Genomic DNA, 144,179 nt, shown 5'->3' with positions numbered 1-144,179 from the left:
TCCCTCTTGATTTGTTCCCTTGTTTAATACCCCTTTGTCTTCTGTCTTTTTCCGGATCATTTTGTGATGTTGTCCTTGTCACCAGCCTTGTCCTGTATTGTCACGTAAGTCTAGCTTAGTTATTTGTAGTCATGTCTAGTGTTGTATTTCGTCTGGTCTAGTTTAGTGTAGTCAGTTTATGTTCCTGTGTACCCTCCCTGTTCCTACCTTGCTGTTCTGTTGTTTTACCCCCTCGTGGATTTTTGATTCATGTTTTGTATTTATATTAAAATCCTTGTTTACCCCTTACCCGCTGTCAGCGCTTGGGTCCTCTGTGCTTGTCAAGTCAAGTCAGCTTTATTTATATAGCGCTTTCTACAATTTTCATTGTTACAAAGCAGCTGTACAAGAAAACATTGACTATAAGTAAAACATAAAAGGTTATGGAAGTCAAAACACAGGTCAAATATCAGACACACAATAAATTCCTATATGCAGTGTTAATTAAATAAGACTATCAAATTCTAGCAGCCCCCCCGGCCAGGCAAACAGTGCAAAACAGTATGCAAACAGTGGCGAGGAACCCAAAACGCCATTGGAGGAGAAAAAAAACCTCAGAGGGAAACCAGGCCTAACCAGGGGATTCCAGTTCCCCTCTGGCAAAAACTGCTGCCTCTGCACAAGCTCGACAGTGCTTGCACAACAAGGCAAAATAAAAAAAACTTAGATTTAAAATTATCATTAATAATCTAATAGCGACTGAAGTTTTGTAGAGTCGCCACGTCCTTCGTCCAGCATTTGTCAGGTCTGGGAATGGATTTCGCCCTGCCCGCTCCGGTAACCTTGGACTGCATCCTGCCCGCTCTGGTAACCTTGGAACAATGAGACAAGACTGGCTGAGAGCAGAGTACTGTTCTGCACTCTTTGATGCAACAAATGCATCAGTTGTTATTGGAAGTGTCCCTGGTTCTGGTTGATCTAACTAGTGCAGCCTAGATCTTTGAAATATATATTATGATAGTGTAGTGTATGCAAGATTAAAAAGATGCGTCTTTAGTCTAGATTTAAACTGACAGAGTGTGTCTGCCTCCCAGACAGTGCAGGGAAGACTGTTCCAAAGTTTAGGCGCTATATAAGAAAAGGATCTGCCGCCTGCACTTGATTTTGAAATTCTAGGTATTACCAACTGACCTGACGCCTGAGAGCGTAGTCCACGTGATGGACTAAAATACGTTGGAAGTTCTCTCAAGTAGTGAGGAGCTAAACCATGCAAGGCTTTATAGGTAATAAGCACGATTTTAAAGTTTATGTGATGCTTTATAGGTAACCAGTGCATCGTTGATAGAACCGGGCTAATATGCTAATACTTTTTTGTGCGCGTAAGAACTCGAGCTGCCGCATTTTGGACCAGTTGGAGTTTTTGTAATAGGCCTGCAGGGCAACCACCTAATAGTGCATTACAGTAATCTAGTCTTGATGTCATAAAGGCATGTATAAGCTTCTCTGCATCTGATGGTGACAGCATATGACGTAGTTTAGATATATTTTTAAGATGGAAAACGTCTCGGTTACGTATGTAACCTCTGTTCCCTGATGGAGGGAACAAGACGTTGTGTCGAAGCCGACAGATGGGGTTCGCCCTTGAGAACCAATCGTCTCTGACTATTTTGAAAAGGCCAATGAAATTGGCGAATGAAATTTGCATGCCGGGCTCCGCCCCCGGATATCCGGGTATAAAAGGGGAGCCGGCGAGCTCATTCATTCACCTTTTGTGCTGAGGAGCCTGAGAGCATCTCGTGACTGCTGCAGCGGACGGCTATTGTCGTGGTATGAAGGACACAACGTCTTGTTCCCTCCATCAGGGAACAGAGGTTACATACGTAACCGAGACGTTCCCTTTCTGTCGGTCTCTCGACGTTGTGTCGAAGCCGACAGATGGGGTTCCTATTGAAAACGCCACGGCACTAGCCGCATCACAATCTCCAGCGAAGCGACGTTGACCAGCCTAGGCGAGTCAGACGTAAGCGCTCTCGCAAAATTGTAACCTTCCAGTAGGTAGACAGGGGGACCCAGAGCTTTTAGAAAAGATGGGTAGCCCCTGCCCTCTGCCAACTCAGACGGCCCCATTGGCGAGAGCCATCCGGTCGCAGGACCACTGGGTAAGCGCTATTCCCTCAAGGGGGAGGTGCGCTACGGAGACCACTTCCCACCTCGGGGGGAAAACAGTGGAGGATCAGCATGGTCTTACCGGTAGGGAAGAACTCATGGGAGGTATGTGCGAGAAGCCGCAAGGTGGATGTCCACCTGGGGAAGGTCATGGGTTCCAGGAGGGGAACAACTCATGACGGAATCTCAGACGGAACCACCCTGCTGGGGGGTTACCACGTCTGGAGCACTGAGGTCGGTTAGAGCCACACGTAGATAACTCAGCTTGTGCCCGCCAAAGGTGGCAGGCTGCTCCGCCCAGCCGTGACGGCATCCACGATCCAGTGCGCCAGTCTCTGTTTGGAGACAGCTCTCCCCTTCTGCTGACCTCCAAAACAAACAAAGAGCTGCTCAGAGCCTCTGAAGCTCTGCGTGCGGTCCACGTAGAGGCGCAAGGCGCGTACTGGACACAACACGGACGGGGTTGGGTCTTCCTCCCCAGTGGGGAGCGCCTGCAAGGTCACCACCTGGTCCCGGAAGGGAGTGGTGGGAACCTTGGGCACGTAGCCGGGCCGAGGTCTCAGGATCACGTGAGAATCACCGGGCCCGAAATTTAGGCACTCTGTGGACACGGAAAATGCTTGCAGATCCCCCACCCTCTTGATGGATGCGAGCGCCATCAGGAGAGCCGTCTTCATCGTGAGGTGAGAAAGATCGGTCTCTCCGAGGGGCTCGAAGGGAGGCCTCTGAAGGCCCGCCAGGACCACATTGAGGTCCCAAGAGGGAACGGAGCGCGGCTGAGGCGGGTTAAGCCTCCTCGCGCCCCAGAGGAACCTGATGATCAGGTCATGCTGCCCTAGAGGCTTTCCAGCAACTGGTTCGTGATGAGCGGCGATAGCGGCTACATACACTTTCAGTGTGGAAGGGGAGAGATTACTCTCCAACCTCTCCTGCAGGAAGGACAGCACGTGCCTGACCGAGCAAATCCGTGGGTCTTCTCTGCGAGAAGAACACCAAGACGAGAAGAGGCGCCACTTAAAGGCGTACAGCCGCCTTGTGGCAGGTGCCCTAGCCTGAGTGATGGTCTCCACCACCGCGGGGGGGTAGACCACTCAGGATCTCCTCGTCCCATCCAGGAGCCAGACGTAGAGGTTCCAGAGGTCTGGTCCCGGGTGCCGCAACATGCCCTTCCCCTGCGAGAGAAGGTCCTTCGTCAGGGGAATTGGCCAGGGGGGAGTTGTCGTCAGAAGCATTAGCTCCGAGAACCAAGTCCGGTTGGGCCAGTACGGCGCAACTAGTACCACTTGATGCTCCTCTTCCCTGACCTTGCACAGAACCTGTGCAATGAGGCTCACTGGGGGGAAGGCGTACTTCCACTTGTCCCGTGGCCAGCTGTGCGCTAAGGCATCCGTGCCGAGGGGGCCCTCGGTCAGGGAGTACCAAAGCGGGCAATGGGTGGTGTCCAGGGAGGCAAACAGGTCCACCTGTGCCCGCCCGAACTGCACCCAAATAAGCTGGACTGCACGGGGGTGGAGTCGCCACTCTCCACGGGGCGTCGACTGACGAGAGAGCGCATCGGCTGTCTGGTTCAGGTCGCCCGGTATGTGAGTGGCATGCAGAGACTTCGTCACCTGCTGACTCCACAGGAAGAGGCGTTGGGCAAGATGCGTTAACTGTCGTGAGCGAATACCCCCCTGGTGGTTGATATACGCTACGGCAGTCGTGCTGTCTGATCAGACCAGTACGTGCTGGCCCTGCACAAGGGACCGTAGTCCCCTCAGTGCCAACAGAACAGCTTACAACTCTAGGCGGTTGATATGCCAACACAGTTGGGACCCCGTCCAGAGACCCGACACTGTGTGCCCTTTGCACATCGCACCCCAACCCCTTAAGAAGGCGTCGGTCGTTCAGTTCAGCACTGACTGTGCGCGCTCTGCAGTGAGCCGCGCCGTCATGGAGACAGAGTCGAGTTCCATACCGAGAAAAAAGGAACTCTGCGCAGGGGAGAGTTGGCTCTTTTCTCGGTTGACCCGTAACCCCAAACGGTCTAGGTGCCGGAGCACCATATCCCTGTGTGTACACAACAGATCTCGCGAGTGCGCCAAGATAAGCCAGTCGTCGAGATAGTTGAGTACCCGCACACCTCTCTCCCTGAGGGGAGTGAGGGCGGCTTCCACGACCTTCGTAAAGGCACGTGGGGACAGGGACAGACCGAATGGGAGGACCCTGTACTGATATACCCGCCCCTCAAAAGCGAACCGTAGGTACGGCCGGTGACGAGGGAGAATCGAGACATGAAAGTACGCGTCCTTCAGGTCGATAGCCACGAACCAATCCTGACGCCTGACGGACGTCAGGATGCGCCTCTGCGTGAGCATCCTGAACGGCAGCTTTTGGAGGTGCTTGTTCAGGGTACGCAGATCTAGAATGGGGCGCAACCCTCCACCCTTCTTGGGGACGATGAAGTACGGGCTGTAGAACCCGCTGGACATCTCGGCCGAGGGGACGGGCTCGATCGCTCCCTTCTCCAGAAGGGTTGCCACCTCCTCCCGCAGCACGGGAGCATCCCTGCCTCTGACCGAGGTAAAGAGGATGCCCCGAAACTTGGGCGGAAGTCTGGCAAAGTGGATCGAGTAGCCGAGACGGATCGTGTTCTCCAGCCACCTTGACGGTCTGGTGAGTGCTAACCAAGCACTCAAAGACTGCGACAGGGGCACTAGAGGTACGATCTGCTTCATCGCCCCTGGGGAGGGCGGTTCGCTGGCTAGCGGTGCCGGCCCCACCTCGTGGGGGGGCTGGCTCCGCTGACTTACCTGCCTGGCGGTAGCGCAGCTCAACGCATCGTCGAGGTGAGAGTGCTGAGGGCTGCGCAATTTTATACTCGGCCTTGCGTGTCGCCACAACGCAACGTTGAGTTGTCGAACACCGTCCTGTGGAGGGTGAGTGCGGCTGAAAGAGGGACCCAGAGAGAGAGACTGCTCTTTTTGTGAGGAAGTGGGCGCTAGGCCCTGAAAAGGGCCTAGCAGATGTTGGGACGGGGCAGGGACCGTCCCTTTCCGACCCGTCAGCGATGGAATGGCTGGGGTCGGGCCCGATCTCGATCTCTCCGGGTCCGGCTCATCAGGAATGCTCCTGCTTCCGGGGGGCCACCTGAGGAGGGGGCGCCGTAGCCGGGGCTGACGACGAAGAAGGCCGGGGCTGCTGGGAGGCAGACGTTCCGCGGGACCTCGACGGCCGAAAGGCGGCCGGGTCGCGGCGGGGCAGGATGTGCTTGATGGCCTCCGTCTGCTTCTGTACTGCCGAGAACTGCTTAGAAAAGTCCTCGACAGTATCACCAAACAGCCCCCCTTGCGCGATGGGAGCATCGAGAAAGCGAACTTTGTCGGCTTCAGGCATCTGCGCAAGGTTCAGCCAGAGGTGTCTCTCGTGGACCATTACCGTGGACATCGTCCGACCAAAAGCTCGCGCTGTCACCTTCGTCGCCCGGAGGGCAAGGTCGGTGGCAGCGCGGAGCTCCTGCATGATCTTTGGGTCGGTCTTACCCTCGTGGAGCTCTTTCAGTGCCTTGGCCTGATGGACCTGCAGGATGGCCATGGCATGAAGAGCTGAGGCAGCTTGTCCAGCAGCGTTATAGGATTTCGACACCAGCGATGCTGAAACCCTACACGGCTTAGACGGGAGTCTAGGTCGAGACCTCCAGGTGGCCGCCGTCTGCGGGCACAGGTGCACCGCGACTGCACGTTCAGCCTGGGGGACATCGACATAGCCCCTAGCTGCCCCACCATCGAGGGAAGAGAGGGCGACAGAGTCAGCTCGACGGGAACGAGCCGAAAAGGGGGCGTTCCAGGTCTTGCTGATCTCCTCATGCACCTCGGAGAAAAAAGGTACAGGGGGTGTGCGCGGCTTGGAGCCGTGCTCGGACCCGATGTACCAATTATCCAGCCGCGAGCGCTGGGGCGTGGGCGGTGCGGTGCACTGCAGCCCGATGCTCGCGGCGGCCCGATAGAGCATGGCGGACATCTCGACGTCTGCCTTTTCCTGAACTCTATCTCCGGACGGAGACGGCTCGAAGGAATCGTCAGGGTCGGATGCCAGAAGGTCGCCCTCCAATGCTGCGAGGGACATCTCATCGTCGTCACGCATCGAGCCCGATTGCGTGACGGAGGAGCAAGACGGTATGGAACCGCCTCCCTGGGAACGGTCAGACAAGCGAGACGGGGCGTGAACGGTCCGCGAGCCATCGGCTGACGGATTTACGGTCACGGAAATCCCCATGCCACCCAAGCTGCTCGCCGCCGCTGACGGCGGGGCCGCGGCCACCGTGGTCGTAGAGCGGGAAGTAGACGAGGTGGTGGCCGGCTCTCGAAAGAGCGCAGCCACCCGTGACCGCAACGTCTGTATAGCCATCCGCCCGCAGTGCGGGCAGGATGACTCCACGAAGGCTGCCTCAGCGTGTTGGACCCCCAAACACCTGACGCAAGCATCGTGTCCGTCCCCCTACTCAATGAGGGAACCGCAACCACGAGAGCAGCGGGACATGCCACGCTGAGAAATTTGCTCTTTTAGGAAATATCTCTTTCAGAAAACACCTCTGGAACTGCTGAAACGCCGGGGGGCTGATCGCTGGAAGGGTCAATCCGCTGCACCACGTCAAGAATTCAGCTCTAGTAGTCATTCGATGCGAAGGCTCCGAAGAACAAAAGGTGAATGAATGAGCTCGCCGGCTCCCGTTTTATACCCGGATATCCGGGGGCGGAGCCCGGCATGCAAATTTCATTCGCCAATTTCATTGGCCTTTTCAAAATAGTCAGAGACGATTGGTTCTCAAGGGCGAACCCCATCTGTCGGCTTCGACACAACGTCGAGAGACCGACAGAAAGGGAACGCAATTTTACAGGTGTTGGCGACCTGGTTCTCAAATGACAGAGTACTATCGAATATAAAGCCAAGATTCTTAGCTGAAGATGAGGGTTTTATGGAAGATCCATCAATAGTCCCTGCAACACATACCTGACACCGTGTCAGTAAACATTTTGCAATGTATGTAAAAGCATTCTCGATTTTCTAATAATAAAGGCTAAAAATCGGTAAATTAAGTCAGTTAGACCTGATCAACATTATATCAATATAAAATTTGAGATAATGTAAAAAAACTCATACCTTTTCTGATTTCAAATAAACCATTAGGGTATTTTAATTTAGGTTTAAGATTACATTTACAACAATAAAGCCGTTCTCATTTACATATTTCCTTATGATGCAACATCTTCTAATAAATCACTTTAAAAATTGGCAATTTTGGCTATATTCTTTCACACAGTCTCTGTCTAGGAAACCATTGGCATATTAACCGACGAAACGAGTTCATTTTCCAACTGAATGAAAGCTATAGGTTTATCGGAAAGTCGCTAGATTTTAACAAAACTTTCCTGAACAAAAGCTTCTAAAGGGCTTGTAAAAGTTGCTAAATAAAGAGACCGACAGTACGCTAGAAACACTGTTTTGTGAGGTCTACATCTACAGTCTCCCTGAGTTCCGAGACTGATCAATCTGAGAGAACAGAGGTCTCATGTCCAACTTCAAGTGCCTTTACAGGTTAGATGTAGGAATATCTGAAATCCCAGTTGTCTGGAATGCATCATATGCGCTCCATCCCTGTATTGGGATGTAAATTACCACTAATCACCCATGAAATGACGCTTTGACTCAGAGTGGCAAAGTACAAGAAAAAGTGAAGGTACGCTAAAGATTAAAATAGAGAAGTGCCGGTACCTTGTACCAGTGTGTACCGGCCCACTTCAAACACTTTTCAGTGATCAACAAAAAAAATAACAAAGACGGATTTTTCTACTTTTATTAAAACTGCAGAATGTCTGTCCCCAGGCGAAGGAGAAAAAACCCTGTCTAGGATTAACCCACAGAAGGCTGGGGGTCCTGACAACATCCCTGACTGTGTACTGAAAAACGTCTCGGTTACGTATGTAAGCTCTGTTCCCTGATGGAGGGAACGAGACGTTGTGTCGAACCAACAGATGGGGTTTGCCCCTGAGAACCTATCATCTTCTGACTATTTTGAAAAGGCCAATGAAATTGGCGAATGAAATTTGCATGCCGGGCTCCGCCCCCGGTTATCCGGGTATAATAGGGGAGCCGGCGTGCTCATTCATTCACCTTTTGTGCTGAGGAGCCTGAGAGCATCTCACGATCGCTACAGCGGACGGCTAGTGTTGTGGCATGAGGGACACAACGGCTCGTTCCCTTCATCGGGGAATAGAGGTTACATACGTAACCGAGACGTTCCCTTTCTGTCGGTCTCTCGACGTTGTGTCGAACCGACAGATGGGGTTCCTATTGAAAACGCCACAGCACTAAGCCGCGTCACAATCTCTAGCAAAGCGACGTTGACCGGCCTGGGCGAGCCACACGTGAGCGCTATCGCGAAATTTGTAACCTTCCAGTGGGCAGGCAGGGGCTCCCAGAGCTTTTGGCAAAGATGAGTAGCCCCTGCCCTCGGCCACCACAGACGGAGGCCTTGTTCTCTAAACGAGATGCCGTCCGGTACCGAAGGGCTGCTGGGTAAGCGCTGTTCCCTCAATGTGGACGTGCGCTACGGAGACCACTTCCCACCATAGGGGGGAATACAGTGGAGACACCAACATGGTCTCACCAAATAGGGGAGAACTCATGGGAGGTATGTGCGGAATGCCGCAAGGTGGATGTCCACCTGGGGGAGGTCATGGGTTGCCACGCGGGGAACCACCTCATGACGACATCTCAGACGGAACCACCCTAGTGGGGGGTTACTACGTGTGGGGCACTAGGTCCGGTTAGAGCTATATGTAATAACTCAGCTTGATGCCCGCCGCCCTGAGTGCTTATTGATGGATGGACGGACTGCCTATTCTTCACCCTTGGGGAAAGAAGGGAGGCAGCCCATAGCGCACTGATCCACCTAAGAAGGGGAATGGCGCTATGCGCAGGCGTACGCCCTACGACCGCTGGTCTCACCTGTTGGCAAGACTCGAGCTGCCGGTTCCCCACGGAGGTTGCAAGCCTCTGCGAGGTATACCGTAGCCCAACCTGCAACTCTACAGATGTCTGCCAGAGAGGCGCACTGAGCCGATGCCCACGAGGAGGCCACACCCCGAGCGGAGTGTACCGTCACTCAAATGGGCACGGGCTAGGATCGGCACGCCGTAGTGACGGCGTGTGCGATCCAGCGCGACAACTCTCCTCGGAGACAGCACTCCCGTTGCTGACCTCCATAACAGACAAGAGCTGCTCAGGGCCTTGAAGCCCTCCGTGTGGTTCGAGTAGAGGCGCCATGCGCTTACTGGACACCCCACGTACAGGTTGGGTCTTTCTCCCGGTGTGGGAGCGCTTGCAACTTTGGGCACGTAAGTCGGCCGGGGTCTCGTACCCCAGCACGTTCCTGAGCGAGCAATTCCGCGGGTCTTCTCCTCGAGAAGAGCACCAGGACGAGAAGGGCCGCCACTTTAAAGGCATCCAGCCTTGTGGGCATGGCCCTTGCCTGAGTGATAGTCTCCACCACTGTGGGGGTAGATCATCCAGGAACTCCTCGTCCCATCCAGGAGCCAGACCCAAAGGTCCGGCTCGAATGCCACAACGTGCCCATCCCCTGCGAGTAGGCCCTTCGCCAGGGGATTTGTCCAGGGGGAGTTGTCATCAGGAGTATTAGCTCCGAGGACCGAGTGTAGTTGGGCCCGTAAGGCGCAACTAGCAGCACTTGATACTCCCTTCCCAGACCTTGTACAGGACCTGCGCAATGAGGCTCACTGGGGGGAAGCGTACTTCCGCTTGTCCCGCGGACAGCTGCGCGCCAGGGCCTCCGTGTCGAGGGGGGGCCTCGTCCAGGGAGTGCCCAGCGGTACTGGGTGGTGTTCAGGGAGGCAACAGGTCCCCCTGTGCCCGTCAAACCACACCCAAGCCGGCCCGCAGGGGTGGAGTCGTCACTTCCCACGAGGTGTCAACTGACGAGAGAGCGCTTGGCTGTCTGGTTCAGGACACCCGGTTGGCGTGTGACATGCAGGGGCTTTGCCACCTGCTGTCTCCACGGGAGGAGGCGTTTGGGCGAGTTGCGATGACTGCAGCGAGCGAATGCCACCCTGAGGTTTAGTACGCTACGCTGGTCGTGCTGTCGGGGCCAGTATGCTGGCTCTGCACGAGAGGCCGGAGCCTCATCAGTGCAAGCAGGACAGCTAGCAACTTGAGGGCGGAGATATGCCAACGCAGCCGGGGGCCCGTCCAGCGACCCGACACTGCACGCCCGTTGCACACCGCACCCGCACCCCGTAGGGAGGCGTCTGTCGTTACCACGACCGGCCTCAAGACCTGCCCGGGGTTAGGATGCGACGGCAGCAGGCGTAATGACGATACGCCTACTGCCAGTGCGCCACGCTCTCCAGGGAACTCATCTCTGTAGTCAGTGCTGTCGCGGTCCCATGTGCGTCAACCCGAGGGGGACAGGTGGACACCATGCCCAGGAGCCTCTGAAACTGATTTCAGGGGACCGCTGGCTGCTGCCTGAAAGCCCCCTTCGGCGCGCTTCCGTCTAGCTGACTCTATCGCCCTCTCTTCCCTCGGGGCGGGGAGAAGGCTAGGGACTATGTCAATGCACCCTGGGTGGAGCATGCAGTCGTGGGTATCCGCAGACGGCGGCCACCTGGGGAGCTTGACCTAGACTCACCGTCCAGGGCATGTAAGGTCTCGACATCTCTGGTGTTGAGGCTGGCAGTGCCGTGGGCCAAGCTGCCACCACTCTTACGCCATGGCCATCCTGCAGGCCAGGGCGCTAAAGAGAGCCCCATGGGGTAAGACCGACCCAAGTAGTGCCGCCGCCGACTGGCCCTCCGGGGACCACGGTGGCAGCGCAGGCTGAGTCGGACGATGTCCTCATCAGTGGCCCGGAAAGACGCCTCGGACTCAATCTTGCGCAGGTGGGCGATGTCGAGAAAGGCCACTTTCCCGACTCCCCTCTCGCAAGGTCGGCTGATTGGTGGCGCTGTCAAGGACTGCTCCAGCAGTCTTTTTACAGTGTAGAAATAGACCGGCCTGCTGTGACCCGGCCGCTTTTCGGCTGTCGAGGTCTCGCACGTGGTCTGCCCCCCAGCAGCCCCGGCCTTCTCCAGCGTCGACTCCGGTTCTGGTGCCCCGCAGGTGGCCCCCCGGAGGAAGACGTCGAGAGAAGGACCACCTAGAGAGATTGAACCATCGGGCCCGACCCAGCCTTGGTCGCTGGGTGGTCGGACTGGGGCGGTCCCTGCCGCGTCCCAACACCTTCTGGGCCCCTCCGGGGGCCTAGTGCCCGCCCTCTCACAAGGAGAGGTCTCTCTCTGGATCCCACTTGCAGCCGCTCTCACCCTCTGAAAGATGGTGTTCGGCAACTCGACGTTGCATCGTGGCGGTACGCAATGGCGAGTATAAAGCAGCCCTCAGCACTCTCGCTTCGACGGTGCGTCGAGCTGCGCCATCGCCTGGCAGGTGATTTAGCTGAGCTGTTCCCCCCGGGTGAGACCAGCACTGCTAGTCATTGAACCAACCCCCGCGGTTTGATGAAGCAGATCGAAGCCCCCCCTGTGAGGTCCCTGGTTGCTTGGTTAGCATTTCAAACCATCACGGTGGCTGGGAGTGTGGTCCGTCTCGGCATTCGATCCAGTTCGCCAGACTTCCGCCGGACTTCGGGCATCCTCTTACCTCAGCAGAGGCAGGGATGTTCCCGTGCTCCAGGCCGGGGCTGCCACCCCTCTGGCGAAGGCGATCGAACCGTCCCCTCGGCCGAGATGTCCAGTGGCTTCTACAGCTGCACTTCATCATCCCCAAAACCAGGGGTCGCTGCATACCTTGAGCAGCACCTTGCAAGGGTGCCGTTCAGGAGGCGCAGAAGCGCGTCCTGGTGTCTGTCAGACGCCAGGAGAGGTTTATGACAACCAACCGCATACTCTCATGTCGTGTTTCCCACGGCACTGTCGAGGGGCTGGCATGTCAGTAACGGGTCAGCCGGGAAAAAGAGCAGCTCTCCCTGGCGCAGAGCTCCCCTTTTCCTGGTAGAGAACTCAACACTGTCTCCATGACGGCGTGCTCACTCTCGAGCACACACAGTCAGTGCTGAGCTGCTTGAACTTTCAGGCAGCAGCCAGCGGTCCCCTGAAATCAGTTTCTGCCTCCCCGCCCCGAGGGAAGAGAGGGCGATAGAGTCAGCTAGACGGAAGCGCACCGAAGGGGGCGTTCCAGGTCTTACTGAACTCCTTATGCAGCTCGGTAAAACTTGGCACTTGAGCCGGGCACGGCTTGGAGTCGCGCCCGGACCCAATGTGCGAAGTACCCAGCCGCGAGCGCCAGGGCTGCGGTGCACCGCAATCCGACACTCACAGCGGTCCGAGCGAGCATGGCTGACATCTTGACGTCTGCTCTCACCTGTGCTCGACCTCCCGAGGGAGGGAGCTTCAGGGAATTGCCAGAGTCTGATGCCAGCAGGTCGCGCTCCGATGTTGCAAGAGACACCTCATCTCCACGGCTCGTGTCCGAGCGCGTGGCTGAGGAATAAGATGGCTTAGGACCATCCTTGGGGAACTGCTAAACAAGCGAGACGGGGCGCGAGCGGTCCGCGAGCCGGCCGGCTGACGGATTAACGCTCACGATAATCCCCACATCACCCTCGCTGCTCGCTGCTGCTGACGGCAGGGCCGTAGCCGCTGTGGTCACAGAACGGGAAGCAAACGAGGTGGTGGCTTGATCTTCACAGAACATAGCCACCGTGACGCAACGTCTGAATAGCCATCCGCCCGTGCGGGCTGGACGAATCCACGAGGCTGCCATAGTGGTCGGACCCCCGAACACCTGCGGCAACCACCGTGTCCGTCCCCGTCCTCGATGAGTGCACTGCACCCAAGAGATCAGCGGGCAATGCCACGCTGAGGAAATTGCTCTTTTAGAAAAACACCTCTGGAACTGCCAGGACGCCCAGGGGAATCTCCGCTGCATCGCGTCGTAGAATTCGGCAATTCGAAGAATGTCATCAGATGCGAAGGCTCCGAAGAACAAAAGGTGAATGAATGAGCACGCCGGCTCCCCTTTTATAACAAATAGTCAGAAGATGATAGGTTCTCAGGGGCGAACCCCATCTGTCGGTTCGACACAACGTCGAGAGACCGACAGAAAGGGAACTGTGCTGCAAAGGTGACAGATTTCCTAACAGATATCTTCAGCACCATTCTGAGCAAGGCAGTCATTCCCATGTATATTAAATCAACCACCATTATTCCAGTACTGAAGAAGTCACCTGTAACCAGCCTAAATGACTAGTGTCTCATAGCACTGACCCCAATCATGATGAAATGTTTTGAGAGGTTAATCATGTAACACATAAAGTCTAGCCACCCAAACACGCTAGGTTCATGCCAGTTTGCGTATCACTCTACAGACAATGCTGTCTCCTCCACCCTCCACTGGCTCTTACTCACCTTGAACAGAAAATTTCTTGTGTAAGAATGCTGTTTATCAAATTCAAATAAATAATCGCTCAACAACTCATCAACAAACTAAAACTGCTAGGGCTCAACACTTCCCTCTGTAACTGGATACTGAACTTTTTAACTGGAATGACCTCAGTCGGTCACTTTTTGTGATGTGTTATTGTGTTTGTGTGGCCGGCAGTTGAACGTGCGGGAGGGCCTCCGAAGGGCGATTGGGGTATGTGGCTAGCAGGACTGTTTTTCTTTACAGTGAATTAGATATATCAAAATAAATCTCATCCATCATCACATCAATAACATCAGCCATTGTACGTGTAATACATCATAGCATCATTTTCTATGGACGACGAGAAATGACTTAATAAAGTGTATAAATAAAGTGCATGGATAAAGAAATTAATAAATACAGACATGCATGCAGAAATTAAGCGATAAAGGTAAAAACATTTAATTTTATGTGCAGTCATACCAACTCCAAGCTGCTCAGAACAGGATTCGAACTGCCGATTAGTCAATCTACGAACGAGAGACTCGACCCTCAAGTGCGTTCTGCCGCTATTTTGCTTTTTTTGGTGCCGTTGCCATGGTGAATCGTCAGATTGGATCACCATTGATCATGGCTTGTCTTAGTTGTGGTGCTCCCACTTAACTCAAGGTAAGTATACCCAGAGTTGATAGAACTAACTAAAATCAGCTGTTCTGAAACCAAAAAACTCAACTCAGAGTTCACATTTTTGCTTGGTGTTGGTTAACCTCCTTACTGAAACAGGCCCCTGTAATTTATGTGATTTGTTATTGTGTGTTGTTATATAGGTCTACATCTACAGTCTCCCTGAGGTCCGAGGCTGATCAATCTGAGAGAACAGAGGTCCCATGTCCAACTTCAAGTGCCCTTCCAGGTTAGATGTAGGAATATCTGAAATCCCAGTTGTCTGGAATGCATCATATGCGCTCCATCCCTGTATTGGGATGTAATTACTACTAATCACCCATGAAATGACGCTTTGACTCAGAGTGGCAAAGTACAAGAAAAAGTGAAGGTACGCTAAAGATTAAAATAGAGAAGTGCCGGTACCTTGTACCGGTGTGTACCGGCCCACTTCAAACACTTTTCAGTGATCAACAAAAAAAATAACAAAGACGGATTTTTCTACTTTTATTAAAACTGCAGAATGTCTGTCCCCAGGCGAAGGAGAAAAAACCCTGTCTAGGACTAACCCACGGAAGGCTGGGGGTCCTGACAACATCCCTGGCTGTGTACTGAAAAACTGTGCTGCAAAGCTGACAGATGTCCTAACAGATATCTTTGCTTTTTTTGGTGCCGTTGCCATGGTGAATCGTCAGATTGGATCACCATTGATCATGGCTTGTCTTAGTTGTGGTGCTCCCACTTAACTCAAGGTAAGTATACCCAGAGTTGATAGAACTAACTTAAATCAGCTGTTCTGAAACCAAAAACTCAACTCAGAGTTCACATTTTTGCTTGGTGTTGGTTAACCTCCTTACTGAAACAGGCCCCTGGAATTTACGTGATTTGTTATTGTGTTTGTGTGCATTTTAAGTTTGTTTTATTGTTTGTTTTTGTTATATTAAAAGTTGGTTTTACGTTCGCCAGTTCACGCCTCCTTCCTTCCTTCCTTTAATTGAACCACGTTAAACATCTCAAGCACCACAATGCTGAGCACAGGAGCCCCACAAGGTTGTGTGCTCAACCCACTACTCTTGTTCACTGCTGACCCATGACTGCACTGGCAAGTTCAATTCCAAACACATCATCAAAAATGCAGATGACAAAACGTTTTAGTCCTCATCAGCAACAATGATGAAACATCCTACAGAGAGGAAGTGGCACAGCTGGCTGCATGGTTTGGCGCAAACAACCTGTTTCTCAAAGTGGAGTAGAAAAAGAGATTGTCTCTGTTATCCCTCACTGACCATTGACAGCTCGACTGTGAAGAGAGTGAGTAGCACCATATTCCAGGGAGTGGAATATCATTTGTGTGATTTGATGACTTGCCCAATAAAAGCGCAAACATGCGAGACATACCAACAACCACTATGGCGGGGGAAAAAGACTGCAAGAAGAGAGCCGCTATACAAAATGTCGCTATACAAGACGTGGGCTATTGTTAACAATCAAATAACTATTACAACAAGCATGCTGCATTTTCATTTCTGGGTCAGTATAAATCAGTGTCTGGCTGTGCCTCAGACATCCACCCCTTGAGTTCCACCAGGCTCCTCCTTCCCCCCTGTTTCCCTGTCGTCCTCACTCCCTCTGGTGTTGCCTGATTCCGTCTCCACCTCGTTCCCTTAAGCTTTTCCTTCTTCTTCTGGACCATCTATGTATGTCACTGTGAAAAACAATGGTTTTAACTTTGTCCAGCTCTGCCTCCATCTCACCACCAAGTGAACTCACCATCAAGTTTTGCTTGTTAGATGCAATTTTGAGAGGTTTACTGTGAAATTACACAAAATGATTAAATGTTTTTACCACTGTAAAAAAGCGCCTTTATTTTTGTATCTTTTTCATAGGACTGACAACACATACAATAATGTTTATCACTTTCAGCAGTGTTTTATGAAATTTGGAGGGGTTTCCTGGAATATGACACCAACATTTAATATTTACACCACTGTATGTGGATATGTTGTGCAGTTAAAATTGGGTGTGCCAAATTCATGCGGAAATCCAAAAAATGGCCCAGAATCTGATGGCTCTTCCTTTTTTTGTTCCTCTTCATGGCGCACAAACCTGAGTTCTGAACTCTTTCCCTTTCCAATGACTCCTTCTCTAACTCCGTGCTTTATTTGCTTGCAAAACAAAACTTACCCGGGGCAATATATTCAACAGCTGAAATGGAGGAGAGATCACTGCCAAAAAATTCCAGAGTTGTGAGTCAGCCGTAAGAGAAGCAAGGCCCATGATGTGGGACAAGGGTAGGTCTGGAGATTCTGTATGACGGTTTAACTATATGGTGAATGAAAATAAGGATGCTAAGAGTGGAAAAGGAGCCTAATATTTTAACAGATTGCACATAGTTTGCTATGTTTCATCCCAGTTCAAAGCTCTCTGGCTGTAATGTTAAAATCTGTATTTTTTCCTCCACTATGACACAGACATGGAAAAGATGTGCCAGCAACGTATGTGCCACAAGCACCACCACCCCCCCTCCTCTCTCTCTCTCTCTCTCTCTCTCTCTCCCTCACACACACGTATTCATTAATACTGTTCATTAAAAATAGTAAGGCAGCAAAATAAGGAAACTATTAAAGACAGCTGTGAATGATAATCTCTATTTTATTTAAAAAAGTAGTCCACAAGCATTTCCTGTTAAAAGTGATTTAAAAATCTATTATTTGAGATTAAACAGAGAGGAAATCTAAGATTTTATCAAAGATCAGCACTTTTTTCACATCATATTTTGCAGCATGTATGCAGTTAAAACTGTGTTTCCACCCTTCCCTTTTCACTCTCCTTACAGATCTTTTCCCCTTCTCTCTCTTTCTCTCCTCTTTCTCTCTTGCTCTCTAAACATCCCACTCAGATTAAAACCAGCTGGATGTTCTGGCTACCACACTGTAGAAACAATCTGAGACACCCTTTTAAGCCACGCCCACGGGACGGGCTACACAGGGAAGGGCGGAGACACTAAACACCCTGAGACCATCATCTTTAATTAACTGTGTTTAGCCAATTACAATGCTCAGATAGTTCAAATGGGGATGGAGACAATTGTAACCAGCTGTATGTTTTTTATTCTTATATGCTTCTTGGTTTCTTCAATTGCATTGTTCCAGAATCTTCGTCAGTTGATGAAAGATTCAGGAATCAAGATTCAGAACTTCTTTTTGTGAGCGGCATCCACGCTGGCTTTAACCTATCAACATTTTACTGAGCTCAAAACACGGAGAACATAGTTTTAATAATGGAATTCCCGAAGTAAAAATGTGATTACAGATATTTAAATAAGTGGGTTGATTTTCAAGTTAAAATACACAATGCATTCAAAATGTCTTAGTAAACTGTGCCTGACATGAGCGTCATTAGTATTAGTCATGACCGCAAAAATGTACTGCATATTTAAAATATACAGAAACTCCAGCCAGGTTAGGGACCTTGAAGGATCGCCAAGAGACGTCACATTTTCACATTTTCACAGCTGCAACGTCTGGTGAAAGGCCCGTAACATATATCAGAATGTCATGACTAGCCAATCAAAATCGATCATTCAAAAGTCTAAATTTTATTCATATGAGATTGTTCGCCATTGACATTCAGATCTTCCACAGTAGAGCACACTTTCCTTTTAAATGCTTAACACAAACAAAACAGGTTACCAAAACCACTAAATAAAACCAAGCAAAACGCACACCTCTTACCCGGCATGATGTAACTTTTTCATGCCGAAAGGGCCCCCTAGTGGTCGAGAGCATTTCCGTTGTGTTGTGACTCGATTCCGTTGTGTGTCGTTTTGCTGTCCATTAGTGGGCCACTGTAGGGTTTCCAAGCAGTAATGTGGTATTTGGTCAATTGAATTTCACAGGTCAAGCATAACGTTTCTTTCCCACCATTTTTCACTGACTAGGATGAAAATCCGATCTACAGTAATACAGTAGTAAAACAATTTGAACTTCAACTGAAAGTCATATTTTGAAAGTTAGATTTTGTTTTGCATATTAAGGTACAACGAAAACCTGCCTAAACATTGAAAACATATAATTTGTTGTTACCTTTTTATATTTTGTAAGCCTTTCCATTTCATTTCTATTTCACAGCCTGAAGACATACCAATTTAAACCGCAGAAACAGAAAGCCAGAACTTGGTCATAGACTAGCACTTCACACAATGAAGTCATTCATATCCAACCCTCTTCCCAAATCCACTCATCCATCGGGGGCCATGTTATACCAACCAATCTGTAAAGGAATCCTACGGGAAATGTCCACTTAAATCAGGAAGTCTGGGGTTACCCACAATTCGTTTGATTCCTGCTCGTACACAAACATCGATGAGGCTCAAACATGGGTCAGAACAACATACAGGTAGGAGGTCTGTTTGAAAACGGTTTAACAGGTCTAGCAATGTAAAGTTGAGGTATCTTTGAGTGATGATTGATATTTTATTGACTTACTGTTTAAAAATGTAACTGCAGTTACATTTTAAGCTTTTATTTGAGATAATTTCATTTGGGTTCAAGAAAATAAAAAAGTAAAATGTAAATAGCTCAAATAAGAACAATACCTAAAATGATTTTCTTAACACGTTGTAATGGACTGTGACCTTTTTATTGTGGTATTAGTTTTCATTTAATGTGAATCTATTTTCTTGGATGTTTTACTAATTTAAAGTATTAGATAGTTAAAAAAATTTAGAAAAATACAAAATAAATGCCATATGACATAACATAAAAAGACAGTTTACTTCATTGCCTAATTTAGTCATAAATAGACAACCAATTAAAAGGTTAATCGTTCATAATTTGAACAATTCATCTCCTTCAGTTTTTATAAAAAATACTTATTTTTGATTCAGTGCATAAAATTTGAAAATCCAATAAGTAGTTCTTCCTCCAAGCTGCAGAAGCAGCACGGTTTCATTACTGCACCTTTGGTTTTGCCAGTCTGGCCATTTCCTTAGCCTTCTTCCTCTTCAGTTTTTTCTTGAGCAGAAAGAGGTCAATGTATATTATTTGATTTAGCACTGCAGAGGCACAAAGCAGTCCACCGTGCATTGCACCTATAATACCACAGCTAAACACATCCTGACCTGCAAAGAAAAGTTACATGAACTTTATAATTTATATTTATTTATATAATAAACCTCCTCTCTGTGAAACGTACTCAAATATAACAGTAAGAGACCATACCTGAAATGTAAAGGTTTTTAACAGGGGTATCACAACGATTTTTAGCAATAGTCTCTGCATGGAAGCGTTCCAAATTGTGATCAGCTGAGTATATGGCCCCCCGTGTAGAGCCAAGATAGTGAGTACTTGACAGAGGACTGGCTGCCTCTTGATACACAAGCTAAACAAGAGGGAGATTGTGAGACAGAAAGATAGAGAAACAGACAGAAAGTGTAAGAAACGTATACAAATTGCTGGTTTATTTTTATCCCAACATTGGGTCAAAAAAGGACCCAAAAATGGTTGATATTTGACCCAAAAACATTAGTTAAAACAACCCAGCATATGTTAATTTACACATTGTTTGTTGCTTCAATGAATTTGATGTAAACCTGTTGTGTTTTTAAGTGTAGGCTATTTGTACAGTGAACGATTGGGTTTCTCGCTTTTTGACCCAAAGTATTATTAAATAAACCTTTCACCCAAACACAAAGAATTCTTCATTTTAACTACCTGCAAGTAATCCCATATATGACTTTTTTCTCCAGCTCTCTTTTTTTTATCTTGTGACTTTCTAAAAAGTGTCACCTGACATATAGTCACAATACATGCAAGAACGAATGAGATTTCAACGCTTATCAAAACGTCCATTTGTTTAAAAAAAATAGTATGTGTTCAGTTGAAAAGCAAGTTGTAATCAGTAAAAAAACTAATATTTTGTTGTTTTTTTTACAGTTAGTAATATATAAAAATAAAATGTTAAGAAAAAGTGCAATTTATGGAATGTTCCTTGGGGTTTTTTGTACAGATTTTTCATGTCTTTTTTAAAATCTGGTTAAAAATCATAACATTTATTTTACGGTTTATCTAAAAATTTCAGTTTTTTACAGGATTTATAATTACAATAATACAGAAAGAGACTGCAAACGTAGACGAAATGTCGTTTTTATAGTGTACATCTCGGATGGCATGAGAAAATAAGAAGAATCAGGCATGAGATATCTTTAACATTTAGTTTTTTTCTCCTCGACATTATGAAGAGACTCATGAGAAAAATCCCTTACTGTAAGTGTTTACTTAAGAGTTTTATAAGACCCCTAGAATGACTATTTATCGTATTCAGATTTGCTCAAGTTCAAAAATGTACCCCGACTGAGTGATGAGAATAGTTTCATTTGTCAACTTAGCAATTTCAGGTGAAATATCTGAGATTCAGAAATGAAGCGACTCAATGAAATTTCCTTAGCCTTAAAAGAACAACCTCTGAACAATAAGAAACATTCTTACAGACAGAACAAATTCTGAAGTGTATTACCTTCTCTCTGAGTTTTGGGAAGTGTTTACAGGTCCAGTCAAAGAGGTAGTTGGCAAATCTCATTTTATAGGTAAAATAATCATCCCCTCTTTTCCTCACTGTTGTGTCTTTCCACTCTTCAAACCATTCATAGTTCACCATGGTCAGGATGGTCATTGATGTCTTGCCTGGAAGATGAAGAGCACACTCATGTTTATGCAATGTTTTGGTCAAGCAACATTCTCAGAGCTGATTTAGATCATGACCTGCATTCTATAAATGTGTCACTGACTATGGCATTTGACTGTTTAACTGTTTTGTCTGGTCAACAGAAAGTTTGTAACATCGGCTCTAGTTGGCCTTAAACTTCAAATGACTAGCATGATGCGTAACCTGGGTGTCTGATCTGTGATGTGGGGTCTTTGGCAGAGGGAAAAGTGATTAACATCATTGGTATGTTTTCTGGTGCCTCGTCTTTGTCCATACTGTAGAACTCCTCCATCCTACAGATGAAAAAATGCATCTTATGAAAAACATTTTTTCATATTGTGTCTGTTCACAATACAAGGTGGAATTACAGTCCTTTCTGAAAACAACATGTGAGTGGAGCAATGTAAGGATTGGGAATGTTTTTTTCCCACAGGCAGGAAGAGCAAAACTCTTGTCCAGACACAAGTATGGCAGCAAGCCCAGAGGTGTAACTTTGACCTGGAATTAATGATTTAGGCGACAGCTCTGCCCTGTGTTTGATTCATGTAACTGCAAGTGATTATACTGTACACACACTGTTTCCATCTGCATTTTTTTCTGCTTACATCTTATTACAATGTTATTTGTTATTGTAACAAATAAGTTAAATTCTTCATAACATATAGTTTGGGATCCTGCATTTATGAGAAAGAGTGCCATGGTTGCTGGGCAAAATCATTTGTTTGATACTAACATGGCATCCATGTCATTGGATTTGAAAAGCCACAGATTGGTGGATGTGATGCCCAGCTCTTCTGAGGTTGCATCAAACCCTGAGAATAGAAGGAATGCTGCTTTCCCAGGCTTTATAGTCACACGATTTTGAATCTCTGAAAGATGGAAAAAGCAAAAATGTGTATTTAGTTTGTGCTAGCTCAGTAAAAGCAAACCTTTGTGTACAGATTTTGTTTTAAAGGTGTAAATTAGAGTAAAGTTTGATTTTTTTTATGTTAAAATACGTTCCTTATACGCCGATACAATAAGGTAGGTTTGTAAAAAAGTTGATAAAAACTCTTCAGAAGGCTAGGGCTCACATCTGAAATAACACATTTACTGAGAATGTACGGATGCTTTCGGGCAAATCAACGTTGTATTCGTGGATAAAACCTAAAATATCAATGGGTTACCATGACATTCATTTTATTCGTTTATGTGAAACAAAATGTACATGTCAGTAAATGTGCAGTCTAATTTCTCAATTTGACCTTTTTACCACATTTCAAAAATATATATTTTTAAATGAAACAATAACATTACAAATTTTTACAGCAAGGACCCTAAAAATCAATCATTAATTTATATGACAAATGCACGTTTAAGCCAGAAACAGAAAGTAAACAGCCAATAATGTTAAAAGCGTTTCATTTAGAGTATGTTCACCTGGCTTGGCTTGTATCTCTGGAGGTAAGAGCTTCTGAAAGGTGGTATGGATTCCACAGTTTGAGATAACAACAGGAGCCCGCACCTCCACATCCACACCACCTTTCCTGACTGTTACACCTGTCAAACCACAACATTTATAGATACATAACTGTTAAAAAAACATTAATTTAGTTTAAAATTAAAATAGACTTTTAGATTTTTAGCTAGCTTTACGGGTAATTTTGGTTGTTGTACTTACCATATGCTCCCTTCTCATCAACCAAAATACGAGTGACCGGGGCACGGACCAGCACGTTTCCCCCGTATTTCTGTATGACCTTAGTGATGTGGAATGGGATCTCACTGGCGCCCCCTTTGGGGTAGTATGCACCACGCTTATAGTGATGGAGGAGCAGAGCATTGATCACACCGCTAGAATCTTTTGGAGGAACGCCTGGAACAAGGATTTTCTCAATAAACTTTTTCACAAAAATGACTGGAGGCACTATAAACACACAGTATGAACGGAAGGATTTACCATAGAAGAAATAGCAGAAGATCAAGTGCAAATCCTTGTTGCTTGTCAGTCTATTGTTCATTTCTGTGGCACTTGTGCTTGAGAGACGAAAGATAGATGAGCAGAGGTAGGCAATGCCGGACTTGATTAGAAACAGGGCCAACCACTTTGGAATCAGCTTTAGGAGTGCCAGCAATGGAGTTCTCCTGGCTGTGATCTGTGGACACAGAAACAATGAGATATTTCCTTTAGGCCTTTCACTGGAATACAGTCAGCAGCATGATATGACATCTTTGGCCATCCATTGAATTCACATGCTTTTTTCTGTGCCACGCAATATTATAGCTGTGTTTTTACGAGAGTTAGAAGAAAGAAGAATTTTGTGACATTTCTGTTGTGCTTGTTTTACCACATTAAGTGGTCACGTCAAACTTGTTGTTGTTAACTCAATTTTAGGATATAGATATACAGATATATCTTTCCCCCACCCGAAACCATCTTTATGGTGAAACAGTCAGGGTAAGTTTCTAAAAATGAACTCTTGAATGTCTTGTTGTGGATGCTCTACCTTCATGATCTTAAAAAACTCCTCAACGGCTTTGACATCCTCAGGAAACTGCTTCTTCAGGTGCTGTTCCATCTCAGTCTTGCCTGTGTAGATGCTGTAGTCTCTCTGTTCCTCACCGGTGCCAATCACAAGATTGTCGAAACGCTTATCTATCTCTACAAACTCCAGCTGACCCTCTGTGATCTGGTCCATGGCGACCTTAAACAGACTGTTCTCATGCAGCTGTCCAATGTAGTGAAGCCCTGTTGACATGCAGTGGAAATGTCTGATGGGCTGATACATTTTCACAATCGGATCCTATTTTTTCGTTTTAGCCACTTGTTAATTTCGTTTAATTTCATTTTCTGTATGTCTCATATTAACTGTAATTGCATTATATATTGGCCTTTTAATGGCCACAGTGCTTTTTTAAAACAGTGTCAGCCACTATCATTTGTATAGAGATGAATACATACCAGCATCAAACTCAAAACCTTGCTTGGTGAAAGTGTGGCAGCACCCTCCTGCTACATCGTGTTGCTCTAACACCAGGACTCTCTTCCCTACTTTGGCCATCGTGGCTGCGGCTGTCATTCCTCCAATGCCACTTCCTATTACAATGGCATCCAAATTATCCGGAATCTTCTCTTTGTTAAACCCTATACATAAGTAAAAGGTAATTTTAGAGTAAACCAGGGTCACTGTCATACTGGAACAGAATTGGGGACCTCAATATGACAAACATAATTGAACTCATGATGTAAGTGATGAAGATGAATTGCCCTTTTCCGATCTGGGTTAGTTTCCGTGCAGTGTTTAGTGCTGAGAGATGACAAGTGTAGCTGACAAGAAGAGTTTTATGATAATGAATTGCTGATAAGGAGTTTTCATGGCCTTTACCAAATACTCCCACATGCAGGATTATCTTTGTGGGCCAGTTACCACTGAAGTCTTATCGCAATTGTCTAATCAAATTAAGATATGACATAGCCATTGACATTAATTATTTTACAACAACATTTATAACACATACTAATTATCTTAACTTAAGAAATCTATATGTATTGACGTGTTCTGTTTCATAGGAAGCCGCACACCGTATGTTATCTAATGACTAATACCTTTCTCAAGGTATGAATAACATACTGGGTAGTGTCTTAACACATATTGTTAGAAGTTGTTCATGTAAAACAATGTTCATGTTTTTACTGCATATCACCCCTATGTGATACAAAAATGTTCATAAAAAAATACGTAACATGATGTGAAGTAAAGTACAAAGAGTTTTAGTAGAACATGTGGATATTTGTAAATTCATTGTGATAATCAAAATTGTGTTTGAAATAATTGTCATTACATGGCAAACCTTAGTAAAACATCATATGTAAAGATCACCCAACCATTAAAAAATGCAGTAAACTGATACTTTGGTTTAAACACACTGCAGATTAGCCAAAGAAGCTTAAACCAGTCATTCTCAGGTCAATCTACAGTCAAAGAAGCATTTCCATGCCATTCACCTTGTTTTAACACTTTGTCTCTCTTCTTCTGGTCCATCTCATAAGGTCCTGGTGGTCTTACTGATTCCAGTGTAAATGGGCTTGGTCTTCCAAACAAGTACCAGTATGATCCAGCAGCCATAATTACAAAGTTCACCAAGAATATCAGCAACCACATAGTTGACTCAGTGCAAAAGAGTGATGTAGAAAATGTAAAAACATGCACGTGGGCAATCAGATCAAATGAACAATGTTTTCTTCCAAAAAGTGTAGAGTTCATACAATGAGATGTGCATGCAGTGCTTTTCTGATGAGAGTTCTTTTTATATGTAAGAAAGGACCAAAGGTCTCAGATTGCAGATATGAGCTTTGTATTATGCGCAACAATAAAGTGCTGTGATAAGGATCAGTGAAGGTCTATAACTTTGGTGTAATTGCTGTATTTGAGGTATTTCAACATTGAAAATTGGAACTCAAATACTGTCTAATATCTAGAAAAAAAAGGAAAATATCAGAAAGCTGGGATTCTTTCCAACATCTCATACAGAAAAATAAAAGGTCTAATATTAAGAAATTAATGTCACGGCCCACAATGCAATTGCTGCATACCAGTTCGCCTACTTATACGATGCCCTTAAAGTCTGTAATGTTTTTGTTATATACATTTTAGTGCGTTGTAAAACTGGTTCCGAAACGGAAATGGCCGTTGTTGCCTAGATGTCACTGTGATCCTTTACTGTCACCAACATCAAAACACAGCTCTTCCTAAGTAGTATCCATTTATTATTTTGTACATTTACGCATTTGGCAGACGCTTTTATCCAATTTTGCATGTAATGTTTCCTATACACTTACATTGACTCATTTAGTGAAGCCTCTTTTATTTAATTGTATTAATGCAGTGTAGCATCACTAAACTCCGCCCTCCCGCGGTGAGTTGTGGGTAATGTCAGCCGTTAAGTGTTCATGGATTTACATTTCGAATTTTACCTAAAACAGTATACCATTGGGGTACTTTGATAATACTCATTTCAGCATACTATGATACTATTTGGGACGGATAGTATGTGAATTGGGACACAGCAAACGTTCCACAAAGCATGGCAACTTTTGAATCCCTGTATTTGGATATTGTTCTTGTGTAGCATGATTATAAAGCATTCTTTTCACACTCCAGCTGTTTTCTTAAATTAGGCAACAGTGGTCATTTATTATTCATCTTATCAAGCACTAGATAAGGTAATTAAGATAAGGCTAAACTATGTAAAAACATTGTATTCTTTGTGCGTGCATCATTCAGTACAGTGTTTATGAGTTTACGAGGGACAACCTGTCGATAAGATTCTTTGAGCCTGATAAATGTAAACGCTGGAATAAACATTTGAATTGGAAACGTAAATCATATAATATTTATTTACAATATAGCAAATATTATAATATAATATGGTATAATTAACAACGTAAGATTTAAAATGATCATTGTTTAGCCTTAAGTTATAAACCCCCACATCCACAGAAAATGTTATTCTTAATTGTTGTTATTTGTAAAGCTATAAATGTTTGAATCTTTAAATAAGACCATTTTTATTGTCTAGTTGTGCATTACTTGTTTAGTTATAAATGTGAATCACAAAACCCACTTTAATTCGTTATTTTATTAAGATTAGATTAGATTCAACTTTATTGTCATTACACATATACAAGTACAGTGTAACGAAATGTAGTTTAGGTCTAACCAGAAGTGCAGTTAGCAAGTGCAGGATATACAGTTAGAATAAATACAGAATACAATATTTTGAATATAATACAGTGGGCATTGACTATAAAAATATTTTGCATTAGGAATGTTCTATGAAAATATGACAGTGGGTATGTACTATGAACAATATATACAGATGGCTATATACTGTGAACATTAATGTACAGGTGGATATGAACAGATAATAATTTAGACTAAAATAGTGCAAGTGACTTAGGTATGCATAAATTATTGACATGAAAGCTAACCTAGATGTCCATTTATTAACTCTGCATTAATAAATGGAGGACAAATGTTATTCATGTATTTTAATCCAAACTCATATGATAGATGAGTGGCTATGTCATCAGAGCAAAACATGAACCTGTCCAATAGATAACTGATGACATTCAAATCCATTTACAATAAATTCAAGCTACTAAAGTAATAAGATACCTTCGCCTCGTTCTTTTGAACAGCAGTAACTCTGTTTACTACAATTTATTTATCGTGAACATTCTCAAAATGATGTCCAAACGATACACCATTGTGCTGTAGGATCAAATTGATTGTGTTGGCATAATAATTTATTGAATAATTCAGAAAATTACCTTTTACATCATGCAAAGAGTGTGGTGGAACAAGATAAGTTTTTTATTTTATCCGTCTCATTTTAAGGGATGTGTCCTCGGGAGAAGGATACGACATCTGGAGGACATGGTAAGAAAGAGCGTCCTCAACCTAGAAATGAAATGTCTTTCGTTAGACACACAAGAAGTATCAGGTTGGTATGACATTGCGCTCTCACACTGTTTACTACACCAGTCTCTAAACATAATACTAAAAAGCGTAATAATACTTACATTTAAACAAGACATTTTTCAAATGAATGACATTTGTTGATGGCGAAGCAAATAATAGTGGTTTATTTGATAGTTCATCAAATTTCTGTAAAATAAGGTTGCATTCGAAGTGTCTATTTTTAGTGTCCTACTTGCTAGTTTGTCCTAATCACAAAATGACTATTCACATGCATATGTACATTTCTAGAGGTGGCACGCGCATTGACAGTTTTCCTTCAATGACGAGCAGACCTCCGTTACACTTCGATCGATCCGCAACTGATAAAGTGAAGCTGACACCATTGTTACTGTTTATTGCTAAAAGCCAAACTTTATGAATACACATGCACAAACCAATCACAACAGCCTGAGAAGCAGATGCTTGCTGATATTGGATGAGTGGGACACTTTCACACACACACACTATAAGCGGGGATCCAATCACGACAGACCTGGTCAGCTTTACCAATCAGAGCGTTTCGGAAGGAGGGACTTTATGTAGACCGGAAGAAAACCAGTTGGGGAAAAAAAGACTTGAAAAAGTTGAAATATAAAGCGTTTTTGTTTATGTGGCCACTCTAATTTAGTCAAATAAACAAAATTCTCTCCTGGCCCTAGGGCGTTGGCTAACAGTAGGTTGTAAATTATGGTAGGCAGTTGGTATAGCTAAAATAATTAGGAAAAACAGTGACTGGACACGTTCCCTCAGTACCAAACAAATGTTTGCACCATGTGTCTTCACCACAAATTCATATTAACACACAGTGAAAACCCTCAAAAGTTTTTAGTGACCTGATGGAATCAAAATAGCATGAAGGCTACATGTCATTTCAATGGCTGCGCTGGTTTCAGAGGCTGAAACAATTAAACTAATGTTGAAAAAAACTTTTTTCAACATTAAAAAAAGCAACTTCCCTATAAGAGAGAAAGTGAGAGAGAGAGAGAGTAAACATTTATTTGTAACAATAAACATCAAATTTCAAAAAGATGAAGGGTCTCTGCTAAACCTCTTTGCCATTGTTCTTCTACATGAATTGAAAACTTCACAGTTTTTTTAAAAGAAGCTTCAACAAATCTTGCAGTGGGACTTTTATCTCACATTGAAGTTTGAACAGGATTTGTGACAGAGACCTTAAAGTACTGATTTGTGATGGGTTACCTCATGACCTCATTATGCTGAGGGGCTTTTAGAAGCTTTACTGTAGCCTATTAGTCAATAAACAACATGCTATATGAAGTTATGACTGCAAGCACCTTGAGTTTAAGTTTTGAGCATTGAATTTCATTTGTGAACATTACATAAAACCATTTATTTGCAATGAAATAAAGACGTTTGCTTAAGTAACTTAAGATCCTAAGTTCTGAAATCAGACATATGCACAGAAAGTTCTTAAAGAGGAAGTTCACCAAAATTCTCTCATCGTTTACTCACCATGTTGTCACCTGTGTGATTTTCGATCTTCTGCAAAAAAAGAAGACATTTTGAAAAATGTTCGTAACCAAAATCCGTGGGCCCCATTGGCTTCCATTGTATGGACACAAAACCAATGCAAGTTAATAGGGACCAATGGTTTTCTGTTACCAACATTTTTCAAAACATATTCTTTTGTGTTCTGCAAAATAAAGAAAGTCAAAGACCTTTGTAATGACAACAGCCTTCTAATTTTAACATTCTATCATACATTTTCTGTCAAAATGTTGTTATTGCTACTCTAATTCCGTAAGATATTTACATAATGTGATGTTTTTTTCTTTATATTGTGCATATTTTGGGACTTTTGTTGGAAAACAAAAACGGTTTATCTACAAAGTCAATTGGAAGTTTATACCTAAATAAAAAACTGAGAAGTTTTCTTTACTGAAAAGGAAAACAACTGCATTTATTCCACAAGTAGTTTGCAAAGTAATGACAACTCCTTGTAAAGTAATGACTAACTTTAAGCAGCTGTCAGGTTCAAAACTGTAGCATCTCATTAGTTTGAGATGGTTCAAACTAATCCACTATACAGGGGATAATAAATCACATATTTTGTCAGTCTAACAAATCCACCCTTTTTGTTTTTACTTAAAGCTCCTTTAACCTTTTTAAAACAGTTTTGAGAGAGTCTGAATACTCTGTAAAGATATCTTCCTAAAGTTGTAAAAACTTTGTGGATGCTCCTTGTTATGAATAACAACATTAAAAGTAAATGGATAATATGACAGCTTGGTTGAGACATTTCAACTTGAACTTAACTGCATGTGGTTTAGAAGTGTTTAAATTAACTGGAAAACATTTATTCATTATAAAAATGACCAAATAATAAGAAACGTGTTGGTTTTTAGATTTTTATTGCAGTATTTCAAAGCTCATTTTGTCTCATTTTAAAACAGGCTAGTCGTCCCACTGGAACCCCATTGAAAAGTTGGAAGTGGAGCCCCCTTGTGGTCCACGGCCAGGGCCACATTAATACCCAGGCTACAGGCTAACCAATATATTTTATTTTATTTAGTTTATTTTATAAAAGTTGACTCTCACTTTAAGATTTCGCTTTGCGGGCGCTGCAAGTCGTGAGCAAGAACTGTCAGTCAAACCCTCTCGAAAGGAATGTCAACCATGTTTTTGTATCATTTCCTATATAGCATTTTTCTGATATCTTCATAGCGCCCTCGTGGAAATATATGTGCGTCCCAAAGGAAGAAGGCGACAAGGTAGTAGCCAAGTGGGCAGCAAGTGGTGCTCGCTGCAGAGCCAAGGGTGTGGAGTAAAGCTTCAGCTCCCCCTCGCGTGACGTAGTGACACTGCTGGAAACTACTTCCGCCATTCTCAGCCATGGCTGCTGCAACCCGCAAGAAAAATATGAGATTTCTCTCACAGTGTGGAGCCTTTATCTTGACTCGATTCGGGTTCTGGAACAGTTTCAGCATGCTGATGCTATTTGCGGAGCGGGCAGATGTTAAAAGGTACGAATTGGATAGACACAAAGCCAATAATGTGTTTAGCCTACTGTAAAAACACGTTACATTAATGCTTTTAACAAAAGGGCTCACTGGCAAAGCACGTGTGCATTATTTGTGAGTTTTCCTTGATAATATCCCCTATGAAAATGAACCATAGCTGTGTGTTTTATGGTATATGAAATTATACTACAGTGTGTATAACAGTTTATCTAGTGTAGTGTACTGCACTTCTATTGTATTTTATTATCATCGTATGCTATAATTTACTACATTTGAATTGTAAGACTAGAGTATTTTGCTTATGGAAATATCACAACGTGTAAAATTCACACAAACCCTATAATATCAACATTATGGAATTTAACAGGCACGCTATGTGTGTTAGCTTTTATGCCAGACTAGTTTACTATAGTATGACAGTTTATTTTAATCATAAAAATGAGTAATTATTCCTTCGATTTTAACCAGATCCGGTAAGAGGGGCTAATATACTGCTCAGCTCTGAAAGAACAGCTTTGCTTCCCTCATTTCTTAGGAAGCCAGATATCCAGGTGCCTTACTTGTATTTGGACTTGGGAGCTTCAGTGCTGTTTGCCAGCTTCATGTCATTTGGGGTGAAGAGAAGATGGTTTGCATTGGCTTCTGCCATTCACTTGGCACTGAGCACATACGTGTCCTATGTCAGTGGACAGGTCCATTATGGTGACTGGTTAAAGGTAGGTCATTGAATAAATAACCGGTTGAAACCAACACCGTCTGTTTGCACCTGGCCAAAAAGGCAAAAGTACCTCCACTCTTGAATGCATTCATACCTCTTGTCGTATAGCATCTGTCAGTGCTGGCACCAAACAAAGCTCAAAAGAATATTAGGTCCGGGGTCCAAATCTGTCAGCATCTGATTTTAAGCAGTGGATGTCTGTTCGAAATTCTGTACTATGTGGCAGATTTAAAAAGAAAGCTCTCTTGATGGCCCAGTGATGTTGAAATATATACTGTAACTATCATTATTTTTTCTGTTTTGGCACCTTGGAGTGCTCATGCAAATCCGTTATTCATATCATGTCCATCAAAGAGATTAACCATCTGCAGTATAATGTTATGTAACTGGAGGCATATCTCTGGTCATTATACAAGGTCAGAAGAATTTGTTGAAATGAGAATGTCATCCAGTAAAGCTTTCTGCAATCATCTTATTGCTAGCTCTAAAAGACAAAATATTGAATGCTTTCTCATTTGCGAGTCGCTTTTGATCGAAGCATCTGTTAAATCAATAAATGTAAATGTAAGTCATCATACAGTCTATTGCCTGTATTTCAACTATGCTATACATTTGATGAAATGTTGCTTTCACATAAATAATCTGTTCTTTTATTCATAACCACGCTAGGTGAGAATGTACTCCAGAGCAATGGCCATTATTGGAGGCTATCTGGTATTGGCCAGTGGAGCAGGAGAGGTTTACAGACAGAAACCTCGCACACGATCCCTCCAGTCAACTGGACAAGTCTTCCTTGGGATCTACTTGATCTGCATGGTGTGTTTTTCATTTTTTCACTTGAGTTGGGAGGTTGGTCTTCCAGATGGTTCGGACCTTGCTATACATATGCAGGTTTACAATAAAAAGTCTCAGTTGACACAATTGTTCTAGTTTCTGCTAAGGGAAGTTACATTTTCGTGTAGTTTTGCATATATTTTGAATGAAAAATATTATAATTATTTAAAATAAATACTTAACAGAAACTGGACGAAAGCACATACTTCTATTTCAGTACATGCTGTGTTTATGCTGTATAAACAGAAGAGAGCTGGCCCTCCTAGCCAAGCTTGGTTTTCCCAGGCATTATTATTACAGTTTTATGGCTAATTCTTTAACTTATATTACTAACAGTTTATAGAGTTTTGCAGTTTGCTTACAGACGATTTAAATGGATCTGCTCAATGCGTATCTATAGACTAAATTGTACATATACATTTTTTCTTTTGTTGTTTTTTTACAATGTACTGCGTAATAAAATTGTTTCATTTTTCATACTGCAGTGTAGAAGAATTGCTGCATTACGGTCCAAAGTCATTACTTCATATTTAATGATCCAATATTCCAATTTCTTTAAATCATTAAGTGTTGTGCCGTCTTTTTGTAGGTGTACACACTACAGCACAGTAAGGAAGACAGGCTGGCCTACCTGGACCACATTCCTGGTGGAGAGATCACTGTCCAGCTACTAGTTGTTGTGTTTGGAGTTCTAGCACTCTCGTACCTCTCGGGCTATTATGTACGAGTGGCCTCTCAGATCCTGGCAGTTCTGTTGCCTTTAGTTGTGCTATTAATCGATGGCAATATTAACTATTGGCATCACACCCGCCGAGTGGAGTTCTGGAACCTGTTGAAGCTCATCGGACAGAATGTCGGCATCTTTGGAGCAGTGCTTATTCTAGCTACAGATGGCTGAACGTCTGGGAATAAATATTACATTTTTTACAGGCCATGCTTGGGACAAGCACTACTGTTCAGCATCTGTCTCAGGGGATCATTCGATGATAATAAATAGTTTATCGCCAAGGCAGTGACAGAGGTTAAGTACTTGTATTCAAGTGTACAAGAGGTATCAATTATCAGCTTGCACAGCAATGTGAATCTTATCGCAAACACAAAGTCTTTAAAAGACGGTTTACATTTCATTTTGTCGTTTTTATGCATTATTTAAACTTTGAATACTTACCCAAGTCTTAAAAATTATATTGAACTTGAATGATACATTTTGGTTTTGATGTTGTGGGGATGTATTCGCATACAGTTTGGATTAAACTCAGAATATTGTCAATTAAAAACAATCATTGTTTTGTATAGAACCTTGGCATGTCTTGAATATATTGTATAGCAAGATGACCGTATTAACACCTTAAGAGGGCCATAGTACAATTAATTAAATTGTTATAGAATATTGTGAAATATTCAGTTTTACCAGCCTTTTATAACCGTAGTACAAGTATTTTGATGACATTACCATCACTTGTACGAATCGGAACTCGCATAGGTGTGCACTTATTGACAAAAATGTTAGCAAAGTAGTTACATTTAAAGTAAAATCATTATCAAAGGTTTTCCGTATGGTTCCACACAGATCAAACAAATTTGGATAAAGGCATTCAAAAAAGCTTTTAAGCACATCTAAGGACCCAAATATGCACAAGCATACCAGAAACCCTTAAAGTAAACTTAAACAAACACAGAGATTTCGTCTTGCGTCGGGTGTTTTGTTCCAAGAAGTAAACAAATCTTCTCTGTGGCTTTTCATGCGTCATTCTTCAGATCACTACCAGAACATCCATAACTACATCCTTGAACAATATCCTCTGCAATGCATGGGTCAGTAATGCACATCATTCAAACTACCGTACAGTACTCTTGCATACAAATTATGTGTTAAAATGGTGAGGAACAAATTATTTGTTCTTGTACTACCTTCCAATAAAGAATGTGAATGAATCTTTAAAGTCAATATGAAACGGCATTCTCAACCTGTCACAAATATCCAAGTCAAACCAAATCTTCGGTTAAAATTTAGTTAATATCGACCTAATTAGAATAGTAGAAGAACAAGAGTGTTGCACCATGACTACACCGGATGAGTTGCGGTGTGCCACGACACGATTAAAGACAAAATAATGCATTAAAACCGATTATAATGTTATTAATAGTATAATTTTTAAGTAGTTTTACTTTTCCAGGTTCACCGTTTACTTCTTTCTCTGCCGTTCTGCCATAATTATCGCAGCCACCACGGTGACCATCACAGTACCTGTTATGACAAGGAAAGTGGCTGTTTCTGCTATACACAGCTGACTATCAATCAAACCCAAAAATGCCCCGGCCAGTAAGTGAGGTGCATGACAGGTGATATTCCAGTAATCGTCCACGTTGAGATGCCGAACGTGTAATATCTTACTGAAGACATGATGCAGTTCGCAGTCACACATCCAGGGGTTCTCTGAAAGTTTCAAATGCGTGCTGGGTGTCTTAAGGTTTAACAATGTCTTAAACTTAACGCTCCTCAACTGATTGGCTTCCAAGTTCAGAATAGTGAGGGTTTTTAGGGGAGCCAACGCTTCTCCTTCAATCTTGGAGATATTGTTGTGGCCCAGTAGAAGAACTCCAAGTCCCTGTTGCATGGTGAGCAGTCCTCCTTGGAGTACCATCAACTGATTCCATGCCAGATTGAGGTGTCTCAACATTGCAAGTCCACGGAATGCACCAACGCCGATAACACAAATGTTGTTGTGACTGAGATCTAACTTCTCCAGACTTTCTAGTTCCTCCAATGAATGAGTATCAAGACGCTCCAAGGCATTGTGGGAAAGCCTGAGATCTTTAAGAGACGTCAACCCCTCAGAGAAATCTGGAGGAAGGACACGGAGCTCGTTGTAAGACAGGTCCAACTTTTCCAGAAAGGTCAGTGAAGAGAGAGCCTGGAATGCCAAAACTTTTTCAACTACTTGTATTCTGCACTTCAAATGTTAAGACAAAAAACATTTTCCAAAGCCAACATACCTGAGAGTGCACCATTTGCATACCGCTTTGTGAAATCTGAAGAACCCGAAGTGCCCATATCCCAGTAAAGGAGGTACTCCTCAACTCTGACAATTTGTTCCCACTAAGATCCAAAAGCCACGTACCATGTGGTATACTGTGTGGAATGTGAGTGAACCCTTGAGATCGACAGTTCACTAGGTCAGACGCTTCATAACAAAAACACTGAGGAGGGCAGAGCTTTGATGCCGCCACAGCAAACATAGTGATGGGCAGAAATATGATGCAGATCATCTTCAACCTGATTTCAAAGAGGTTCCAAATAAGACTAACAAAAAACATTAGCGATCAGCCAAGAGTCCTTTGGTTTTATTGTGTCCGTCCTCAGTATAGAAACTGACAGCTTCAGATCCATCAGTGGTTTTACGATTCATGCCCTGACTGCTGATATGTACTTGGATTTGTTGGCGTGCAACGAAGGTATTTAAATTACATAAAAAGGGAAATCCTTTAATCCGGTTAACATTTTGCTCATGCTGCTCATTTTGCATCTGAGTGCAAGAACGTCATGTTAGTCAACATTGTTTCTGGACAGATGCACAGATCAATATTTTCACAATACATCCATTTACACTTCAATGTTATAGAAACTACAACTCCAGTTCCTCAAATTTGCTGTGAGAGTAGAACTTACCACAACTGGTCGGTGATGTCGTAGGAAAAAACCCTCAAACACACACGTACAGTAGCAGTACGTATTTTCCTACTGCACAAAGCGTAGTCATCTGTATACGCAATCCTTAACTGGAAAAAAGGCCCCTCAATACTCCTCAACTACACATGTGCCCTTAGTGCTTGTCCCACTGTTAAAGTATCAAACAAATATCTCCAGTTTGGATTTGGATCAAAAGCAAACTGCGCCTGGAAACTTCGCCTCTCACATGCAACTCTTTCAGGTTATGGATCCATGACACAGACTTTATTTATATTCCATGCAGGTTCCATCACTCAAGAAATAAGAGTACGTGGAACACAATGAATATTTCATTGAATTGAATCCATCAATTTAGAAGTGGACGTGTAGAGTTACACGTAAGCACACTCAGTCCTCTTAAGATCACAATAGAAAACCCAAAGAGCATCTACCACATATGATCTTTGACCCTGTGACGTGGTATGTACGTGACAGCAGTGTGAACCATGTGTATTAGTTACAGTTATAATCCAACTGCCGTCTCCAATTATTCATGAGCGATCAAAACGTTTTGGCACCATTGTAAGTGGCCACGGGCCTGTTGTTCAAAGCGTAGTTTAAAGATGTGATAGATAATTTATTGAAACTCTGTTCATGTAATTAACCCTCAGGATCTGTGTAGACCAGCTATACTTAGATATAAACAAATGATTAACAATATGATGATCCGCTTTGTGTACTTTTTGTGTCTTTAACTGCTACGTACTTACATTAGGAAAATTTACACAATGTAACAATTGTGCACATGCTGCTATATTGTCATTTTAATTGCACTTTTGACCCTAATCCTTAACCTTCAGTCCCGGCCCAAACGCCACTTTGGACAAAAGTGACATCTTTGCATTTTATTAAAATACATTTGAACACTTTGTATTTGTGACGCATATTTTTACTTGGGGTATGATTAAGGCCCGGCTTTAAAGAGATTTGGCGAAAACAGTTAGGACGGCTAAAATATCACTACATGAGAGGATCGGCAAATCTCATTAACAGATACAATCTTAGTCAATGTTTGCTTTATTTCCTGCAAGCTTCTTAAGTATGCTTTTTTGTATATACGGATAAAACCCATATTTCTGTGGTTTGCTACTTTGACAAATAACATTATCCAATAAACTTGTTTTGTCCCATACATCTCATATCTTTATGATTAAATCAAACCTTAAGGGGGCAGTAAAAGGAAACACTGTACAAAAACTCCCCCTGAATATCCCTTAACACTAAAAGCTTAACCTTGGCCATAATATTAACATTATTTTTAAAGAGAATGTTAAAGAGTGCACTTCCCAAATAGTACTATACTATCAAATTGTATGTATCTTTCTTACATGGTCTGCTGTTTATGAAAAAAAATGGCTTTGCATTTTCAACCGATTTTGTCTAATACATCTCTTCATAATTCTCTCTAAATGTTTGTTCAATTAAATGAAGAAAAAAAGCCATTGTTACTATTTTTGGTTTGCACGCTACTTGCTACTACTTAACTGACACTACATGGCCAAAAAATATTTTTTATTTATTTTTAATTTAACATCTTTTAACTTTCCTTATAGTATGCATTCATTGTGGCACTGATTCTATAATAAAAATTTTATGTGATGTCACACATATCTGGGTTAAGGTCAGGTGGCCAAAAGGTCAACTTATTGGCATGAATGAAACGAAAGATCTTTCAAACCCTGTGACATGTTTAACAAATAACAAAACATTGCATTAGTTGGGGTTAAAATAATAAAATAAGTTTGTTTACTGCAAGCAGTAGTGTAACTGATCAAAGATATGCATTTACATTTATGAATTTGGCAAACGCTTTTACCCAAAGCGACTGATATTGCATTGTATTATACAATTGTTTCTGGCTATGTGCAATCCCTGGGATCAAACCCATGGCCTTGGCGTTGCTAGCACCATACTCGAACCACTTGAGCTACAGGAAAAACCCATAGAAGATACACTTCATGCCTTTTATGAATCAATTATGACTTAATACATTTTGAAAGTCAAATCTGTGAAATGTGAATTGTTTTTAACCATTTTGCATTCATAATCATTTGTACATTTCAGAAAAAGCTACTGAAAAACAATATTGCAGTCAGAATTGGTTTTATTTTAGAAAATGTCCTTTGCAACGTGTGGTATCCGAAGTCACATTTTGTTTAAAATACAGAACAGACAGACATTTGTAGAACATTAACAGCCAAAAGAAAAAAGCAAAAGTAAATAAAGCTAACAAGCATTTCTGACTGGATGTTTTTTCTTTTTTTGACAAAATGGAATTGAAGGCGAAAAAAGGATGTAATGGTGAAGAACATATGGAAAGCAATTTCAGATGAAACCTTGAAGGGGCAGAGGGGGGATAAGACACTAAGTTAGTCAAAGAAACTATGGTTGTTTGATGGTTTGTGTTTTAAATTATCTTTATAAAGTCTAATTAGAATGAACTCCTTTCACTCTCACTTTTTCTTAAAACATTTTTACTTTTCTTTTTTTTAAGGTTTTTGTTTGTTTCAGTTGTTGATCTTCCAGACCCTAGGCCCATGGTGCATCCACCCTCAGACTATGAAGCAGAGGGGAAGTAGAGTGCTGGTTTCAACCAGCTAGCAGGCCCTTGGTGCCCGTGGTGCCCTCCCCAGGTGAACAACACCCCTCTACTCAGGAGGATAAAGATGAGTCCTTCTGTGTTTGCTGTGCTGGTGTACGCTGCATCGACTTCTGGCTTTCTGCATCTCTAAAATGTTTCTCAACCTGTTGAAAACAGACAGACACTCAAGTCATTCTTGATTACATTTTGCAGGCTGGCTGATATGACAAGTAAATGTAGCACACATCTACAAAAATAACACAGGAATATTTGAAGAGTTTGTTTGTCAAATGAAAAAACTTATTTTTTGGGTGTTAGTTAGCTGTATTTTTTTAGTTATTGTGGCTTAAAAACTCTTCATTTGTCAGCTATTACAAATTTCCCAGAAGAAAGCTGTTAACTTGGGGTCTGACATAAAGTAGTATCTGGCCATGAAAAATGACCAGCCTGGTTTAGAACCTTTTCTAGTCTTTATCTGATGCGAGTCTAAATCAATGTGAGCATTAAAACAAAATGTGCAATATCTTTTTGTGGATGTGCACCTGTAGTCCTAACATCGCTAACAAGAACAAATACTGCATTAATCTAGGAAAGTTTTAATTTAAAAAAGGAAAACGCGTTGAGTACAACTTCCAGCTTGAAAAATTTGCCTAATTTAAGGACCCAGTAAAAAAAGTGTTTAGCAGTGTTTCCGCTACATTCATTTTACTGTGGCGCGCCACCACACCAAAAATCCTCCCCACCACGACTACAGTGACGCAGTGTTTCCCATTCATTTCTTATTTGTCTGTCTGTTGTTGCTAAGCTAGCAACACTTCCACTAGATTTAGCATATTTTCCTACCGCTTTAGCGACTTTTGTTTAGAAGACGTGCTTAGCGACAAACCTAGCGTCTATTTGGAAAAATCATAGCTTTCATTCAGTGGTAAACTGTCGTCAGTCCTTCCCCACGAGTGCCAGTGTTGTCAATTTGGCTTCTTTTGAACGGGTTAGACTGGAAAAATATGCATTGGGCGGGTGAACAATATTTGGGCTGCTTATGAAATTAAAAATCCGGCCAAGCAGCTTGACATTATTTAGGCAAGTTATTTCAAAAGGATCAAAAATAATGTGTAGTGCAGTCATAAACACATTATTCCTTATCACAGCTCTTATTGGTTCAGTTTAACCTATCAGGTCTGGGATAGGGAGACCTGTCTACTAACCTTCAGTTGAGATGTGATGACACTGTTGGTACGATAAAGAAGAACCGGATTTTGTATATGGAAGGAGTCGCAATGCCAAATATATGTTGCACGGTAGGGAGAGTAACTGAAATCTCACAACGTGGATTACACATGTGGTGACAGACGACTCGAAGACTTTGTAAATAATAAAACTACAAAACTATAACTGAATTCAGAGCACAGTTGAATGTTTCAATAAAAATCTAACTGAATATGGGATTATACTACTTCTGTTCATCATACTCGTCCTTGACATCTGCTGGAGCATTATATGTTCAGCGATATATACTTCACGAAAGACTGTAGGCCTAGTTCTTTTAGATGTCAATGAAACTCTCAAGTCTTTTTTTTGTGCTGTCGTATTAGTACGTTTCAATGAATGTACATTTTTGGCTGCCGTGGTGTGTTCATGAAGTTCGTTAGTGAGTGTAAAATGCCTACTCGCATTGCTTTCAGAATAATTACTGTGGGCACTTTTGGCACAATTTGTTTTATGCGTTTTTGAAATTGTACAGCCAATCTGGCAACACAGGCGAGTGCGAGGTCTCTTTCCTTGCGCAGGGATCGCCTCTCTAAGCATTCACTCGGAGCAGTGAGTGGCAGGCAGAGTGGTTGTCGCATCTGACTTATGAATAAAAGTCCAAAACAGCGTTTCCAAAACCTCCCACTGTTATCAACTGTTTGGACATACAAGCATGAACACAGTTCGTCTGTCAATAAGCACATGGTTACACAGACAGATGCCGTGCACATGGTGTGTGAAAGAATATAGCCAACATCTCTGCTCATAAAGGTGTTTGTGGGGCGATTTTACAGATAATGCGTCTTGGTTATAAAACAGAACTGACAACAGAAAATATGTAAATGAGAACGGCTTTATTGGGCAATAATCTGTATTAAAATACAGAATGTTCAGAGAGTAGAATCGAAATGGGTCTGAAGTTGCAACTCATATCTACGTGATCACGTCACAAATATGTTAATAAGCGTGTGATGTCATCCAGCGTCACAGTTCACAAATATCCTGGTGGAAACACTGGTTTAGGTTGCTATGTATACATGATAAAATGTACACACATTTGCAAAGACATCTGTGCAAAACATGGTAAATCCTGCACATATGCAAAACAAATACAAGCTGTAAACAAAACACTGTTTTGCTTCTGGCTTTTTTAAAGTTTAACATTGATAGGACTGTAGAGAGAGGAAGTTACAGGATAAGAGAGGAGAATAGGAGCAGGGATTGGACCATGAGCAGGGACTCGAATTCTGGTCACCTGGTCAATTAGCATTAAGATATCTAAGGATCCTATACTACAGAGGAATGTGTCAAGAAGAAATATACCACATCTGATTCTTATTTCTTTGCCACTGGAAGGTGGAGGGAGTAACCTTTGAAACAGCTTTACAACTTTGTTGTGGTTCATAGTGGTGCAGAAATGACTGGCTAATGCGGACATCCATTGGCATCTTGAAAAAGTCTGAATGTCACTTAAGTCAGTTTTTTGTATAACTGAAACCAAGAGCACATTAAGAAAATCAAATGGATTCTGTCATACTCACAATTTTGCGTACATGACTTAGAGCACTTCCCTCTTTGCCTTTGCAGTTCTCAACCTGGTATGGTGGTGAGATTACAACGTCATCCATCACAATGATGTTTTTCTCCTGCCATTTACAATCTTTGATGCTAGAAAAAAAGAGATCAAACAACATAAACCCAAGGAAGACACACCTCATGAACAACCTTAATGCTATTCCAGCTCACAACAAGTGGCCACAGATTATATAGTTTGCGCCAATCTTGTAGTGTGCACTCCTGTAATTGCCTTAACATGCACTTTTAAGCCATTTTAAGAAGCCTACAGCAGGAATTCAACTTTTTTTCTTTAAAGCCATGGACATGTTTTAACCAGTCTTGGGTAATAAGATTGAAATTTGACAGTCTCATACAAACAGGTGTTTATTCAAATCACGATAGGACTCTGCATTCAAATCATGCTCATAAAGACACATTTAACATACCAGCTCCAAAACACACTAAGCTCCAATAAATTGATCATATGAACGTTCTTAAGAACTTCTTAAGAATATTAGCTAGCTGGAAAACTTCGGGTGAATCGTCAACATCTTCAAATTGTCTGAGGTTGCTTAAACAGTATAAAGTGTTGTATTCAATATATAAAATATTATATTTAGTTTATTAAAATAAACTAATAATATTAAGAGGTAAATAGTCATTAACATTAACATCAGGGTTTTTCCAGCATCCGTCAAATTTCGTGCCACCTCCGACTATCCCCAAAATTTTTTGCATTCTTGAAATAGTTCCATAAATTAACATCCATAAAAATATTTTTTTAGGCTGTGCAGTTGGCTTGTTAAATCAGCATTATTCTGTACAACACTTGGCAGGTTCGCCAGTATGAACACATTGCGATCGGACCAATTAGTTTAAATAGAATATCAGAGATCTGTATATAATGCTGATACCATTTGATTTTTGGCCAGTGCAAATCTCCAGACTCTATATGAGCCAAAGATCCTTGTAGCTTGAGGGTGTGCACGGCACGTCTAATGGTGCAAGTTAATGATGCTGAATTTATTTGGCGAATCAGGAGCTGAATTCACGCGATAACTTGGCGAGTAAATGGTTTGTTTGAGGTAAATTAGCTGACATGATCAACACATGGAAGCATACATTTTTTACGCTGTGATGTATTGCATCCTTCCAGTATTACAATCCGACCGGGAAGATGACATGAGAAAGTGGCCAGAAATAACATGGAAACATTCAATTATCTTATGCTATCCCTTGAACTGGATGGTGATGTTTAATGACAAGACCACCATAGACCACATAACAAACAGATATGCTCTGCTGACACCAAGGTCACTGTGGTCAAGGTATAAATGTTTCAAGTAAAGCATATAGCACATAAAAAAAACTCCTACACAAGCACATACACCTTACAATCAGCACAAGTGTCAGCTTTTAAACGTGTCATGAATTTAGTAAAACATTTTAACCTGAGGTTTTGTTGAATAAAAAGCTGATAGTATTCAAACGAACACCCTGTTAGTATCAGAACTGAAGACTTCCTTGTTACTGAAATTACAACTTTTATTGACACCAGGCCCATCGAACGCCAGGTCCTGGAATTTACCTATCTATGATAGGTTGAACACGAAAACTCAATAAAAATCCTGTTAAATTGAACACTCAGACAAAAAATACTTTAGTGCAGGAGTTCTCAGTCCTTGGTGGGCCATGAGTTGCAAAAGGTTCTTTAAAAAGATTCAGAGGACCTCCTTTCCCAATATGATAGTATGAACACAGAATATTCAAAGAGTACATATACTCTGCTGTTAATCTTTTATGCCACAGTAGCAGACTTAGTCAAGTAAGCTATATAGATGAAAACTGTTGTATAATCATAGAAAAGACTTGGCAGGTCTACTCCGTAATCATTTATTCCTGTAACTAGGGATGCATCGTATCGGGCCCGATACCAAGCTCATGTACTCGTACTCGTAAAGATTCCCTGATACCAAAGACCGATACCTCACGTGACGTAATTGACAGAACGTTCCAGTGCACACAGAGACACCTGCCGTAGCAGACATAATGTCATAGTGTGTTCACACCTGAATCGTGCTATTCGTGTGTAGCTGGACGCTTGAACATTTTGAGTTTACTCGCTTCATTCGCGTCATGGGAGGGGCTTCTGGCAGGCGGCTCCAGTCTTGTTGCGAAATGGTGGACATGGATTTTGTTGAGCAGGTAGCTGCGCATAATGTGCTATGGAAGGCTGAAGATAGACGTAGACTCGTTCGGCGCCGTGTCTGGGTCCAGAGGCGCAGTCCTTCATTGTTGTTTCCGATTTCTGCCTCCGCTCGCTATGTCATAATCACGTCACTACTACAGCAGGCGCCTGACTGATTAACGGCGCTAATTTTCGCCAAAGTTCAGATTTTTCAACTGCGCGAATAACGTGAATGCTCAATTCACGCAAGTAGGTCTATCGCGTCTTTGCATTGACTTAACATGTAAATCACTCTCTCTTAATTCGCTCTCTCATTCGCGCTTAGCAGTGTGGAAATTTTTCAAAATCAATGATGACGACCCACGCATGGCAATCTGCATGCTTATGTCCTTGGTTTTGCCATTGGAGGTTATTGGATGGACACGGTGAATTTTGGCTTTGAAAAGTTTTGATAAGAACATAAGATTCATTTATTTTTTCATAATATGAGTTGAAGTAGTTAAAAATAAAGATGCTGATATGTTCATTGGTCTCATTGTGTTGTTCTTTGAAAATTGCCACAAACAAAAAAAATCTAGCATCTGTGTTGGTATCGGTGAGTACCAGGGAAAAAAGTATCGGTATCGTACTCGATCCTTAAAAAGTGGTATCGGTGCATCCCAAATAAAAGTGCAGGTCAGACCAGACCTGGTGTTCTGTGTTCAAAATTTCAACACATAAAAAGCACTGTGTCTTCGGCTTAGTCTAAGTACCTGCCATTATAAAACCAAACTTAATGTATTCTGCCGACGGCTGTCACGGTGGCAGTTTTTTACCACCGCAGTGTTAATGGACAAGTCAACACCGGTTGTTTGGGAAATATTTATTAATTATAAATAATATTGATATTATATTTGAGTGTAGCAACCACATGACGAGTGGGAGAGAAATATGAACCCTATTTAAATACTTGAAATTGAAATATGATATCTGAAATAAATGAGGATGAAACATCCGTACATATAATGCGCAAATCCATCAGTGAAACGGCACACTACAGCATTTAAAACATTTAAATAAACCCTTAAAGACCTTAATAATTCCATTTGAAACAAACTGTTTAAACCAACCTTGGCTTTCCTATTAAGATTGCAATAAAAATGTTACTTTTTCCTACTCGATGGTGGAAAACTTATATGTTGATATTGTCAAGATTCAAATGTTTACAGCCGCAATAAATGCACGATTTTATGTAACTATTCATTTCACAAAAATATCTATTGCAGAATCCGCAGAGTAACCTGTTCTTTTACATGCTGGCCCGCGCTCGAACGCACCAACAAAAACGATTGCCAATCATTTCTGCAATAAAGAAAGAAATTTAAATGAAACAATCTACCATTGAAAAACTACACATAGCAATCCTGATCGCAACTATAATTTTTGTTACACTTATATTTGTCACAGTGATGTGCACTACCGTCAGCGGCAGCTCACCACCGGTTGTCACGGCCACTGTTACAGCCTTAATTCTCACCATACACTTCGACGCTTTTGCTTGCATAGGATTGTCTCCGACATCTGATTTTCTTTTCAGAAAATGAGACATATTACAGTAACATAATTTATATTATTATCTGACGTTGTGATTGGACATTCAATCTGATGTTGTGACGTGTTTGGTGTTGCGACATTCACATATAAATTGACTAAGTTAATGCATCTTGACTCGACTTTAGTCTTTCTTAAACACGTAAATTCATAAGCCTTTTTAAATCATTCGCATTACAAAACAACAAAATGTGTCAATTTTAAAATAAATACAAATTAACTTGGCGGTAGTCTACCACTGCCTATACGGCCCATCAGATGGCACTCCGAGAACCACCAAATTCTGAATAAAATATGACAAAAATGCTCAGACTTTTGGTCAACTGAAACTTGACTAAACTAAAAAGAGTATGAACGTGAATAAAACTAATAAAAACTAAAATGACAGCTTGACACAAAGACTAGACTAAAACAGACACTACGCAACATCAGTTTTCTCAAAACCGAACCACTTCGATGCAAGTGAGGTTGAGCCACGTTTAGCAACAAAGTAATCTGAAGTAGATTGCGAGGCTCTGGGTGTCTGCATGTTGTCTCCTTCTGTCAAATGTTTAGCATAACCCTATTCGTTAATCGGTGTTGAACATGCGTGCGGCCAAGCGCTAACCTGTGAGAGAGATGACGACGTGTATGCATACAACAGCAATCACGTGACGCAATGCTGCAGCCTGTGAATGTGTGGAGTTTTAATGCGTGTTTTGGAGTGTTTTTTTCAGAGTAATTAAAATACTCGATAATAAGAATTTGCACATCGTTAACACAACAATCCCGATATTATCGCAGACGATATATATCGCCCACCCCTAATATGTACAATGCGTCAGTGTTGCTTTGTTAGAGATCGCTTTATATGTCCTGATTATGTGTAACCTACATGTCTAACCAAGTTTACAGAAGCCTCCAAATAAGCACGTAGCTTGTCGAACAGACAAACGGAAATTTACATTATAGGGCACACTGCTGCCTTTTGGAACTGTTATCCAATCATAGCAGTGGGGTTTACTTCAAAGTTTTCAATGCGGCCCGCCCATAAAAACCGAGCACTTCTTGAGCCGGCCTCAAAACCAGGGTAGAAAATAGCCTATTACCTATAAGCCTATAGCCTATTTTTTTTCAATGTAAAAACGACACAAACGAGAAAAGTAGACCTCAGGCAACAGTATAAAATAACAAAAAAGGCCAGTTCAGGACACCTTTAAAAGATGTGAAGTTTGATATCACTTCTACCTCATTTAAATCACTGAAGTGTTTGCACTGCAAGTCAAATGAACTTACGTTTTGTGTATAGTCTGGAATAGTTGCTGGCCATCAACTGACACCCCAGCACTGATTGCATAGGCTTGGGATAATTTATCTTCTTTTTCCGTCCTCGCCCGAATGGCAAGCTTGGATAAAAAAGGAGACATGATTTAATAAATAGCAACACAAAAAAATATAAAAGCGCTCTCTGACATTTTTTCAAAATTAAAAAATAATGCATGTTTTTTACTGTATTCATGAATGAACACTTTTAAAGTAAAGAATTTCAAAAACAACACATTGCAATCTGTTTTGTAGGTAAAGGGATTGCAGATGATCTTACCTTGCTAACATTCAAGGATGCTAGAGGAGGTGGAGTCTCAGTGCGATCATTAATAATATCCACCTCAGAAACATATGCTAAATTAATCAGGATGACATCACTGAGGTTGGGCTTACCACTGGAGGAAGGGCATTCTGGGTAAACGGTTAAGGACAAATGAAACACAGACATCAAAGAGAACAATTAAGACCTTTTGCGTAAACAGAAGTCATTCAGACCTCTTCTCTAACCCAAGAATGTGATAGTATACTTGATAACACGTTTGTTTTTTAACTAGTAGCTTAGAGTTAAGACCAGAACACAGGAACCTAAAAAGGTTACACTTGTAGGACCTACTTAAAACATACAACAAAGTTAAAGAAACCAAAGTAGGTATTTAACCTACAACTGTACTTCTAACAAAATTGTAGTAAAAAAGCTTTAGCATTTTATAAGACATTTGCGTTTAAGGCAAGCAGAGGGAATAATGAAATGCATCCCTGCAAACATACACCGCGAGAGACAAAATTCAACAAGTAATTTCGCAATTTTGAAGTCTCATGTAGGTCAGCTGTGGGTTGTGAACTTCTTTTGTCAATTTTTTCATAAGCAAGAACTTGTCTGTATTCGTAGACACCTAAAACACGAACACAATCCTTCAATGCTTAGGACCTAGGTTGAGCCAACGAACCCCCATGACAACACCAGAGTTTACCTGTGCCCCATGACAACACCAGAGTTTACCCGCGCCCCATGACAACACCAGAGTTTACCCGCGCCCCATGACAACACCAGAGTTTACATGCGCCCCATGACAACACCAGAGTTAACATGCGCCCCATGACAACACCAGAGTTTACCTGCGCCCCATGACAACACCAGAGTTTACCCGCGCCCCATGACAACACCAGAGTTTACCCGCGCCCCATGACAACACCAGAGTTTACATGCGCCCCATGACAACACCAGAGTTTACCTGCGCCCCATGACAACACCAGAGTTTACCTGCGCCCCATGACAACACCAGAGTTTACCCGCACCCCATGACAACACCAGAGTTTACCCGCGCCCCATGACAACACCAGAGTTTACCTGCGCCCCATGACAACATTTAATTTATAAAGCTGCTTTGGAACAATGCAAATTGTGAAAGGCGCTATATAAATAGAATTGAATTGAACAACACCAGAGTTAACATGCGCCCCATGACAACACCAGAGTTTACCTGCGCCCCATGACAACACCAGAGTTTACCTGCGCCCCATGACAACACCAGAGTTTACCCTATGACAATACCAAAGTTTACCTGTGCCCCATGACAACACCAGAGTTAACATGTGCCCCATGACAACACCAGAGTTTACCTGCGCCCCATGACAACACCAGAGTTTACCCTATGACAACACCAAAGTTTACCTGTGCCCCATGACAACACCAGAGTTAACATGTGCCCCATGACAACACCAGAGTTTACCTGCGCCCCATTACAACACCAGAGTTAACATGTGCCCCATGACAACACCAGAGTTTACCTGCGCCCCATTACAACACCAGAGTTAACATGTGCCCCATGACAACACCAGAGTTAACATGTGCCCCATGACAACACCAGAGTTTACCTGCGCCCCATGACAACACCAGAGTTTACCTGCGCCCCATTACAACACCAGAGTTTACCTGTGCCCCATGACAACACCAGAGTTTACCCTATGACAACACCAAAGTTTACCCCATGACAACACCAGAGTTTTCCTGTGCTTTACTTAATTGTTTACGAAGTTACCAAGCTACTGAAATACAGTAAGGTGAAAAGAGAGCAGACTGTGATCCTTATCTTGAATGAAGCAAAACGAAGCATTTACATGATCTCCTGCGTTTGTGTACAAATACAACAAGAGGACTCAGACCTTTTAATCTCATAACTGTATTGATTTGTAAACGTGTACAACTAACGTAAGACTGCTAACTATTCCTTAGTGACCGATTAACACACTACGTAGCCTCCACACGATTATGAGCGACTTGTCATCTTGCTCTCTTCCCACTGTTGTAACAACCCGCAAATTTCATAAAATAGGGGAGCGGAATGGTTCATATAGCGTGTAACGTGCCCTTACGAGGTCTACCGTTTACTGTAAAGTCGTTAGCTTAGCGCACAGGCTAATGCTCTCGGTCGCGAGGACATGCTAATCACACACTAACCAAAAACAACACATTTTCAATACATAAATAAATTCACCACAGGTGACATTAAATAATAAATATCGCATACCGTGTCAAACATAAACAGAACATGTAAATAAAGCAAGAATGTGCGCTGAATGAGGCCACTAGCACACACATAAACACGCTAGCGCCGAGTTCCAGTTTGACACATTTCGGTTCCGCTCACGGGGGCCCGGCAATTTACCCACGTCGCCGCAAGAATAAAGGATACTTAGAGTCAACATCTTGGACGGGTAATCGAAAGCCACCACCTCTCCCTGCAAACGTTGCCCTAAACAGGTGAGGCAAGAGACATGGCTCCCGACACTAAAATACTCCCCCGGTCCAGGAGCCGCCATCTTCTCCGCCAGGGAAACCGGAGCACCAGCTTTACGCAAACGCACGCGACGTCGTGACTGCTACGACACAGATGCGCGTCAGGTGACAGGAAGCTAAAACATATTTTACTGTCCGATTTGGACTCCGCATTATACGACTATGCGTCACAATTTTCCATAACTTTCTGACGTTTACAGCAGCTGTTTCGAGAATGTCATAACTGAATAAAGCATTGTAGTGACATTCATGGACAAAAAACCTAGACCGCGCATTGGAGGCTTTCATTCGCTGATGCGCTACGTCAACGGCGCAGCCAATACTTCAAATCTCCGCCATAAACGCATGAAAGTGAACGGGATTGCTGGGCTTTTTCGTTATTAAAAACGTTATAGCGTTTACAGCGTTTCAATAACATCGAACTACGTGGAGTTTAAAAACTTTGTCTTTTGAATCAAATAAATAAACAAACATTTACTGTACCTGTGAAATAAACAGTTATTGTACGTGTTATTAATTTGAATCCTCTAGATGGCACTAGGTTTACTAATATGAATATGGGTAGTTGACAAATTAATATACTGTACATTTGTCCTGTTGTGTGACAACGCAAAAAGCTATGGTCTTTATATTATGTATATTTATTATACCATAAAAGATAATTGTTTTCGTTGTTAGTTTTTTTTCTACATTTGTGCTGACACATTTACAGTTTTATTTGTCAACTACCCATATGCAAGAGATGTAAGAAAAACACATGTTGAAGAATGTTACAAAGCGTTGGTTACAAAATAAAACAAATGATATTTTTTTAAATGATTTGAATTATCGAACACAAGACAAGGTCATCTAATTAAATGTACATCATATCTAAAGAAAAACTTTTTAATTGGGGAAATGTATTTTTGTGTCATTGATTTAGCTTGTCTTATGCAAAACATAATTTCAAAGTTAAAAATATCTTATTTATGGATTCGGCAAAACTGTAACAGCACAGCAGTACATTTATTTTATTTGGTAAAGGACTGTTGTACATTAATAGTATGAAAGTGCAATATATAGTAACATAATACTTTATTTAGTAATACTATTTTGAGTTTTCAAAGTTAATAACCTGTTTTCTGATCATGACAGCCACACAAAGTCATAGCTTTATTCACAGAACAGGCAATATTTTTTCATATTTTACTAAACCTTTGTTGATATAATAAAAATGTCAGTCTATGAACAAATATTCTTTTTTTTAAAAGGGAAATAAACATGCGTTACAGATGTGACAAAAAAGTATGTGTTTTTGGCGAGACGACATACATTTTAGGATTTCTGTGAAATAAAATGCACAATCCTGAAGCAATAATACCCAATGAATGGAGAAGGGATGCCTCTTTATAGAACATCAAATAGTTACTTTATTTTATTTATGAGGAATATGTGACGTTATGGACGTGACAATCCTGAAAGTGGCACATACCTGACTATGATCATGCACTAAAAGAGAGATCTCACATGGGTATTTGAACCACCAAATGTTAATATATGTGCTGTTACCATAGTAAAAACTGTTGTATTTTTGTGGTACGGTTGACATTTTCACGGAATTGCCAATACCATTTTTCACACATTGAGTCTTTAATGATAAGCACCTGCTGTTACAAAATCACTGAAGATGAAGAAACAATGAAAATATTCGTTTTTACTATACTGATAGCAAAGAAGTAAACATTTGGTGGTTCAAATACTAGCCATGTGTAGTTTCTCTTAAAGCTTTAACGCTTCTTTTTATTTTTCGTGCACATTTAGTCAGGTAAGTGCCATTTTCAGGACTGACACAAACGTTATGTTTCCTCATGAATGGACACATTAAAATTAGAATAAAGTATCTTCAACTTTTATTTCATATTATATGAATCCCTCCCCCATTTGTTGGGTATTAGTTCTCCTGTTTTGTACATTTTAATTAACAGAAATCCTACAAACTATGTCGTCTATCAAAAATTGTGTCCTTTTTTTGTCACATCCATAACGCCTTTGGAGCCTCAGTTGGTTTGAACTTCAGGAAGTCGTCCTTCACCACATCTAGATGACGAAATGCTGTTGCTGCCATGTGATTGGCTGATTGACAATTTGTGTTAGCAAGTAAATGAACAATTTGTGTTAAGAACCAAAGTGGCCAGTGAGTGTATGGTTGTCTCAGGCCCTGTCCCAGACCTCCTCCGAGTCCACACTTGGTGACGTCAGTAAGTGCAGACGTATAGGGCACTAGGCACGAGTCCACAAAGGTGCATGGTAGTCCATTTTGGGACAGACTTGAGGTCATCACGCCAGACAGAGCTTGTCTTACTTGTGGTACTTTGTTGTCATCCGCTGAACAGTCTGCGCAGTCCCATTGTTGTTAAAAATGTATCCGTTATGTTTACGTATATGTCTGGCACATACGACACCCCGCCCTACATTTTTTTATAATTTCACGATACAGAAAAGAAGTCAATCGCAACTTCCGTTTCATGGTGACTTTAAAGGTTTCTCATTCGCAAAATCCTTCCAGTGCACTGAAACGTTTGTTTCCCAAACATTCCCACAATGCACCGCAAAAAAACTGTGAAAGTTCCATCAGTGCTCCCTATGTTCCCTTACACAAAATCACGAGACATTTTATAAATCCGAAATCGCACGAGCAAATCAAATATGTAATGTTCAAATGTAATATTCCTCAAAATTAAAACAGTGTCCCAATGTGAAACGAGACAGGGTCCTTTCAAGTGCCAGAACCCGTGTACACGATATACTGATTCACAACCTAGGGCGCTGATTGAGACACAGCCTATGTCACCTCCATAACGCTGGAATTGCCACACAACCAGAAGATTTTTGTTCAGCTTTTTACAGTTTTTTAGTCTGGACGAACTGCCAGTTGTTGATTTAAGCTAGCCCAAACAAATAAAAAAAACTGAACAGAAGTACTTAATTTTATGTAAGACTTTTTGAGGATGCGTGGCCCACTCTCTGAAAGTCCTGCCCAGAGCACAAACCCAGTGCTATGAACAAGCACATCTCACAGCCAGATCTAATAATGCTTTCATTTTATAAGACACGTAACAAAGTTAATTGACATGAGGTGCAATAATCAGTTTGCTGTTCTGCAAAAATACAAAGATAATCAGTATTCATTTATAAACACGTTATGAGTGCAATAATGTTTGTTTAGAATGTAGTGAAAGTACTGAGAAATTAATTCTTATCTCAGTCGACATCTGGATGATCAAGGCCACAACACTACTCATAAAATGAAATGACGATGAGCATCTGGCACAACAGAACTGGGTCATTGTGATCCTGCAAAAAAGCATTTTTGTTTAGTTTTCAGTAGTACAAATATGTTTAAAAATTCCTAAATCAAGATAATGACATTATTAAATGACATTATAAGTTGATAGTCCTGCCCAAAGCACATCACCAGAGCTATGAACCGAACCAATCTCACAGCCAGGTCTTTTGATCGTTCACTTGACCTCTGCTTTTGAGTTAAATTACACGATGTGCAGGTCGAATAGTTATTTTTTACTCGTTATTCGTTTAGACGTTTACATTCATTAAAGATGATGTTCGTATCATATATCTGCTTTTGAGTCGCTATTATAGCAAGAGAACGTCAAATAATTTAGGACCAACTCTACCTCGGTTAACTGGACTACAGCTAATGTGTAACGCAAGTGTTTATCCTGATGCTTGTTTTTTACTTTGACGGTAAAATGCTCAAGAACCGCGTTCTACCAAAAGTCAAGTCAAGTTAGCTTTATTTATATAGCGCTTTTTAAAATGTTCATTGTTACAAAGCAGCTGTACAAGAAAACATTGACTATAAGCAAAACATAAAAGGTTATGCAAGTCAAAACACAGGTCAAATATCAGACACACAATAAATTCCTATATGCAGTGTTAATTAAATAAGACTATAAAATTCTAGCAGCCCCCCGGCCAGGCAAACAGTGCAAAACAGTATGTAAACGGTGGCGAGGAACCCAAAACTCCATTGGAGGAGAAAAAAACCTCATAGGGAAACCAGGCCTAACCAGGGGATTCCAGTTCCACTCTGGCAAAAGCTGCAGCCTCTGAACAAGCTTGACAATGCTTGCACAACAAGGTAAAATAAAAAAAGTTAGATTTAAGATTTTTATCATTAATAATCTAATAGCGGCAGAAGTTTTGTATAGTCGCCACGTCCTTCGTCCAGCTCTATCATCACAGCATTTGTCAGGTCTGGGTATGACATCATTGTCCACATTACGCAATGTTATCTTCAAAACATATTTTTTGATTTGTAACGGTGGAAAACACTTTACATTAAAACATGAATTTACATATACATTAAGCACAGCAGCATAACTAAATCGTGTGCTTATTTCCTCGTTTATTATATTTATTTCCATTCGTTCATCAATGAGTAAAAAGTGTTTTATTGTTTGCAAATGTAAAACTAGTTTGTTACGTCTAATAAAAATATACTCTACAAAACTGTAGGTGGCGCCAATCGATTAGGACCATCGAAGCCCCGTCGCCATTAGTAGTTTTGGGGAAGTCTGTCCCATTGCGGTATCCGTACAGTAGTAACGCGGTAGAAACAGAGGAGAGATCAGCCAACTGCAGAGACTAAAAGCATCATTGCAGGTCCTTTTGAGACAGTTTCACAAACGTAAAGTCATTTCTTTAATTCGTCACTTGGTAGACTATTCGTCTGTTGGTTTGCTATCGATTATATTCTAAGCTTAAAATATCAGGTGACCAAAGTTGATTACAATGTAAACAATGATGTAATTCACGTACAGACAAATGTCTGGGAGCACCTGATACCCTCTATTTGTGGACACCTTCTTTTTATTATTATTATCATCATCCAGCAAAACCTTATATCCAGCGACAAGCGCAGGCTATTCTTAATATGGAGATCATATACCGCCAAGGCGTTTGGATGGCTGAGGCTCTTCAGCTGAGAACAAGAAGTTATGAAGATTTTTGGCTTGTTGCATCTCATATGGGAGACCCCAAAGCTGCAGTTCTCCTGGTATTTCCAGTTGCGTTTTATTTGCATCGACGGACTGGCATCGCTGTCATCTGGGTGGCGGCTTTATCAGAATGGCTGAATTTAGTCCTTAAATGGTAAGAATTGATCTGCAGGTTTATGGAGAGGGAACCTCAAAATAGGGGGATTTAAAATGTGCTGATAATAATAATAATTCACTACCCAGGTCTAAATAAACGTATTAAGAGGCCATCATTGCACTTTTTTGTCTGAGGTTACATATTTGAGGTCACGAAATCTTTCTAATATTATGCATCATTAATGCACATGCAATATAAAACTATGTACATACTTGACATTAATTTAGGATTCTCTTTGGGGAGAGGCCATACTGGTGGATAAGACAATCAGGCTTGTTTTCTGAAAACCCACCGGAAGTCCAGCAGTTCCAATCCACTTGTGAAACTGGCCCAGGTAAACTAGCAAAATATTATGTATGTTCCATATATATATCCCATTTACTCTAGATTGTCTTTCACTTGAACAGTTTACAGATGCCAAGATATTTAAAATAACCGGGTGCAATTTTTTGTCCATCTCTTACAGGGAGTCCCTCGGGTCATGCTATGGTCACTGGTGCTGTCTGGTGGGTGATTGTGTCCTCTTTGGCGGCATTCTTTCATGCTCGCACAGGCAGGTCAGTCTTTAAAGGAGACCTGTCATGCTCTTTTGGGTGGACATACTGTACCAAATGTTTATCATTTATAATAAAAAAATGACTGGTTATCAGCATTCTTTAAAATATCTTCTGTTGTGTTCTGCAGAAGAAAGAAAGGCATACATGTTTTAAATGACAAGAGCAAATGATGAAAGAATTTTCATTTTTGGTTGAACTATCCCTTTAAGAATGTAGGACTATATGTGTATACACCCCTGTCAATGTAGATGGGGTTGGAGTAATTTGAATATTTTTTCTCTTACAGTAAGTTGTTCGCTGCTGTGCCGTACTTGTTTTATGCAGTTTTGTTGGGATGTGTAGGTCTTTCCCGGATATTTATCTTGGCTCACTTCCCTCACCAAGTCATTGCAGGTCTTCTGACAGGTCAGAGCTTAATCGTAACAATTCATTAAGCAAAGGCTATTACACCCAAATCACTAGAATATTTCTCAAATGTTGTTGTCTAACTTAAAAGACAGCTCAAACACCATAAAGCTTGAATGAACAAGTCATTTTGTTTGTTTATAAGTTTAGACAGCACAGATCTAGAGGTTTCATTTCCTGTTTTACAGGGATGATACTGGGGGTTTGTCTGAACAGATCTGTGCCTGAAGGTCGCCCTCTACTGTTCTTCTTGGGCTGTAGCATGGCTCTTCTCTTTGGGGCTCTTCTGCTGTACTCTGCTCTGCAGAGGATTGGAATTGATCTGTCTTGGTGAGTATGCCATTAAACACATCAATGCCACCGCCATATTGGTACCGGCCATTAAATAACGTTCCAATTGAATATTACCATAACTGTATTCTGTATGAACTATAAGCAATAAGACACTCAATACTGTGCTGAATATGTGCCCTTTCCTCTACTGTAAGACATGATCACTGAAATCACATTCATAGCTAGCCAGGCACATGTCACATCTGTACACCTACTTGCCTATTTGTGTAGAATGCATTGCTTAGACTTTTTAACCCAAAACATATTCAGTTATACAATGCTTGCACATCGATTCTTATGGTTGGTGGTTATATTTTTCCGACGTTTGGTAGCATAAAAAAAGTTATGGATGATTTTTGGCCGTAACGGATGCTGCATTTTATTACATTACAAACATACATTTATTTCCCGCAGGTCTATTGTACTGGCTAAGAGGTGGTGTTATCACTCAGAATGGGTTCGAATGGATACAGCACCCTTCTCCTCTTTAACCCGTGATGCTGGGGCTCTGTTAGGTCTTGGACTTGCACAGTTTTGGAAGCCAGGTGGTTGGCCTCTTCCTTGGGTACCCAGGACTCTTTGTCTGGCTCTCTCATCACTGGCCCTCCACTATGTCAGCAGTTTCCAGCTACCCACGTTTCCTCCCCTGCTGTTCTACTCCCTGTTCTTCCTCAAATACACTCTTGTGCCACAAGTGGTCATGGTATTCATTCCAGGATTTGTGCATCTCCTAACAGCCAAGCCCAAGAAAGACTGAAAGGGAAAGTTTTGATGAATACCAGAGACACTTTTGGCCAAATCCAGCTAGAACATTAGTAATTTAAGGAGTCTTATTTACAAATAAGCAGATAGTATCGTTTCTGTGCACTATACACAGCTGGTACACTTCGCTCTATAAGGCTGTTGTTTATACATTTTTTAAAATCGTTTTTAAAGACATAATTTTCCCTTTCAAGTCAATGTTCCTGGCCTGACATCTTAATATTTGCCAAGTTATTGCTAAAGTGTTCTGAAAGGTTTCCAGGCTACTGTACTGTATGTTCATGTATCCAGATTAGGCTGAGGGCCAAATTTCAATGCAATTGTATTGGATTTCCTGACTTTTCCGATCCATTAGAAAGCAATATTACACATTGATGTATCATTAATGTCCATAGCTCCATGGGATGTGGTCAAGTTAAATATTTACATTTAAATGCAATATATTTACGTAAAGTTTTGTTGTCATACATTACAGCGGTTCTGTATAAACTGTAGACACAAGCTGTTATATAAAATTACAAAAATAACATGTGTTTGTGACGTGTTTGATCCGTGTAAAAATGACCACTGACATGATAAAAACACATTCTGGTTTATTGAAGTCGTTAAACGTTGTCACAGCGCTCTGAAAGCTCACATTTACAGACGAGAAACTCTGCTTAGCAAGCAAGTACATTAAAATCAACTCAAAAATCGAACTGAAAAAATGAAAAAGAATGGTCAAACCCTTCAGAGGTAAATGTCACATCTATAGTGTTGGGTTTGGTGGAGATTTTTTGTCAACCCTTTGTGTTTTGTAATGCAGATTTGTTGATGTCTGTGCGTGTTTTCAGGGGGAATGGAGGATCGGTCATGCGTCAGATTATGTACAGCAAAAATAACACACTTAAAACTACACGTTCCTAAAAAGACCCTCAGAGTCCTGTATTATAAGGGATTGTATTTAGCTCTACCTCCCCGTATTTGAAGATGAGGTATCTCTCAAAGCAGGTTTACACTGACAGCAGTAAAAATTTGAATATGGTATGCTTTAAGAAAAGCGATCTAGATATAAGTCCGTACGCTGTACTTTTGAGAAGATCTGACCGAAGCCACAGTTAAGCTCTGCATGTTAATAATATTGCATTGTGAAGCGGAGAACTTCAAAAGAAACTAGCTGAATATGTTTTTTACACTACAAATACACTATTTCAAAACGGCTGGTTTGCTTATAGGGAGTGTGTGATGCCTCAGTACTGTGTTTGACACATAAGGCTCGATTTAAGTCCCTGTCACGCTTTATTTTGCAGAGGAGAGCAGGATTTTGTATGCATAAACACATTTGGCCACTATATACAGCAAGTACACTGCGCTCTATAAAGGCTGTTATATACACATTTTATATCTTTTTAAAAATGTAATTTTGCTCTTTTATATTATTATTGTTCATTCATTTGCTTGAAAAAATCTGAATTGCACCAAGGACAATGACTGCTATTTTGTTTTCTAGTAGTACAACTAATCCCGGGTCATTTTCCAGTGTTAACTGAACATATGTTAGTAAGGATGTTCCATCCCAGATCCAAAAACCCCTCTCCATCCCCCCCAATGTTCGCTTCCCAAACAATCCTTATCAATGAATAAAGTGCTCTCTTCTTTCAGGATGTCACAGACAGTGCAAACCGAAACTATGAATTAAAGTTTAAGTTAAAACAAACATATTTCACTTGGCGTCTCTGTGAGAATGCAATATTCCATTTCTTAAAACAAGAGATCAAATACTACAAGTACCTCACAAACTGCCCAGAAACTGTGTTTTGAGTACTTTACGTACTGTAGAGTGTATGTAGCATCTACAATGGTGTAATACATTCTTCCATTGAAATGTGGCACTTTGGCCATTCCAGTGTTTTGACATAAACTGAGCTAATCTTTTAAATAAGACACTGTTATTAAGGACAAAATGAGGGTTACTTGAAAATTAGCATATTATCCTTATTACAAAGAAATTGATTAAATGAACATTATTGCCACAATACAATTGTTAATTTGACACAATATTTCTGCTTGTGAGCCAGAATTCTAAGGTAATCACTGTTAAAATAACAACCTCCAGTCAATTGAAAATGTTCATACAAAATGAAAGAAAAAGTAAAACTGACACAAAAACTGCTTCAATATTTCTATACATCATAATATATTATATAACTTAAATATAAATATTCCTTTTTCCTTCTGTAACTACATCTTATATTTACTGAAACATCATTTTCACTTTTTACAGTATTGAACAACAACCCAACATTGTGATATCCAGAAAGCCTACTGTAGCAGTTTAGTTTAGTTTAAATGGGAAGAGATAAGTGAGGGTGGGAATAAGTTTAACACAGATTCCCAGTTTCTTATACACTTCAGTGCAGGAAACGATGGTAAGGTAAACTCTTACTCTGCATGTAGGCCTCTTTCGTTGGGACATCAAGAAATGTGCTTTCCTAAACTGTGCAGAGCTTTAAAGAATGTTTTTCATTTTGACGTACTGTTTTCTAATACTCTAAAAGGGCACTGTCAGGGTACTTGGAACCTGTCCACCCCCAAGTTCTTAAAACTAGCTTTATACCAACAGATTGCGTTTACCTAAAGTAGGCACGGGTATTTGTACATACCTTGTAACACTGTTTTTTAGTTTATTAAAAGCATTTTCTCCTATTTAGTTCTACACAAAATTCTGGTTTTAATATCCTGCACCTACACGTCCCTCACACAAGAGCTGACACAAACATTCATTTTCACACACACCTTTGTGCCCACCCTACTGGGTGCCTATTAAACGTTTGACTCCACAAAGGGTCTCTTTGGTTTGATGGGCGAGGTGGGACCTTGTCTGCCATCACGGGACAGCTGGCGGTACATATTCTCCTGGTAGGCCTGTGCCACGGGCATCGTCCGTGCCACTTTTACATCCTGGTATGTGGGCATCTGGCTCACTCGCTCAAGAAGGTCTCGATCGCGGGCCCCTCCGTTGGCAAGCTTGCCTAAAGAGGAGGGCTGTGGCTGTACATAGAACTCCTCCTCCAGCATGTGTCCATTCTGGGCATTATTGGTCTTATTGTAGTAGGCAATATTGCCTAGCGACGTGGGGGGACTGTAAGAGGCAGTGGAGGCCTGGTGGATCAAATTGCCAGGTGATGTGGGGCTAGTTATAATCGATTCCAGGGATGACACAGGCCAAGCCCGGGACGGCTGGTGAAGATACTGCTGCTGAGTCCTTGCAGTCTTGTCAATGACACCCATAAACGGAGTTGTCCGGGATCGAGCAGGTTCACCCGAGTAGAGCCCACTTTGAGAGGGAGAGAGAGCAGATGGCTCATCAAAGCTTCTGTCATAGGCAACCTGCAATGGGATTTCCATTTGGGCCATAGATGAGGAAGGTCTGAAGCCAGGAGCAAGATTGCAGCTAGAGCCTGAGGAGATATTACTGCTGGAGGGAGAGAAGCGAAGATTTACACTCTGTGAATGGATCAGCGGTCTGGGGGTTGGTACATGCTGCTTTAGGTCACTTGTGTTTGCACTGATAGGTCTACGCACAAGGTGTGGGATCTCCGGAGAGCCCAATTGGCACTGAGGCAGAGCTGAGGCTGCCACTGCCCTCTCAAGGTCATGTTTGGACACAGGGTAGTATGCCGCAGACTGACTGCGGCTTATTTGAGGGGTTTGGCTGAAGCGCATGCCTCCAGGACCTCCTGTTGTTGAACGGTAGGCTGAAACAGGACGTTGAGGGATTTCATCCTTGCCTAAGTTTGATTCTAGAACTCCACCAGGCCCACCTCGACCACCATGCTGACAGAGAGCTCCCACACTCAGGCTGGACTGCACTTGAGACATAGACCGGCTATCCAGTGAGGGTTGGTACACCAGCCTGGGCTCCCGCTCTCTTTCCCGGTCCATATCCATGGAACATCCCTGGTATCTGCTGCTGAGTGGATGAGACAAATGGCTGTAGACATTGTTACTGGGCTGGTTAGTGCGGACAATCTGTGCCACAGAGGGCTGAAGACGAAGACCTTGGGGCTGGTGGTGCTGGCTGGCCTGGGAGCTCTGGGAAGGCTGTGATTGGAGCTGGAAGGACCGCTGGCTGCTCATCTTTAACAGTGGTGATTTAGGTCGGCTAGGTAAAGGATCTTGCTGGTAGCGGACTGGTGAGCCAGACTGGGAACGATACAAACACACACTCTCCACTGGGGGGCTAGCCCTGAAGGGAACCCCACGCCGAAGAGGGGAAGGTGGAGGACTCTGGTAGTCCATTCCCTGGTTACCTCCGCTGCCCATGGGTGGAGGGCTAAACCGGTAGGAGGACTGATGGGCGGGTGAGGTGTGGGGTGGACTCTGGTGGTAGTGGGAGTTTTGATGTGTGGGGGAGATACATGGGGAGGTTGACTGATAACTGTGATGGGTAGGGGATGACATGGACGAGGAACTCGGGTGGAACTCAAAGGCCTGCCCTCCAGATAGGTAGCCGGTTTCATGATGTGCTGGAGATAGGGGCGGGCTACGCAAAATGGCCATGTTTGAAGTGTTTGAGCGAATGTCAGTGGCATGGCCAATGGAGACTGCTTCTAGCTCTTGTTCCAGGAAGTCATCATCTTCGAACAAGTCTTGGACAGGTTCCATATCATCTAGTCTTGGCTCAGGTGGAGGGGTGTGATGAGGGGGCTCTTCATCTTCCTCTACTGGTAAGGGAGATGGAGGTGGAGATGGAGGAGGCTCAAGCTCTGGTTCCTCTGGTTGGGTAACTTGTCTAAACTCCTCCTCCACACGCTGAAGAAGGCGCTGGATCTCACGATTGTTTGGACACAGCTTCATAGCGTTCCTCAAGTCTTCTATAGCTTCAGCGAACTGCCTATAGAGTAAAAAACTATTAATAAAAGTAAATATAAATTAGATTACATAATTTTCAGTGGCATTTAAGACTGGTACCTGCTGCTACGCTTGGCACGGGCTCGAGCATAGTATGCTTCATATGACTTAGGCTTCAGTTCCAGGGCTTTAGTAGCAAACTCTTCCGCCATTCCAAAGTCCTGAGAAAAGAAACAAGAAATCTTTCTTGGTTATTATTTGTTTCACAGTTTCATACTAACAAGATTCTAGGAACTGGTTGCATAAAGTATTAAAACAATAGACCCAACATAAGGTGACTGGGCATCATACAGTATTATGACTAACAGTGACGATTTTCACCGGAAGCACTAAGAGTGAGAATTAGATTTTTTTTAGCTGTGTTCATTCCATTCTCACGTTCATTTTCCTCCGGCAGCGAGAAAGGTTCAAGAACAAGGACACTTTTAGTTCCTTGAAGGTCTTCAGGTCCTCACTTAATCCTTCACGGGGAAATTTCTTCAGAGCGTACTGATAGCGCTGAGCCGCCTCCTTCACTTTACCCTTCTGTAGCAGGAAAGGCAATAGACTGTGTTAAGGACTCAGCTTTTGTCAAAACTGTGCAAACAGCAATGTCAATTTTAAGTAAATCTGACCTTGTAGAAGCCATCTCCTTCCTCTAAGAGTTTACTCAGTAGGATAATCATGATGTCGGGTTTTGATGTCGCCATTGCCCAGGTGGCAGGACCTAGAGGGTAACATGATGTTTGATGGGTCAAAGGGAATTGAAGGGTTGAGAGGAAAGGAGGAGGAAGAAGATTGCAAACAGATAATGCAATGGACAACAGGATGAGGAGAGACGATGCCTTCTGCGTGATCTCAGATAATTTCCTATAACCTTTCATTTTGGTAAATAACATTACTGTTTTAGTTTGACAATTATACAATTTTATGTGATTTAGCATTTCATTTCTATTACAATCTCATGAAACTGGTTGTAGTAAATAGATAAGTACAGAGAGAGACAGAGCAGGCACAAAACAATACTGACAAAATACTGATCTACTGATGATTTTTTTACACAGTTACAACAGTTTACAGTCCTAGTTAACGCTGCAGCACCAAAACATTCTAGCAGACACAGAACACAGAGAGGAGAGCTATCCTGATGCCTGAAGGAAAGCAAGATGCGAACAGGCCAAGAATAGCATTACCCCCTTTGTTTCGACTTGGTAGCGTCTGGCATCCTGTGGCCAGAGGTTCAGGGGCGTTAAAGCGAGTAAATGCGGAAGGGTTGCAGCAAGGGTGGAATGGAGTGGTTGGCACAACCAGAAGTGATGATCAGAGTAGAGTGTGTGAGTGGAAGAAAGAGGAAGTTAAGAGAGATGCAGTGGTCGTGGAAGAAAGGTAGAAGGGAACACAAAAAAGCAGCAGTGAGAGGCGGGGAATAGGAGCTTTAGCTAAAGAATACAAAATGAAACACCACCAGCAACAATGAGGAACCGACAGTTAGGTTAAAATAGTCCCTATTTATACCGCACACATCTGTGGTATATCTGTATATTTTACACAGATCTCTGTAATATTGGATTCTGATTCTTCAAATATTTTTGTGTGTTGGCTACTGAAAGGTCTCAAAATAAGATGTATATGTAACTATATAACTTGTACTATATACTGTAGACATATACTGTATACAGTTTTCTCCAGAAATATTGGCACCCCACGCAAAAAAAGATGTATAAAATATAAGCTGCATATATGTTTTGTTCTTCCATATCTTTTCAAAATGTAATTGCTATACCAAGGTAGCTAATCCAGAGTTTTCAGTAGGGGTGACTCCGAATCGTCGAAGATTCGTCATTCGATAGGAGGAGCCTGATTCGACTACCAATCTCACAGACGAATCTTCGCAGAGGGTTTTATGGAATGGGGATCATGCCATTTTGGTAACATGGGCAGTGGCTTGGCAGACGGGCACGCACTGCGCCGCCAAAAATATGATTTATGATGTAAAGAAATGGGACATTTTTACCGGTTCGAAACCCCCGAAATTTGTCACTTACTTAATGTTTGAGCATTTAAATATGAATCAACACATTTTCTTTAAATCCACAAGGTCCATTAATTTATCTGTATTTTTTTGCAGCGCAAAGTTCAGTTTCAGTAAAATAACTAAAATTACTGCATTTAGCAAGCAGGGGGCAGATTTTCGGAGCTTGTCATTCTCTGCACTGAAAGCAAGCGTGTGTGTCAGAAGGACGGAGAAAGAATGCGCAGGAAAAAAGGTGAAAGGGACTTTTTGACTGTTTAAATGGCAAGATGCTTTATTGCATTTCTCCTTTCCATGCGGTAAATAAAGTTACTTCACTGAAACGTGCTGTTTGTAAAAATAATTCATTATTATCGAGTAGTTTTAAAAAAGTTTTTGGGTGAGATCTGGTCTAGTATTGTATGGCATTGCATTTTTACGTGATGTTGAAGTAAAATGTCCATTAATCACTAGACTATTCACTAGAAAATGATGTTCCCCTGCATCTCAGACCTTTTACCTAAACACATTTATTTTGCACATTGTGACTTGATTCTGACTTATTTCGTTTGTTATTTTTATTTATTATAAAGGTATTTTCGGTTCTAAACAAATTATGTAAATTAATGTGTAAGTTTTTTTTATTGCATCAATGTTGCGCAGCACTTTGCGCTGTACTCTTGTTAACCACCGGGTGTCGCACCACAGCACGCGCACGCACATAGAGACACACACATGTCTGATTCGACTATCAGTCGATGGTGGGCAAGATGTGACACTTCTGATTCGACTATGTAAATCCTAAGTCAGGGACACCCCTAGTTATATATCGCTAAAATACATATGATTTATGACACCCCAAATAATAATTTGCATAAAATTATATACTGTAAGCAATCTGCATAATTGAGGAAAACATCCTTCTTATTACTAATCCTCTGGAGCCATATTTTTATCTATTACCATTTTAAACGGCTTTACTGTTCTATTACTTGCTTTCCCAGGGTTACACATTTAAAATGTCTGTCACCAACAAAACTGCAGACGAAGAAAAGCACCTGCTGCCCATTCTGATTCATTTACGCTTTGGGGCTGGTTTGCTGTTTGTGGTCCAGGAGCTCTGGTAAAGATAAATGGCACAATGAATTTGACTAAATACCTGAGCCAGGATTTTAAGGCAAAAAAACCTGCAGATTTTTTGCTTATTCTCATTAAGGGTGCCAACATTTTTGGAGTTGACTGTATATATTGAGCAGTTAAAATATCTGATGAGCAGTTCAAATGTCAAGTTGGGCTATCGATAACACAGACATAAAATAGAAACAGCAAAAGAAATTGCTGTGAAAACAAAATGCATTCAATGCAGTGAGATGTCCAAAGACAGGTAAAACGAAAAGCGGTTGTGATAACTGAAGTCAAGCACAGAACAGCAGGGTGCTAGAGCAGCTGAGCACAATCTGAGCTACATGGAAACACATAAACGCTCATACACATCACCACACATTAACAAAGACTCAACAGCCTGTAAACTGCCATACCAATTTTGGCTCCTTTCTTTAGAAGAGCAAACACTACTGAGGTGTTTCTGCAGCCCACAGCTCGATCCAAAGGTCTCATCCCACTGTAGTCAACATGCTCTATTAATGCCCCGTGATCCACCAGAAACTGCACCTGAGAGAGAGCAGCAAAAGAAAAAGTCATTTTGTAATCAGTGGTGGAGCCAGAGGGGGTTCCAAGGTAGCACTGAACACCCCTGACCGCCAATTGGCCACCCCGAGTGCCACCCCAAAATTTGAATTGTTACTTATGTTGATTTGTCATCTGATCGAACAAAGCTTTTATTTTGACGTTCGGTGGCAGTGCTTGCACGTTACGTCAACGCGCATGAAAGTCAAGCGAGTTAGCGTGAATCGCTATCTTTACTCTGTTTAGAATGGAAAAAAAGTTGTTCTGCGATGGATTGTACAGCAACAAATCTGACATTTCTTTTTAAAGGCTGACAAAAGATAGAAAAGAAGCAAATGGATAAACGCTGCAATTTGATAAACAAATGGAAATTAAATTAAAACGTACACGCTTGCTAGCCATGTCAAGTCAGACTCGGCCGGGTAAGTTTTTTGTTGAACCACACCATTATAATGTTATCTACCTATTTTCTAGGGCTGGGCGGAATATGGCGTTACCGGCATCAAACGTAAAAGATTTTTCTGTTCCGTGTATTCTGCAGAATGTAAATAAGTAGGTGTGGTTAACTTGCGTTGAAGTGCACGATGATGCTCGCCGCATGAGCGCTTTGAGGTGCCACAATCCCCAGTTTTAGAATAAACAAACCTTAAGACAGAGAGTAGCAACACACTAAAAGTGTGCATCTAATAGAAAGTGAAGAGCGAGGAAGACGCACAGTACAGATGCCATGAACACCAGTTTATAACAACAGTCATATACTGTACTCTCATTGTTTGTACATATTTTTATACTTTATTGTTACACAGGTTTATCTTCCTACTGCATTCAAGATTTATAAAAAATAAATCTCATTATCAGAACTTTATTTGGTATCTTTAGGACACTTGCATAACTTGCCCACATTATAGCTATGGTGAGCATTCAAATGAACTGTAATAAATAAATAAATGTAATAAATCTACCTCTTAAGAGAAGTGGGTTAGTGCACTTTATTTTCTTTTACTCGCAGAAGAGGTGGGCTTTAAGTAGTTTTTTGAAGGTTGTGAGAGATGTGGTTGACCGTTCCACGTTAGGAAGAATGTTCCACCAGGAAGGAGTTGTAAAGGAGAATGAGCGGGGAAGAGATTTAATGCCCCTTGTCACATTTGTGACAAACACTGGGAAGTAAATTATCACTTGTACCTCTAATCAGGAATCCTAGGATTTATTAAATTATAACTTGATGCCAGGTCAGTGTCGGTCATGGTATGTGGACCCCCTTAAATATGCTTTATAAGGGTTTCTACTGGTTAAACCAGGTTGTCACAGTTTTCTCATTAAACCATTTATTCAGGTGTTACAATAGAATAATGTTGAGATTGCACAGCACTCCACAGCCCCGATTTAAATCCATCACAAGATTTCAATCACTAAAAGGAATAGTTCACCCCAAAATGAAAACTCTGTCATAATTTCCTCATCCACCTGTATGACTTTCATCACTTCTGCAGAACACAAAGGAAGATATTTTAAAGTATGTTGGTAACAGAAAACCGTTGGTCCCCATTGACTTGGATTGCATTAGTTTTGTGTCCATACAATAGAAGTAAAATGGGATAGTTTTTTGTTTACCAACATTCTTTAAATATCTTCTTTTGTTGAGAATATAAGCAACTTAGACTTACCACTTCTGAGTCCCCATAAAATGCAGCCAGGTCAAGAGGCGTTCGTCCATTTTTATCTGCATGGTCTGCTGTCGCGCCCCTTTCCACCAAGCAGCGAACAACTGACAGATGTCCTTTCAAACATGCCCAACTGAGTGCAGTGAGTCCCTCCTTATCCGTAAGATCCATTAGTGCACCTTAACATGAAAAATGTCATGATACATTCATCATAACTTCCTGCTCTTACTTTTGTAAGTGTACCATAAATACCGATATGCATTTATGGTAAATCTGCATTGCAACAATGCAAAACTGTCAAAATTGTGATCTTTGGCAGAAGAATTCAGAGTTTTATTTACCCTGAGCCAACAGGAAATCAACCGTGTCCTCGTGTCCTTCTGATGCAGCCATCATGAGCGGAGTACGCCCCTGTTTATCGGCCAAATTCACATCTGCTCCATGACTCACCAACAGGTCCACAATCTAAAACAGAAAGCGCCTCTAAAGAAAATGTACCTTATCTGTCTTTCCTCCAAGTATTAAAAAGCGTTTAGTACGGACCTGCCAGTGCCCTTGATGCACAGAGCTGAAAAGTGGCAGAACCCCTTTTCGGTTGGGCTGGGTCACTGAAGAGCCAAGCTCCAATAGCAGTCGACAGACATCCAGCTTTCCTCGCCCGGCTGCAGCTGATAATGCTGATGGGAAGAGGAGAATAAAGCTGTCAAGCATGCTGAAATACTGATAACTAATAGAAACCCTTATGGCCAGAAAACATTTGAAGATCAGATCAAATGTGAAATTAAAGGTTTTACCTGTTTCACCCCATAAGGTATCATAGCTGTTGATCTGAGCACTTTGAGCATCCACTTCATGCCTCTCAGGCAAATCCAAAAGGTAAGAAACAATCTGAAGGACATGGAGAATTAGTAGCTGTATAAGCAAGGAAAAACAAGAAGGTATTAAAAACAAAGAAAGAGAAAGAAACGTACCTCTGTATAACCCATACTTGCTGCTGCGATAAGGGCCTGTTGTACTGCTAGACTCTTATTGAAAGCCGCATGTTGTGGTGATGTCTGTGGCTTAGCTTGCACTTCTCTCTGCTGTTCTGACTCTTCCCTAGTCTCCTCTTGCTTTTCTGAATGGGTCTCTGGCTTCTGCTCTGACTCCTCTGGTATCCATGCTGATTCAGCCTGTTCTTCGGTCTGCTCAGGGCTGGAGTGTTGGGATTTCTGTGGCGTGTCCTGTGTAGGGGAGGGCGTGTCCTGGGGCTCTGTGAGAGAGATTGTGTCTTGCGGCTGCATCGGAGACGGCGTGTCCTGGGACTGAGTTGGGGAGGGGGTTTGAAGTTGTGTCTGATGCCCATCAGAGCCCCAGTCATTCTGAATCAGAAACTTCACCACCTCCAGGTGACCCCTAAGAGCAGCGTGCACAAGGGCACACTGGCCATTTTTGTCTAAGTGATCCAGCTATGGCGACGAGAGACAGAAATAAACACGCGTCATTATGTTATTTAAACAATAAATTATAGGTTGTAGGTGAACTGTTTTATTCACTTTTGGGGAGTACCTAATCTCAATCTTAAATGTCAATTGAATGTGTTTTATCAGCAAGATGCGCAACAGATACATCTTTACAAGGCACTTATTTTCAGTTTTTGTAAAATATTACAATTTCAGCCTCAGAGGAAAATCTAGTCACCGGATTTGAGATTATTTGCAGGGTTTGTGAGATTTGAAGGATATTTTTGAGGCACTTAGCAACATAACCACATATAAATATTAAAGCAACAAAAGCTAAATTGCTAAAAATGAAAGCAAAAAAATCTAGTTATTAAGCAAACAGGGTTTAAAAACAAATGCATACATTTAACTCAGACTTAAAATGGTATATGGGTATTCGTGACCTGTTTTCAATGTTAAGAAAAGTAATTGCTTTTAAGGTTTATATTTTGTTCAAGATAGACATGTTGTTTTTCTTAACCTATATCATATATTTTTGGGCGCATTTTACATGAAAATGTATAAAACAAATGTGATTTAATAGAGATTAATACAAATAGTAATGCTCTGTATATGTGCAGTATAAGTATACAGCATGCTCTATTGGGATGAAGTTAAAATCTGTTAAACATCTGTTAAATATTTTTGTAAAAAACAAATAATGCCACCAGACCTGAGTACACTGGCTGAGTAGCAAAAACATCACATACTTTAAGCATAACACAAAACACCATACAATGGTGTCGCATATGTCAGACTCTTGCATACCTTTGCTTTTCTCTTGCAGAGGGCAGTAACTATCCCCAGGTGTCCCGCGGCAGCTGCATAACCCAGAGGAGTGAGGCCGCTCTCGGATGCAGAATCTAGAGTGGCGCCGTATTCCAGCAACATGTTCACCATATCCACGTAGCCGAGATGTGCATGCACACAAAACACTGGAGCGTTGTTCAGTACCTCTGTGCGATAGTTCACGTTAGCACCGCCCAATATCAGCAATCGCGACACCTAAAAGAGTTGAAAAAGTTGACTTGTAATACCAAATAAGATACTAAAGAAAATCCAAACGTTAACAATGACACATTCATGAAGACGTACCTTAATGTTAGGAGTATAAAGGTTTCTAAGCGATGAAAGGGCAGTAGATAAACTCTCTGTACTGTATGACACCCACAACCCTTGCAAGATGGATGAAGAAACTCCAACCTTCTTACTCAGGCCCTACAGAATTGTGGAAGAACATTATATAATTATTATAGTAGTCTCAATGCATTAAAGAATAACATGTAAAGCATGAGTATCATGATCTGCTATGACATGCATGCATACAATGTTTTACCTTGAATATGTGTGCTTTCAGTATGTGGTGGCCCAACTCAATTGTCTGTTGTCTGTTTAGTTTGTTTTCTTGTCTAGAGAACCAAAAGGCCAGTAGAGTATGGCCATTCCTTAAAAAAAGAAAGAGAACCTGTATAAGAACAAATGTATACAAAAAAGTTGCATGCAGGGTCTAAATGTAACTTTTTGCCACATCTGGTCCAGCGCACAATTTCTTACATATCCGCCGATGTCCTTCTGAAACCTTGTATGTCCATATTTTGTGATTTCAATTTTTTGCCTTAAATAATAATTATTGGTCTCCTTTTTGGTCTAACCAATAAAAAGTATTTTAAACGTGTTTGTTAACTTTGACTCCGTGTTTTCCATTTCCTGAAATACAGTGAATTTGGACATTCAAGGTTTTGGAAGGTCAGTGACAAAATGTTTTTTTAGAAGTCCACTTGTGTGCTAGATTACTCAGAAAAAAAACATTTTGGGATATTAGAGAACCAGCTTGAGTTTTAAGATACTTTTTTTAGAAGGGAAATGCATATATTTATTTACCAACCGATTATATTAGCATTTTGTTTTAACCAGATAAAACAAGCTCATGTTTTTAGCTTTTCTCTAGTCTATGGCGGTGCTAACCTGGGATCGCACAAAAACTTGGTCTTCTCTCCCTCCTCCCTCCATATCAACCATTCCCTAAAGGAAGGGTGCACAAACATGCGTGTTCCATCCCGTCTTTTCACAAGGAACACTGACAGGTTCTCCATCCTCTGCTGAAAGTCTTCCCATTCCAGGGTGCCCTTCAAAGAGCCGGCATTGATGGCTTGATAGATCTGTTCGTCCGTAAGAGGGTGCAGCGAGGCCAAGGCCACGTTGAGTAGCGGCAGGGCCCTTTCAAAGGACGACTGTGTCGGGAAGCGCATATTACATTGCAGAAGGTAGACTTCAGCTAGGCTGACTGGGACAACCTTGTAGTTGGAGCTTTTGAGGACCAGGTAGCCACGCTCGATCAGGTCAAAGGTAAGCTTCAGGTAAAGAAGCGAGCCCTGGCTGAGGGCTTTCAGATGGGAACTGAGCTTGCCAAAGCTGGTGTTGTCCATTTTGCCGTTAAGGGAGATGTTATTCTGGATCTCTGCACTGCTGTGGATGCGATGCAGGATGTAGCCCTGCAAATCCTGGTCAATGGCATCATTTTCATCTAGGGCATCAAGAGAAATTTGGTGGAAAGGGAGATGTTTGGTGATTTCCTACAAGAAAGATGTGGAGACTTAGTAATTCAAAGAAAAATGGATTCAAAACCATGTAACAGGTCATTGCTTTGCAACATTTGTTACATATATTCTACATCTATTTTGTTAAATGTTTTTTGACGAAATGTCACGTGATTGCCGGTAAAGGAACATAGGGAGCATCAATATTGCCTGTTTGTGCGTTGCATTGTAATAATTTTGTAAGGCATGAACATTTCAGTGGACTGAATTAACTAAAATGGCCGACTCCCTAATCAGTGCCCTGAAAACTGAACGATTTAGACGCACGCGCGCAATAATATCACATGAATAAGATTATAATGTATCGTTGACCTATCAAGCTAATTTGATGGTGGACATTATTGTATGAAAATTGTGTTTACCTGCAAGGATGTTCTGACAGTCACCACCAGTTTGAGCCACGCTGGGAACTTGTTGATAGTTTTACAGAGAAAAGAGACGATAGTGTCACCATAGTCTGGCTTGTGGAACTCCGCTTCATTTAGACCATCAATGAGGATGATGAAGTCTTCATCAACAGTGATCTTCCTCTCTGAAAGTTAAAACGGACTTTCACACTCTATTCACTTAACACTTTTTATATATTTTCAAATCATAGTGATACAACTATGGGAATTAAGAGCAAAGACAATTCTAAAAAAGAAAACTGTATGCATCTTTTATGTAGGCATAAAAGGGTGCATAAAAGGGTGCCCACTGCATATTTTTTTACCTTTATAAAGTGCATCCAGAGGTTCGAGGACCCCTCGTCTGAAGGCAGTGGGGGGATCTTGGACACAAGCCCGCAGACTGAGCATGCTCTGTATGTGAGGCTCCTTCAACAGCAGTTCTCTGTAGGCAGCAAGCTGTGGTGAGCGGCACAGCAGCGCTGCCACGTTGTGTACGAACTCCGGCACCAGACAGGTGTAGGCGTTATCTGCTTGGCAGTAGTGATATGCCACAACCTGCAGAGGGCAGCAGAGAAGAGGAGAGATAGAGAGGACAGGGTTTTTATGCTGATCTGGAGCCAGCTGGCTGTAATTACAAAATAATTATGAGATGGTTCGAATTGGAGATATCATGCGTGATAATAGTATCCAAATTCAAAGCAGGAAAAGATATACAGGACTGCAGCTAAGCTTTTTTTTATCGGTCCCCTGAGAATGGCGAAGTGCTGAATTGCAAACTCTTTGTCAGTTTGGAACAGGGCCCTGACAAGACTTTCATCAAGAGTTTCGGTGGGATGCCTGTGCTTGAGACAAGTGCACTTTATTAGTTCCATTAAAGTAATAATTAGTTTAATTAGTTGCTTTAACACCTTTTTTGAAAGATAAATACCTTCAGTCATATTCAAGTGGCCCAAGCACATAGGCGGTATAGTGAGGATTTCAAGAGGTTTCAACATTTGGGCAAGAACATATTTAACTATATAACTACATAAATAAACAAGGTAATTATTATAAAATGAAAACCTCAAGACAATCAAAAATAGCAATTTAATAAATTTTGTTAACAAAACCAACCAAACAACAAAAGAATAATGCAAATAAACAACAACAAATAAAAAAAATGTATAATTATAAAGAGCCTACAATACAAAAAAGAATACAATTATAAAGAACTATAAAACCAATATTTTTTTTAAATATATTTTTTGAATGGTCTAGTTCAATTCATTAGTATCAATTTAATTAATTCTTTATAAATAGATTTCATATTTCCAAATACATGCCACCAATAAATGTAGAAAGTTTCACAAAAATGAAAAGGTAAAAATGAAAATATTATGTGAATAATAAAATATAACCTTAAATATTCATATATTTGCTATGTATTGTTCATTTACAAATAAATAGACTGATATCCTCACATATGTTAAAAGCTTTAAAAAATAAATTCACATCAAATAAAATGGATCTGTAAATATGGATCTTTTTTGTGCAATTTATATATTTGAGGACATAATTATATTTATCTGTAAATGTATGTATGTATTTATTTATCCATTTTTGTGAAACAACATTTATTTGTAATTTGTAAATTGTAATCTCTTTGTTTGGAGATATGAAACAATTCTAAATCTATCCTCCTCCCACTGTAATCGGTAAGGCTCTGTTATGTCAAATACATTTACTAATTTGGCAAAACCTTTAAGTGATATGTCACAGATTTTGCAAAACAGAAAATACATACCCAACCTTCAAAAAAAAATATTGAACACACGCTCTTTTAAAAATTATAAATATAAAAAATATTAAAGCCATTTTCTATATAAATGAATTAAAAAGGCATACTATTAAAATTAATTTAATAGTCTTAAATAATGTCGACATAACCGCGAGTTCCACCACCAGTAAAATAAATCATCATTTCATTTCACATATAGACCTCAGTGTGTAAATAGATTCAGTATAATGTAGTGACACGTTCCCAGCTCCTTCTGAAAAGTGAAAGACACTTCTGAAATAAGTGAGAAGAAGCAGATGATAATATGCCCAGAGCTTTTCATAATGCAGCAAAACTTCACAGAGAGAGAAAGAAAAAGAGAGTGAGAGAGGCAGATTATTACTGTAATGTGTTATAGTCAGACTGGATGCCTGTCCGGGGTTCTGACAGTTGAGGAAGTCGTGCTAAGTGCACAGAATTCTCCTTTGCAATTATACTTATACGGACGGTTTCATTGGACGTGCGAGCCTGGACTGCAGTTAACTTCCAGTCTGTGTTTGGCTAGTATGTAATAATATAACTGTATTTCATTTTAATTATGTTCATATTTGTTTATTATTATTTATTTTAAAATAGTTGTATTAAGTAAACGATTTGTTGAATTTTGTAGTGTGGTTATTTGATTAAATAAACAATTTATTGAATCGGTCCTGTAGGATGCAAGAGATCAGACAGAGAATCAATCATTTTAGAATACTATTTTTTTCTCACAAATGTTTTCTAAGAATTTAAACCACCCAGAAAGGGCAAAGAGAGAGAGAGAGAGAGAGAGAGAGAGAGAGAGAGAGAGAGAGAGAGAGAGAGAGAAGAGAGAGAGAGAGAGATAGAGAGATAGAGAGATAGAGAGATAGAGAGATAGAGAGATAGAGAGATAGAGAGAGAGAGAGAGAGAGAGAGAGAGAGAGAGAGAGAGAGAGAGAGATAGAGAGAGAGAGAGATAGAGAGATAGAGAGAGAGAGAGAGAGAGAGAGAGAGAGAGAGAGAGAGAGAGAGAGAGAGAGAGAGAGAGAGAGAGGATTATTAATGCATTGACTTAACTAGATCTAATAGCTTGGCAAGGAAATAGCTTTCTGCCTTAATAAATATTTTATGTGACTCACTGGCAAACTAACTTTTTCTTTTTTAAACATATCTGCATAATGCAACAGCTGTGATTGAGACAGCAAGCCTGGACAGGTTGAGACAGGGCTTTTGTCTGCGTGTGTGTGTGTGTTCACAGGAAGCAGTTGTTGTTGTCTACAAAGGTTATTGTTGTGTATGCATTATTAAAGCTTATACCACCGGGCTGTTGAATGAAATCTGATTGGTTGACAAATGTTCTATGGGTATGCATTAACAAACACGAGGGTGTGCGCGCAGTCTCTCTCTCACCCTCACACACACACCATGTAGCAGTGGCTCAAGCTTCCGAGCTTCTTAAAATGAGATGCGCAAGAGCATTTTACATCATGACAAACGTTGAGATTAAACAATTGAACAACGTCCTGTGGTGTGGTAACCGTGGTATAAGCGGAATAATAGACTCCGGTCCGTTCTATTATTCTAAAGTTAACACACACCCAAGGTGTAACAGCCCGCCGTCAATTATTCCTTACAAAATGTTAGAGAACCATGTGTGGGTGTGTTTGTGTTCGTTCACCTGTGAGGCAAGCCTCCTCATGGCCTCCTCCTGTCTCCTCTTCATTTCGGGAGTTCCAGGGCAACTTCCTCCTAGTGTACCATGGGAAGGCTGCGGCTGGGTGAGAGGTATACTGTCTCCATCTGCCCACAGACGTACGAGAAAACCACAATTAATTTAAATCATATATTATAAAACGACAGACTCGATCCCTCAACATGACATATTAAGTGGTGCTTGTATAGGCAAGATTTGAACAGACTGCTAGGTATTGAACTTTCATGTGGAACCATCTGTGCTACATACATAAATAATACCTCAAACCGTCAGGCTTATTTGTTACTTTCCAAAGAGACTGGCTTTACGATTTTCACCTAGTGGAGGATAAAACAAGCAAACAAATCTAGCAAACTACCTAGAAATGTCCAACGAACCAGAAAACAAAACAAACAAATACAAATGTTGTTTGTATAACATATCTCGGCAACAGATAGAGTGACATTAATATAACTCAAAGCGAGTGAATGAGAACGCATATAAAACTTTGTGATAAAGAATTCAGTGCTGACATTATATAATGGCTCTGTATTTGTTGTATCCAACACAACTGTACAAGGCTACACTGACTACACTGCCTTTTCCGCAATAGTTTAGAAGCTTGTAAAATGTTCTTTTTTTATTCAGAGAGACTGAGAAACTTCTCTGAAAACCAAAAGGTGAAGTAAGCAATAAAATATATTCTTCTGTACCAGCTTACTGTAGAATACGATGTGGCACTAGTAAAACATTGCCCAATATAGCAACTTTGGTTTAACCAATGGTGAGTTGTGAGAGTTCAGCTCTGAAAAGAGTAAATTTACAATATTGTTCAGTAATATTAAATGAAAAAGGTTGAATGCAGAGTATTAAACCACTATACATGCAACATAGCTGAACAAGTGCCTTCGGGAGGTAAATATTTCATTTTCACATAAGAGTTTGGTACATACACTTGGCATAAGGTCAGGTATGGTAAAGATTAACCTTACGTTTAGGCGAAGCTTGTGGGCTGTCTGAAGCAATCTGTCGCATGCGGTTTCCATGGCAACTAAGAGCCACAAGGCGTGATATTATAGCCGTCTTGCCGTATCCAATGTTGCCCACCAGGACAACGCCACGATTGGTGGCAGAGTGGGCGGTCCGTAAGTAGGCGTCAATCTCTTGGAAGAGCCAATCACGACCAGTAAACACGGAATCCATTGTAATGCTGGGAACCTCGAAAAGCAAGGGCTTCAGAGCTATATCCTGCAGTCGGTATGGAGCAAATCGCACTGTGGATAAAGAGAAAGTATATGAAATGAATAATGTTAATGAATAAATACTCTCCCGTGTACAGTATACTACTAGTCAGGTATAGGGTAACTTACTTAAGTCCGTTTTTCCCCATGTTTTAGACTAATAGTAAAGCAATCAAATCTATGGAATAACTTTGGGAATTATGTTGTGAAAGGAAAATTCTAAATAAATCTGATTTAAATAAAACTGTTATACTTTGACATCTTCAAGTAACCTTATTCCGATATTTTTTAAAAACATTACCCTTTACATTTTATTAACCAGCTTCTTGAGGTTTCCTTTGAGGTTATAAACATACTTAAATGGGGTTCTTAAATATTGTATGATGGTCTCTTATTGGCAGATTTTCTTGATTATTCAGTCAATTTCAAAAACATTTATAATATGTGGGTCAAAGACGAAAATGGGTTTAAGCATAAAAGTAATAAGTGTAATACTGCTTTAAATTGTTGTTAAAAAAATGATAACTTGGTGGCATTTTTGTTTTTCTAAGCAAAAAATAAACATCATACATTTTCGCTGATACAGAAGATGCCCACTAAAATGTCATTCAGTGTAACAATCTTTTCAAGACATATTTACGACAAAAATCACTTTATGACATATTGAAAGACTAATAATGCGAATTAGTTTGTCAAAATCCTAGGTTTTGCCCATTTGTAAATTTCTTATACTCATTTAAAGCACAATAAAATAAAATATGCACCCTTATGCTTTTATATATTTTAATATGTACAAGTCAGAATAAGTTTGTTGTTTGAATTTGTACATAAATATTGTATCACACTGAATGACAACGTAACATTATCAACCAAATTTTGACATTTTATTCTCCAAAAACAGAGTTGAAACCGTAAAGTATACATTTAACCTATACATTTAACTTGCATTTAATGTACTTTCTATGGACATAAAATCACTCTTGTAAAAAAACGTCTTTGACCCATACATATTAAGTTGTGTAATAAAAAAAAGTTTTTGTTACAATTACTATAAATCATTTCATTTAATATCAGTCAAGTGACCCTTAAGACTGGTAGCATACATGCACCCTTTCAGGGATTCACCAACAAACAACACAAAATACAATTATATATACATTTAACAGACACATATGATAACAGAAAGACACATCTACCCGCATACCTACTTGTACCCTGTTCATACTAACAGCAACTTGTGGCATGTTTTTGAAAGTCAAGATGTTTGTGTGTCCAACTAGTTTTATCCCAAAACTTTATTATGTAAATATGCCCTTACGTAAAGCAATGACAGAATGCAGAGAGTATGTGTGAGATTCTATATTTTGCAAACAAGTTGTAGAAATTAAGTGAAATTTGCACTATTCTCTTTTGTGATTCAATTTTCATAAGCTACTGTCAGTTGAAAAGCTCTGCGATTTTAGGGCATCCAGCAATGCACAGTAAAAACTGTTTTTTACCATGACCTGGAAATGTCTTGGCTCCTCCAATCGTTAGTTAGTGTGAACAGGGATGAATATGGTACACTGCTGATTTGTTCACATCACAAAAAAAAGTACGGCATTGCAGTTCCAAGAAGTCAAAGTAAAAAAAAAACATTTCACACTGCACAGTAAAGGGACAGAGGCTTTGCAAGAACCCACACTTACGTGACTGAGACTGCCAGGCATGACTGTTAGCGGAAGCTGAGACGGGCATAGACAAGTGAGAAGAGAGAGAAAGAGGCAGAGCTTGTACTGAAGAAGCAAATAACACAAACACAACAAAAAACAGTAGCCGAGGGCATGTGACAGATATGAAAGATGACTAAGTTAAACATGCGTGACAGAGGTGTCAAAATCAGACTGGAAGTAGGGCATGTTAGGTTTGAACTGGGCATATGTATCGAAACGGTATAAAAGCATATTTCCCTTACAAGAAAGCAAAGTAAAACTTTACTTTGAAAGTAAATCAAAGGCAAATTTGGAGGACACAAAACATGAATATTACAGTAATTAGATGATGTAATAATGTGCCACTAGTACTAACTGATTTGATGATAGTAGACACTAGAGCCATTGGGAGAGAAAGTCGCGACATTGGAAGTTAAAAAATGTTGTGCGTCATGTGATTCATGGAGCCTTCAGATAGTTCCTGGAAGTTGCTTTTTATTTTAATTCTTAAATTTATTTATACATTAAACGGCTTACGTCTCTTTCTTTCAACAGGCATTGTTTTGGCTTTTGCTGAAACTAGTAACTCTGTATTAGCACCTATTGTATTATTGCTCCTGTATGACATATCGCTGCATTGCTCCCTGAACTCTCTGTAAGTTGCTTTGGATAAAAGCGTCTGCTAAATGACTAAATGCGAATGTAAAATGTTCACTTTATATCCATTGGTCTGTTTAGCTGCAGCTCCATGCGTTACACATATTTGCCAATGCAACTACAGACAACAGCTCTGTTTGGTTGACATTTTACACAGTTTTTTATCTTCATGCAACAGCCAAGCAAAAGAAAACTCTTAAGGGGATAGAGCGTGTGAACCAGCGCTAGGTTTAATTCCTAGGAAACAAAAACTGTAAATTGGTTTAAATAACATCTGCCAGATGAATCGATGCAGAATGCATTTTGTATGTTCAATTGTGGCTGCGTCTCTGCAAACAGTAACACTGTGTCTACACCGATGCGACACGACAAAAGACAATAGGCCTACAAACGCTTTGAAATTCAAATTTGTCCACACCGGATGCGGCGCAGCACAAACCAAAGAAGACCAAGCGGGTTGTCATGTCGCGTCCGTTGTGCACCATGTGCATTTTGGTCACTACTATAATGAAACCATGGTATCAATATAACCAAATATATCAAATTTTAAACATTTCCATGGTACTGCCAGTTCAACAGTTTTTGTAATGGCAGTACTGGGCTACCAAAGGCAGAGCGCTATAAAACAAGCACCTGATCTAGTCATGAGCATGCATGATAGTAAATACCCCATACAGAGTCATAGTAATCCAGTTAAGAGGTTAATATGAGCCCTCTCTCACACATCGACATTGCATTACAGAACAATGCATAGCCAATCACAAAAACTAGAGAGTTTTACATCAACGGATTAAAGTGCTGTGGTTATGTTACTCTCATGTTCCATTAAAAATGAATGCTTGATACAAGTTAAGTTAAGCTCCACTGACAGCCCTTGTGGCATAATGTCGACCATAGAAAATCATTTGAACTCCTCCCACGCATTAAACCCAAGAATTAGAAGGTAGTTCCTTCAGGAACTGTTTAATAAAAATATCCAGGAATCTTCTTTACATTCTCTGTCCCACTCACTGTCTGGGCACAAAATGTGTTTGCTGTTTTAATTAATCACCAGGTGAGGGTGGCATACCAGATCAGCATGAATAACAGTCTTGCGTCACTGGCTGAAGAGAGTGTGTGTGTGTGTGTGTGTGTGGGGGGGGGGGGGGGGGGGAAATAGAGGATTCAAGGACATACTGTACTGATGACCTCTGGTTTCTAATTCTAATTAATGACGAAAAAGGATCAGGAGTGAGAATATGAACTGAACGGTGTCCTCATCCAAACCCGTTTCTTTTTCCTTTATCCGTGTGTGTGAAGTTCCCTAGAGAGAGGTTAAACTCAGCGTCTCTGTGGGCACACTGACACTGATACACAGAGACAGAGAGCGGATGGGGACACAACCTTGCCTTGTACAAACACTCGCACGGCAAAGTTAAAGCGCGACCGAATGAGACAGAGGCAGAACGGAGGAGCTTCCAATAGAGTGAGTGATGGGGAGCATAATCTATGGTCACATTTCGACATGAAACCAAAAACAATGGAGACCTGGTCTCCAGGAAAGGTTTAAGGTGATGTAAGGCAGAGCTCATTATACAGGATGATGCTCACCTCTCAGGTCCTGCCCGGAGCGGCCCATAGCCATGTTTTGACGGGGCATTCGCAGGGAGGTGCGTAGTGGGGTGTGTCTTTGCTCATCCAGGTATGCCAGGTCCTCCAGATGGGCCGAACTGGTGGCTAAAAGGACAGAAGACACATTAAGAATGATGATGGTTTGACACATCCGTGAAGACAATATCTGGTGTCCTATAGAGTTTGTTAGAGCAAACATCCCTATTACTATTGATGACACTTTTAAAGTCAGAGAAACAGATCTTTAAATCTTCACAGCAAAATCGCCAGTGTTAAAAAAGGTCAGATCAACTCTTACAGTGTATATATATATATATACACTGTGAGTATTAAATCAACCTTTTTTAACACTGGCGATTTTGCTGTGTAAGAACTTTGGTGCTTTATTTGTTTATGGATATGAATGATACTCATAACACTTAGTGAGCAGTTTAAGTTTTTCATCTAGTGGATGATTCAAATAATTAAACAAAGAGATTTGAACTTAAAATTACACCAGAATATGAGATAACGGACTAAAGATTAATCTAGCAACCACGAAGGACACCCTAGCAACCGAAAAGCAATGCCTATGAACCACTCAGATTTTTCTTCAGAGTTCTATTTCATTTATAAAGATTAAATAAAGTAAACAGCAACAGGAAATAATATTACAATGTGGTATAATGTTATTTTTTATGTTGTTATTAATAACAACAATATTTTCTTATAGTTATGTAGTCACAGACCTATCACTATTGTAACAACTACTGTCTTTGGGGACAGCACAGATCGATTCATTTTCGAGAGATTTTTTAGATGGTGTTATTTAGATGGTTATTTAGAAAAGTACCACGTATTTCACAGTGCTCAAGAATTCTAAAAAGTACAAGTGGATGTCCTACTGTGGGTGTATCAGATGAAATGGCTAGGCTCTCCACGGAAACAAAGTAATCAGTTTGAAATAGATTTTGTGTGTGTGTGTGTGTTTGCGTGTTTTCTGTGTGTGCTTAAATGCGTGTGTGTGACAAGACAGCCTTGTTCTGAAATAATACTTTGAAATTGAGTTTGAGTGAGAATGTGCGCACACTGCCACAGGTGAATTCTTTCCAGGAAACTGCAGGTGGACGATTTTGAAACCGGGACCTGCTTGCCTTGAGACATGCAGTAAGATGGGGAAACAAACAATTACAGCATCTATGTAATGAAATTAAAAATGTTTTATTCTGGCGAGCACCTTCCAGTGCTTTAAAATCGTAGTGAGCTGCTCTCCTTGTGCCGGTTAGATCATTATTAGGCAAATAAAGTAAATACAAACATAACGAAAAACCATGGTTTGCTTCACCTCAGTTATCCACAAGTTTCCAGAGGGCGCTACTGTAAACATGAACGCGGGTACAACTGCCGGTGAAGACAGAATGTTGACAGAAATGAGACTGTGATTCATATTTTGAATTGTAATACTTTTAGTCTCATGTGGTAATCTATTAAAAAAATATTTAGAAACTGATGAGCAACACCTGCTGTTTGTGACTGCACTTACAGATGAAGCTTATTTCACGTCGTAAAAAAGAGCGCTTCACATACAGATCTAAAGATAAGACAGAATGCTCCTGTGAGGGACTGTACGGTTTTTAGAAAACAAACTTAAAGGGGTCATGTGACATGGCTCAAACGAATATTATCGTGCGTTTTAAATATAATCCAATGAATAAACACGATTTAAGGTTCAAGAACGCTGTATTTGCCACATACCGCGCATGTTTGTATCTCCTCTTTGCCTCGCCTCCCTGAAACGCACAGATTTACTACGAAGCTCATTGGTCGAATACTGCAAGGGTGTCACGGAAAGGTCACACCTCTCACCATATTTGGAACATCAGGTTCCAAAGCAATTGTACTGACAGGTACGCCCTCCCTGCTTGCATATACATTTGGGCGGTCTTAGTCAAATCACACCACGAACTGACATAGATTTGTGGGGGTGTGGTTACACGAGGCATTTCAGGCAGGTCTGGGTGAGCATTCGCTTTTAGATAGAATGCATCTTTTGTTTTCCGACACAATTTTATGTGTCTAATACATGCATAGGGAACTTATAACACACCAAAGACACAGAAAAACACGTATTCACGCCATATGACCCCTTTAAAAATGTGGACCGCTTACCTCAAGCAAATAGATAACGAACAATAAACATAACTTAGACTGAATGTGCTCATTGTTTAAAAAGAGTTTGCAATTTTAAAAGTGAGTTCAAATAGATTCATGTATAAACACTGGTCTCCAATAAAGACAGTAAACTGGATTTACAAGAACTCTATTTTTGTCAAAAATCTGTTGGGATATACAGTATAACATAATGTGGACTACATATCTTATCTGATACGCTTGATGGAAAGTAGGTCTTCCACTTATCGTCTTATAAACAAAACGTAGAGAGAAGATTTAAACATGTAAAAAGGCAGCTTTTACACGTGATCTTTAGTATAATGTTTATCAGATTTATGGCCAGCTGACGATGCGGCAGCTTTGTTATATGTGCACGTGGCCCGTGTAACGCTTACAGTTAGCTTTAAAATACGTCTTTAAATAGCACACAATTGAGATCATGTGAAGAAATAGAAAACCCTCCATAATTTCCAAATTGCTCATTGGTTTATTGTCACAACAACTGAATCAATAAAGTTGCTAAATATCCGCCGTTGAGTATTAAAATCATCTCATTCCTCTATAAAGCAGTGGACAAAATGCTGATGAAGTGCTGTCAGTGTGTAAGTTCACATTCTGCTATAACGGAATGACTTGAAATACGGCAGAAATGGGTTTGTTTACATTGAACCTGAAGTGTTTCTAATCTTTCTCACAAAGAGTGTAGGAAACTTGTGGATAAAGACACCAACAACTTTTTGCCTGTTCCAAACCTAAACACTTAACACAATTGCTGCTATTGATTTTTTTGTTAACCATCATTGTATGGAAAAGATCTGCCAAGACATTCTATTAACATCTCCATTTGGGTTTCACAGATGTCACAGAAGTCAGCTTGTTCAGACGTACCACGGTTCACTGTTACATCCTCCATCCTGTTTTTATTTGTTCATTTTTAACAAGAAACCTCTAATTGGTATGTTAACATGTCTTTATTTTTTTCAATTTGGGATTATGACACCTAGTCCATTTAAGCAAATATAAAATCTCTCAATTCAGCTACACACAACATAATACCCCAACAGCATTACATAATCTACACTATAAACTACTGCGTTTCCATGCACACCTCCACAACTACCATGTTTCTATCTTTAACTCTCTGCAGATGAGACTCTGGAAGCGTTCTCGGGGGGTTTGAGCTGGATAAAGCCTGAAGCTTTGATCTTCCCTTCTCAGCCAATCAGGAGCCGGAATTGTCTGCAACCCCTCTCTCCTCTTCTCTCACCATCCTAGGAAAAACCTCCCGTCATGTTATCTTCATCTCTCAGGTTCCATTTCTTACTTATAAGCTCCTGCCTTAACATAGTCATCTTTTTCCATTCATTCCATTCTCTGTACTTCCTTTACTTTATTCCATCTTCACTTTATTTTTTAAATGAACTAAGATAATGTTTATATTTGACCCAACATTGGGTTAAAACAACCCAGGATTTTGGACTGAAAGAACCCATCATAGGTTAATTTACAATCCAAATTAGTGTGATGATATTTGGTTTTCAGTTTTCACTCACACCTTACCCACTATTTATATCAACTGACTGACAAAGCTTGCCCTTCATTCACAAAGTTCTGTACTCCACCCTTGTGTTTATCGCATGTTTTTAACAATTTCATAAATTTTACTATGCTTTCTACAATTAATAAGAATGTAGTACTATAATTCACAATGATCGCGTTCAGTTCAGATATCCGCCAAAAGTCAATCCAGCAGGCAAACATACAAGTCTGTGTTATAACTGATGTAAGAGTTACAGAAGGTCATGTGCTCTGGATGTGTGAACCATAAAGCATATTAAAATCAACTCGATTATTATTTGTAATTGTATTATAAACAAAACATTATTTATAAGATTTGAGCCAATTTAAGCCATATTTTCTCTAACAGTCTCTGATCATGGGATAATATAGATCAACAACGTTTGCACAGAATTGAAGGATTTATAATTATAAATATTTAAAGATATGCCAGTGTAAATTGTTTTCGTTTAAGACCCCTCTAACGTTTCAGTTTAGTCTGGGACTAGGCTTAAACCCTGTCCGGGAAACCGCCCCATAGTGTCTTACATTGTTTGACCTTGTGACCTCTCTGTCCAGAAACACACATCTGTGTTACTTCAAGTCACTCAAATAGTAATAAATTACATTAAGCCCCCCTTTTACCCCAGACCAAGCATACAAAAGTCATCCAGACCCCCACATTGGCCATTTCCCTCTGATTCGGACTGAATGATGTTAAAGGCACGCTCCAATACATGTTTAATGAGTACATCTGCTCCCACGATCACTACCAGCGATGCCTGCACCGAATAAACAATCATCGTCGTCTGTGACATGGATCAATGTCCATGTGTTGACCACATCTCCAGAATTTAATTTCTTCTTTTGAGTTTAAGGGAAAAGTCCACCCCAAAAATTTGTATTCTTTTACTCACCCATAATTTATTATTCTACTGAATTTTGATTTTGCTATTTAATCATTAAAGTCAATAGACACTGGAATAGTCTAGCTCCAAAACCAGACAAAAGCGCCATAAAACTATAAAATCCACATGATTCCACACTACTAAACAGCCTAAAACACAGAAAAGATATAAAATCTACACAAAAGTCGGCATGGCACATACGCTATACTTTAAGACTTCTAAAGATATAAAATAGCTTTGTGAGGAACATGTAAAAATGTACAGACAATAATAATTTGTTTCAGTTGCAATGATTATTTTGTGTACTTTTTAAAGATTTAGCAAAAATGGACACCAAAAGACAGCGGTGGCTTTTGAACCTGCACTGAAACATGCTTACTTGGATATTAGTTTAGGTTTGACCAGTAGTGAACCCTCAGGGCCCTCTGTGATAAGCTAAACTATCCTAAAAAATAATATAAGAAAACTTTAAAATATTATTTTCAATACAAATTGGCCAATTTTCCCTATTAGATACTGTATGTATATCAGACTTCCTGGATTGATGCGGACACTATCCACATTAGATTTCCAAGTCTCACCAGAGTAATTCAAGATCACAGATTTATGCGATGTCATATGCTGTCTGCGCAGCCTGCGCATCCTGCAAGAAGTCGAACATGTCGAAACATCATTCAAAATGCAAAACACTAACAGCCTCTGGTTAAACTTTGTTATCAGGTCTCGGAAAAAGAGAAAAGCTGATAAACATTGTTTAAAACAACAGGAGGAAGACTATGTTATCAAGTAATTTATCATCAAATTGTAAGTTATTTATGATTTATTAGGCCGCCGTGCCTCAATTCATTCTGGTTGCTGATGTGAGCTTTTTTAGACGAGTGATTTTGACTGGTCAGTCTTAAATTTTACATATTGTGCATATTTGCTGTTATTCGGCATAACAGTGACATTTATCAGATAAATGGTTATCTTACTACATCAGTTCCATACGTTTAGTTTAGTTGCTGGTGAATCTCTGTTTACGGTCTGCTAGTGTAGGATTTCTTTGCTGAGAGCGCTCTCATGAGGTGTCGCTTTTTAAACTAGTATTGTGTACGTAGTCTGTGTTGGTTGTATGATCATAATGGGAGGCAGAGTCGGTCATGTGTGTGTGCAACCCCGTCCATTACTCAGTTGAAGAGCACATACACGCGGCACGCCGATCATAATGCATATGTGTAAAAAGGATCTATATTTGTATTGCGTGCTATTTTGGTGATAAAGGTCTTGCTGTGCTGTTTGGCTTGTTGTGTTTCAAGTCTGGAGTGGAATTGTGGTAAGTGTGATTGTATAATGATGTATGCACACTTGTAAAGGAAAGCACAGTAAGGTAATAAGGTTAAGTGTGTGGGTTTAGGGGGGGTCACGTTTCGCTACTGGGCTCGACTAAGCAAAACCTACAGTATCTCAACTAGTTTGATTTCTACTACTCACGTATACTTAAATGATTATACAATTTAATTTTTTTGCACAGTTGCTATAACGAAACGAACAATGCATATGTGGATTACACCGTATTCACCAGACCATTCTAAACAGCCTGCTGCAGTCAGATTTGCAACTATATTACGGTTTATTAATGGTGCCACCAGGGTTGGCCGATTTTTCCAATGCATCTGATCAGCAAGCGTGAATGCCACCCGCTTTCTCTATTCACAAATACTCTTTTATATCACTTGCCCTTTCGAGGGCCATTTTTCTTCAAGATAAGCATAACTCATTGCTCTCACTCTTCTAAAAAAAGGCTCTTCTCATAAATACAACCGTGCTGATTACTTGTACAATAACGCAATCCAAAGGCAATGAAGAGGCACTACATTATATAAGAGACATATCAACATCATCAGACAGATTTAGTGTTTACTTTACAAGGGAGCACTTTTCTAAAATGTTCATCATTACTGCAATAAGATGCCTCTTATCTCCTTTAACATTTTACCTAACCTTTAACAAGCCCTATTGCGCTGCAAAGAAAAACATATAGTTCATGATCTAAGCTGCTTTTGTCAATAACTGCTAAACTGTACTTGATGGCATAGTGTCTGCAATCTTTTCTTATTGTGTTTTAGAGATTTGCAACCAGAAGCTGTTACCCAAGAAGTACTAATGTTATGAATATAGAGTGCTTCAGAGATAATGTCTTTTTGTAGGCCAACCCAGAAGTAAGCACCGCCTATGCATTTTTTCCATAGACTTTTGGAAAATTGCAAATAATTAAGATTTATCCCCGCCAAAGGATGTAGCTGCTTTTAGCAACTTGTTAGCAACCGCCATTTTAAAAACATTTTTTTTAAATCACAAGGGGGTTAAAACTGGTGTGTTTTATGACATAGATTAAAAAGTTAACATATTACAGAGGTTTTGTTAGCCAAATAACTTATTTCAGGCAATTTACCAAAAACTCAACACTTAAGATGGGACGATCGAACCAAAAAGTTCTAAAATGCTATCTCGCTTCCGGGGTTTGCATAAAAAATACGCCATCTCTGAGGTATCAACACAAGAAAGAACAATCATAATTGGTAAACCCATGCACCACAGTACACAAACACCCAAAAATCAAAAGGAGAAGAAGGGGTTCAAGACTTACCTGCCACAGAGTTAGGGCGGGGCATGAGGTAGAGGGGGGTGGGGTGAGAAGAATATTGGGTGGAGCTTGGTTCAGGGATCTTGTTGAGGCTAAAGGTTGAGGCGGCCATGTTTTCATCTACGCGGTACAGACTGGAGTCCAGGGTGGATCTGTGTGAGTGCCAGAGCTTCAGGCTACTGCCTCGAGAATTATCGCTATGTTTCCCACTCCTGTCCATAGGCTCAGAGTAACTAGTAAGCGTGGCTGAAAAATGGGGCAGGAGGGAAGAAAAAATTGGGTTGCATAAGAGCGATGTTAAAACTTGCTATAACTTTTCTGTTTAATTTCAACAACGTTGTGACATGGAAATTGAGTTTGAGAGGGAACAACTGTACCCTGACAACTGTAAGTGATCAGATTCAAATATACTGTGTACAATACAAGTGTTGTCGCAACAACTCATTTCCAACTCTATTTCTAGAGTCTAACTGTAATAATTTAAAAAGGTCACTAAGGAATGTTGGGGCACTTTGGAGTTGCCTTGTTGCGCACAAGTCATACAACTGATTTTTTAAAAATTTTCCTAACCAGTAATAAGTGTAAACATTTTTTAATTTGTGGCAGCTTTGATTTAAATAAATTAATAAAAAAATTTATTTGATTTAAATTTATTAGAATCTGTGACTCACCAATAATGCCGCTGTCTCTGCTCTCCAGGGTGGACGTTGGGCTGGTAACGTGCTGTCCAGGAGCTGCAGGGGGGAGCGTGGAGCAGGGACTGCAGGCAGGAGGGGAAGCGGTACTGCTGGTCAGGGTAGAACACGGACTCATCCTCCCGCTGGCTCCTAGACCCTATACACAGAACCTTTGCTCTCAGTATGTGCCTGTGTTTGTATTGGACAAATTCATCTCAATCAGCTGCAAAGTTTACAGCCTGGAAGCAGGAAGACCTCTGTCTCCAGGTCACCCCCATCTGTTAGTTCGTTGAGTGATGGGGCGGCGGTGGTGCTCTATGACAGGCTGAGTGGGTGTGTGTACAGGTTATACAGGCACTCAGGCCCCAGGCAGGGCATAATGAAGCGTGGCAAAGATAATCTGCCTATTCCCACAGTTAACATCAAACATTACCACAGGCAATAGACCTTTAAACAGTCACAACTCCTTAAGTTCATACAGCTATTCAACACATGCAGGGCTCAAGAGGAAGGACATTCCTTGAGTGACATAGTTTAAATTCATCTGTTGCTTAATGTTTGTATTCTTGTATCTTTTCCTTGTTTTACACCTTTATTACTGGTCAACTTTTAAGACTATTAACCAACATTTTCCAGCTCAGAGATGCACTTTTATCTACCCGAGAAATCAGTAATAATACTGTATGTAATTTGAAGATAATTTTGACCTTTAGACAAGAATTGTTTTGGTTGCATTGCTTAAATGGAAATATTGTTTTAATCCATTTCAACCAGTTTGATCCTTTCAGCCTGATTTGCAGACAGGTTTTGAAAATAACAACTGGAGAATTCTGCACCGACTGTGTGGAGGTACTGCTTCCTGTCAAATGACTCTTTCCTGTATTTTGCCATTATCCACTTCACGCACATTGCTCTCTGCGCTTACTCGGCAGTATATATCCACTCCATTGTTTAAGAGGTTGTCTGGAGATCACTGTCACTAATAAAATAAAACCAGCATTATTGTTGCTGGGTCATGGTAATGACTGCCAGAAGACTGCAATTAGATAAATCCCATAGAACAGACAAATTGTTCAACTGAAAACATTAAGGTAACTAATAAAGAAACTCCACTGCAGAACAAAAGAATCAGAGAGCTCTTTGCCGAGCTCTTAAAGACATGACAAAAAGTAGAGGTCTATATTCTGAAAATAGCTGTATCAACACAGCTGAAAAGCTAAGAAGGTGTTTTCATGTAATTCCCTAATTAGAGGTAAACTCATTAGAATTGTAGATAGGGAGTGGAAGACATTTTTCTATAAAGCTGACACTTCAAAGAACCATGCTTTGAATGTGAAATTCGTAGAACCCAAATTTATGCGTCTTCTAAAGTTTTCAGACGGATCTCCAAAAATGACCAGGCTTAACTGGCACAAAAGAAAATCATTGTTTTTTCACAAAATACATTTGTGAAATTGTGTTATTTTCAGAACAGTTTAGCATACCTTGTTCACCAACACCTTTATTATTACCATTCAAAAACGTATTCTTTAGCCCTATTCGGACGGGACTGGCTTTCTAAACGACGTCTAAGTTCAAGTTTTTCTAACACGATGTCTGTCGATGATTGTCGATGACCCCAGCTGAGGCCTAGTGGTTAGAGCGTTGGGCTTGAGATCAGATGGTTGCCGGTTTGAATCTCAGTGCCAGGAGGTCATGACTGAAGTGCCCTTGAGCAAGGCACCTTACCCCTGATTGCTCTGCAGTAATGTGCCACTGTAAAAAACTACTTGTAAGTCGCTTTGGATAAAAGCGAAGAAATGTAAATCTGCCAAATTAATAAATGTAAAAGTTGTATAAAATCCCCCTCAACAGTTGTGAGTACATGCTACAAATCGCCCTGTCACACGCTGGCTAGCAGTCGGATCCTCTTCGTTCTGTGTACGAATGTGACGAAATGACGTATGGACGAAAGACACCAAATAAGGATCTCCGGGAAAGACGACCCCACAGGGCAAATTACAAACCATTATAACAAGCTTTCCTTTGTGAATTCCGCAAGGGTAGTGACACAATTTTAAACACAGTTCTTTCATGTACTTGCTCAATAATTGTTGCTCAATAATTATTTTTACTCAAAATAGCTTACATACTGCCACTTTAAGTAACTTAGGCCTAGTCCACACGTATAACGATATTTTTATGAATGGAGTTCTACCTTATTCGTATAAATTTTTTTGAATCCAAGCGAAACGACAAAAACACGCTATAAAACGCTGTTAAAAGCATGCCAAACCAAGAGATGGCGACATAATAACCCCAACCATAAAGCCGTGTTGGCCAATCAGAAGCCTGGAATCTGACGTCAAACAAAAGAGATAGCGGCACGCATTCCAACGTCATATGCAAAATTTCTACACGACAACACCGAAACCGGAGTTTCTAAAAATCTTCACCCTGGCCGGAGTTTTCAAACAAGTTCGGTCTCAGTGCCAAACCGCATAGAAAAGATGCGGTTTTGAAAATACCCGTGTTCGTGTGGACAGGGCCTTAGTCTCAGATGTTTTGTCCTTACATTGAACAAAATAGAAACATAGGACAACTGTTACAACTTAAAAAAAATACCTTAACATTATGGAGCTGTAAAATGAATGTAGATTATATATGGATTTGGGTAAATTTTATAATAAGGCTTGAGTTTATATTGAAATCTTCAGTAATGATCACTTTTGACAGCAAACTTGGCAAAGCTGAACTCAGATGCTAACCTTGTTAGGTCTCTTCTAAAACTTTCTGGAATCATTGTTTTCTGTTTTTCAGGAAAATATCTGAGACACTTAAGCAATAGTTTTCAATCATTTTTCTTTCTTGAGGTTTAAACAGTATACAGTGAGTTCTCATCTATTCTGCACTCTTCCTGGCTGTTTTAATTTTATTTTCAGTCCACATTAGGCATACACATTTTAAGATCACAAGAAACGTTTAAAGAAGTGAGAATAAACTTTTGAACGGTGGTTTACATAGATAGATAGATTCATAGGTACATAGACAGTCAGACGGACAAACCCACCTGTGCATCATCAGACTCCTCCATAATGTACTGTGGACCTTGAGACCCCTCGCTGACTTTATCTCCCAAAAGGAATCCAAGACGAGTCATCAACGTGTTCGATGCCTCGTCCACAGAGGGAGGGGGGCCTAGTTCTGGACCTAACCCCCCTGGATCAAAGAGAGAGAAAAGAAAGAGGGATGATGAAATAAAGTATACAGTGTAACTAGTAAAACTAGATCACAAAGGCAGAGCAAAAGTTAATTATGAGCTTCCATATCTCCCACCGCAGATGACAAGTCTAATCTTATAATTATAGATTCTGCATAAGAATTCAACAATTCCACAACCGATCCCCCACAGATCTTAAATGAATTGTAAATCTTCTTTCAGTCTGCGATACAAAGTCGTTCTCAAGCGCTGTATGACAATGAAAAAGGAAAATGCCACTACATCAACCAGCACACACATACATGCAAGTATGTATATACGTAAAACATAATCAAGAAATTATATAATATACATAATACATAATCGATCATTTATAATCAACAAAACCACAGAAGAGAGAGAAGGAAAAGAGAGCCTTACAAAGAAACTCATGACAAACTTTGCTGATAGATTGACAGCTTGACTGTAAAGTCGTCTAAAATAGAAACAGTATTTATAGGTAGAAAGAATGAGATCAGAAAGGACATTCTGTCAGTCTAGGTGAAACTTTATCAGTCCACAATTTTGTCATAAAGAGAAAATAAACAAACACAGGGAAATACGAGTCACCAAATTCTATTTAGGAAAAGAATGAACAGAGACAGAAAGGTGAAGAAGAGAAAGAGTGTAAATGAACGAAGAAAACGCACCTGTTCCCTGGCATGCCATTCCTTTAACACATCATACATTAATCCTGAATGTGCCACTTTCAACACACAGTGTACAAAAGCATATGTGTACGTACATGGAACTTGAGTACTATCACAAAACCAGCACCGCATGTCTGAGAGGGACAAAGTGTGTGTGTGTGCTTCTCTGTTGTGGGGCGTGTTTCTAATGAGTCTTTCGTGAAACATTCAGCTGTTTGGGAAGGTCAGGGGTGGACTGCCCTACCCAAGTAAACATTATACAGTATAAGGAGTAAAGATCATAGAATAGCAAAGCTATTCCCAGTACACTATTGTTTTGCTCAGAGGTTGGTCTTTCATAGCTTGGGAGGCATGCATTTCTAAATTCCTGGTAATAAAAATAGACACAAATGGGACAATTATCGATACACTATTAGAAAAAAGATAAATTATAGACAGCGTAGCTTTTGGATGGATTTAATGTGATTTTACTTTTGTTTGCTTGCGCTGTCTGCTTTCAAAAGTATGTTTTAAAGAAAAAGATTATCAAATGTAACATTAAATTGCCTTACTTATACAGCAGAAATAAATATATCATCTTGCAAAAACAATACACCCTTTACTATAAAGTACCACATAATTTTTTTGCTGCGTATACGGTGAGGCAACACACCACAACGCAAAACTGGAGTGAAAATCCCATTTCTGTAACAACAACAGATAAACCAGACAAACTACTTTTACAAATGAGCCCCTAGCAATAACGTGTGTGCATGTATCAGATACAATCTTTAAACGGCAAACAATTGAACCAAAACAGCGACAGTGTCAACATCAAACAGGCGTCTCGACTTGTCTAGTAGACACGCCCTCCACAACCCTATCATATTAACACTCCAAAAACCTCATGGGAACAAGTTAAACCAAATATCTTTCGATAGACACAATGGCTGTCTCAAAACCTAGACAAAATTAACCCAGTAGCATTACAACTCCTTAATGTCTGCTTGAAACATACAATACAATTATATAATTCCTGTCATAGATAACACAGAACCAAATTTAAATACGCTTAAGAACCTAGTCCAGGTAATCTGTGAAATGGACAGGACAAACCTGACTGACAGGTAATACAAACTCCATCAAGCATCAGGTGATGACCTCTTCATTTCGGAATGACTCCAATCTAAAGGTATTCCACATGCGTGCCAGCAAATGACTTCTTTGAAATAAAACATTTCAGAAAAGTGCATCCGCCTCTTTATTTGTCGATTATATAAAAAGGAACCCGTGTGTGTGTTTGTGTGAGTCTGGGTAGAATTAGTGTTTGTTCGTGTGCAGATTTCTGTGAAAATGTCAGCCCTGGAAATGTGTCTATACATAGACAGTCACAGCACCCACGCGCCTACCTTAAATACACTGCGCAGCAGCTATCTATAGGATACACATCATGTACCGGTTCCCACGTACCCAAGATTTATTACGCAGAATAACAAAGAATGTTCTGGTAGGTACCTCCAAGGAGATCCTATGAGCCCAAAAAAGAGCCCACCACAAGTTACATACATTCTGTATGTCTTGGATCCCTCTCCCAATGCAGGTGTAGAGGATCATGATGTCACAATTGTTTGACATATCATGTCTGTTGCACAAATGGGAGGAGTTACATGTTCAAGTTTAGTCCCTACTGTAGGGTTATGAAAGAGAGCCAGAGAACCGTATTGCTGCTGCTTGTGGTTGTATACCTAACTCATGAACAGAGCGGCTAACTGCAGGATGAGATGAGCCAGAGATGGATTCCTGAAAATAATGCACAGGAGCTTCACATTGGAAGTTATAAAAATTACCCCTATCCCCAAGAGAAGGAATGCAGATGGGAGAAGAAAGCATAAAGCAAATCCTTGTATGCATCCCCCGCCAGCACCCTCTCCTCCCCCTCTCTACTGTCATCCTTACATTCTTGTGCAACGGAGAAGACAGATGGTTGCTATGGCAACAGGCTGTGCAGTAGGAAGGGTGGCTGTAGTTTCCTGGGAGCGAGCATGTTGTCTCTCTCCCGGTGAGCGAGTGTGTCTGTTACGTGTGTAAAATCCCGCATGCTGGCCCAGCAGGAGTGGCCGTCGGGCATGAAATGCCAGGACTGTGACACAGGTGCGAGCATGAGAGATTTGAGATTCTGGCACAAGAGCTGCCTGTGAGATGCAGTGTACGACTTTATCTTCTACTGAGAGTCTCCACAGGTAGTGAAAGAGCGTATTGAGCAGCATCCTCAACAACAGAGTCCCTCTGATATCGGAGGCAAAGAGAGAGAGAGAGAGAGAGAGAGAGAGAGAGAGAGAGAGAGAGAGAGAGAGAAAGTAGAGAATGGAGCCGGGCACAAAAGTCTTAGTAGAGGCCAGCTGACTCACGGTTGTAAATGATTCCAGTCATTACTCAACTGTCTCGCACATAGATTGCAGCTGTGCCCCAGAAGAATTGAGCTCCGGCTGGTGCCGGACCACGTGCCGTGTGACAGGACGACATCTGCTAAGGTTAGACATCGTCCTGAACTATCCTGCCACCTTAATAGCTTACAAAGAAGTGAATTTACCAAACAGATGAGCCACTTTAGCAGTGAGTTTTCAAACGCAAGCAATGTTGATAAAAGTTGCAGGATGCACCACAATTAACTGTGAATGCGAATTTTTTTTATTTAATATGAATAAAATGCCAATATTGACAAACAGTAAGGAGTAAGGCATGAAGTCACAAAGTCGGTAACAAAGGGTAACGCGGATATGACGCTCTTGACAGGCGACTGCAAAGCCCTGTATCACTGTTTAGAATGAAGATTTTCTCATGATTTACAAGAAGTTGGAAACATTTGAGATATTGTAAGTACTCATCTGAACCAAATATATAACACTGGCCTAGTGGTTTTGGGATATTTTACTGCAAAATTGTTGCAAACTGCACCTTTAATGTTAGTTAATACTAACATAGTTGTTCATATTATTACAACTGACGGCAAGTGATGTTAACAGATGTAACATTTGATATTAAAAATGTAAATGATGAAAAATGTGATCATAACAGAAAGAGATGCTTAGAGAGATGCTTAGTGTAGAATACAATTTTGAAATTTTCTATATATTTTTGGCATTTTTATAACTGAAATGGGCGAAAATCAGGATAGGGCCATACCATATATACAGGTGCAGGTACATTATGGAACACCCTCCAAATGGCTATTAGCAGAACTTTTGGCATTTTCTAGAGCCAATCCAAGTATCTAATATCTATAATATATCTATAGTCTGTTCTCTTTATTCTCAACAACCTAGCACTAAAACATAAAGGAAATGTCACTATGCAAACGCTGCATAATTATTTGAGTAAATCAAGGTTGGAGTTTATATGTCATATGCACAGTGATGGTTGTACATTGAAATGCTTGATGCAAGGCATTCTATAGGCATTCTACAGCAGTACAAAATATAGGATCACATACTAGAATGCACAAACAATGCTTGTGTGTGCATTTCATTGTTAGTGTATTACCCCAGGATCAATCTAAACAATAACAGTTTCATATGCAAGCAAAGTTAAATCCAACTCCCGAAATGTGCTGCACCATACTGCAGCATGCTGCTGGTACAGTATGATGCCTGCGTCTTGGTCCCTTGCAGTGCGGCAGTACTGAGAGATACTGATGAGAGAATCAACAGAATTTTCAGAGTCCAATGGCTAGGCTCTCAAAACAGCCCAAGACCAACCATTCCAGACTTTCACACGGCTAGAATAAAGATGAAGGAAAACAGAGGGTGGGGTTTGCAGACAGTGAAGAAAACCAAATGCATGGTTTCTCTGCTCTGGTCACCCTGGTATAGGTGTTCAAAATAAGAAATGTTGACCTTTTTTATATTCTGAACAAATTATTAGTGATTGGACAATGTGAAAAAACCTAAAGTCCTATTAATGCAACTATTTGCATAAGCCAAGAAAATGGGGTTCGGTTAACAGTTAGCCATGCTGTATGTTTTTATGAGTACCAAAGCATCTTGGGGTCTATCGATACATTACCATAAGGAGGTCTTACGGAAATACTTTCCGAATGAAGCAGTCACACCTCACGCTCCACATACTCAACAAGCATGTGCATGATGTAGAACACATCATATTATAATAAAACCTGTAATTTCCCACACCACAAATAAAATCTATATCGGGGTCTTCCCACCGAGGGCAAAAACTATGGAAATCCGGATTTATTCTGAAAAATCACATCCCTTGTTAAATCAAAATGTGTTACACACAATGAAACCGTGACACAAGTGTTTGGATGGCTCTAAAAAGTGTCAAATGGATTATATTTCTAATAAGGCAGAAGCTATGGCTGGAGATAGGCTCCAGCCCCGGGCTTTGAAGAACAGATGGAATAGGTGTTGAAGTGATCAGGTTAATACCAGCAAGGTGACTGTCTCTAAAACATCAAGGGTTTCACCTTCGCTAAATGAGTGTGATGATAAATTGTTAAGTTTCAAATTAAATTTTACTGACTTGACTCTCACATTTTGTATTATGGCAATGGTGAAGATGTGAGGATTCGGGAGTGACTCCTGTGATGCCGTACCGTAATGATAATATAGGGGACTACTGTATAGAAATGCAGTAACCCCTAATAAGCTTAAAGTTATGTGCAATGCTACAGAGAAGCACCAACAGCACCACAGATGTGACTGCTCTTACCAGGTGCATGTGTGTGAATGGGATTTTGTGTAATGGAGGAAGTGTGCAATATTCAGGAGTGCCTAAATCTGTCATGGGAACGTAAGGGCTTTTCAAAAATGTAGCTTTCACAGATAGGTTGAGAATATGCACACACGCTGGATGGTAATGAAAGTGTGGAGTCATAAGCCAAGGTCAGAGCAGAACCAAGAACAGATGGATCAAGTCGTAAAGTGTGTGTGTCATGGCAAGATAAGGTTACACTACTGCTATTAGTGAAACATTGCTTTCGTTTAGACAGAACAGAATGTAATGGGTTAAACACACAAAGTGCATTGATTGGATATTCAGTCGAGTCCATTATTTAATCATATGATTTGACTGTGGAACAAGAGGTCCTATATCCACCTGAGAGTTCCTAACCAGAAAAAAATATTGATCAGCATACACAGTATATGTTCTAGTTACATTATACAACCAGAAGTAATTGCACAATCTCCATAATTAGTTGTAGTTAAAGTAAAAAGATGGCATGTATGGGGAAATTGTCAAAACATTCTTACATTTCTGTAATACAATATCAGAGCTTCGATATAACCCGAACCGCATTCCATGAGATGTTTGGATGGTCAAGAAATACAAACCAGCTCACAGGGAAATCTGAAGCATTCACATAGAGCACAGACTGACAGATGCCTGAACAACAACAGTGTGTCCACCAGCAGTGCGGATACCGAGGAATTATGAAACGACTCATGTTACTTACAGGTTTTGTGAAAAAACATATGCGAGGTAAAATACCTTCACACCACAAATAACCTATGAATGTGTGTATTAAAGACAATTTTGGTTCTCTTTATACAAAGCAATAATGAGCTTAACTTTGCAGAGAGACGTTCTTGTGATCTAGAACAAAGAGATGACACTGCTTTGAATGGGGTGAAATGCCACACTAACCAAGGAAGACCAGTGAAATGACCATTTGTCCAAGACAATGGCATAAAATGTGGGCATGACCTAGATCCCTACCAACCAGGTGGCTGGTGCTAGGCAGAATCACTTACAATAATGGGTACTGCTTTTGTCATGTATCGCCGCTCACGCTAATAGCGTACTAGATTATTTAATTTCACGATTATTTTGCAATATATCATTTACTTATGTTTAACATAGCCTTCATTTCGAGAGAACTTGATTGGGTCTGTGCCCCATTGACCATCTTTTCCAGTACATTACTTTATTCAGTCCATAAGATATTACAAAAGTATGTGATTAAATATTTACAGTAACACTAAAAAGATTCACATTACTTTGTATCTAAAACACACAGATATCATTTTGTTGCTCCATAAATGCAATATGGAACAAAACATTTAGTTTGAATGTCATCCAGAGCCAGAGTACAGAGATCTATTCTTCCAGAGTTAGTTAATGAAATGTATATAAATATAAGGGAAAATCTCAAATTCAAAAATATAAATAAATTGAAATAGTTTAATATATGCTTCATGAAATGAGGCCTATTTTTAGTACCATTCAAAGTTTTGCATTGACACATTATGTTCATGACAATTCACCAAATTATCCTGACAGTAATGACAGCTAATCTTATTTGTAAGTCTTATTATTCTAACCAATTATTGTAACTTAGCATAAGATTTCATTACTGTAATACAATAATGAAGGTAAAATTGTTTTGCGTCGCAATAATTAGTTTTAATCACAAAATGTGCTTAGTCGGCATGGAAATAGTATCATAGTTGACCAAAATGTAATAATTATTTTTCTTTCTTTTAATTATGGAGTCAGATATGACCTAGACATGTTTTGACAGGTTAGGTGATATTCACTCATTAACAGGTTAAGGGGGGTTGAGCACAAAAAAATTATGAAAGGCCGGATGTACTTGTTACTCGGATGTAACCAATCGGAGAAAAAGTTCAGTAGACCATGTCAAATAGTTTCTTTTTATACTGACTCATCAACACATCTAGACACGTCTACTTTGGACAGCTGCACTAAGAAATCGGGCTGCACGTGTCTGAGTGTTAAGTGTGTTTTAAAAGTTCATTTGAGTATAAGCGATGTGAGGAACTCTGTCTCAAACATTTGACACTAAGAGTGTTGTTTGCTCATGTGTGAACGTACAGTAGAATTATGTAAAAAATGTGTGCAAGTGTGCGTAAGTAAATGTACAGTATGTGTTATTGCATTATCTTGAGAACAAGAATAAACCCTCTACATTATGCATCAACTTATAATTATAAAATTATAAAAAATCTCACACAATATAGTATGTCAATATAGTGTATAAATAGAGCATTAAGCTTTATTAAAGGGTAATGTACAGTAAGCCTTACTGTACAACTTGAAAGCATCATAAACATCAGCTGGGAACTTATCATTGCCAGCTCAAATAAGGCATACGTGTGTACTTCTCACAGGCTACATGTATCAATAAGTCATGTCAATCACAACTATTGTAACATTTCCCCAAGATACCACATACATACTGCAATATATTTTATAATATTGTATAATGTATTTTATGATGTTGTTGATCGTGCAGGGGGCCTATTTGGCAGCCTCAGTCATAGCCGCGGGAACGTATTTTGCCCGGGCGTCAAAGCGCTAACCCAGTGGTTGAGCTGTTGGCTCATGGGGACCAAGGTTCGAGTCGACCCGGGTCATGTCCCGATTCCACACATCGTCTCTTACCCTCTTGTTCCTGTCTGCATCCACTGTCCTATATGGATAAAACTAAAAAGCTTTTTTTTGCCAGGGCTGAAGTTATGACTGTTCCATGGGAGAGCCGCCTAAGTTTAATGTTAATAAATAACAGAAACAAAAATTAGTTGCTGCCGAGAAAAAAATAAGGATGCCAGTGTGATTATAAGATACAGCATAAAGACAAACACAGTATTTCAAAATAGTATTTCAATATTTCAATAATGATGTTATATGTATGCCAATAGCCAAAGCACAATCTGTTGCTGAAACAACAAGCTGCGCGGCGGCAGCTCAGCTTCACCATCCAAACATCAACCGATATAAACCATGGGCAAACCAGTCGCTCGATTAAACACAACTTGTAAGACCTTGTAATCCAAAATAAAGAAATAAAAGTTAACGGTCTTACATTACTGCTGGCCTTCATGCGAAACTCCAAAAGTGGCCTTTCCTTTTAGGTTGACGGTGATGAAGTCCCGCATGAGGACGTTAATGTCCAAAGTAACAGTCCAGTAAAAAAGTCGCGCCATTTGGACAACTAGACTGCTCTTGATACTCGACCTTCACTAACGAATGCAGTGACGTCATGAGACAGTTGAGTTGTCATTGTAACACCAACGTTATTCATGTTTTCCATTAACGCACAGGCTTGCTTAGGTTGCAGCCTAGGGGCCCCACCTGTTTATGGGCCTCTGGTTGGCCAGATATGTTATGTTAAATTTACTTCAGCGTGAACAAAACAGAGCCTCATTGGCCCATAAGAAATATAACAAAAAATAAGCCCGTGATTGGATAGATGTGACCTTTGGGTCATTCCACAATGACACGCATATTAAACTAGTTGGATTTTTTTTTATGGCTTGTTTTATACATAGTTTGTGTAATGCACAGTGGTTTGTGTCTGTTTTAGTGGCCGTTAATATTTTGCGTTTACTTAAAACTGGAGCTTGTGCTCTCCTGGTGTTTGCCATTGCTAAGCTACCAGGAATGTAGAGAAAACACTGTAGTATTTGCTGTCCCAATGTATGTGTATTCGAGAGTGATTGTTCCCGACGCCCCCTGCAGCGTTAGGTTGGTGTCTTAGCTTGATTCTATCGAACCCTGGTGTGTTTGCATTCTTCTTATGTCATTACGAACGTGCATGACACATGATAGTAAACAGAACACAGGTCAATATATTGTACTTTTGATTCACTTGATGCTATTATGCGCAGCGCAGAGTGAACAACACTTGGTCTTACTGTATGTTAGCTTACAGCGCTTTCTGCTGCTTGCAAACAGACTATTAATCAGGACTATTTTAAATCAGGAAACATCGTGTTACCATTCATTTGCTGCTCTGATTCATCTCGCAAGGCGCAAAACAATGCAGGCTCACTCTTGCTCAAATCCAAGGTAAATGACCAATGCTATCTTCTCGTACATGTGTTTTATTAACGTAAATACATTGTAATTGGTTAAAGTGTACCCGAGTTAGCGTGACAGCTTTTACATTAGCGATTTTTCATATAAACCAAACCGTGCCCCGTTCCGAACAAAACTAGGTGCGAAAGGCATCGGAAAGCCACCTAAGGGGAGCCTCACCTAAAGGCTTCATTATAGCTTTTTTCTGGTAATCATATTGTTTTGTTTGATTGTACAATATAGCCTGTATTTCCCATGTTGCTGGTTAGCTTAAACTCTGGCTTTATGATCTTTTAAAAACAGTAAATAATATCAGAGATAATGGAGACCTGAGTGTGTGAGTTGTGCTTCCACACCTCAAAATATTTATTTTTTATGTTTTGAGAACCAAATACTGTGGCTTTGCTGAACTTGTCAAAATGACATCTTTGCAGTTTATGAGTCGATTGTAAACACAACACAGGATATTAAAATGATGTGTTGTTATTCAATACAGTTGTTGGTACTTGTGCCTGAGTAGCGCTGCTGTGTTTCCAATAGTGAGCTCAACAAAATCCTAATGTTAATGTTCATATATGTTGACGTACACACAATTTTATACTTTTTCAGAAACACGCATAGGCAATTTGTGTTGCTATGCAGATTTTATTGTTTTATTAGATCTTTTATCATACTTTAATAATCACAAGATATTGAATTTGATTTGAATGCTCCCTTTTTTACAAATTGACGAAATAACATGTACCAGTTATTGTTGCAATATTAGTATCAGCTGGATGTTAAAATCCCCCCTCAGATGTTGTAATGGCAGATTTGCCATGATATGATGGAATACAGCAGCAAAGAAACACTGTGAAACCAATATGAAAATGAAACCTGGCTTTCAGAGCAAAAGAGGGTGAGCAACAGCGCTCGCACCTGTGGGCAGTCCATACATACACACACACACACACACACACACACACACACACACACACACACACACACACACACACACACACACATACACAGTGACAGCACACTAAGAGCACAGCAAGCATAGAAACATCATGAATGTGCGGCCCAGATCCCCATGGCAACCAGGGAGAGGGCGGAAGCTAGTACAGGTCCCTGCGCACATTCTCCAAATAAACAGAAAAACATAAATTTACAGTGCTGCACTGTGATATCTGCTCAAACCTTTGCACTAATCCACAGTTTTCAAATCATTGATATATTAAATGTGCATCGGACATAATGTAAGATGCTGATATAAATAAATGTAACATCAAACCACAACCACCATTATTTCTGTTGTCTATTGTCACATCAGGGCCATCGCCGGGAGGAACAACAGGGAAAGCTGTACTGGGCTGTGTAATGAGGTGAACCCAAACATCACTACACTCTTAAAAATAAAGGTGCGTCATGAAGCCATAGATTAACCTTTTTGACTACATGGTTCCATAAAGAACCTTTAATATCCTAATAACTTTTCTGTTTCACAAAAGGTTCTTTGTGGCGGAAAAAAGGTTCTTCAGAATATAAAAAGGAAAGAAAGAGATGGTCCTTTAAATAACTTTTGACTGAATGGTTCTTTGTGGAACCAAAAATGGTTCTTCTATGGCATCACTTCTATGGCATCACTTCTATGGCAAGAACCTTTAAAGCAGCTTTTTAAGAGTGTAGCCTAATGGGTGCTGGGGAAGAACCATTTCTGGTTCCACAAAGAACCAGTAAAGGGTTCTTTAAAGAATCATCTCTTTATTACTTTTTTACCTTTTGTGAAACAGAAAGATTCTTTGGAAGTTAAAGGTACTTTATGCTCCCAAAAGGTTCTTCCATGACCTCGAAGAACCTTTTGAAACACCCTTTCTTTCCTAAAAAGAGCAGATTGGATATTCTGCCAAACACAGCTGTTTATGTTTTATAAAGAAAGTTTTGGGACAATGCCCCATGAATCCTACAAATGCTTAAATCTGTTGCTAAATAATATATAATATTTCAAAAACATTAAGGTTCATTTACTTTACATAGCACCTCACAATGAAGAATGATTACAGCACAAGTCAAGTCCTTTCAAAGAAAAGAAAAGGCATCTGGAGCTCTAAGAATGAATGATGAGAACTATTAACAGAGATTAAATCACGAATACAAAAGTCATGCTGCTAAATTAATGTTCAATATTTCAACATCACTGCAGCTTTTTTACCTTATGAGAATGATTCCTGCACAACATGACAAATTTATGAGAACAACGGGAGATCTTACAAATCCAGCAACTGTGGGGATTTGTATGTTGTGTCACTCAGACAGGCATGTCTGTCACTGAATGCTAGAATCAGCTCCATTAAGCTTCATTACTCTAACTTGATGGTAGTACTGTTTATTTCAAGGCATGTTGAAGTTATACCATTGGGACAAAATGCTTGTTGTGGGCCTTTCAGAAAGCTTTAAAGGCTTTTAATGGCATAATAATTTTATTCCATTTGAAGCCATTGAAAATGTAGTCATATGCATCTAGACAAGCCATAAAGTGTACTTCAACTCGCAGGATGCTCTTGCCAGGACCTGTCAATGATAGCTCTATTAGCCTTCACACCATAGGCGATACGTTTCGTAATTCAGTCAAGAAAATGGATGTCGATGATTTGCTACTCTTGCTTGGCAAAGACACCTTTCTTAAACATCATACTTATAATCTTTATTTATATTGATGCCTTACCACTTCATATCAGTAGCTTTGTTTTAATGACAAAAACGACCCATTTTTTTCTTAGGCATCACATGTGTCATCAGCCACCCTAGGGTGCGTTTTCCAAAAGCATCGTTAGCCAACCAAGTTCCATCGTTCCAGCATATTTCAACGATTTACATTTTCCAAAACATTGTTCCAGCGACAATCGCAAGACACATCGCCAAGTTGTGTGGTTGGAACTACAGGTCTAGAGCGGAGTTAGAACCATCGTCCCTTATTATTTTGACATTTAGACTTGCATACATCAAGCTTTTGATCAAAGCACACAGTGCATTCCATATCTATCATTCTAAATATCTCCAAATTCAATTTGAGATTTTTTAGTTTGTCAAGACAATAGAAGCGCTGCTGTTTGAAAAGTGTGCATGCACATGACCTGCATGCTCTATGACCCTGGGGAATCCCTGGGTGGAATGACGTAGGAGGACATTTATAAATAAATTAAATATTGTGAAATAAAACAACAGATGACAAAAATGGAATAACAAGAGAATTCCTTAAATGCAATTTATGTTATTTACAGCAAGAATTTGACATTAATTCAATCTGAACGTGTTTATTAGTAGAAGTCATTGCTGCACCACCTATATGGCGTCATAAACTAGATTGCTGAACCAACTTGCTTCAAACATTTGATCTCCCGACAGAGTTACTATGGTCATAACTACATTGTTAACTTCCCCAAAGATGCATCGTACTATGGTGGTTAACCATTGTTAATGTCATTGTCCGGGAAACGTACCCCAATCAGCTATCGGTAATGGCATCAACTATTAAAACCCATATTAATCAATTTATTATGTAGAACACTGTATAAATTGTCTCTATATTTTATCAATTTGAACACACACAAACGCTTGCAAACAAAAGCTCAGTTCAGTGGCATCAGTATTAACTGTGGGGACTGTTAATCCCACAGCTCTGTTTTGTAAGCAAATCATTATCAAGACTATTAATGGCACACTGCAGAATTCTCTCTTCCTCCTTCCCTCCAGCTCTCTCTCTCCCACTCAGTCTTTCGTCCATTCTCCCACCTTGTCCATCCCTCTATCCAATTCGACTGTTTTCTAGTGAACAGTTTTATTCATTCTGTGGATTTTTTCTTTTTAATAGCTTTTCTATTGGTATATCTTTGTATATCCCAACACCTAGTCAGCTCCCCTCAAAGACAGCATTTAAAACATGGGCACACTCCTGATGCAAAAGCGTCCAAGTAAAACTTGAAGCTACTGTATGTACCTTTGTATAAAACGTAATTCAACAATGTAATGCAACAAACTCTATTCAAAAAACCATCCACAAAAGAATACAGAAAAGGACGGCTGAGGTTAGAGAAATGTTGCCTCTGAACTAAACATATTTCTATATCAATAATCTGTGCTGTTTGTATATACATAAATATTTCAGTGGTGAGTACTTTTTTGAGCATAACAAAGTAGTGTGCTGTCAAGCGAAAAATGTTTTAGAAACTCTAAGGTGAAAATGACATGAGAACATTGGAATTAGAATCATACTATTATCCTACTAATTATGCACACAACTTCCGCCTTAACATAGCAATCTAGATGACCTTAAGAGAAGGTAAGAGAAAGTTGGTATGGATTCTTGTTTGTAAAGTTAGCAGAGAACATCAAGAGATTCTGAACGTTATGTCCTGAGTCAGGTTTCACAAGATAAAAAGGTTTGCAAGACTGTTGTCAATTTATAGTCTACACATTAAAATAAGTATGTTTAACTTAAAAACAACTTAAGGTTTTAAGATGGTGTCTCAACATGGCCAAGCTGATTGCTCAGTTTATCTTCCGGCAACACCAGCTGACAAATGCCCAAAACCCCTCTCAAAGCAGCATAAAACACCAATCTGACCAGGCAAGGACACTTGCTACCAACAAACCAGATTGAGTTGGTTCAAGATGTTTTGGCTTTCAACAAATGAGTTTTAGTTACTGTAAAAAACCTTATGTCAGCATTTAAACATTTTTTTGTCTTTTTTAGCCTGTGTGGCTCCTATAAAACACAAAAGGAATGTTTGAAAAATGTCCAAGCTGCTCTTTTCCAAAATTATTCCAAAAATAACACCATTGAATATTTTATAAGACTGTTTTCTATTCTGAGTCCTCGGAAATTATACTACAGCTTTGAGTATAGAAGAAAGAAAAAGTTAAGGCATTATCTAGTAAAATCTTCACTCATTCATTTCAGACATTTGGGCCTATTGTAAGAGGGCCATAAGGACTTTTATGACTATAGTCAACTCCCTGGCTCTGAGGACTGGGGGCTAACCCATAAAAATGGTACTGGACCCTATAAATTCAAGCAACAACTCGGTCACCGCTAATGAGATGTGAATGGTACACAAAAGAAGACATTTTGAGAAAGGTCTCAGTGGTTTTTGTCAATACAAAAATAACTGAAAGGTGACCAGCGCTGTTTGGTTACCAACGTTCTTCAAAATGTCTTCTTTTGGGTTCAGCAGAAGAAAAAAGTCACACAGGTTTGAAATGACATACGGATGAGTAAATGTTGACAGACACAATCCCTTTCACTTGTGTGCTACAGGAAAAATTGACTTCCTGAAACATCCTGGACATGTTTACCTCACAGCATTATAGTGTTTTTTCCATCATCAATGTCCTCTAATGTCACACCCTGTTTGAGCCTGCAACCTTTGGCAAGATTCCTCATAATAACGCTGAGATCCATCAACCATTAATGATCGGGTATCATGCTATGTCATGCATCCTGACTTCTTTACACTGTTAAACATGCTGGCTTCTCATGCTTAAAATGGTCAACTTGTTAAAAAACGAGTTGGACGTATGACGTACTATTTCTGTACTTGATACACTCCCCCAGCACTCCAACTGTTTCGGAAAGTTTTTAATACTGTATCCCTGTGTCGTCCTATTCCTTTTATAGGCCATTCTCCCAGAAAAGCACGGAAGGTGAAATAAAGAGCCCACCCACGAGCAAACGGACTCCAGACCCGCCTACCATCAAGATTATCTGCGCTGCGTCAAGATGGGCTGCGTTGCTCGTTACTCTTGTAATAGTGAAGTTTAGTTTTAGAAGTTTAGAAGTTCACAGAATTTCAATGTTGGATGTTTGTGACAACGTTCAATAAAGGGAATGAAGTAGACAGGAACCGGCAAACATTCAAATCATCTTTAATTAATAAATATAAACGTAAATAGACAGCAGGCAGCCCCCTCACGGGCGACTGCCGGCGACACACACACAAACCATAACTAAAAGCCAGGCCTGGTAATAATCGTCCTCATAGCTCCCGATCTCCTCCATGATATGAGACCGGTGCGCGTACAGCAGTTGACTCCCGGCTCTCATCCTGCCTATCTCACTACAATGTTATATAAAAGGTGGATATAACCACGCGGTCCCAGTGCAAAAAGATGCCGACATGAACTGCACCCGGTAAGTCAAACTAAGTCATACATGCGTGTACGTGCATAATGTACAAAACACGAAGGGATTAATGTGATTATGTGTTGCTTGCTCGTGGTGTAGTTCCATCCCACTCTCCCCACTAGTCCCACCTCTTGCAGCTCATGTTTTTCCGGAAAATAATCGTACAGCTGCATCTCTCTTTTATAAATTTGATCAAACTTAATACTATTCGAAGATACGACGAATGCAATACTACTGTATAAGCACTCAAGTTTAATATGAGATTGGCAGATACTGCCTGTGATATGCGATCTTTAAAGTTATAATTTATCATGTTTATAATGACCTTGTAAAGGATCATATAAATGACACGTAGAAGCATTTAAGAGCCTATATTTAAACCATGACAAAGAATGTTATTAGTGCTACGCTTTATTGAATGTTCATTTATCGCCAGCAATAGCACTGAGACTTTCTAACCAACAGACAATAATACAATACGTGTTAAGTGAGATGCTACAACAGACACATCCAATCACTCCAAACCCCACATACAATAATGCAAACATATGATGGTAGAGAAGCTATTCAGCAAACAAATCACGTACCAGCCCTTGAAAAGGTGGATCTGCAAGGGTCAAACATTCTTGCACGAAAAAAAAACCTAAACAAAAGTACATCTTGGTAAGAACCCTCAAGCTGAGCACAACATTGCAGTAGTCTCCACCTCCCACAGGTTCTCTAACTAGAATCATTAGCTTCTCTGTCATTTCTGCAGCATAAACACCCCAGCCCATCTCAAGGAATTCATTCAAACCAGCTGAAGACCAGTCTAGACTTTACAGCTCCCAAACTATTTCACATCCCCTAGATGAAGATCGGCTGTTTGGCATCTGGATGCAATTGCATGTCCAATACATATGATAAACATGAGCATACAATTAAACAGCTTATAAAGCCGCCATTAACACTCAAAGCTCCTACACAGTTGCATTTAGCAATATATCAACATCACAGGGCGGGTAGAGATCAAAAGAGTGTGTTTATGTGTGTGTGGGAGGATAGATGCTGAGAAAGAAGCAATAGAAGGGAAAGATAAGGTAAGGAGATATGGAGAGGGTGGGGTTCAGTAGCTCACCATGCTCAACCCAAATCCCGCATTGGGCTGGAAGGCGGGTGTAGATCTGTCCTCCTTCTCCGTCAACAGACACACACAACCCCTGTGCCCGTCTCAACGATGGCCAGCTCATCCACAACGCCCCGCTGTGTGCCCACACACACACACACTCTCAACAGCCCAAAGTCCAGACACGCACCAAGGGGTATCTCCTCTTAGAAAGGATACTTTCTCAGTACAAAAAAATCCAGAGAAAGAATAAAGGTTTGAGAGGAAGAAACGAAAAAGGCGTAGCAGAAGGGCATCACAAAACAATCATTCTTCTTGGATCACCTGCCCACAAAAAAGATAAATAACCTACCATCTGAAAAAACAAACGGATAACAGCACGCGCTGGTAAAGGAAGTTAAGCCTGCTCCCTTCCTCCCTTAATGCACCTTGATTTTTTCCTTACACACGCATTTACCCATTTCCTAGGCCAGGTTGACTCTTCCTCTCCTAAACGCTCATTTTAGACTGCCTTTTTTGGCGGAAATGTGCATGGGAGAAGCCCTCGGCAGATCTGGAGAGAGCAGCGATCAGCGCAAACAGAGAGCAAGAGAGAGATAGTGTGACTGCCGTTATAGTCCATGAATGGTGCAGTGCTGCTGTTGTCATGGTAACCACTGGGGAGGAGGCCGGCAAAGTGGTGAGGGGGAGTGAGAGAACGACAGAGCAAGAGAGAAAGTGCTTCGCAGAGGGACACTGTAGCTTTGGGATGGCCAGTTGCATATGTATGGAGACTGGTAATTGTAGCTGGTTTATAAATAGCGGCTGTATGCACACAGGTCCGATCCATCAGCTAAGGTGACCTTTTGTTATCCTTGAAAGTGCCATTCGAACCATAATTCATCACATGATGCATCTGTGCTCAACTCACACTTTTACCTCTTCCACTCCCCCCATTCATGTCTTTGCTGCTTTTATAATCCATCCATCCATTTGTCTCCTTCTTGTTTGATGAAAAGAGGGGTAAAAGCACATGTGGCTTTATTATATTTAAAAATACATTTAATCTAGTTTATCGGTGTGTGAGTTTTCCTTACAGAGACCCAACCCATGACTTTTGCAATGCTAACACAGCGTTCCACACATTTTTGAAGAAATAGTTCTAATAGTTCAGAGAAGGTGATTAAATAATTCCATTTCTGGATGCTTTATGATTAGCACAGCATTCAAGCAATGTTAAAATATACAATATCGTGAATGCTATGATGCCAAACACATCACAAATTAAATAAGGCTACAAACATCGCTGATAGCTGGCATGTCAAGCTTTGATAAGAACTTCATATGGCATTGAGTCAGTAAATTATACATAGTGCTAATTATTCCCTTTTGTGTGAGTGAACTAACCCCATTTAAAAAGAGATAAAAAATGTTTTTTTGTACCTCTTGCCACTTTTTAGAATGAGTCTTGAGTGCCCTAATGATGCATAGAGATTATTAGTAACTTTTGCTGCTCTCACTAATGTTCTTTTAGGAATTGTAATGTAGAAACCTTGTTCTTAATTTAAACAAAGATCAAGAAGATTAAATGTACTTCAGGGATTCATGCAGTACGCCCGTGTAGTCTGGCCAACATTTGACTTGAATGTTAATGTGGACAGAAGTTATCTAACTTTTCAACGCCTTCACTCAGTGCGGTACAATATAGTTTTTGGGTAAACAGACAGAGATTTATGGGTTTAATATCACTTGTCTCTTTGTCCTCTAAATGTCAAGTATCCACCCTGCATGATAAACACTTTCACTACTATTCAATGCATGCTGTCTAAAGATATAATGTGCAGTCAGCTGGTCATTAAAGCTTAATGAACCCTCATATAGTAAACAGGACCACAAAGCAGTGGGATCTTGTATTATCCCGAAGGTTTTTTTATCAAAAGTTGTGTTGTCCCAAGAAATAACACAGAGATGTGTTGTTAAAGTGTACACATGCAGCCACAGAAAAAATAAGACCTGCCCTCATTACGTTATGTAATAAAATATATATATCTAAATTGTTTGAATAAAAATTATCATCATTTTGATATACTGTATATATACCCGTATTCAGTCCGTTGAATTTCAACAAAAAAAATAAAACCACAGGAGTGACAAAGTCACAACAGCAATGTGGAAGATTGACAGCATGACAAGACTAATGAAAACTGATACAAAGCGACATGAATTTTTTTTCCCACCTTTTCTTAATACAAATACAGTATTATTGTTGTATTGCTTAGAATATGAACTTGTTTTCTTTGCAGTATTTGCAGAAAAAATACAGAGCATCATTTCAGTTCTCCAGTTTTGGATGGCAAATAAATGCAGAAACTGTATTTTATTTGTTTGAAATTTTGCAGAAATATTGTTAGTAGTTCACAGAATGAAACAAAAACGATAATTTTACCTAAATGCATTCAGAGACATAATGGTCTTTGAAATGGTATCTTAATTTTTTTACTGTATATACAGTAAACACTATGATACAGATCTTCCGTATATTTAAGGGATGTACAAGAAGAAGAGGAGAAGACAAACACATTATTACAAATTGCTATTCCTTTCAGAAGAAATCAAACTCGATGGGTCACAAGTAACTGCCTATGTTTACAATGCATTTTGTTGTTGGTATGTGTAGTGTCTTTTGCCTTGGTGATTATTACACACATAAGAGAAATAATATGGTTCTATCTTCAAAGAGAACACTTTATCCACATTGTCTGTTCTCTTCCTCATTTTACTGCCATCTTTTTATTATTTGGACCCATTCTCTCCCTGAGCCTGTTCACCTGAGAAAGATTCCAAATGTCACATTTCCATTTAGTTGAACAAATGATCACGTCTGGGAAGATCTGGGGATGTGTGGTGGACGGGGGGGGGGGGGGGGGGGCGATATGTGTGTAATTGGAAAGCAATTTGGAAGACCCAAAGGAGTATGTGAGGGCAGAAAGATCTTTCAAGTCATCCTTTTTAAGCTATTCCATTAGCTGTGTTTTACTACAAGATGCTGTTCTTCTTGGTATAATCCTTCTTCGTGGTTGCAGAGAAACCACAGAAAAGCAAGGCTTTGCTTCAAGGGCTAATCATATCATTGAATTGTACTATAGATTGTGGAGGAGAAGCAGATTGACATCAGAGAAGGTTGTGGGGGTGCTGTAATTTTATCAAGCCAATTAATGGGCAATGAGGGAAAATGTAATTTTCCATAGGGATCTATAGTGATGGCAGTAATGGTATTGATTGTGGAAGTTAATTTGGGTTTGTAACTGAAATGGAAAGTGAGAATTGAAATCTGGGAGGAGGGAATCCCATTATCTAAACAAGGAAATCAGCAACATATTAACCACACTAAAAGTACACGATAAAACCTTCGCGTTTTTGAAAGTTTCACATTCACACGACAGCATTATCAAAACTATCTGCATAAACATGGATCAGGGAAACTGCTTGAGGCAGGGACTGTGCACGCTCAAAGCATGAGGAGGAGGAAACTGCTCATTCTGTGAAAGAGTCAACATTTTTATTGCATTTTAAACACACACAAAATGAACATTCTCGACATCACCTGCAATCGCCAAGGGACGCTGGGAGACATTCTAACGTGCTTCTCGGCCGGCTCGACGCTCTGCATCCTCCTCTCTTCTGACCCATCATGCAAAAGTGTTGGAGCCCGGCGCTGTCACTTCCTGACCCGTGCATCTTGGCGACTCACGCCAGGCAGTCTTTGGTCGAAATTCCGGTTCTGCCGGGAGGCAGCAGAAGATGATTTCTGCTAGGGTGGAGGATGTGCAGAAAATGGCTCATGGCCTTAGAGCTCTTAACCGCCTCGGCGAAATGCTCTGTCCTCGCACCCACCGCTTTGCCGAACAAATGGGAAGGGGAGACAGGCGCGTTGAGGAAGGTCCTCCTATCCGCCTCCTTCAGATCAGTGAGGGTGAGCCACAGGTGGTGGTGCAGCACCACCATGTAGCCCATGTTTTGTCCCATCGCCTGAACCGTCTGTTCATAGCTTTGAGGACGAAGTCCGTAGCCGCTCTCAAGTCCCTGAAGGCGGTCGGCTACTTCCCCTCGTCAATGCTCTCCAGCATAGTGTGCAGCACAGCAACTGTCTCTCCCTCCACAGTGTAGGCTTTGTCAGCAAGGCGTGCCTTCTTACGGCAAGGCTTTGCGGGAGAGTAGCTTCACTTCCCAATGGGGGTGAAGAGGGACAAAGGTGAGCCGCCAGGGCATCCTAGATGGGGAGAATGGAAGTGTATCCCCGCGCCTCCACCCTGTCAACTTTGGGAAAGATCTCCGCCCACTGGCCCAAGCGCGTGTTCCTTTTGACACTGCCCACGCTTTGATGACCTCATCATGCAGGTAGGAGAGAAAAGAGAATCAGCCCATGGTGCAGACGTCAACTGCCGGCCATACAAACACAACATAATGTCCAGGCCTGACTCCTCCGCTCCCTCTCAGATGGCAGCCATTCCACCTCAACCCAGAAGCACGGCAGCGAGGGCTCCATCTCCTCCGAATACTGGATCCAGCATCACCCCCTTGGGTAGCCACTCGCGGACTTCCTTCTTCCATGCTGCCCGAACTCCTCAGCACAGCGATCACCCTTGGCAACGAGGACCCTCCGACAGCATGTCTCTCCTTCCTCCCGGGTTTCGGCACCAATGTAACACGGTTCAATAAAAGGAAGGAAGGAGGCGGGAATCCGCGAACGTACAACAACATTTAATTAAACATTTAATGCCCATGGTGCAGACGTCCACTGCCGGCCTATAAACACAACATAATGTCGTACTCTCCTATCGCTCGTCCTTTTATGCTTCAGGAGCTCCTCCGTGAGAAATGCGAGATCGGTGCACGCACAGCTGACACTCATCATCACTCGCTCGACCGGTCTCGAAAGGGAACGGTATCTTCAGAGTTCACACGGAAACAATAATACGGTCGTTTTTAAAAACTTGCACATTGAGACCCGTTTTCAAATGTTTGCGTTTTCAGTCCCCCAAAACGCAGTTTTCCTGAAAATGAACAGCCAAAAAGTATAAAAATGGAATAAAAGTTCTCGTGTAAAAAACACGAAAACTTGCTCAAAGTGCAAAGGTTTTGTTCAAATTGTGGTCCCGATGTAAAAAGCACTGGCTTCACTTAGAGTGAGGACATGGTTTATGCTGAGCATTAGTGTTTATATTGAACAATATACAAAACCAGGTAACCCCTGCACCAGACTTTGTGTTCCATTCACTTCCATTATTGTGCAAGGTAATGCAAGATAGTACAAAGATTTTTCATGTTAGGTTTCTAACCAGTTGACAACATTGTAGATTGACCTCTTGACTCAATACAAACATCCAAATTGAAGATCTTAAGGTCTCACTGCATTTGATAATTGTATTACTTCAAACACATATTTGAGCCTTAAAATAGCATATGTTAATGAATTTTTCACTTGACAATAATTTCTTTATCTCTTAAAATGTCTTGAATATAACTTGACACCCTTACCTCATTTAGAATATGTGAACCTATGAACATACAAGTTAGTCCCCGCCTCCAAACATTTAACCCAGCTCGGAACATAGATAACAATACATACAGTAGATAACACATTCGGCAGTTCCAGATGCTGTTTAACACAGTTTCTCACTGCACATGCAAGCTCACATAAGCAACCAATGTCTGTGGTAAATTGCAGCTTTATGTTCTTTATAAGAACATATTAAATATAGACATATACACACCATTTAAAACTTGTTTTAACCACAGGGGGACTTTAATGGTTTACAATGTTGATATACAATTGAGTAGATAGCACTTCGAATGTATTATTGCATGTTACTTTATAATTGATTCAAAACAGATGCTGTGATATCATATCTTGTTTCCCATAGTCTTTAAGAGGTCTCAAGTCGTAGCACATAATGAAGTGAGCAGCTTGCTTGAGCAATCAACACGTTGACCCTAACCACAATCACCTCATCACCACTGCCAAATGAATGGTGAAAAATGACAAAGTGTTCTCAACAGACGACACAAACAACTTTATATAACTAAATAAATCAGGCCACATTGGCATGCATCTCACTTTGTTGAGAGTAGTATTAAGTGCTTCCCTGTAAGTATCGACAGAAGTTAATTGCCATTGTCGGCATGCAAACAGAATTCAATTCGTAAAAACTAAAGCCTAGTGGCATTTTCAATCAAGAGCTAGTGTTTCTTACAGGGAGGCTACGCCTAATCTTCACTGCTCACTGAGGCTGAACTGATGGAGGAGGGGTTTGTATCGGACCCCCTGCCTCGTCCTGGGAGGCTTAAATCAGGATGTGATTGATCTGTTAAAAAGGTCAGTTCTCTCTTGCTGAGTTTTGTTCAAATCTGAAGGTGAAGAGATGGATACGATCTGCTATTTTCTCCTCTTTGTCTGCCACTAGCTAATCACAGACAAATGGAGTTATAGCAATAAAATAGAAAAAGTGGGAACAAAGCAAAATGTATTAAAATTAGAACATAAATACTGAAAAAAACCCTAGTTTAAAGATTTCCTTTAGGCTAACATATTCGTACTAGAAGCCAAAAACCTCAGTTTTGATTTCATGGAGATTTTAAAGCAATACTTGTTTAATTGATAAAAATATGACTTAAAAAAACTTCTAAGGAAATATTTTCTACCATTTACTCCAAATGATAGTTCTAATTGCAAAGCCTTTCTTTAAACCATTCTCAGTACATTCATCCATATGATATGTTTCTCACTCCATAATAACATAATATATGCAAAAGCAACACCTGATTAGGTTCTCATAAATATGCACAACCTGCATAAATAACAGGATGAAAGAGTGCTCATAAAGAGGTCTGACTTTTATCAACACAGATGAGAAGCTGCACAATTCTGTTCACACAGGAGTATTACAAAACCGGCAAAAGAAACTCCAATTTATGCTGAGAGCAAATAAAGATGACTAACAGCTTTTGTTGCTCCGAAAAAAGGTTAAGTGTTGCCTAAAAGAATATGCCTCTTGTTGTCACTGTATGTTGGCTTATGGATATAAAGTATATTGTAGAACATTATAATTTACCACCTAAGGTTTACACAAATGACAGTGCTGCCATTTTATATTTGTAAACAGCAAAGCATAAAGAACAAACTTGTGTGCTTGTCATACCGAAGGAAACAGAACCTTAAATCAGAGCAACATAGAGACATTAAGAAAAAGAGCAATAAAAAAACTATTGTGTGACTCATAACTATATACCACTCATAACTCAATACCACTGTCCTCTTCAGGAAAGCTCCCACAATGCTATTGAACTCAAAACAGACAGAAGTGCAAAGATAGGCTTTTATCGATAGGAAAGAGAGAGCAATGGAATCTATTTCTCCGTCTAGACTACAATATAGAGACACCTCCATATTTGTTGACCACAGAAAAACAAACACGCACATATTGCCTCCATTATTATAAACACACTCAAACTTGAAAAGAATGTGAAGAAAAATAATTGTAGTTTCAAATGTTCAACAAGAACAAGAGCCTGGCACACCCTAGTGGACACATCAAACACCAAACATACACAAAGCAATCTACTGTAACTGTCATGATTCAGAATATGTTTTCCCTATATATTATGGACTTTTATATTACTTCCTGTCCTGTGCCATATTTTGTAGTCCTTTGTAGTTTTTCGTGTTAATTGTTGTCTTTTCATCTTTTAAAGGTTGTTCTTCCCTGTCTATACATGTTTACAGCCCTTGTTTTTCAGTTGTGTTTGGTCAGTCGTTGACGTTTTGTGTTCTTTGTTACACAGGACAGGAAGTAATTTAAAAGTCCATAATACCCAGGGCAAACATAGACTGGATCATGACAGTTACACAGCATCTCTCGGTCTCTCTGCGTAAAAGTGCCATAAACTTCTTAAAACCAGCCTAAAGTGTACACATTGTTCGTGTGATGTATTTGCGGTTTTGGAAATTGTCACATCATGATTGCAAGAAAGTACCTGTGACTGTGTCGAAGACGTTCCTTAAGGGTGGTAGCCTTGAGCTGGCAGTCTGGTGGGTGAGTATAGGGGATGAGGGGAGAGATCGCGAGACCCCCTCCATTGTGCGAATGTACTGTAGTTCCTCAGCCATGGAAAGTGGTGGAATGGCATAATCTCTCTCAAAAGCACAGTCACTGTCTATACTGCTACTTCCTTAAAGATTAAGGGACATACAGACAAATGTGATGATGTATTTAATTAGTATTATTACACATGGTAAATACAAAGCATGTTGCAGTATTTAATCATAATAAGGTTCAAGTTCAAACAATATCAAGACGATTGTTCCAAACACTGTGACTGTTTTGTCACGTACTGTTGTCCAGTTCATGAAGACACAAGATATCAACCTGAGTCAATAGGTCATTGGGTATTTTCATGGATATAACACTTTTTGTCAAAACTTGAAATATAAATTCTCAGAGAATGTATTTATTACCAGTATATTAACTCATTTATATTATATTTTGTCCAGACAACTGGACAAATATCAGTCTATGAACAAGTTTCCTATTTGAACAATTAATGCTTTATGGATGTGACGGATGCACGTTTTTGAGAGACAACATACGTTGTAGGATTTCTGTGACAAAAATGCTCAAACCAGAAGCAATAATACCCAACAAATGGAGAAAGGGTGGCTCTTTATAGAACATAAAATAGTTACTATATTTAAATTTTCATGTGCCCATAAGGAATACACAGACCATTATGGCTGTGACAGTTCTGTTCTGTGTGACATTTCACTAATCGGACTATTGAAACTATGTTTTTCAAAAGTGCTTTAAAAACTTTGAGACTTTACATGAATATTTAAACCACCAAATATTGACATCTGACCAATCGGTATGAAAACCAAAAGGTTGACATTTGCATGGACTTGCCCTAATACACAATGTACAGTATGTATAGTATATCGATTATCTACATCCTATGCTGTATACAAAGAGTTTAACAAGCAATAGTAGAATAGTCATCTATAGACCATTTTATCAGACGCATATGCAAGGCGAACGTGACTTCCGGTCTGTGTTGGGTTATATACATTTAACCTTCTAAACTAAAAATGTAGAGATAAAAACCAAACGATAGAGCTGAACCATAGCTTACCCAGTCCAGTGAAGTTAAGGGGATCCAGGCTGGAGCTCTGTATGTCAATAGTGCCCTCGTTCCCACCATCTGCAGAGGAGGTGCGAGAGAAAGAGCAGAGCGAGTGAGTACGGGGTGAGGGTGTGGGGCCTGCTTGAGTAAGTTCGAGCAGGTAGATCAAGTGGGTGTCCAGTAACCAGGTTCTAGAGTGCAGGACCCCCAGCAGAGTACTCGCACAAAGACCGTCAACACTCCTCTGCCGTGAAGGTGAGTTGGCCCTCATGGTGGAAAAGTGTGAAACTGAGGAAAACCATTTCCTTTTCTTTCCCATAACCATTCAGTGATGACGGACCGCATCAAAGCCTAAAGTTATTCCATTGCAGACTGATTAGAATGGACAGGAAGTGACACGGTCAAGCGCAGGTGCAGTGCAAATGTGCCTGTTCTCATTGTGCAGGAAAACATCTGCTATAGACTGCTCTACTTTTGTGATTATGAGAGGCAAAAGAAGGCGGAGCTTGACAGAGGGCGTGTTCAATAGTAGGGAATGCAGTGGCCTATCATAAATAAGATGTTCAATTATGGATCAGCATGGAGCTAACGATAGTGGGATCAATTACATCTGGCCGCAGGGGACTTGAATGGCTGGTCTGGCCTATTAGGACAGATGTATGGGTCATCAATGGACATTAGACTCCTGTCTGCAGAACAGAGCAGCGTGCAGAAGTCATCTTTATAGAGCTTAATCGGTGGACTCATTTTATAAACAGCAAGCTTATCATTTCTTGGTCATCTCATAACTGCCAACAGGACGAAAATACAGTTAGCCACCATTACGTGAGGGAATGAGAGTTAGTTTAAATGATTTGAATTTTTTATATTATTAACGACTATTAATGGAAACCATCATCCCCCCCATAAAAATGTCTTTAAGCGTTTTCTAATTGTCCTAAATGTTACAAAGCATAATTTAACTTTGAACTAAAATGATTCTCTTCTACAAAATGTATAATGGCAAAATGGTAACACCCACACAATCCAAAATAGGGAATTGCTTTTGAAAATACAATGTTCATGCATTGTATTAAACTTTTATTCTCGAGTCCAGGCAGGAAACAGAAAATGACATGAACATGTTTTAAAAGTCTATGTTTAAGTAGTTAATTCTGCAGAAATTATTTAACTAATAAAATGAAAAAGGTCAATTACATGAAAGAAAAAAATCTGCACACAATGCACATCAAAACAGTGAGAAAGATCAACCCAGTCGATACATGAAAATTACTTGCCAGAGGGACAAGCAATGTATTATGTGCAATGTAGGCCAGTGCTAGCCTGGCTGATAAAAACAACAACCATAACCTCATTTGAAAATACTGAAAATGCTGACAGGGCTTTATAATTTATTAATATTGACAGTCTATCTAAAATCCAATAGACTCTTAATTGTTTTCTTAGTAATGCTTGTAATAATCTGTATTGTTGAAAATCATTTTTTCATTTTATAAAACTTTTGAATTATATAATTTAAACCACTTTAAGCACATTTTATTGCCATTATGGGTCCCTACACCCGGCGCAATGCGACGCAAGGAGCAGCACAAGTGTTATAGCTAGTTTCAGCCCGACGCAGTTCTCAGCTCAGGCACATTGTTGGCTTCAGGGTTCATATGAAAGCGTACCGAGACCACCTCTTCAAGGAGTTCTCGGTATGCTTATTTGGTCCACTTTTGGTGCATTCACACCTGTCCAAATGAACCGTACCGAGAAGAACTCTAGTAAGATTCAACCGTACTAAATGAGCCAGGTATGAAAAAACTCTTATAGCCTGTGTTTTATTACTTCGACTTTTATTGACCTGTTTTGTTTTGTATATCATGTAAAGCACTTTGGTCGACTTTTAAATGTGCTATATAAATAAAGGTATTGTACAATAAAATGAAATTGCGTGTACAGTTTAATATGTTACCTGCCCATAGGCGTAGCTAGACATTTGAGCTGGGGTGGCCAGACTGGTCGGTTTTATGTTTCAGGGAAAAGAGCGATGAAGCCTTGCTGCACCCTTACTCGCCAAGTTTATTCATTTGTCAACGGGCTGTCAAGAACCCGGAAACATCTGCTATCTCTAAGTTAAAAAAAAATTTTTACCTTGAGTTTCATCCAAAATAGACAATGGGAAAGAAAATAATAAATACTTGTAAATAAATAAATAAATAAATGAAGGTTATAGTCTTGTAAGATATGGTGTTTTTATCTCCAATTTTGACTTTTTAAAATAAAAACAAAAGTTTTTAAACAACGGTTTTGCCTTCTGTGCTCAAACATAAATACACAGTGGAGTAAAAACATGACGTCAATGTATAAAAAGGTTTGGGGGCCATCCGCCGCAAACTCCGCCCATGTACCTGCAATGTATAAACTGTATTATTTTTTACCTTCCTAATGTTTATATTATCATTACTAATAAATGTATAGTTATTGTCAGTTTCACATTTTCTGTATAGCTGATTTACAAAATTGAGAAAAAAGCCAGAGAAATGAACATGACTTAAAAAACAGTGTAAATATTGTGGATCTGCCGTCCTGTCAAAGATCAAGTTTATGAGCATTCCCTTCAGCACAACAGAGTGGGGATTTACAATTTGTCCATCCAGTGAAATTATGTTTGGTAAATAAAGTAGAGCAGAAGCTAATGTAGGCCAACACATTTCATTCTTAACTATAAGCAACCAGAGACTGATATCTAAATGATCCTTAGAGCACAAAAAGGCCGGGACATCTTATCAAAGACGTTTCGATTAACCCTAACCTGCTAAATTAGTTTCAGCCATTATGTGTACACTGGTGATTGCTTGCTCTCATTCTCTTAGGGAAATTGCTGCCTTGTTACAGTACATCAAATAGAAATCTACTGTCAAAACAATCAATTTTCCATTAAGAAGCAAGCATGGAAGGTGAGGGGGTACAATGAAAACATACATTTCTTTTAATTATGCCAAGAAAATAAAAACAAGTATCATAGCAGTATAAACGTACATGATTGATGTGCATGACTGAAAACAATGTATAGTCACCCAAATTGTCCCTACCAATAATTTCAACCAAACATTTAACCTCTGATGTCCATCTGTGTCTTGTGTTTTTTACCTAAAAAACAATTTAATCTACTTATTTATCCAGGAATCATTTCATTGAAACGTAAATCCTTACATTTTGCTGTATATATAATGCTTTCAATTGTCAACACTTTGTCAAGTCTGTGTGCGTGAGTGTGCAGGTGGTAAAGTGTGAACATGTATAAAAGCAGTGCATGGTACTGAGTAGAATCACTTTTAAGTGAACAGATGCATTTAGATGAATCATCATGGATGAAGCAATAACACAGACATCTGTTAAGTCAAGAGGACATACATCTACTTTCACATTAGTCACCCTGATCATCATCATGCACACATAATCTCATTCTCTGTATACACATTTATCGTGACAATTCAATTCAATTCAATTCAATTCAATTTTATTTATATAGCGCCTTTCACAATTTGCATTGTTCCAAAGCAGCTTTACAGGGGAAAAACGAAAAACCCAAGAAAGGGTAAAACACACTACATGGTGTTTTATATAATAAATCCAACTATTCTAGTAAATAATATCTAATGTCAGCATCTCCTGGTGGTTTATTTAGCATATTTGCATTAAGTGAATGCTTGGCTGAAAAGATGCGTTTTTAATCTAGATTTAAATTGGGCGAGTGTGTCTGATCCTCGAATAATATGTGTTGAACGGTTTGTGACATATTTATAAAGAACATGAACATGCTTTGTAATTTTTTATTAAATATTTTGTTTGTTTTTGTGTTTCCTCCTATGCTGCTTTCGAAACAATGAAACATTGTAAAAAGCGCTAAATAAATAAAACTGAATTGAATTAAATTAAATATTAGACCCTTCAACATACATGTAAATGTAATGAATTCCAGATTCAACAGTAAACCTGACAAATATCACTTTAATTTGTGAACCGAGATTTATATCTCTATGTGCGCTCTAGAGTCTGCAATAATGTTTTTTAATTATTTAATTAAACTATTTGTTCATTATTATAATGTGCATACAAGGCAAGGCAAGGCAAGGCAATTTTATTTATATAGCACATTTCATACACAATGGTAATTCAAAGTGGTTTACATAGAAGAAATTACAAATATCCATTTGATAGAACAGTAAAGAAATAAGAAAAATAAAATTTAACCAGTTAAGAATAAAAAAATACAGTTTAGAATAGAAAATATATAAAATAAAGTACAGTACAGTACAGTCGGACGGTCAGAGGCACAGTGCACATTAATTAAATGCAAAGTTAAACAGATGTGTTTTGAGTCTGGATTTGAATTCGACTACTATGGGAGCACATCTGATCTCTTCTGGAAGCTGGTTCCAGCTGACGCTGGCATAATAGCTAAATGCAGTCTCTCCTTGCTTAGAGTGAACCCTTGGTATTTCTAGCTGATATGACCTGAGTGTTCTTTTGGGTCTATATTCAATAGAGCATATCTGCAATGTATTGAGGTCCTAGGCCATTGAACGATTTATATACCAGTAATAAAACTTTAAAATCTATCCCATTTGTAACTGGTAGCCAGTTTAAAGACCTGAGGACTGGTGTGATATGATCATATTTTCTGGTTCTGCTCAGAATCCTTGCCGCAGCGTTCTGTATGAACTGCAACTGTCTTATGGTCTTTTTGTGGAGGGCAGTTAGGAGTCCATTATTGTAATAACTGCCGTGTTGAAGGCATGCACAAGTTTCTCAAATTCTTGACTGGAAACAAAGCATCTAATTCTTGCAATATTTTTCAGATGATAGTATGCTGATTTAGTTATTGCTTTGACATGACTACTGAAGCTAAGGTCTGACTCTGTTTAATATGGTCTTATCCAGATGGCTATTTTTCAGGAGGGGTTTGACAACAGCAGTTTTCAGGGAGTTTGGGAAACTTCCAGAGAGAAGCGAGGTATTTACCACTTCTAGGAGATCTGCTTCTAAACAGTTTAACACATTTTTGAAAAAAGATGTGGGAAGTGCGTCAAGGTCGCAGGTTGATGTTTTAAGGTGTTGAACGGTTTGTGATCTGTGGTGTGATCTGTGACCCCAGCGCAACTCAAGGTTGTGCTGATCACCTTTCTAATGTTATTGATTTTCTCAGAGAAGAAAGAAGCAAACTCACTGCACTTGCTGTCTGAGAGCATTCCACAGGGAATCTGGCTTGGGGGGTTTGTCAGTCGGTCTACGGTAGCGAAAAGAGTCCGGGTGTTGTTTAAGTTGCTGTTTATAATATTTGAGAAGAAAGTCTGTAGCTTTGCCTAGTTCCATATTGAAAGCATGGATGGTGTCTTTGTAGATGTTATAATGGACTACAAGTTTTGTCTTCCGCCACAAGCGCTCCGCATTTCTGCATTGTCTTTTCATATTTTGCACTGCTGTTGAGTTTCTCCAAGGTGCTTTTTGTCTACCACTCTTCCTGACTTTCACAGAAGCAATATCATCAATTACACTTTTAAGCCCCTTTTAACACAATACCCAGATATTCAAAAGACGTGTAATTTCCAAATGATATTTGCTTACATTGATAGACATCTTTAAAAAGAGCAGCTACTCCCCCACCTCTCCTAACTGATCCGCAGATACGCATAAAAGTAAAGTTAGGAGGGGATGCTTCATTGAGGACTGTTGCACTGCAGCTGTCTTCAAGCCAGGTTTCATTTAGAAACATAAAATCCAGGTTGTATGTGGTTATTAAGTCGTTGACTAGAAGTGATTTGTTTTTAAGTGAGCGGATGTTTAAACTAACTTAACAGTCTTGCTTTTTGCCCCATAGCAATCTTGGTTTGACGTGCAATGGGCACCAGATTAGTCTGGTTTGCTGTAACATTTGAGAAAGTTACTGTTATCATTATACAGCATATTCACTTCCCAAATACACTCCCATTCAAAAGTTTAGGGTCACTTACTCATTGTTTATACGTTTTTTTACATTTAAGGTTAGTAGGTTAGTATTTTGGCATCTTCAGAGAAGCTACCCTTTGACTGGAATTGGCAAAAAGAAAACTCTTGACATTTTATCAACCAGCTTCTAGTGGCCTTACCCCAGGATGATTCTTGAGCAGTATTAAATGGGTCTTTATTAAATTCTAACTGAATGCATTTTCTACATTTTTTTGTCCAAATCAAAACGTTTTAAATAAAGTTTTTAAGATCACAAGAAACGTTTCAGTTCAGTAAGTGACACTTAACCTTTAAACAACAGTGTATATGAAAACTTGTCGACAAATATGATTACAACAGGTCGACAAATATGATTATTAATTGTGAGGAAATCTGCTCAACTTTCACAACTGCACACAAGACTTCAGAAGGTTAGCGGGACAGATGACATTCCAAGCTCCAGAGTAAGACCAACACATCAAACTCGTCCATCAAGCAGATTGTTTTTGATCTGCCACCTGCTGAAACTCCTGGTAGACATGACTAACTGACAGGATAGTCATAGACTTGACAGCAGTTGCAACAGGTCCTCTCCACAAATGAGTTGCTCTTCAGTCTGTTCCCAGCAGACAAGAAGGTAAAATCGAAGAGGTGGAGAGGAGAGAAGACTGGTGTGTGGGCTGACAGTCTGAATGTAGTGCCACTTCATCCAAGGCTGGTTAAAAACTGAGTGTGTAATGGCCTATACACTAAATAATAGTCGATTTATTATTGGTGCTAAGCAGGCATCACTTTAACTTTTGCTTATATTTTCAATATTTCATACTTTCCCTAGTACTATATGGAAATTTGGAATTTATGATGAATATAAACTTAAAGACATGTTGTACATGTGAAAAAACACATTTGAAATGTGTGTTTTAGGAACATTTTTGTGTGAATCTCATGTGGATTCCCATTGTGAAACCAATTCAATTCCATTACATTCAATGCAATTAATATACAATAACAAATTAGCGCTTGCGTCTGATGAAACCGTCTATGGAACTAAACTTTACTTGAGTGCATGGGCAACATGCAATTGGAATCCGACATCTTACAGTTACAAAATTTTATGTCGAGCTGTGGGGACTTTAAGGTGGTCACACAATATACAACATGCACATGGCTGGCCTTAGAAGAGAATTATTGGACATCATTAGGAATAACATCCATCACAGTAGCATAATTTTATGCGTCTGGATCAATGGCCTTGCCAAAGCAGGCACTCAAGAGCTGTTCACGCTGACAGTGATTAAATTGCTAAAGGCAGAAAATCGCAGCCTCCTTTCCCATTGGTAGCTGCCAAATGATTTTGCTGCTCATTTGCATAATGTTGAACTGTGCTAAACTTTGTAACATTGTCAGGATTGTTGCTTTAGGTCATATCACAGAAAATGTTAACTCTTATTGAAATAAATGACTACTCTGGGCTTTGCTACTGCAGAACCCTGACAGTGTGAAGGCCCCTTTAGGAAGCAAAAACTACAAAAAAACTTGTTAATATTCATAGCTGCTTTCCCATGGTTTTTGTTATTTCACCTATAAAATATGCCAAACATTGAGTGTTGCTTGTCTTATTGTTATGTGTTGGTGGAGAGAGAGAGAGAGAGATGAGCAATTTCTGATATCGTTTAAAATAGAACACATGACAGTAATTGTAAATTAAATTTATCTGTTGAAATCTGGAAGTCATGGAAACCATAACTTTTTATTGATTTATTTGTTTATTTGGCATTATTCATTAAATTGCATTTGGCATGATCAACGCAACAGTCACAAGTCATTACATTACATTACTCATGTACTTTTTCCATAATACTGCATCAGCGTCATTTGCATGTCTCCATCATTCAATATTAAATTCTATGAAAATGCCATAAGTGAGTCCTGCCTGTTGCAACATTCGCTACTGCCTTCTCTTAAATTTTTATCATAGTAAAATCTTCATATGGCTCCCAACTAAAGTATTGTTTGGTTTGAAACATGTTGAACATTGACGGACAGGCAGTCGATTCCTTAAATGAATAGCTGTTTCCTCACAAAAGCGTTTTATTCGGTGTAGTGAAGCTTTTCTTCTATTGACGGTGTAGTGAAGCTTTTCTTCTATTGACATCCATTAAAAAAACACCCTCTGGTCTCCTTTCCTTCATCCCGGTTATTAGCCGTTATGCGCTTTATGGCTAAAGGTTGAATGCTTTCCTTGTAAAAGGGCTTTGGTTTAGTCATGGCCTACACAATTTTACCTTCACGGTGAGCCAAGAGTGGGACCTCTCCTAACTACAAAGTGATATACTGTAGAATGAATGGAAGCCTAAAAATAACATTATGTATGCACTTTGTGTGTGTGTGACTTTATGTCATGACAAAGTGCTGTATGTCATGACACAGTAATAGAGTCCATTTACATTTGTGATACAGTCACTAGGTACACTAACAAAAAAACTGTTTAAAGCCTAGTTTCAATATGGGGTGCAGGACACATACTGAAAAAAGGGGCCATAAAATTCGATTGCCCCCAGGTGGCTGGCTGCAGAATAGGTCATAAAGCCCGCCCACTCCATGTGGGACTAGAAAACTAGAAAATCAAATCACACAAATTTGCTGATGTACATTTATGTTTGTTTGGGTTTCAGTTAGTTAAATGTTGTTATAAAAAGAGCATGTGACAACATGATTTTGTTTTTGCATTTGAGTCTGTGAGGAATATGGGCGGGACAAGGATCCTGCAGCTTCACCTTATGATCATTATTGCGCACAGTGCGCAGACTCTGGCTTCAAATGATGTCTATCACACCCTGTGGCTGGCGCCTCGGTTCGCCACCTGAGGGCGCCATGCTATTCAGTGTTCTGTCTGTATTTTGTAAGGACTCCAGATCCAATCATGCCTTGTCTCGTTATCATGTATTGGTTTCACTTGTGTCTCTTTACCTGTTTGGCCCTTCATGTTTGTATATATAGCCCTTATTATCAGTTGTCTGGTGTGTATCGTTCTTGAATGTTCTCCCTCATGTGTCGCTGAACCTGGATTTACCCGTATGTTTTTCTTTTGGACTTATTAAACTTAATTTACTGCATGTGGATCCTTTACTGCTTGTTTTCCCTGTGCTATCCATGACATAACGATACACCAATATGGATCCAGCAGTTCTTGTCCCCCCAGGAGCCTGTTTACTCATGCTACGCCAGGGGTGCAACTCCTTTGAGGATCATACCCAGGACTTTTTGGACCTTTCTCATCAAACTCTCTTTCCAGATAAGTCGCTTTTGTTTTCTACCGTTGCAGCCTCAATGAACCCCTCAGAACTCAACTTGCCAGTTTTTATCCTCAAGGGAACAGGCCCTGGCGCAGAGCGCATCTCCCCTTACAGTGGGTGAGTGGGAGGAGGAGCTCACTCGTAAATATTTTTTATCCCGTTCATCAGGGTCACACAAGTTCAGAGCCAGTTCCCAAGAGGGCTGCGGATCCAGAGTCCACTTGCAGGATGGACGCCGATCCAGAGTCCACTCGCAGGATGGCTGCCAATCCAGAGTCCACTCTCAAAATGGCCGCCTCATTAGAATCTGCTCCCAAGAGGGTCTCCAGCCCAGACCTTCCAGTCTCCATGGTCCCAAGTCTCCATGGTCCAAAGTCCGGTGGTCCCAAGTTTGGTGGCGTCCTGTCCTGAGGAGTTGTCCTTGGAATCAGCTGTGCCAGTTGTGGCTGCTACTCTGCTGTGTGTCTGGCTTGTGCACTGCTCATCCGTACCAGTGGCTGCTTCCAAACCTGCAGAGTCTTCTGCCTCATCAAAGGTGGACGCTTCCGAGTTCCCAGCCTCAGTCAAGATGTCTGCTTCAGACTTCCCTGCCTGTCAAGATGGCCGCGGGCTTTCCCTACAGCCCTGCCAGCGCCTCCCTGGATTCCAGCCCTCCCCTGGACTATGCCTCCTACTCCGCCCTGGACTCCGCCTCTGCATCACATCCCAGGTCCGCCTCTGCAAAACTATCCTGGCCTGCTTCCCCTTCATGGGCCAGGCTCTCCTTCCCATCACCGGTTCTGCCTCTACTTCACCGCCCTCCTCAACTTTGTTATTTTTGGGGGGCTACGTCACGCCCTGTTGCTGGTGCCTCGGTTTGCCACCTGAGGGCGCCATGCTATTCTGTGTTCTGCCTGTATTTTGTAAGGAGATCCCATCATGCTTTGTCGTTGTGATCGTTATCATGTATTGGTTTCACTTATCTCATTACCTGTTTGGCCCTTCATCTGTGTATATATAGCCCTTATGTTCTTGTTTTCCCTCTGCTATCCTTGACAGATTTGATTGGTGCAAGATGTCAGCAGCCCTACCTAGGATATTTTGGTTTCATTTTTCTACATGGAAAACATGGTGACACGTCATCCATCTTTTTTTACAGTCTATGGTTCATACCTGCAAAAGTGTGTGAAACACACAGCAAAAATGACATCATAAAGTAGTCAGGTGCTTTGTTTGTCATGTGGTGCACATAGCATGTTTTGTAACTTTGTGCTCAGCAAAGCTTCCGTAAATCAATGGGTTGGTGCGAGTGAAGCCAAGCGGGCATATCTGTCTTTCATCCAGGAATAGATCATCACTGCTTTTTTAAGTGCATGGATAATTATTATTATCTCTAGAATTAGGAGTATGTTCATATTAAACTGACAATTTAATTACAGACAGTAATATGTATATGTATTAGCCTATGCCAATAATAAAAATAAATTAAGAATTGAATTATGTTTGTATAATTTCGTATAATAAGTTTTTCGTATAATAAGTTTTTACTTTATTAAGAAGCTTGTGTACCATTTTTGTTTTGTAAAATGAGTTTGAAGTCATATTTGTCACACGAGTCACAACAATAAAGTTCATCAAGTGTTTTATAAATATACTTTTAAACAAAAAATATGAAGGTGTACATTTGTGTACTTCTCAGAACAACAGTTACAAACTTAACGACAGAACAACAGTTGTAAACTGGTTGTGTACTTAAAGTTTACTACTTATACACCTACATTATACTAAAAATACTTATAAAAGTATATCTCAATTCTAGGTACTTTTTAGTTAGTATAAAGTACTTACAGAATAGAATATACTTAAAGAAATCAAAACAAAAGTTTTTTTCCTTTTTTAAAAATGAGTGAGCCTTAAGGACGTCAATAAACTGATATGCCATTAAGCTCTGACCACATTCGCACTTAGTATGGCGCTGTGCTGAAACAAATCTAGAAATTCCATGACATCACGCTACACTTCAGCCTCAAATCTGCTTTAGACTTTGAAGAGTCCCGGCCCCTTCAACAGCAACAGACAATGAAAACAAGACAAAAAAAACACCAACTCTTTCTCAACAGGTATTGGTCTGGCTTTTGTTGAAAATAGTAACTTTGTATTAGCACCTAATGATGTTTAATTAACAAAGTTCGGGAGAAGCCGGAGCACATAATCAAACTCGGCTGGTTCGCTATCAACAATCTCAACAGTTATGCGATCTGTTCAAGCGAGCCTTCTCATGATGTTTAATTAATTAACAAAGTTCGGAGAAGCCGGAGCACATAATCAAACTCGGCTGGTTCGCTATCAGCAATCACGACAGCTATCCTACCATCCATCACCGCGTTGGTGAGTAAAGGAGAAGACAAACACCAGTGTCAATCACCAACGTAAATAATAAGCTTTAAATGACACATCACTGGTGACACTGATCTGCCTATTCTTTTCAATAGACTTACACCACTGTCACTGTGGCTATCATGCTGTTTAATGCAGCTTTGCCTGGCTGAGGCTGAATGTGCTGTAAACGAAACTCTATTGGTTATTTTAAAAGGGGAAGGGGCCAATCAATATGTTTTTCGCTCTCTGCATTTTTCAGTTTAAATTACAGCAACATACCAAATAATGCTTGCGTTCAAAAGCATTGCATCTCAGACAGACCTATCACCAAACTGTACACATGTGCCTGGATAAAGGACTTTTTAACCAACCAACCAACCCCAGACTGTGAGACTTGGCCCCCACCTCTCCTCCACCCGTATACTGAGCATTGGCTCTCCACGGGGCTGTGTGCTGAGCCTCTTCCTGTACTGCCTCTACACCCATGACTGCAGGCCGGCCCACAAGGACAATCTCATCGTCAAGTTAGCTGACGACGCTACAGTGGTCGGACTCATCTCCAAGGGCGACGAGGCAGCCTACAGAGAAGAGGTCCTGAAATTGGCAGCCTGGTGTTCAGAGAATAACTTTGAAAACAACAGAGATCATCGTTGACTACAGGAAGCACAGCACCGACCCAGGCCCCCAATTAGATCAATGACGAGTGTGTGGAGAGTGTTCACACCTTCAGGTTTCTCTGCGTCCTCATCTCCGCCGACATCTCCTTGACAGAGAACATCGCGGTAGTCTGCAAGAAGGCTCAGCAGTGGTTAAACTTCCTGAGAATCCTCAGGAAGAACAAACTATACTCCAACTTACTGCTGACCTTCTACCGCTCATCCATCGAGAGCCTGCTGACATACTGTATTACAGTATGGTACAGCACCTGCACTGTTGCAGACAAGGAGAGGCTCCAGATAGTTGCAAAGGCAGCACAGAAGATCATTGGCTGCCCTCTCCCATCCCTGATGGACATTTATACCTCCCGCTGCCTCAGAGCTAAAACCATCACCAAACACAGCTCACACCCTGGCTATGATCTGTTCCAACTGTTGCCCTCAAGGAGGCGATACAGGTGCATTAAGACCAGAACAAATAGATTCAAAAACAGCTTCTTCCCAAAGCCAATAATCACCCTGAACTCTCACATTCACTATTCTTAGCCCAATCACCCCAACCCTCGGTCTCTCTTCAGTCACTATTAAATACTGTTAAGAACCTCACTTTCCAGGCAAAACCATAAAATGGGCAATATATAAACATATAAATATATATATATATTTTTTATATTTAACACTGTGTATAGCACCGTACATACTCCTCAAGACTGTGAACCTTACCTCTATATGTTTGTTAAGTAAGTATCAAGCTAATGGCAAACAAACTCCAGTGAAGAAAAAATCCACACGTTTACACAATGAAAAACAGATAAGTTCACGTACACATGACGTTATCAAACCGATCTGCATTTACACGAATCCAGGAAACCGGATAAAAATGTATGCATGCCAGGCCAGTGGATGGCGATGTTGTTGTTGTGCCTTGGCACATACACATGCACAGTCATAAGCCAAAAGTGCTTTTTAATACCGTTGGTCAACGTATATGTGGCAAATGTAAATAGTGTGTCTCCACTGGTCTTTTTGGTAGCGAGTAGCGTCACTGTGTTGCACGCTCTGCTTTAGTTAGCTTTTGTTTTTGCTGCGTTTGATGAACAGCCAGAAGAGACTGCCTAATCTCCGCATACGGACAACATTCGTAAAAATTATGAGAAGCACGCAAGCCATGCAGGATTTTAACTTGGTTTACTTCACCAAAAAAGTCATGTAATTTTGGCAAGGTATGAGTAAATGATTATTTATGACTATTTATTTTATACCACCTACTTAACTATAAATGCAAAGCAGCAAAACTATGCCTTAACGTTTGGTTTAAAGATGAAAATCTACCAAACAGAATGTTCTCACCATTCCGTTTCAAAAACGCACATATAGTGTTCCGCGCTTTCATATCTGTCAAAGCAGAAATAAAACCGCTTTTCCCTTTATGTTTTTTCTGTCATCTCCGGTCGTGGACATTGCACGGGCTTATTTCCTCTATTCGAATGATATATCTGAACAAGCAAATATATTTACCCAGCCAAGGTTTATGGTACATAATCTTGTGTTTATGTAAATGTGTATGCTTCTTCAGATATTTCTTGAAGAAATCAGGACAGAAGTGGTCAAAAGTGGACAAAATAGGCGGATTACAGCAGTAGGTGTAAACCGCATCTTAATACCAGGCATAAAGAGGGCCATATCAAGACTGCTCGAGAGCCACGGTTTGCCGACCCCTAAACCTAGCTGAATGAGGCACATGTGCAATAACACAAATTAGAAGTGAGTTGGCTGAACATGAGAGCTCAATGGGGAACTCTACAGGCCAAAACACAGAACAAAAGTGCAAAATACTGACACTTTCGCCCAACCGGCGGGATTGAAAGTAATAATGTGCAACTTTAAAGTGAAACTATACAAAAGTCATTCAACATTTGTACAAATACCACATGTTATTTATAGAACACTTGAGTTACTGACCGTTACTGACACAGCAAAAAGTATATTTCGGTCTGAAAAATTATCTTTTAATTAACACCCCTGGATCGAAAATAAGATAAAGAAAAATATGTTGCCATATGCCATAATTAAAGCGTGCGTCCATGTGAGAAATCCATAAACTCTGTGGTTTCCTCATGGTGACGCAGGTCTATGTGTGCGTCAGAGATCAATCACCGGGTGCACAGCATTGAAATGAAGAAGTGTCAGTCCAATCACAACCACACACAAACACGGCCTGAGAGACTGAATGCGATATGGCACATTTGGCCGACACGAAGTAAAGTCGGTCCAAGCAGGCAGCTGACAAATGTCCAGTACTGTATTACAGTATGTGAGAGCGCAGCTTACTTTAAGTGATTTCCCTTCCCTTCTGAAAATGTTTTCAATATAATAGTCCAGCGTTCTTTGAGTATCAACTTAATTGATCACTTACTCAAAGCCTATCAAAACAGAAATAATTTAAAGAACAACCTAAGATGTAAGTTAAAGACATGGAATCATCTGTAAGGGACCGTCATCTCAAGAATCATCTCTGACTGTTTTGAACCACCTCGTACAATACACGCAAAGCGCACAACAATCAATTGCTTTTAGTTATGTTATTGTCATGATTTCCTACATGTTATTACTAGTCAGAAGTAGTTGTTATTAAAGAGTGACTTATTTCTGTTTTTGTTGAGAAATATATTGCTAAATGCATTTTAAAAGCAGCTAAAAATAAACATAGGCTACAGAAAGAGTTGTGTAGTACCAAAATAGCCGAGGAGACAAACACTTCTGAAACTGTCGACATTAAATGAAAAAAAAAAAAGACTTTCAAACTGAGAAAACACACACACGAACCTCGATAAACCTGCCTTCTGTGTAGGAGGACCAAACATAGAAGGGTGATTGTGGCAAAAGGAATGTGGGTTGGGGTGATGAAGAAAAGGTAAAAGAAGGCATGCTATAAGAAATGTCGATTAACCGCAGAGAAATAGTCTGAACGCAGAGTATGTAACAGATTTAATCAACTGACAAACATAAGATTAATACAGCATAAAAACTCATTCATGTTATGATCTCTAATTTTCTCTTTATTGCCTACCTTTCTCAGCAAGAGACATACGTGGGTGGGAATGTGAAGGAATAAAAAAGAACACTAAAGAGGATGTGTTGAAAAAAGTGTGCATCTTGAATAAGAACTATCGTAATAGACAAAAAAAAGTGTAACCTGTAGCAGGCATACAGTAAGTCACTCTATCAGTGTATGGGCAAGAACTGGCACACTATTGCTTGTAAATAAAGCTGAACTAGAACTATGAATTAGTTAAAAAAAGATTAGCAAATGAGTTCTAGCAAAACACACAGTAGAAGGATAGTTGACAGGAAACTATAGTGCATCCCTGTTTGAAACATAAAATTGCATGTTACTTTATGCTATGTGTAAGTCACTGTGAAGCCAAACGGACCCATCCAATGAAATCTAACCCAACTGCAAATGTATTTAGATCTGATATCAATTTGCACGTAACAGTAAAGAATATGTTTCTTGTAAAACACTGAAGAGAAATAGACTTTTTGGATTTCAGTCCACCCCAAAACCAGACATATCACAGAAAATACAGTTCTGATTCTAGATATCTTGTTTGTTTGCTGAGTATATAAAAAAACATCTTTTAAGAATCTGAAACATGGCAAACTTGCAAATCCATGGCTGTTTACCCTTACAGGCACTCATAACATGTTTTGTTTGCACATTGGAAACTGGGGTGCAAACTGATTGGAACTTTTAACAAGTGCATTCCAGCACACTGTAACAGACTGTGGGCGGTCTGAGGGCGTGCCATCTGATGCTGAGAATACATGCTTCATGCCCAGGCAGTGCTTACCACAGTATTTAACAGAAAACATATGGAAACCCATATATTGGCATAATAAACAAAATTCTATCACGGAGTAATAATGGGTAATGTATGCTTTAGGCTGTACATAGCTTACATCGACACAAAGTACCACTCACAAAAATATTAAAATAATGATAGTCTTTGTAGCTTTAACAAGAACACAGCATGCTCATTGGAATGACTGTCGTCTATAGGTTAGATATATTTAGGAAAACATGAAATGGCAGTTAAAAAAGACGTACATAAACAACAATGAGATCCTGCCATGAAATGAGATCAGTCATGTTCGGGTCATATCTCAGGGATTAACAATGTGGTTAGTTCAAAAAGTGAAAGGTAAACTGACCGCTGCTGTTACGGCTCTTCTTGTTGGTCTTGCCCCCTTTCAGCAGCATCTTCAAGCTGTTTCTCAACATGATGGTGGCAGGCTGAGGGGGCTAACTGAATGCCTGTAGAGGGGAAGAGATAACATACTCTTAGCGATCTCTTTGAGATTTCTAAAAAGTAAAAGAAAGAACTGGCACATGGTTAGTGAAAGCATGTGTCTGTGTCATATCATCACAATGCATGCAAGAACCAATGAGATTTGAAATTATGAACTATATGTGCAGTATTTTTTATTTTGGTCAGAAGTCATTTATCAACCTACAGAAGTAATTTGGATTGCTTTTACGATTTAAATGATTTTAAGAACTTCAAAATGTTGCCGCTGTATATATACACATTACAGTATATTTTACAGAAATATTAATTTGTTTAAAGGTGAAATTCATCCAAAAATCAGTTATGGGCAAGCCCCATGCGGTGTTCGGCGCACAAATCTAATACGTATGTGTCAAAGTGATCTCGTCCAAGAAGAAGACAAAGATGAAGTCCTCTCGTGAACGTACGCCATACACTGACAAGACAGAGGAGAATGTACCGATTAAAGTCATTTTTTTTTGTTTGTTTTTCGCACATAAAGCATTCTGGTGCGCGGATGGACCAATTTAACAATGTCTTTAGTACTTTCTGGACCTTGGCAAAAACTGACACCATAATGTCTATGAGGCCTAGAAATCTCTTGGATGTCACCTGAATATCTTCATTTCTGCTCCGAAGACGCTGGAAGTTCTCTAAACATGTTTAATGTCATGCGGGTGAGTAAAAAATCCCACAATGTTGTGGATAGGATAAAACTTACCAAAACCCATTATGTGTAAATAAGAAGACCTATTGCTTTTCCTCAGGTAATCTAATTGAGAAACAGGCAAAACAGTGCCAGAAAAGTTAATAAACCCTCTCAAAATATCCAGAACCTGTTTAGACAAGATAAACTGGAAATATAATGCTTGTGACAGCATAAGCACAGCAGAGAAAAATAAAAGGGGCTTATATTATCTAATAACATTGTCATTAACACAAGAACTTGTCTCAAGTGTTTCATAGATATGTGCATATATACAAAGAGCATTATTCCTGCACAGCTCACTGTTATCTTTCCTGTTTAACATTATGCACTGGTGATTATTTACAATGACTTGGGAAAATCACAGACAAAGGGGAAGACTTGCTGTCTTTGCCTGGTTAAGGAATGAAGTTTTAAATTCATTAAATGGAAAATCATGTCTCCTTGATATTTACACATTTCATTCATTTTCTAAAAGGGGTGATTCAGCAATGTTAAATGCATTTTGACTTATTTACTTATGTGAAACATGCTGGCTTCTGATGCTTGACAAAATGTCAACTTGTCAAAAAACGAGTTGGATGTATTACATAGTATCTCTGTGCTCGATACATTCCCCCTTTGTTCGTATAGGTTTCGGGACATTTTTAAGGTACACAACAGAAACTTATAATAATCAACAGTTATGCAGGGATAATGCGATGATGTATCGTGTGCTCGTGCTTTAGTTCTAACACCCTGCACGCCTGCAGGTTGTTGTCTGTTTTTGGAAATAATCATACAGCTGTATCTGTCTTTTTGTATCTCATTACAAGCCTGTTGCAGACATTAAAATTGTTTAGTTTTAGTTTTAAATGAAAAAGTAGTTTTATATATATAATTCCATTATTAAGTGAATTTAGAAAAAAATGTGGAGCATTTTTTGTTTAGTAAATTAAACTTTGTTTTTTTTAAATGACGACCAATTAAATTCTTATCGCTTCTTTATTTAATGAATTTCTAATATATAAAAAGGAGGACAAGCCTAAAACAAGCCCAAAGCCCGGCCCGCTTGTGAGCTATGATGTAAAAATTGGTACGAAGCCCGGCCCGAGGGCCGTAAATAAGACAGGGCTGAAAAGCAGGGCTCTATGTAATACTACTCTATAGGCCCTTGTGCAGAGACATATGTTGTGCAAAGAAAAGATGTTGTTTGGAGCATGCATACAAACTTTAATTATAAAGCACGTTACAACTACCTAAGTGGACCAAAGTGCTTTACAGAAAAAAAATATAAAAATGTTTACAAACATGAGATATAAATTAGGGATGCTCCGATCCACCTTTTTTGCTTCCGATACCGATTCCGATACCTGAGATTCAGTATTGGCCGATACCGAGTACCGATCCGATACTAAGGTAAAAAATTTAAAGTGCACAATTACTTAATAAACTATGTGCATTGCAGTACAAGACATCAGGCTCGACTTAACATAAATTTCCTGACCCTGTAAAACAAAATAACAAACTAATGATTCAAAAATTTTGTAAATAGTTTATTAAACCAGCACCGGTGCAAAACAAATGAAAAATAAAACAAAACTTTTCACTATCTTTGGACAAAAGACATTCAAAATTAAGGTGCAAATTAAGCAGCTGAATAAAACAACAGCTTCACTAGCTTGATAAACGGGTATAAATAAATGGAAACAAAATCTCTTAATAATTTTTAAGAAAGTGCAAAAATAATTTTAAAATCAATTCGCAATAAAGCAGCTGAAATTGAGCAAAAAAAGTAATAGGTTTACTGCTTTAGATATATTTAAAATAACATGAATCAGATCTTTTTAATGCTTTAGTCACTAAAGCAAAGTCCACTTAACTAAACTAAAGTTTAGAGAAAATAAAATTTAACATCCAACACAGAAACAGATGAATAAAACGCTAGCTTCCCTAGCTTAGTGAAACTGCACATGTTTGTTGCATTTAACGTGTCATTTTGTGGCACAAAATTCTCATCCAACCAGTGTGCGGTTAAACTTAAAAGCGACACGGGGGACACGTCGCAGCTCCAGATATCTGTTGTAAAACTCACCGCATTGACATCTTTAATTTTTTTGGATATGTGTTTGCAGACTTTTCGGTACAGTTCAAGGTAGAGATAAATATCAGATAAATATTTACGCTTCGGCGTGTCTTACTGCGGCTCCAGGTGGTTTATAAGTAGTCTGAAGCCATTATTCGCAACGACGGACAGCGGTTGCCCATCCATAACAATGAAAGCGGTGGAACTTATTGGCGTAGCTGTTGTAAAATAACTCCAAATGACAGATATTTTGGCTCGCTCCATGCTGTTCGCTGCTATATGTTCACTTGTTCACGTGCACTACGTACAGAGCACGTTGCTAGCGTATAATGTCGCACGTTGCTAGCGTATAATGTCGCACGTTGCTAGCGTATGCTGGCACGTTGCTAGCATATGATGTCGCACGTTGCGCAATGCACAGCCGCCCACGAGAGAGTTTAAGCGCCGGTGTCTCCATGAACTTTTACATCGTCTAGCACAAATTTTATGTCAGATCGGGTATCGGTGACAAATTGCACAGATACCCGATCTAGAATTTTATTACGTATCGACGCCGATACCCGATACGAATATCGGATCGGAGCATCCCTAATATAAATACATCACATACACTAAAACAATCAAAATGTCAACATCAGGTTTTAAAAGCCCAAGAGAAAAGATGAGTTCCCCTTCAGTCGGTCTCTCGACGTTGTGTTGAGACTTCACCTGAGACAGTCATTTCCTCCACAGCACTCTCGTCCCGACGGTGTATGGGATGGACTGAGCTGCCGACCGCAACCCCCACTGGATGTTGCATCGGTCAACGACAAGCAGGTAAGTCAACAGAGGAGTCAACCTCCCCAGGGTTCCGGAGAGAGTGCCCTCGTGCTTCGGGAGGACATTGCGGTCGAAACCGTCCCGAACCGACATGTCCGGGATATAGAGCCCGTACTTCATCGTGCCCAAAAAAGGGGAGGCTGCACCCCATTCTGGATCTGCGCCACCTGAACAAGCACATTCACAAGCTGCCGTTCAGGATGCTGACCCAGAGGCGCATCCTGGGGTCAGTTCGTCACAAGGAATGGTGCGTGGCAATTGACCTGAAGGCCGCGTACTTTCACGTCTCTATTCTCCCTCGACATTGGCCATTCCTGTGTTCACTTTCGAGGGAAGAGCGTATAAGTACAAAGTCCTGCCCTTCGGTCTGGCCCTTTTCCCAAAGGTTCTTACTAAACCCTTCACACCCTCAGAGGGGGTTCTGCTCGGACAGGCTTCAAGGTTTTTCGTGGTGATGTCGGATGCCTCCCTGCAAGGCATACGCTCACGGCAGCTGTCTCTACTCGCCCGACGCCTCCTCCGATGGAGTATGCAGGTGACCGAATCCCTGCGAGCCACATTCATCCTGGGCGACCTTAACCAGACAGCCGATACACTCTATTGTCAGGGGACGCCCCGCGGAGAGTGGCGACTCCATCCCCACGCAGTCCGGCACATACGGGAGAGGTTCGGCCAGGCGCAGGTGGACCTGTTTGCCTCCCCGGACTCCACCCATTGCCCGCTTTGGTACTCCCTGACCAAGGGTCCACTCAACACGGATGCTCTAGCACACATCTGTCCACAGGACAAGCGGAAGTACGCCTCCCCCCCCCCAGTGAGCCTCCTGGCACAGGTCCTCTGCAAGGTCAGGAAAGAGGGGCATCAAGTAACCTAACTGGCCCAACCAGACTTGGCTCTTAGACCTGTTGGATCTGACGACAGCTCCTGGCCAATTCCCCTTGACGAAGGACCTTCTGTCGCAGGGGAAGGGCACGGTATGGCACACCAATCCAGGCCTCTGGAACCTAAATGCCTGGCCCCTGGACGGGACGAGGAGACCTTGAGTGGCTTGCCAACTGTAGTCAGGGAGACCGTCTTACATGCTATAGACCCAGCCACTAGGCGGTATAACGCTTATAAGTGGCGCCTCTTCTCGTCCTGGTGTACTCCCCGTGGGAAGAAACCCACGGAGTTGCTCGATCAGGTCAATGTTGACCTTCTTACAGCAGAGACTAGAGAGTAATCTCGTGGAGGGTAAGTCTCTTGGTCAGCACGACCTGATCACCAGGTTCCTCAGGGGTGCGAGAAGGGTGAATCCACCTCGACCATGCTTTGTACCCTCTTGGGACCTTAATGTGGTCTTAAAGGGCCTTGGTACAGCCGTTTGAGCCCCTTAGAGATGCCAGTCTTTCTCATCCGACAAGAAGACCGCCTTTATCAAGAGGGTGGGGGTGATTCAGGCATTCTCCGTGTTCCAGGGGTGCCTAGAGTTCGGGCCCAAGTTATGTGCCCAAGGTTCCCACCACTCCATTCCGGGACCAGGTGGTGAACCTGCAGGTGCTCCCCTCTGGGGAGGAAGACCCAACCTCCATTGTGTTGTGTCCAGTACGCGCACTGCGCCTCTATCTGGACTGCACACAGAGCCTTAGAAGCTCTGAGCAGCTCTTCGTGCGATCACCGTGCCCGCTGGCAGTGAGAGCTCACTCGACTCGGAGTACGGCCTTCCCGTGGGCACTGGAGCAGGGCGCCTCCCTGGCAGACATTTGTAACGATGCAGGTTGGGCTATGCCCAGTACCTTTGCTAGGTTTAACAAATAGAACCAGTGTCAGCCCGTGTCCGAAAAGCTACCGTCATATAGGACAGGTAACTTGTTTCGGCGTATGTCTGCGAAAGCGCCTTCTCAGCTGAGTCTAGGGCGCTATTTAGCCTCCCGGCTTTCCCCCTCTCAGGGCGAAGTAGAGGCATTCCATCCATCTGGGCGGAGCAGTCTGTTGGAACCGAGTCCAGTATTGTTAGAGTCACCCCTGATCAGGCAGGACTATTGCCCTCATATGGCGTTCTCCCCACTGGTGAGACCATGTAACTATATCCACATGTAACCTCCCCCTTGTGGTAGGATGTGGCCTCCGTAACACACTCTTCGACGAGGAGAGGATTGTTTCCCCAGAGATCTAACCGTGTCACTCTTTAAAAGAGGCACATAAATCTGACTATCGTCTGTGTAACAGTAAAAAGACAAGCCATGCTTCCTAATTATTGATCCAAGTGGTATCACATAAAGAGAGAAGAGAAGAGGACCTAACACTGAGCCTTGCGGCACCCCACAAGAGAGCGGAGCGGAGGAAGACAGTCTTCATGTCACAATGCTTCGCCGAACCGCTGCAGAGACCTGGAGATACCTCTCAGGTTCCTCAGCCCAAAGGGTGATTGGTTCTCAAGATCAAACCCCAGCCAGTCTCTCAAAAGTGATTTGAATGAAGAAAGTGAAGAAGCCTGTCTTATAGACGGGGCAAATTATTCCACAATTTTCAGAGCTGCCACAGCAAAGGCACGGTCCCCACTGAGCTTACGTTTTGTTTTAGGCACACTCGGTAACAGTTTGAGCTGACCTGAGAGAATGGGTGGACATATGAGGGTGTAGCAGCTCAGAAATGTATAGTGGGGCAAGACAATTTAGCGCTTTAAAAACAAATAAAATAATTAAAAAACGTATCCTAAAGTGTACAGGCAGCCAATAAAGTAAGGCTAAAATGGGAGAGATGTGCTCGTATTTTGAGTAACAGTTAAAGGACGTGTTTCTGCATTTTGCACCATCTGCAGACTAGCGACCAAAGACCCACTAACCCTGCATACAACGCATAACAGTAATCCAGCCGAGTGGTAACAATGGAGTGTATAAATGTCTCAAATAGCTGCCTCGAAAAAAAAGGGGCTTTATCTTAGCCAGCTGCCTTAGTTGGAAAAGGCTTGATTTAACGACTGCCTTGATTTGGCTGGTCAGTGGGGCCTCCAAAAACCATAACTTCCGTGTTTTTTATTATAATTTTAAATTAAGAGCCCTCCAGGCCTTAACATCATCAAGACAGTCGAAAAGTAATCTAACCGTGTCACTCTTTTAAAGAGGCACATAAATCTGACTTTCGCTCCAAAAGAAAGGCTACAGCGTTTTTCACCTATAAAACAGGAAGATTTAATTAAACTTATTGCAACATCTAAACCTACAACTTGCTTATTAGACCCCATACCAACTAAATTATTAAAAGACTTACTACCTTTTGCAATTGAGCCCATTTATTACATTATCAACTCATCAATTAATCTAGGCCATGTCCCAGGACCCTTTAAGATGGCCGTCATTAAGCCTCTAATCAAGAAACCAAACTTAGATCCAAATGAACTAGGAAACTATAGACTGATTTCAAATCTCCCATACCGGTCTAAAATACTAGAAAAAGAAGTGTCCACTCAGTTGTGCTCTTTCTTACAAAATAAAGACATACACGAAAAAATTCAATCAGGCTTTAGACCGCATCATAGCACTGAAACTGCGCTCGTTAAAATCACAAACGACCTGCTGATAGCATCAGATAAAGGTAACATCTCACTCCTAGTCCTGCTTGACCTTAGTGCTACGTTCGATACCATAGACCATAACATACTTCTAGATTGCTTGCAGAATTATACTGGTATTGAGGGACAGGCACTACAATGGTTCAGATCTTATTTGTTAGACAGACATCAATTTGTCCATTTCAATGGGGAATCATCAAATCTAACGCGAGTAAACTATGGATTACCTCAGGGATCGGTTCTGGGACCCTTGCTGTTCTCCATATACATGCTGCCCCTCGGAAACATTATTAAAAAACATGGAATTAGCTTCCATTGCTTGCTGACATGAGATATTATTTACTAGGTGCTTATATAACAAGTTAAACTATTCATGTACTGTGTTTTACCTTTTTTGTGTTTTTCTAATTTTCCCCTGTAAAGCTGCTTTGCAAAGTGTGAAAAGCCCTATATAAATAAAATTGAATTGAACCATCGTCTGTGTAACAGTAAAAAGACAAGCCATGCTTCTTAATTATTGATCCAAGTAGTATCACATAAGGAGAGAAGAGAAGAGGCCCTAACACTGAGCCTTGTGGCACAAGAGAGTGGAGCAGAGGAAGACACAGCTAACACAAAAAGTCAGATCTGTCAAATAGGACCTAAACCATTCAAGCACTATGCCCTTAATGTCCACCCACTGCCCCAACGAGAAATCAGGCTTTCATGGTCCACCGTATAAAACGCAGCCATTAAATCAAGAAGTACAAGGACAACACAGTAACCAGAGTCGATTCAGTGTCCTGGCTCTCGTCCCACCTACCTCACTACAGTTATATTTTTGCGGACTCTGCATACAGCAGAGCTGCATAAGTTTGTTCAAAAGCAGAGTGCAGTAGTTTGGGTGTTAGGTAGGTTCTACTACTGCTTGTTTAAAATTGTCAGGGACCACACCTGAGGACAAACTGTTATTTAAATATGCAAGAACAGCTGGTCCAAAAGGAAGAGTTTCTGTTTGTAATAATATGAAGAAACATGAAATAAATTATGACCTCCATAGACAAATAACAATGCAATATTCCATTAAAAATAAGCATTCATATGTTATATTTTATAGTGATTTTAAGAGACGAATGTACAATCAATCATCAACAGATTTTGAAGAACCATGACACTCGTGCTACATAATTAATAGAAAATTCACGATTAATAATAAACCACAATAGAGTAAAGGTTTATTAATATTCATATCTCTTACTTATTAAATTATTATTGCATTAAAAATAATTTGTGTGAAATGTTTTGTTGACAAATCATTAGATAATAGCTTTTCAACCGATTTGGAATAAGAAGAATATAAAATATAATTAGCATTTTTAAAGGGTTTTAAAAATCTTCCTGATAAAATAAACGCTTCAGGGTTTAACTGGAATACAAAGTAATGCTACATTCAAGAAAGTATAGCAGAAATATATTACTACTGTATTATAATGACAATAACAACTACTAGGCCCTTCTACAAGAAAAAAGCTGTGGCCTTGGTGGATTCTTGGCAGAGGAAAAATTCACTGATTTGAATATCACTACTAGTTGGACTGATCTCCTGGTTGTAATCCTGCCTGTCTGTTCTGCCCTTCTGAGGATTCTGACACTGTTCACAAGTTATGCTCATTCTTTGATAATAAACCCCTTGTATGGACTGGTTATTCAGAACTGACTCTGTGACCCACGAGCCATTTGAGCGTATTTCAGATCAAGCAATATGGAAACATGGCAGGTATTTTTTCACAAGATGTGTCTAGAAACGTGGTCAATGTGGTCAAATATGAATACTGGCAAATAGAGACAGGCAAGAGAAAGACACCTATCAGTCCTTTGTCATTTGTTGAAGAGACTAGAACAATTACAACAGCACACCTTGTTTTCTAAGCATATTTCCAGGACATTCGTTTTTCTTTAACTCCTCATCAGTGCAACAGAATGCTGCTGCAGTAGTCAACACTCATTCAATAAAACTAGTTCTCAGAAACCATTAAGCTAAAGCAAAAACAGCTCCCGATTGGCTTTTATACTGGAATATTAAAGATATGCAAAAAATTTGTTCCCAACTCAAATTTGGGTGTAAGGAAATCTTTTTTTGTGTTTTTTCTGTAGAGGTTGCCACAGTAATGATTTGCACGTCAGTATGATATTAAGATATGTCATAAAGAGAGAGTAGTTGTCATTGAAAGGACAAAAACAAAAAACCTGCCTTGTGTGGTACAATAAACAACATATTCATAAGAAGCATTAGTATACTTGCATATCCATATGCTGCCTCAAAGCACTAATTTGCTTGCTCATTCACCAATACATAACGAATGCCTCATGTGACTGTAATGGACTGAATTGAGAGACAAATTTGTAATGCACTGGTCATGTCGCGTCTCGAATAATGAAGAACAATACTGACTTAAAAATGGATATAGCACCCCATTTTCAGATATCTGACAAGTAACCACCTGTTTTAAGTTTTGATTTGGACAAACACTGAATACATGCGAAAGGTACAAGATCCATCTGGCTATAGAATTATATATTTCTCATTAAAAGAAGACAAAAACACACTCATATTATATGACTCCATCTGAAAGCCACATACATTACATTATTCAATTCAAAATTTCAGTTCCCTGCATGACGTGATTTTATCTTTCTATAGACTCAATAAAATATGTTCTTTTCAATTGGGGAGTAATGTAAAGGATTGGAATATCTCTCAGCTGAGCAAAAACACTCTCCAGTCAAGCACTAGACAGATTTAATTGACAGACATGAACACATGTATATCTCACTTGCCTTACCTTGACGAAGATATCATATTAAATAGTATTTATCTTTCTGATATTCATTATGCAAAGCTTCTAGTTACAGTAAACCATTTATTAAAACTGAGCTTTATAACGATATTTAGAAATTCTGATTGCATTACTATTACATTAACAAAAATGTCAGTCCATATGTACATCAACGCATATTCTGAAATTTATAGCCATACGAGAACCGCAAGGGAACGGCGCGAGGCCGGTGAGTGATAACAAGCGTCATTTGTGTGTGCACCGGTCTCGCATCTCTCACGGAGAAGCTCTGGAAGTATAAGAGAGGAGCGACAACAGGGAAGGGCGAGAGACCAGGTTTGTTTTATTGTTTGTTAATATGATTAAATTTGTGTTACGTTCACCAGTCCTTCCTTCCTTACTTGAAATTTGCTACAGAAACCTTGATCAATAAAGTCTTAGTTAAATACGTGTACTTGAGACCAGCATCCAAAACACAACACATACTGTATGCTGGTGGTGACTATCCCTGCTGATATTTGAAACCAAGACTGCATGGCTTAACTAAATAGAGAGTAAAATCTTTGAGTCTATAATAGGCTGGTATATAGGTGGAACAGTGACAGTGCCATATTGGATTTAATTAATATTGAAAGCACAGCAGGAGAGGCAAGAAGGCCCAGCTGCCGCGGTAAAAAGTAATGAATGTTGGGAAAGGTTAGAAAGATTCATAATGTACTACCACTAAATTAACTAAATCAAACAATCCGGGGTAAGACAGAGTCGATATTCTCACACGTCATTTTATCAGAACAAACAGAAACCCCAAGAAACAAAATTAAGGTTATATTTAGGTCTCATTGGAAGTAGTCTTTGGGCTTGTACAGTAGTGGCCTCGGTAGTGTGTATGTAGCACTAGGCAAAAGCTTTAGTTATGCTAGGCCTATTTGACCGTACTCTTCATTTCATGTGTCTGTGTTTCTATTTTTTATATAT

At 40.5% G+C, this 144,179-nt stretch overlaps 6 protein-coding genes across 6 annotated transcripts; 2 read left to right on the top strand and 4 right to left on the bottom strand.

Moving 5' to 3' along the window:
* Positions 1-16,900: 16,900 nt before the first annotated feature.
* LOC306905850 (inactive all-trans-retinol 13,14-reductase) lies at positions 16,901-25,259 on the bottom strand. The gene is made up of 11 exons (XM_079476793.1): positions 24,956-25,259; positions 23,912-24,094; positions 23,457-23,698; positions 22,910-23,105; positions 22,631-22,825; positions 22,390-22,509; positions 21,704-21,839; positions 21,154-21,263; positions 20,782-20,948; positions 19,488-19,647; positions 16,901-19,387 (listed from the first exon to the last, which is right to left on the bottom strand). The coding sequence occupies exons 1-11, from the start codon at positions 25,212-25,214 to the stop codon at positions 19,218-19,220; spliced, it is 1,938 nt and encodes a 645-aa protein (XP_079332919.1). The 5' UTR covers positions 25,215-25,259; the 3' UTR covers positions 16,901-19,217.
* A 4,681-nt stretch (positions 25,260-29,940) lies between these two features.
* Positions 29,941-33,549, top strand: tmem101 (transmembrane protein 101). The gene is made up of 4 exons (XM_079476015.1): positions 29,941-30,457; positions 30,990-31,170; positions 31,842-31,988; positions 32,596-33,549. The coding sequence occupies exons 1-4, from the start codon at positions 30,327-30,329 to the stop codon at positions 32,902-32,904; spliced, it is 768 nt and encodes a 255-aa protein (XP_079332141.1). The 5' UTR covers positions 29,941-30,326; the 3' UTR covers positions 32,905-33,549.
* Positions 33,550-34,192: 643 nt separating this feature from the next.
* Positions 34,193-35,276, bottom strand: LOC306906145 (uncharacterized protein; the record flags this gene model as incomplete). The annotated part of the gene is made up of 2 exons (XM_079477284.1): positions 34,193-34,921; positions 35,004-35,276. 2 exons carry the CDS (start codon positions 35,274-35,276, stop codon positions 34,193-34,195), a joined length of 1,002 nt encoding a protein of 333 aa, XP_079333410.1.
* A 2,546-nt stretch (positions 35,277-37,822) lies between these two features.
* On the bottom strand, positions 37,823-49,341 carry lsm12b (LSM12 homolog b). The gene is made up of 5 exons (XM_079476217.1): positions 48,899-49,341; positions 46,483-46,616; positions 46,176-46,285; positions 41,107-41,233; positions 37,823-38,481 (listed from the first exon to the last, which is right to left on the bottom strand). Exons 1-5 carry the CDS (start codon positions 49,023-49,025, stop codon positions 38,389-38,391), a joined length of 591 nt encoding a protein of 196 aa, XP_079332343.1. The 5' UTR covers positions 49,026-49,341; the 3' UTR covers positions 37,823-38,388.
* A 4,248-nt stretch (positions 49,342-53,589) lies between these two features.
* g6pc3 (glucose-6-phosphatase catalytic subunit 3) lies at positions 53,590-56,735 on the top strand. Its single transcript, XM_079477053.1, has 7 exons — positions 53,590-53,692; positions 53,898-54,156; positions 54,387-54,493; positions 54,626-54,716; positions 55,003-55,121; positions 55,310-55,451; positions 55,869-56,735. The coding sequence occupies exons 2-7, from the start codon at positions 53,939-53,941 to the stop codon at positions 56,209-56,211; spliced, it is 1,020 nt and encodes a 339-aa protein (XP_079333179.1). The 5' UTR covers positions 53,590-53,692; positions 53,898-53,938; the 3' UTR covers positions 56,212-56,735.
* A 60-nt stretch (positions 56,736-56,795) lies between these two features.
* Positions 56,796-133,202, bottom strand: tanc2b (tetratricopeptide repeat, ankyrin repeat and coiled-coil containing 2b; the record flags this gene model as incomplete). Its single annotated transcript, XM_079477052.1, has 27 exons — positions 56,796-61,092; positions 61,170-61,270; positions 61,488-61,634; positions 61,724-61,815; positions 62,282-62,314; positions 64,638-64,770; positions 66,450-66,625; positions 66,788-66,911; positions 66,990-67,123; positions 67,241-67,334; positions 67,418-67,894; positions 68,696-68,932; positions 69,023-69,145; positions 69,264-69,372; positions 69,893-70,500; positions 70,887-71,056; positions 71,237-71,468; positions 74,369-74,490; positions 75,376-75,657; positions 77,313-77,348; positions 79,563-79,688; positions 86,829-87,071; positions 87,497-87,659; positions 90,552-90,700; positions 115,492-115,679; positions 116,634-116,712; positions 133,133-133,202. 27 exons carry the CDS (start codon positions 133,200-133,202, stop codon positions 59,019-59,021), a joined length of 6,522 nt encoding a protein of 2,173 aa, XP_079333178.1. The 3' UTR covers positions 56,796-59,018.
* Positions 133,203-144,179: the final 10,977 nt, after the last annotated feature.

The sequence above is a fragment of the Barbatula barbatula genome (assembly GCF_947034865.1).
Source record: "Barbatula barbatula genome assembly, chromosome: 16".
NCBI classification, from domain to species: domain Eukaryota; kingdom Metazoa; phylum Chordata; class Actinopteri; order Cypriniformes; family Nemacheilidae; genus Barbatula; species Barbatula barbatula.
The sequence above is the reverse complement of the archived record's forward strand: the minus strand, read 5'-3'. Positions and strand labels throughout refer to the sequence as shown.

Excerpts from the sequence above, each read along its gene's own strand:
- LOC306905850 (XM_079476793.1), bottom strand. The coding sequence starts at position 25,214 with ATGAACTCTACACTTTTTGGAAGAAAACATTGTTCATTTGATCTGATT. Across the intron at positions 23,106-23,456 it reads AGTTTTTTAAGATCATGAAG|ATCACAGCCAGGAGAACTCC; the intron begins GTAGAGCATCCA and ends CTGTGTCCACAG. Across the intron at positions 20,949-21,153 it reads ATCACAGATCAGACACCCAG|GCAAGACATCAATGACCATC; the intron begins GTTACGCATCAT and ends TTCATCTTCCAG.
- tmem101 (XM_079476015.1), top strand. The coding sequence starts at position 30,327 with ATGGCTGCTGCAACCCGCAAGAAAAATATGAGATTTCTCTCACAGTGT. Across the intron at positions 30,458-30,989 it reads GAGCGGGCAGATGTTAAAAG|GAAGCCAGATATCCAGGTGC; the intron begins GTACGAATTGGA and ends CTCATTTCTTAG. Across the intron at positions 31,171-31,841 it reads ATTATGGTGACTGGTTAAAG|GTGAGAATGTACTCCAGAGC; the intron begins GTAGGTCATTGA and ends TAACCACGCTAG.
- lsm12b (XM_079476217.1), bottom strand. The coding sequence starts at position 49,025 with ATGGCGGCTCCTGGACCGGGGGAGTATTTTAGTGTCGGGAGCCATGTC. Across the intron at positions 46,617-48,898 it reads GTCCAAGATGTTGACTCTAA|AATGCCCTTCCTCCAGTGGT; the intron begins GTATCCTTTATT and ends CCGTTTACCCAG. Across the intron at positions 41,234-46,175 it reads TTCCAGACTATACACAAAAC|CATCAAAGATTGTAAATGGC; the intron begins GTAAGTTCATTT and ends CTTTTTTTCTAG.
- g6pc3 (XM_079477053.1), top strand. The coding sequence starts at position 53,939 with ATGGAGATCATATACCGCCAAGGCGTTTGGATGGCTGAGGCTCTTCAG. Across the intron at positions 55,122-55,309 it reads CATTGCAGGTCTTCTGACAG|GGATGATACTGGGGGTTTGT; the intron begins GTCAGAGCTTAA and ends CCTGTTTTACAG. Across the intron at positions 55,452-55,868 it reads ATTGGAATTGATCTGTCTTG|GTCTATTGTACTGGCTAAGA; the intron begins GTGAGTATGCCA and ends TATTTCCCGCAG.